Source organism: Pan troglodytes, chromosome Y, assembly GCF_028858775.2.
Source record: "Pan troglodytes isolate AG18354 chromosome Y, NHGRI_mPanTro3-v2.0_pri, whole genome shotgun sequence".
Classification (NCBI taxonomy): domain Eukaryota; kingdom Metazoa; phylum Chordata; class Mammalia; order Primates; family Hominidae; genus Pan; species Pan troglodytes.
This window is the reverse complement of record NC_072422.2, coordinates 10,026,727-10,168,526: the sequence shown is the minus strand read 5'-3', so window position 1 is coordinate 10,168,526 and position 141,800 is coordinate 10,026,727. Positions and strand designations below refer to the sequence as shown.

The window sequence follows — 141,800 nt, the reverse complement described above, 5'->3', positions numbered from 1 at the left end:
GGGTCTCATTCTTTTTCCCAGCCTGGAGTGCAGAAGTGCTATGATGGCTCACTGCAGCCTCTAACTGCTGAGCTCAACTGATCTTCCGCCTTAGCTTCAGTTATCATATCTGGCTAACTTTTTGTATTTTTTGAGAGAGACAAAGGCTTGCCATGTTGCCTGGACCTGTCTTAAATGCCTGGACTCACATTATCTGCCTGTCTTGGCCTCCAAAAGTGCTGAGATTACAGGCATTAATATAACATTTATGTTAGGGTTAGATAAAAATCAATCTTTTGGCTAAGTTATGAACATGCATATTATGCAATTATATATGCCTAATTTTCATCATTTTCTATGTCAACATTACTCATTTTAAAGTCATATTCAAGGGGTAAGGCAAAACCGCCTATGAATTGGCATATTTGTTTATTTCTCTGTTTGTGAAAATGTCCATAGTTTTTTCAGAATACAAATAAATTTCAACTCTGTTATGCAAAAAAACAGAATAGAATCTTCTTTGCAATTAATTTTTTTTCTTTTATTATTATACTTTAAGTTTTAGGGTACATGTGCACATTGTGCAGGTTAGTTACATGTGTATACATGTGCCATGCTGGTGCACTGCACCCACAAACTCATCATCTAGCATTAGGTATATCTCCCACTGCTATCCCTCCCCCCCTCCCCCCACCCCACAACAGTCCCCAGAGTGTGATGTTCCCCTTCCTGTGTCCATGTGATCTCATTGTTCAATTCCCACCTATGAGTGAGAATATGCGGTGTTGGGTTTTTTGTTCTTGCGATAGTTTACTGAGAACAATGATTTCCAATTTCATCCATGTCCCTACAAAGGACATGAACTCATCATTTCTTATGGCTGTATAGTATTCCATGGTGTATATGTGCCACATTTCCTTAATCCAGTCTATCATTTTTGGACATTTGGGTTGGTTCCAAGTCTTTGCTATTGTGAATAATGCCGCAATAAACATACGTGTGCATGTGTCTTTATAGCAGCATGATTTATAGTCCTTTGGGTATATACCCAGTAATGGGATGGCTGGGTCAAATGGTATTTCTAGTTCTAGATCCCTGAGGAATCGCCACGCTGACTTCCACAATGGTTGAACTAGTTTACAGTCCCACCAACAGTGTAAAAGTGTTCCTATTTCTCCACATCCTCTCCAGCACCTGTTGTTTCCTGACTTTTCAATGATTGCCATTCTAACTGCTGTGAGATGGTAACTCATTGTGGTTTTGATTTCTGCAATTAATTTTATAGTTACCTTGCATACAGGGAATGTGCTACCTATAAAAAATATGAACTGAACCACAGGCCTTAAACACTAAAAAAAATTTAAGAGTTTATTCTAATTTATTTTATCCTATAAATCAATTGTATTTATATACAATATAGAAAGTTCACAGCCATCAACAGTTCTACTGCAGTTTCAGGTGAAATGGGAATTTAGGAATTTCTGTGGAGCTGTAGGCGTAGTGAAACATTTAGGTAAAATATGTGCATGCCTTTAGCAGCACTTGTGAAGGGACGTCTCTCAAATTAAACTCAATGCATTTCTTCTCAGCAAAATGACCTGGGCCACTCTCCCTGGCTTTCACTGTTGCTGATGTTCATGCATGTTCTCTTTTTATCATTAATTTATGACTCTGAAGATATCCATTTGACATCGTGGCATTAGGGCTTTCAAAACCACTGTAGATTTTCTACTCTTCATCCATTATGTACTTAAGTATTTCTACTTTGACTCCCCAGGAACTTGAGTAGTTTCTGGTTAGCCCATGGACAGTGCAGCCCAGGTCCCAATAAAGCAGCACAGACCCCACTCCAAGGCCACCCCCAATCCCAGCTGCCTGCTCCTGTGTGTTCAAGGGAAGTTGGAGAACATGCAGCTTCTCGTTTTTACAAATAAAATTGTTGTGTTAGTTTCATTTTCATATCGTTTATTGCTAGTGTATACAAATAGATTTTAGTGTGTTGATATATATACTGTATGTTTGTTTAATTTGTTTATTAGATTTTATTATTTCTTGTTGATTTCTTATGATTTTCCGTATATGAGATCATGAGATCCATGAGTAGGTAGTTTTATTTTATTTTTTGAAATAGGAATGGCTTCATATATATTTTTCTTTTCCGATTATTTTGGATGGAACTTCTAATACAGTATCAAATGCAATGATGAAAGTGAGCATCAGTGCTGTGTTCCTCATCTTAAAGCTTTTGTTCCCAACAATTCAGATGCTGATTGTTATGGGTTTTGTATAAAGACATGTTATCATGTGAAAGACATTTGAATCACAGTTTATTGGATGTTGTTATCAGTAAACATGTTGACTAACTTTAAGTATTTTCTGTAACAGTTGAGATATACATGTACTGTTTTCCCAGCATTTAATTTACATGGTATATTGAAGAGGGATGGCTTCAGATTGTTAAAACAAGCCTCAATTTTCTAGAAAAAGAACGTAATCATGTAGGTGCATAATATCTTCCTCGTGTAGTTAATTCCATGTACTATTATTTGGTTACATAATCTAATGTCTCTAATTATCATATTTGTTAACATTTAGTGTTTCGTCCCAGTGACATCATCTGTTTAATTCAATTTTCAATTGGAGTTAAGAGGTAAGGTTAAGTGTACTCTTATGGGCATTAAGGGTTAGAGTCATAGATGATATATTTAAAATTCTTTGAAGGGTGATATGATAATATTAAGAATGGGATAGAAGTTTGGGATTAGGAATAGGGGTTTACAATTGCAGAAAAAAGTTTAGATTGAGGGTTAGATCTGGGGTTGGGTTAGAGGTCAGTGTTGTGGTAGGATTAGGGTTATGATTAGGATTAGGATTAGGGACGGGGTAAAGTTTAGTGTTATGTTTAGGGCTGCAGTTAGAATCAAGATTAGATGTTAGTTTTAGGGTCAGGTTATGTTTAGGTTTAGGGTAAGAAATAGGCCTACAGTTAGAGGTTGTTGTTAGTGTAGGGTTAGGTTCTGGGTTAACTTCATGGTGAGGGTTAGAGTTAGCGCTTAGGATGAGAGTTAAGGTGACGGTGAGGGTTAGGGTAAGAGGGTTAGTGCATTAGCGTTAGGGTTTGCGTTTAGGGTTTGTGTTAGGATAAGAATAAGGATTCGGCTTAGGGTTTCAGGTTAGCATTAGGGCTAGTGTTTAGGGTGCAGTGTTATTTTTAGGGTTATTGTTTAGCATTTAGGCTAGGGTTAGGGTCACTTTAGGGTTAGGATGAGGGGTTACTGTTTGGCCTAGTGTTAAGCTTTAGGGTTAGCGTTAGGGTGGGTTTAGTTTTAGGGTTAGAGTTCAGGGTTAGAGTAGGGATTGGGTTTATTATATATGATTATAGTTAGCATCTAAGTTTTAGTGTTAGAGCTCTGGTTGCGGTTGCATTTGAGGTTGTGGGTTAGAGTTAGGGTTAGGGTTAGTGTCAGGATTAAGTTTAGGGATATGGTCAGCGTATTTTTAGAATTAGGGTTGGGGTAGAAATTTGGATTAGGGATGTTGGTTAGGTGTTATGCTTATGTTTTTAAGGTTAGAATTTTAATTTTCAGGTTAGAGTTAAGGGTGCTTTTAGGGTTAGCTTTGAAGGTAGCTTTAGGGGTCAGAGTTAGAGTTAGGGGTTAGGGTTCAGTGTTTAGAGGTAGTGTTAGAGTTAGGGTTTGGTTTACTACTTCCGTTAGTGTTTTTTTGAGTGTTATGTTTAAGGGTAGATTTAGGGTTTGGGGTAGATTTAGGGTTAGGGGTAGGTGTAGGTGTATGTTTAGGGTTATGGGTTGCGGTAGGGTTATATTTATGGATAGGGATATGTTTTGTTAATGGTTCAGGTTGGGTTTATGTGGAGATTAGGGTTAGGGCTTGAGGGTTATTGTTAGTGTTTTAGTGTTAGTAATAGGGGTTATATTTAGGGTTAGACATCTTTTTCACCCATCTTCACCCGACTAATCAGCACTCTCTTTCTGACTTCTGAAGTTCATATGCATTCCATACGTATTTAGATTATTTATTTGTTTATTTATTTGTTTGTTTATATATGTTTGTTTATTTATTTATTGGAGACGGAGTTTCACTCTTGTTGCCGTGACTGGAGTAGTATGGTTTGACCTCAGCTCACACAACCTCCGCCTCCCAGGTTCAAGCGATTATCCTGCCTCAGCTCCTGAGTAGCTGAGATTAAAGACATCCACCATCACACCTAACTAATTTTGTATTTTTATTAGAGACACGGTTTCTCCATGTTTGTCAGGCTGGTCTCAAACTTTCAACTGCAAGTGATCCATCTGCCTTGGCCTCCTGAATTGCTGGTATTATAGACAAAAGCCACCATGCCCTGCATCAGACTTTGAAATAACCTGACTTAAAGTGGATCTACCAACAATGTGCCACCTCTTCACTGTGAGTTGTACACTTCTTGGGATTGCACGGCTGCAAATGGATATGTCTTCTCCAAACCTAAAGCTGCAGATACATCTCAACAACCTTCCTGCAGATAGAAGCTACCCACGCTGAAACTACTCTCCACTGAAGCCTTCAGAGATGTTTTAACAACCTGCTTCTTCATCTTGTCTCTCTTGGCCCTGTCTTCACTGAGTGTTGCAGAGATGCAGGTATTTCCTGTTTTTGAAATGGACTTACCCACTTTCTGTCTCCTGAAAGCTGCGCCATCACTCAATAAAGCATCTATTTACCCTAATTATTCTCCTGTTTTCCACATACATAATTCTCCCTGGATATGCATCAAGAATTCAAGACCCACTTAATGGAGAACCTGAAGATTAGTAACAGAAACAAGGCTGAAACACAGAAACCCACACTTACGACATTGTTGATTACAAGGATTAAAAAAAAAAGATAGAAGAGATTCAGCACTTAAAGGAGCTCAGACTGAAACCTTTTCCAAGCCAGGGCTGTAACGCCATCTTTGGGGCATTGCAGTTTCTGGCATTTCTAAGCTTCTGGATGCCACTTCATTCCTGAGTGCCTCTGGAGGAAACAGCTTGTGGTATACCTGATTCAGCCAAAGATATGCAGGCACCTGGCACCTGATCTGACACCTGGAACTTCTCACCTTATCACAGCTGACATGCCTAGAGGTGGGAAGTGGCTGGACTCAACAGTTGCTCACTCAGGCATGTGTCTCTGCTCTGTGCCTGGCTCAAGCATAGCAGGAATGGGTGCTACTCTTTAGGACTATTAAAATAAATTAGTTTATCTTGCTGCTAATGATGTATTTTGCTTAGCTCCGTTCTTGTGTCCTCAGCAGACAGACTGACTGTTAAAACTTATCAATTTTCCTTTGCATATCCTTCAACACAGATTCTATTCCTTGTGCTGAGATCCAGATTTTTTCCAGCACACCACACTCTCTCATTGACCTGTTTTAACTTCATCTTTAATGTTACAGTAAATAAGGGCGTTACTTTTCTCTAGCACAACTGAATTATATGAGGCAAATTCCTTAATTTGAGTCATAACCACTTGGGGGAAAAGTTGCAGTCCAAGACACCTGAGAGACCAGGTCTCTGGCACATGCCTCCCATGCTTTCAGCTTTCTCCCACCAATCAACATTACATTGGCCTATGCTTCACCCATCATCTTGGGAAATTTAATGGTAAAACAGCAACCTGGACTCTGTCCAAAGGTCATAGAAGCAGTTTAAAACCAAGCCTTTTTGTTAGCCTAAACCAAATCACAAAGAGGAAGTATGGATGCATCTCGTCAAATGGCTGGGCTATTGGCTGATACAACAATAGGCTTCTTAAACTGAATGAAACTATTCACAATGTTCTTTACAGTATCCACTCTTTCAATGCTTTCTCTGTTTCTGTCATTTCTTAAAAGCAAACAAAATCAAGACCTCAGCAAGGGACGCAGCCGGCTGCACTAGGCAGCATAAGCTTCCTGTTCTGCAGCAGCCCTATACAGAGCATTCTTGATTTTTTTCATTACTTCAATATTTAGTGAGTTGTCCTCTGTCAATCTTATTAATAGCACTTTCTGGGTAAAGCCGCCATTTTCCCTCACCAAAATGTTTCTGAGTCTACTGGCACTTTCTATTAGCCTTATGGTTAAATACATCCTTTTGATAAAAGGCTGGTCTTTTTCATCATCAATAATCTCTCTTTGCCCCCCTCTCATGCTTGGAACAAATGTATGCATGTTTTTTTCTTCCATTGGCTGTTTATGGAATTGCTAATACCAATGTACCTTCCTTGATAGCTGAGCCCGTAACCATGGAAGTAGTAACCGAGCCAGACCCCTGAGACATTAGTGAGTGTATCTTGCACCTGTTCTCTCCTCCAGTCTGTGCTGCACCAGGATATTTATCTTTACCTTAATCTTTGTTTATTTGTACTGCTGTTCGGTGTCCTTTCATTTTACCCTGGAATAATACATAAGGCATTTCTTAAATGGTTGTCTACTGGCAAAAGAATGTGGCTTTTATTTGAGAATTTCATAATTTCTCCCTCATTTTTGATGGACACTTTGTTTAAACATAACATTTGTTTGAAATTTTTTTTCTTACTGCATTTGGAATATATGAGTCTACCCTGAGTTTTCAGATAAGAAATTCCCTGATTATTTATGAGGGGTTCTTTCATACATTACTAGTCAAAATTTCTTTTGCTGCTTTCAAGATTCTCTTTGTCTTTGTTTTAGACAGTTTAACTATCATGTATGTTTGAATGTGCCTCTTTGAGTTTATTTTACTTGGAGTTTGTTCAGTTTCTTCGGTATTTATTATCTTAAATTTGTGACAGATTTGACCACATTTTTTTAGTCTCCCTATTTCTTTGTTTCTTCTCCTTGAACTTCCAAAATGGATAAGTGGGTCTGCTTGATGGTGTCACACTGGTTTCTAGACTGTTTTCATATTTATTTATTTATTTTTTCTCTTCCTGACTTAATAATTTCAATTGCCCCTTTTATTCAATTTGGTGACATTTTCTTCTGTATGCTCAAGTCTCCTTTTAAATGTCTGTAGTACTTATTTAGTTAGTTATTTATACAATTTTTTTTTTTTTTTTGAGATGGAGTCTTGCTTTGTCACCAGGCTGGAGTACAGCGCACAATCTTGGCTCACTGCAACCTCTGCCTCTCGGGTTCAACTGATTCTCCTGTCTCAGTCTCTTGAGTAGCTGGAACTATAGATATGTGTCACCACACACAGCTAATTTGTGGGTTTTTAGTGAAGATGGGGTTTCATCATGTTGGCTTGGATAGTCACAACTTCTTGACCTTATGATCTGTATCTTGGCATCCCAAAGTGCTGGAATTGCAGGCCTCTAGTCAATTTTAATGTCAATTGTTTTACTTTTCATCTCCAGAATTTTTTTTTTTTTCTGAGAGACACTGGAACTGGCCCAGAATTTCTTTTTTTATGTTTGAAAATAAGTTGTCATGCTTTTCCAAGAAACTGTATTATTTTAGTTTCAATCCCTGTTTTTTCGAACCTAAAGTAAGACTTGCATAGAAATCACAAGTGAATTGTTCTTTTAAGGGTGCATTTGTGCCAGTCTGTGTGTTTTGTGTAAGAGCTCACATTTAAAGTTATTACAAGTAAAAAATTACTCTGACATTTTACTTTTTTTCTATATGTTCTTTATTTTATTGGATCCTCAATTTCTCCTTTGTCCATTAAAAAATGTTAACTTTTTAAAACTTTTTTCTGTATTTTTATGTTATAATTCATTATATTTGGGACTTTAATTGTATTCTAAACTTATTAGAGCCTTCTTTGAATAATATTAACTTATTTGAATAATCTAAATTTTAATTTCAACAATATAAATATATGCTGCTCTTGTACTTTTCTTTCTCAATTTATATTATTGTCTCAGATTTTATCTGCACACACTGAGTGTCCATTAAAGTAAATTTGTAATTTTTATGTAATAGCTGCCTACCAGAGCTGTAATAGTAATAGCTAACTTTGCCAGAATTGTAATAGTAATAGCATTTCTTTTTTTTTTTTTTTTTTTTTTAGAGAAAGGTTAACCACACATTGAATGCATTCCATTAGCATTATGAATAAGAGTGATATATAAACTATTATTTTTTAAATACTGGATCTGTATTAACAAATCTGTTATATTGTCTATTGTATGAAATAACTGTATTCTTTGCTTTCAACAACTTAAAATTTTGTTTGTGACCAATTCCTGGCATTTTCAACCAAGAGTGACTTCTGAGTTTGGCAAAACAGTAATAAATATGTTTCATCAATTGTTTATTTATCTTCTAGAAAGACTAGAACAAACACAATAAATTAACACACAAGTGCTTCTTCACTTCTCCCAGAATTAGGAACCAGGGTTTAAAATGGAAAACGTGGATTTCAATTTTGAAGGCTTCATCTGTGCCTGGGAGGCAGTATGGCAATCCAAAAAACATTTACTACTTTAAAATTGTCTCTTTGGATGGATTCCTCGGTTGATACAAACAATTGATTTACAGGGTTCAGACAGTGTTTGATTGGTGTGATGTTTCTTTGAATGGTTCAAAGCTGCCAGGCCTGCAGTTTTGTCTGTGTTTTTATTTGGGAAGCACTGATTGTTTTGTAATCTCAGAGTTTATTTTTATTTAGGAGATCTATGTTTTTGTCCCATGAAAATGTTGTTTAAAACACTTAAATTGATAGTTACACTTTTAATTTATGTTTCCAGTTGTTAGGTTTTTCTTTTAGTGGTTACGGTATGAAGTTTGTTGTTTGCTTTCTATTAATTGATATTATCAATTTAATATAAAGGGCAAGGGGCAATATTCTCTATTATGTAGTACATCTTGGTTTTATGTAAAACATGTATATATGTAACAAACCTGCACGTTGTGCACATGTACCCGAAAACTTAAAGTATAATAAAAAATAAAAACAAACAAAAAGTATAAAATAATTTGTTTCCAAAGTGACTTTCAAGTACATATCTAAATAAAACAATAAGGGAATAATTATGTAAGCATGCAGCAAGATCTACAAGTGTGATGATCTCTGGCAGAAGCCTGTATAAACAGTTTGAAAAACGACCAGGTCACTGTGGATGGAGCAGACTGTGGAAGGAAAACGATTGCAGACAATGAGCTCATGGGGGTAACACAAAGTCCATGTGATTGTCTAGGGTTTCTACAGGTCAGTAGATTTTACTTGAGTTTTACTCTAAGCCAAGTTCATGACTGGAAGTGGAACTGGTAAGGTTGTTACTAGCATCTAGTGCCAAGAGGCTAGAAATGCTGTTGACTATCTTAAAATCTAGTGTCAGGCACCTTTGAGCAATTAACAGTATTGAACCATCTCTCCAGAAAATTGTAAACAAAAAAATAGGAGCACACTTTTAGAACAATTTGATTTTATATATTCACAGTCACTTAACTCAAAATCCCTGGTTTCTGTAAATCGGAAGGATTTTAAGAAGCTCTTTTAAAGTTCAGTTGATTCAAGTTAGGGTAAGCGTTAGTAAAGTCAAGTCAGTTCAGTTAATCAATAATTAGAAATTTTAAACTATAGGCCGGGTGCGGTGGCTCACGCCTGTAATCCCAGCACTTTGGGAGGCCAAGGCTGTCCAATCACCAGGTCAGGAGATGGAGACCATCCAGGCTAACTTGGTGAAACCCCGTCTCTACTAAAAATACAAAAAGAAAAAAAATTAGCTGGGCATGGCGGCAGGCGCCAGTAGTCCCAGCTATTCCGGAAGCTGAGGCAGAATGGCGTGAACCCCCGGGAGGCAGAGCTTGCAGCAAGCTGAGATCGCGCCACTGCACTCCAGCCTGGGCAACAGAGCGAGACTCCGTTTCCAAAAAAAAACAAATAAAAACAAAAAGGTAAACTAAATATTTCCTTTTTCTCCCCTTTTCTTTTCCATTATTTTTAAATATTTATGTAAAACGCTAATATAGCAAAATAAAACCCTAGGCACACTCTATTTTTGAGATACCATGGAGAAAACTGAATGAAAGCCTTTTGGGATAGAGCTAATCTGGAATACGACTGGAAGGCATACAGAATACAGATGCACACATGTGCATTGGTACACTACATTATGCATACACATCGAGCATAATGATTGCCATAAGACAAATATTAAATGTCTCTTATGACAGAAAAGTTGTGAAGATTTTACAATAACCAAGCCAAATGAAAACCAAGATTTCAAGGATTATAGCCAGGGTTAGATAATTCTAGGTGTTGAGTAGAATGAATACTCAAGCATCTTCTAGGGGAGGCCATCGCTGTTGCCATAACCAGCACAGGGATTATCTCTACAGACACAGGTGGAAGGGCTGATGGCAGCATGAATCTCATTTTTCCTGGATGCAGGAAAATAATATGAGATCACCTGAATGGCAGGGCTGAATGACCTGGAACACAAACAGGTAGAAAACATTCCCCTTGCTTATCACATTGTGGTAGACAAAAACAAAACGAGAGCTGTGGCCCTTCAGGGCGCACAGACCAAGGAGCTCTCAAAGCCAGGGAGGGCTGTCACACCTTCCTTGGGGCTTTGCCTTTTCTGGCATCTCCAAGCTTCTGGGCATCACTACATTCCCCAGTATCAGCTGTGGAGGCTGCTTGCAGTAGGCTTGGCCCAGTTGCAGCTTTTCAGTGATCTAGCAGTTCTGTTGGCACCTAAAACTTCCTGACCTGACACAGCTGGCATGACTGACCATGTCTAGAGGCTGGAAGCCACACTTGCTCATACACCTCTCACCACTCATCCATGTTTGCCCTTGGCAGGTGATAAATCCTAGCCAGTAACTCCAGCTGGGTGTAGCCTGCCAGGTAGTGTGGGTAGAACAAACTTAGCAGGCTTGATTAAAGCTCAGGGAAAGGCCCCACTGGCCACAGAGGATTTCATCTGACAAAGTGACTCCCCTAAAATCCCATGGCAAAAGCAGCATAGCTGGTTGTGTTTAAATGACTTACTTCTTTTAGTTCTTGAAATACTGAAAATTCAGTGTCCTACATTTTGGATTTTTTTAATCTTATTTGGAAATGATTATGTTTCAAAATGTTTACAAAATCAAATTTGAAAGATTATTATTTGCGTTGAACCACCTGATCCATCTTATGTACACTGCATTTTTTTTTAAAGACGGACTTTCACTTTTGTAGTCCATGCTGGAGTGCAATGGCATGGTCTCAGCTCAGTGCACCTCTGCCTCCCAAGCAGCTGGGATTACAGGCACCCACCACAGTGCCTAGCATGGCATTGGGCTTCAGATTAGCATTCTTTTAGTAGATTATGAAGCTTGCTTATGAAACAGTATTTCTAATTCCTGGACTTTGACATTTTGTACTTATGTAGTTTCTGTTTGGGAGGCACTTTTGCTGGGCATTGTAAGATGATGAGCGCATTTCTGGCATTTTCTGCTAAATGCAATAGTAACATCATTTTTCTGTAGTTGAAATACCCTAATACGTTTGTGTCTCATGGAATCTAAATTGTTGACATTTACTATTCTCAAGCGTTCCGAAGAATAAATTAAAAACCACTTTTTAAAATGTTGCAGATGCCAGGAGGGGTGGTTCACACCTGTAATCCCAGCACCTTGGGAGGCTGAGGCAGTAGGATCAATTGAGGTTAGGAGTTCTAGACCAGCCTGGTCAATAGGGTGAAACCTCTTTTTCGCTAAAATTACACACACACACACACACACACACACACACATAGAGAGAAAAATTAGGTGGGCATGGTGGTGGACAGCTGGAATCCTGGCGACTTGGGATGTTGAGGCAGGAAAATTGCTTAAATCCAGGAGGTGGAGGTTGCAGTGAGCTGAGATCACACCATTGCACTGCAGCCTGTATGACAAGAGCAAAGCTCTGTCTTAAAAATAAATTGCTGAAATTTTGTATGAGATCTCATTTTTCTCTAACTTTTGGCTATTCTGCCATCCTGACATTTTCTCTAACTTGCTGCTGTTCTAACATTCTGTCATTTGTGAAATAAACCAGGATGTCCTGCATGTACTGTGGAACTTAATATAAAACAAAATTAAATTAATTAAATAAAAATAAATTTTTTTTCTGGATGTGGGGTTGTAGTAACTTTGAAATGTGTGCACACGTTATTTAAAACATTTTGTAATTAAAAATCAGAGTTGTCACAAACTGCATTGAAAAGTTAAATAAGTAGTACATCTCAATTTTTAATTGATTGAATTTGTTTTCTTTTATTTTTAGAATGATATCTCACATTGCCTCTTTGGCTGCAGTGCACTGGTGCAATCTTAGCACACTGCAGCACCCTGCTTCCCAGCTTCAAGTATTTATTCTTCCTCGGCTTCTTGAATAGCTGAGATTACAGGTGTGCACCACCACAACTCATGTGTTTTTACCATATTGGTCATGCTTGTCTCAATATTCAGACCTCAAGTACTCTGCCTGCCTTGGCCTCCAAAAGTACTGGAATTACATGTGTGAATCGCCATGCCTGGCCCCTGATTGAATTTCTAATTGAATAAAAAAGTCCATCTTGCAAAACCTTATTTTCTACATCATATTTTTGATGAGTTTCTTTATATGTCTCATAATTCAAGAAAAATAATATAATTTTAATGTATTATACTTGGAAATTAATTTATTTTTATTAATATGTAATTAAAATAGCAGGTATATTTAGAATGTTATTTTGCTTTGGTGTAAAGTTCTGAGGTTTTAGAAATTTCTTTAAAAATCTAATTTGGATAATTAGTTACATTAGTTGATTGCACTCGGTTTTTTTTCCTCAGGATTTTCTTTTGTAAGAAAATTCAAAATTCTTTCAAGATACATTGAGATGTTTAATTATGTGAAATAGACTTAAAGGTATTTTCTTTGAAAATAAAGTTTTTATAACCTGTCTTTTCTACTAATAATATGTGAGTACTTCTTCTAACTTACTAGAAATTAATTCGTTTTCATCTTGCCTTCATCTAAAGTTCACCTGCAATACATAAGAAGTGAATAACTGCTAGCACAGAAGGCTGTTCTTGTCTGTAACTGACCCACTACCATCAACGCTGGTTTTGAGCTGCTTGCAGCACCAGCTATTGGCTGTGTAAAAAATCTCACAATGATGCTAGACTGTTTGACCGAAACATATTACAAAGACAAAGCAATAACTAGTGAATATTTTAAATTATAAAGCAGTTTTTGTTCATTAATCACACTTAAGCTTAAAATTCTATTATTTCATTTGCAAAAATTAACTTATGGGTTTTTTCTTTTTGATCAACTAGTTTACCATTTTGTAGCCATCAGGTATATCATTAAAACCATGTAAGTAAGAGAACATTATTTTTCAAAATAAGCATGTATTTCTTAACTTCTCTCCTATAGCTGGTTTTGGTAATTTACCACAGTGGGTTTTATTTAGTTGTATGTGAAAAAAAAAATACTAACCCTTTAGAATAACGAGAAGCCAAATTTAATGCTACAAAAACTTTATATTTAAACTGTATGCATTAAAAAGATTTTCATAACCCAAACTTTGAAGTTGTTTCATGGTATTTTAGTTGTATTATAAGAGAGGTATTGTTTTAAAAATCATAATGTGAGAAGAGAACATTTGAGTGCATTTTATTACTTTTAAATGTCCATATTAGTTAAGCAAAATAGGTAGCAATGTTGAAATCTTACACAAAACTGAAACTCAGAGTGGGAGCCAATGTAAGTAAATTAACAAGTAATAACATGAAATTTAGTTGATTTCAAGAGAAATCTGAGGGTTAAGTACATAATTAACAACAGCATTCTGTACAGATATTTAATTGGAAAATGTGAAATTATATTTATGTTTTTCTCTGTGTGAGTATATTTTTTAGTACGTTGTAGGAGTTTCTAGCTAAACTCATTACCTAAAAGGTCAGATCATTCTGTGTCCTGTGGGATCTATGTAGAGAGAAGAGTTTCCTTTTTGAAAACACTTTTTTTTTGTTAATTTGTTTAACTATTGTATTGGAATAGTACATTTGTATTTTCAAAAGAGATTTTTTAAAATAAACACTATTGTTGTTAAACTATTTAGCCAATGTTTTCTTGTGATTAATATATATTTTCAAATATACAAGAGGACATGCACTAAAAATTATTATCTTGCCACCAATATTATATTTCTGGTACAGAGATTTTCTTTGAGATATATGCACATCTTCATACAATTAGCTTTTTTTTTTACAGAAATGATCATATTTCTGATCAAAGTAAAAAAATCTTTTGAAAATATATATTTACTATTCTAATACAATAGTTAAACAAATTAACAAAAAAAAAGTGTTTTCAAAAAGGAAACTCTTCTCTCTACATAGATCCCACAGGACACAGAATGATCTGACGTTTTAAGTAATGAGTTCATATACAATATGGTTAACCTTGTTTTGTACTTAGTCACACACCTGTCAATACATCAAGATCTGTTTAATTCTGTTTTGTAGCTACATAACTTGCAGTTCAATGTGCTCTAATTTATGTAATCCATCTCTAAGTTGGATTTATGTGTAAGTCATATTCAGTTTTACAAAAAGTAGCATTTACAATTTTCACAGGTATTTTAAAGACACCTTCTAATTGACTTCATCTCACAATAAAACTATGAACGTAGATAAAACAATTGTCACTATTAGCTGAGGAAGAAAGTGATATTTATGTGAAGGTTATAGTTTTTATGAGTCAGAACAATAATGTAAATGTAGTGCTCAATTAAAACTGAGAAAACTCTAAAGTTCTATTTATGTAAAGTTCTGATTAAAGTGTATTGAATACACTTTAATACACTTTTTAAGTGCAAAAGTTTTTTAATATGTAAATTTGTAATGATTAATGCTAAGTCTGTGTGTAACACATTAGAATTTAATATTATACCATCATGCGTGACCTTTTCTAAGAAAATTGTTACAGAAGCAATGTCATTAAAAACGTGGACTTAAGAAGTCTGTGGTTAATAATTCTGTGATCCAGCAACTATACATAATCCCAGTCATCAGAAACAGTATTTCTACAATTGAAAACACAGTTAGTGATGAACTCGATGATCGTTCAAAGATGAGAAACAAAATTGTGAGGTAAGTTTTAATTATCATTTTTTGAATATTCTCATAGTAGATACTGTTGTTCTTCCTCAAATTAGTATAGTTTCATGAGGTTTTATCAGGACTGCATTTTGATGATATGGCTATAATATCTGAGATACTATGACTGGCATATTTATTGTGATCACTATCTAGTAAGTTGAAATTTTAGTTAATAATATTTATCACTGTTTTTTGTTGTTTTCAAAGCATGGTTGATATAATCACATTTGCACAGCATGGTAAGTGCAATTCATTCTTTGAATAATGAGAAATTTTTGTTTTTAATAATTATATACTCATCTTGTTTTATAAAGTAGGCTTTTTTACTGTTGTTCTATCTGTGTTATATAGGTTGTGCTTATTTTTAGGATTCTCTAAATATTTTTCTCAAATTAGGGTTTTTTCTGCTAAGGAAGAAAATTGATTTTCAGATAATGCTACATGGACCTGTTAGCAACATGATGTAACTATTACAATCAGGCTGCTAAGGGTATAAAACATCTGGCTGAAAATAAATAGTATCTGGTTGAAAATAAAGCAGCAAAAATATTAGGTTTTAGTGGCAGATTACATATTTAAGATATAGCTATTAAATAAGTGAATACCAAAAACTTGAATTTTGGAAATGTTTGTACTCAAGTAGTTCCTTTACTTTTTGCATAGGTATTGATAGAAACTAAATAAAGAAATTAGAATATTTTAATTGTAATAAATAATTCTTAAATTTCTACATTTCTCTTCCTCAGTGATCAGAAATAGTTTGGTTTTCAAATAGCATCTCAGCATTTATCATTTATGGAGATTAAAAACACACTTGCCTCTCCCTTTCTAGATCTGATAGATCACACCATGCAGGCATTAGAACCTTGGTAGCATTTCTTTTAGTAGAATGTCCATATGGGACGTTCACTAACACTTGGTTAATAGTCACTAATAAACAACAACAACAACAAAAAGTAAAATTTAGTTCCTTGTACTGTAATCAGTTTTACCCCTAGGGTTTTGAATTTCAAACAGATAGAGATGGTTAATTACACTGGCAAGAAGTGAATGAGGCAGACAGAATATAAAATTCAAATTAAATCCCCACCTTTGTGCTTCATTGCTTGTGCTTTATGATGTCTTAGCGCTTTACTGTGGTGTGCATGTCTGCCTAGCTGCTTTTTCTATACAATGAACTTCATCAGGGTACAAACTGGATATTGTTCATTAATGTATCAAAAACCTCAGATGTAGAGATAAACATACAAAAACATGAGAGATATGTGTAAAACAACTGTATTTTGCTCTGTAGCTATAAGGAAATTATGACCTTTGGCATTCCTGTGTGTGCTCTCATTCCTTCCACAACTACTCTTAATAGCTGTACTTATTGTGCACTAATAATTCCAAATACATCACATAAATTATATCATGAAATCTGTAAAAATGCATTAAAATCACAAGAAGACACTGAATTCTAGGAGAACAAAGTATCTTATTCCTCATATGGCAGAGCACTGATTTGTTTTTAATCTTGTCTACTCGACAACACTGTAGTATATTTTATTACCTGCAATATATGCTATTGTTTTATTATTGCTAAGGATAATTTTTCTGTGATCTCTTTCTGATGGTCCCCCTGTGAAATAATCACTAATCCTAAACATTAAAAACAATAAGTTCTTTGAAAATAATATTAAAACATGCATATCATTTTATTAACTAAGTTTTGGTATTTATTTCAACTTCTTTTATTATATTTTAAAGTTAGATTAGTGCATCACCAATGTATTTTGGTTTCTATAGCAATGCTCATCTCCAAAATGATGTATGTAGTTAACGTCATAAATTTAAAGATGAGCCCACATTAAACAAGATAGAAGATAGGAAAGAGAACAATATTCGTGTCCAAAGACACCTTCAAGCCTCTTTTACATTTAGTTGCCTTCTGACTAAAATACTATGTACTGAAAATTTTTTGGAAACACTTCAGGTAAATTATGGGTGATTTATCAATTTAATTTTGATAAAATCATCTGTACATTAACTAAATTTTTAAAATAGATCTTTAAAATACATAGTTTATTTGGCGTGTAATATTTAAACAATAGTAATATCCTAGCTGCATTTCTTGATCATTTTTATTATTGTCATACAAATAGAAAAAGGTTAAAATTGTCACAGCAAAGACAGGCCACTGTATTCTTTCATCTCTTAAGGTATAATTGACTTCTTATAGGAAGATTTATAATCTATATAATCAAAATATTAAAATGAAGTCATCTCCTTGATTTAACAGTTCTCAAATGAAGCAAATGTCAAGTACATTTTTTAAGTGTACAGATATTTTAATACATCCCTAAAGTTTTTTCAAAAATATATGACCAGGGTACTGTTATCACACATAATACAAATTATTTTACAACCTTGGGCAACGTAGCAAAACCCTGCCTCTATGAAAACAAAACAAAAATTATTCAGGTGTGGATATATGAGCCTGTAGTATCAGCTACTTGGAAAGATAAAATACCATTTATTTGACTAACTTTGATATTTGATTACACTTTCCTCATTATACTGTTCAATTTAGACTAGCACATCAATGATGTCTTTTAGTTTCTAGAGTAATGTTTATGCCTGAGATTATGTATAATAATCACCTCAGAAATCCATATTACTCATCATCAAATAAGCATTTTTATTATCAAATAAACCTTTTAATCACTGACAAAAAAGTACTGCTTCCTAGTCCTGCAAGATAAAATTATATGATATACGTTTATATAAATATATAATGTATAACTTCATGTAATATACACATAATTTTTGCAAGCCTGAATGTAATCTCATAGATTTTGAGCCTCTTACAAAAGTTACCAATAACACTTGGTCCGTTTTTAGATTTGAAAAAGCTCAACTAGGCCAGGCCCTGTCACTCACACGGATAGCCTTAGCACTTTGGGAAGCCAAGGGAGTCAGATTACTTGATTTCAGGAGTTCAAAACCAGCCTGAGCAACATGGTGATATCCCATCTCTACTAAGATGCAATAAATTAGCTGAGTGTAATGGTCTGCACTAGTCCCATCCACCCGGGACACTAAGGCGAAAACATCACCTGAGCTGTAACCATGTTGCTGCATTGCAGACTGAGTAATGAAGAGAAGCTGTGCCACACAAACACACACAACCACACATGCACACAAAACCACACACACACACACACACACAGAGAGAGAGAGAAAGAGTTTAGTGTTCTTTCAAGAAGGTATTTCTTAGATAGCTGGGAGGTAAGGAAGAAAAAGGGATCTTCTGATTTCTGGGCTGCCTTCTGTTTTACTCACAGTAGTTCCCTTTCTATGTATTAGCATATCACTTAGATTTCCTTTAAAAGTCTTTAGTGCACATGTAATTAACTGACTGCCCATTATAGCTTTCAGTAAAAGTTTCCAAATTTCATAGCTAAACTGTAAACCTAGGTTATAAATATGATTTGCATATATAATTCTAATTTACATATTTCAATTCTTTATCTGCACATGTCCCTCACTCTCATTTTTTCTTGTGTCAACAATTTATTTTCATTAGCTTTCTCTACTCAAAACATTTCTTTTTCTGCAATCTAGTCAACATTTCTGTTCTTGTTCTCTCAAATTATTATAACTCTTTGAGCTTCTGTCTTCAAAACTTTCACTCAATAATTTATGTGTGCATGCATCTATATGTGATCATCTGCGATCACTTGGCACCAGAGCCTGTTTTTGTGAAAGACAAGATTTTCATCAACTGGGGTTGTGGAGACAGTTTTGGGGAGATTTGAGTACCCTCCATTGATTTTGCCCTTTATTTGTCTTATTATTACATTATAATATTTAACGAAATAATTATACATCTCGCCATAATGCAGACTCGGTGGGAGCCCTAAACTTATTTTCCTGTAGCTAGATGGTTCTATCTGTGGGTGATGGGAGACAGTTGCAGGTGATCAGTTGTTTTGATTCTTATAAAGAGTGCAAAATCTAAATTTCTCTCAAGTGCGGTAAATAGTAGTTCCCTCGCTTCTATAAAAATCGGATGCTGCCACTGATCTTCAGAAAGCGGATCTCAGCCAGTACTGTGAACGATACTTAGTGTTTTAAATAGAGATAAGGTTTCCATGCTTGGCCACCACTCACCTGTTGATGTGTAGCCCCAGTTCATAACAAGACACAGATGGATACTGATTAGGGAAACCCCAGCTCAAGCCAAAGAGTTTGAGACCACAGTGAACTGGAATTGTGCCACTGCATTTTAGCTTCAGTGACAAAGAACCTGTCTTCACAAATAAAAGTAAAAAATACATTTTATAATGTGTATTTTAAATAATATCTTTTGATACAAATGTGAGAAATCTTTTACAACTTTAAATGTGGACATGAACAGTCTTCAAAATCTTCTTCATTCTTTGGAACAGTGTATCAAATTGAATGTGCAAATGCACATCATTGTAAAATGTGATAAAAAGTTTGTTTTGTTCAGTTTTGAAAAAAATAATTATCTCATTGAAAACAACCAGAAGACAATTAGAAGTGTTTGTGCTCATCCACAAAATTAACTTCTGCTTTCTCTTTAGTATTTGCATGGTATCAGAGAGGTAGTCAAGATGATAACTGGCTTAAAGGAGAATGTTATTGACAAAATCGAATGACTGACTAGGAAAAAAAAAGTTATTCTCATTAGGTGAATAATTTGAGATGTAAAATAATCTCCCAGATTGTTTTCATCTCTACTCTAAAATAAATTGCATTTTAATGATTGAATCTTGATGAGTTTGTAGAAGAAAGCATTATTCTTTTTCTACTATAAAAATCTCTTGAAGCAAAAATGTTCCTTCATTTTACGGGCTTCCAACAGATTTTAACGACCACTTGTAGTTTCACAAACAGGTCTCTTTCTTTAGGCCTAACCAGCTAATTTTATTTCTTTGCAATTTGACTGGGATATATAATGGTAAAATGTCTTTGAAGATATTATATATTAAATGACAGGTATGTCTTTCTTGACCTTCATAACATCTCACCTCCAAGCTGTCTGCATTATCTTGCACTTAGCTGCCATTTAAATTGTGGTTTATTTTTAACAGCATCCTGCCTGCTATTTTCACCTCTGAGACTTGGAACAATTTCTTTTCACCCTGCCTGCCACTCTTAATTCACACCGTTTAAAGTATTATGTATAGGTTTTACCTTTTTATAAGAGAGAGAGTCCAGCTTTGCCAACAGGGTGAAGCCCCATCTCTACTAAAAATATGAAAATTAGCCAGGCGTGGCGGCAGATGCTTGTAATACTAGCTACTGGGGAGGCTGGGACAGGTGAATCGCTTGAATCTGGGAGGTCTAGGTTGCAGTGAGCCTAGATCCTGCCATTGCACTGCATTCTAGGTGAAGAGAGTGAAACTGTCACACAAAAAGAAAGGAAGTGAGGATTAAATTTATTAATATGTGTGCAGCTCTTAGTGTATTACCTTGACTTTAAGCACTATAAGTATTAACTGCTATCATTATTGCTTACTTTGTATCTTCAGTTTACACCAAATTCTGCTTAATTGCATAAAAGAAAATATTAGAGAAGTAACACAGATAGTAGTGGCTATATGGAACCACATAGCCATCACTCTCTGTGTCAGTAATGTTTTCTGATTTGCAACAAATAAGAGACCTTTTGCATATACAGGTTCTGCAAACAGATTTCCCTAGACATATATTAAAGTGTTTGAAAACAAAAACAAAAAAATCAATACTATGGTAAAATGTAACAAATTTAAAGTCATTAGAGTAAAATATCTGTCTACATAGCATTTACATTTTATTAATTATTTATGTAGAGATAAAGTAAACTACACAGGAGGATGGGTGTGCATTATACTTACGTACTGCATCATTATAAAGCAGAAGCTTGAGCAGACACAAATTTTGGTATTTGAGATGTTTCTGGAGCCAATCCCCTACAGATACCAAAGGATTGCTATATATAAATATGTTAAGCTTTGATAAGAAAGTATTGCTTAAGTTAGTTATGGCATAATTACCATGATGATGTTAATGATTATTTACTTACCTTTTTATAAATAAATTAAAAATATTATAAGCTTTAAAATTATCATTACATTGTTTTTGATATTTGCTGGGGAAATGAGAACATTTGTACATGGGGACATATTCTCTGTTTATGGTATGGTAACACAATTAAGCACTTGCTATTTAAATAATTTCCTTTTTTTGTTTTGTTTTGCAATTACCTATGCTCCTGTCACCAATCTAGTAAGTGTGTGTGTCAGGGAGAAAATTACATTTATTTCTGGGATTGAGGACATTATTTTCTTGTTTATTTAAATCATGCTGAAGGGATGAGATTTTTGCAGCTGACACTGTGTAAGTTAGCAGTGTATATTTGATTTTCAATGGATACATTTCTCAGACTGGGAAGGAAGCACTTTTGGTCAGATTTTTTGTTGGTTGCTAGGAGACCAAAATCCTCTTGTGATGTCATTGCTACTCAGCTTGGGAACATCGTGATGGTCTAGATTTCTTTACCTGCCTAGGCCTTCTGAAGCAGCATTTGAAGCCGCAGTCTTGAAAACCATGCAGGCTGGAAGAGTAGCTAAAGAAATGTTTATTTGAGATGGCACATGTTTCTTCAGAAACTCAAGATGTTTCTCCCAAAGATTAGTTAACTGGTTCAGAAGCCTCCAGTAGGTCTCCGTTGCAACAGAATTTTCAAAGATCTGCCTTTCTAGCCACCTTTCTGGCAGAAGAGAAAGAATCCGATGCCTTAAGCAAAGCATTTAATGTATTTCAGTTACCACTCTATGTAAAGTATGTATGTAATTTTACTTTGAACATCAGTAAATATGTTAATACATGCAACAAGACCAGATTTTGAAAATTATATAAAATATTAAGGTAGAAATTATTTATTTTTTTGAAATTATTGAGTTCAGCTTGAGCATCAACCTTTCAGAGTTTTCAGAAATGTTGCTAAAACTTTGAATCTTACCAGTGAACTCCAAATAAATGTATCAAAGCCACTTAATGTAATGTTGCTATTAATATATAACATGTTTTCACCTGAGGGCTTAACAATTTGAGTGCTTTTTTTCCCCAACAAGCACTTTCTTAAAAATAGCAAATAATGTTCATGAATTATTTGATGTCATTAAGTATGTGTGATGAAAGAGAAATCTGATATTTTATGTGTTATGTTTGTTATTGTCACTTGTCTCCCGGTTTAAAATGGCACTGAATTACCTTTTTCTTTGGTTTTAGTTAAAGTTTTATTATAATCCAAATTTCAAACGTGGCTGTCCCCAACTTTTAGTAAGGGTGAAAAGAAGAATTGGTGTTAAAAATGCTTCACTTATACCTACTTTATTCAATGAAGATTTCAACAAGAAGCATTTTAGATCAGGAGCTAACATTAACAGTACACACGTTTGATCTTACATTAAAGGATTCCAACATGTTTATGCCTTTAATTACCTCCTGTTAGAGTCCATGTTTCATGTTTTCTAATGCACATTTCCTTGCTTCTTTTTTTCTTTGAGATAGTCTTACTGTGTTATCCTGGCTGGAGAGCTGTGGCATTATTTCAGCTCACTGCAACCTCAGCCTCTGGGTTCAAGTAATTACTGTGCCTCAAACTTTTGAGTAGGTAAAATTATATATGCCCACCAAGCTGGGCTAATTTTTGTATTTTTCGTAGAAACGGAGTTTCACCAAATTGGCCAGGATGGTCTTGAATTCCTGGCCTCACGTGATCCACCCACCCTGGCCCCTAAAAGTGCTGGGATTACAAGATTGAGCCACCAAACCCCTCCTCTAATACAGATGTTCATCACATTGGTTTCGTCTATACAAAGTCAGATTTCATGGCTTTTGTCAGGATTTGATACCTTTTAGATTCTGAATCCATATCCTCAGTATGGCTGAACAAATCCCTTCCAGACCTAATATTTATTTTCCTGTCAGCTTCATGTCTTTCTGTTTCACCACAGTCCAGCTGGAGCAACATCTGGACAACTCCACTTTCAGCTGTGCCCTTTCCTATCTTGTAACTTGGGCCCCATTTTTTCTTGGAGATAAATGCTCTCTCCCTATTTGCCTACTTAAGACTCCTACAACACAGACATCACTCCTTCCAGGAGGTGCTTCTTATCTGTCACATTAGTTTTCTTGTCTGTCTGTCTGTCTCTCCTGGACACCCAGCACTGATGTCACACAGTACCTAATACATATATGTACATTTGTGTGTGTATATATATACACACACACACACACACACACACACACATATGTATGTGAATTTGTGAATGTTGACTGTGGACATACAACCATAAAATCTATTTTCATTGTCAAAAATGAACATTATTGGTCTTGTGGTATTACTTGTTATTCTTCATTACTCACCACAACTTTTCATAAAAGGGTAGGTCAGAGTTTTGTTCACTAGAGGTGCAATAATTTTGACTTACTGAGATTAACATCCCTGGTTATCATTTCAACTATCACACTTTCTTTTTTGGTATAGGTATTTTTTTAATATATGTATATATTTGTATATTTTTTGTATATGTATTTTTTTATATTTGTATATGTTTATATTTGTATATTTTTGTTTGTATATTTTTGTATATTTATTTGTATGTTTGTATTTTTTACATTTTTGTAAAAAGATTATATATTTATATTTATATATTGTAAAAAATATTTATATATTTATATATTATATTATTTATATATTATATATTTGTATAATGTGTATATTATTTATATATTTGTATATTTTATTTTTTATATTTGTATATTTTTGTATATTTATTTGCATATTTTTCTAAATATATTGTATATATTTTTATATATATTTGTATATTTTATTATACTTTAAGTTCTAGGTTACATGTGCACAATGTTCAGGTCTGTTACATATGTATACATGTGCCATGTTGGTGTGTTGCACCTGTTAACTCGTCATTTACATTAGATATATCTCCTAATGCTATCCCTCCCCCACCATTCCACAACAGGCCCCAGTGTGTGATGTTCCCTTTCCTGTGTCCAAGTGTTCTCAATGTTCAATTCCCACCTATAAGTGAGAACATGAGGTGTTTGGTTTTTTTGTCCTTGCAATAGTTCCCTGAGAAGGATGATTTCCAGCTTCATCCATGTCCCTACAAAGGACATGAACTCATCCCTTTTTATAGCTGCATAGTATTCCATGGTGTGTATGTGCCACATTTTCTTAATCCAGTCTGTCATTCGTGGACATTTTGGGTTGGTTCGAAGTCTTTGCTATTGTGAATAGTGCCACAATGAACACACACGTGCGTGTGTTTTTATAAAAGCATGATTTATTATCATTTGGGTATATACCCAGTAATGGGATGGCTGGGTGAAATGATATTTCTAGTTCTAGATCCTTGAGGAATCGCCACACTGTCCTCCACAATGGTTGAAGTAGTTTACAGTCCCACCAACCGTGTAAAACTGTTCCTATTTCTCCACATTCTCTTGAGCACCAGTTATTTCCTGACTTTTTCATGATTGCTATTCTAGCTGGTGTGAGATGGTACCTCATTGTGGTTTTGATTTGCATTTCTATGATGGCTAGTGATGACAAGCATTTTTTCATGTGTCTGTTGGCTGCATAAATGTCTTGTTTTGAGAAAGTCTCTGTTTATATCCTTCACCCACTTTTGGATGGGGTTGTTTGTTTTTTCCTTGTAAATTTGTTTGAGTTATTTGTAGATTTGGGGTATTAGCCCTTTGTCAGATGAGTAGATTGCAAAAATGTTCTGCCAGTCATGTAGGTTGCCTATTTGCTTTGCTGGTACTTTTTTTTTGTTTTTTGTTTTTTGTTTTTTTTTTGGTCTGCAGAAGCTCTTTAGTTTAATTAGGTCTCATTTGTATTTTGGCTTTTGTTGCCATGCTTTTGTTGTTTTTGACATGAAGTCCTTGCCCATGCCTACATCCTGAATGGTATTGCCTAGGATTTCTTCCAGGGTTTTTATGGTTTTAGGTCTAACATTTAAGTCTTTAATACATCTTGAATTAATTTTTGTGTAAGGTGTAAGGAAGGGATCCAGTTTCAGCTTTCTGCATATGGCTATCCAGTTTTCCCAGCACCATTTATTAAATAGGGAATCCTTTCCTCATTTCTTGTTTGTGTCAGGTTTGGCAAAGATCAGATGGTTGTAGATATGTCGTATCATTTCTGAGGGCTCTGTTCTGCTCCATTGGTCTATATCTCTGTTTTGGTACCAGTACCATGCTGTTTTGATTACTGTAACCTTGTAGTATAGTTTGAAGTCAGATAGCGCGATGCCTCCATCTTTGTTCTTTTAGCTTAGGATTGACTTGGCAATGAGAGCTCTTTTTTGGTTCCATATGAACTTTAAAGTCGTTTTTTCCAATGCTGTGAAGAAAGTCATTGGTAGCTTCATGGGGATGGCATTGAATCTATAAATTACCTTGAGCAGTATGGCCATTTTCACAATATTGATTCTTCCTATCCATGAGCATGGAATAAACTTCCATTTGTATGTTTCCTCTTTTATTTTATTGAGCAGTGGTTTGTAGTTCTCCTTGAAGAGGTCCTTCACATCCCTTGTAAGTTGGATTCCTAGGTATTTTATTCTCTTTGAAGCAATTTTACATGGGAGTTCACTCATGATGTGTCTCTCTGTTTGTCTGTTATTGGTGTATAAGAATGCTTGTGATTTTTGCACATTGATTTTGTATCCTGAGACTTTGCTGAAGTTGCTTATCAGCTTAAGGAGATTTTGGGCTGAGATGATGGAGTTTTCTAGATATGCAATCATGTCATTTGCGAACAGGGACAATTTGACTTCAGCTTTGCCTAATTGAATACCATTTCTTTCTTTCTCTTGCCTGATAGCCCGGGTCAGAACTTCCAACAGTATGTTGAATAGGAGTGGTGAGAGAGGTCATCCCTGTCTTGTGCCAGTTTTCAAAGGGAATGCTTCCAGTTTTTGCCCATTCAGTATGATATTGGCTCTGGGTTTGTCATACATAGCTCTTATTATTTTGAGATACATCCCATGAACACCTAATTTATTGAGAGTTTTTAGCATGAAGGCTGTTGAATTTTGTCAAAGGCCTTTTCTGCATCTATTGAGACAATCATGTGGTTTTTGTCTTTTTTTCTGTTTATATGCTGGATTGCATTTATTGATTTGTGTACATTGAACCAGCCTTACATCCCAGGGATGAAACCAATTTGGTCATGGTGGATAAGGTTTTTGATGTGTTTCTGGATTTAGTTTGTCAGTATTTTATTGAGGATTTTTGCATCAATGTTCATCTGGGATATTAGTCTAAAATTCTCTGTTTTTGTGTGTCTTTGCCAGGCTTTGGTATCAGGATGATGCTGGCTGCATAAAATGAGCTAGAGAGGATTCCCTCTTTTTCTGTGGATTGGAATAGTTTCAGATGGAATGGTACCAGCTCCTCCTTGTACCTCTTGTAGAATTTGGTCGTGAATCCATGTGGTCCTGCACTTTTTTTGGTTGGTAAGCTACTAATTATTGCCTCAATTTCAGAGCCTGCTATTGTTCTATTCAGAGGTTCAACTTCTTCCTGGTTTAGTCTTGGGAGGGTGTGTGTGTCAAGGAATTTATCCATTTCTTCTAGATTTTCTAGTTTATTTGCATAGAGGTGTTTATAGTATTCTATGATGGTAGTTTGTACTTCTGTGGGATCAGTGGTGATATCCCCTTTATCATTCTTTATTGCGTTTATTTGATTCTTCTCTCTTTTCTTCTTTGTTAGTCTTGCTAGTGGTCTATCAATTTTGTTGATCTTTTCCAAAAACCAGCTCCTGGATTCATTGATTTTTTGAAGGGTTTTTGGGTCTCAATTTCCTTCAGTTCTGCTCTGATATTAGTTATTTCTTGCCTTCTGCTAGCTTTTGAATATGTTTCCTCATGCTTCTCTAGTTCTTTTAGTTGTGATGTTAGGGTGTGAATTTTGGATCTTCCTGCTTTCTCTTGTGGGCATTTAGTGCTATAAATTTCCCTCTACACACTGTTTTAAATGTGTCCCAGAGATTCTGGTATGTTGTGTCTTTCTTCTCATTGGTTTCAAAGAACATCTTTATTTGTGTCTTCATTTTGTTATGTACCCAAGTGGTCATTCAGGAGCATGATGTTCAGTTTCCATGTAGTTGAGTGGTTTTGAGTGAGTTTCTTAATCCTAAGTTCTAGTTTGATTGCACTATGATCTGAGAGACAGTTTGCTATAATGTCTGTTCTTCTACATTTGCTGAGGAGTGCTTTACTTCCAACCATGTGGTCAGTTTTGGAATAAGTGAGATGTGGTGCTGAGAGGAATGTATATTATGTTGATTTGTGGTGGAGAGTTCTGTAGATGTCTATTAGGTCTTCTTGGTGCAGAGCTAAGTTCAATTCCTGGATGTCATTGTTAACTTTCTGTCTCATTGATCTGTCTAATGTAGACAGTGGGATGTTAAAGTCTCCCATTATTATTCTGTGGGAGTCCAAGTCTCTTTATAGGTCTCTAAGAACTTGCTTTATGAATTTGGGTGCTCCTATATTTAGGATATATATTTAGGATAGTTAGCTCTTCTTGTTGTATTTATCCCTTTACCATTATGTAATGGCCTTCTTTTTCTCTTTTGTTCTTGTTGGTTTAAAGCCTGTTTTATCAGAGACTAGGATTGCAACCCCTGCCTCTTTTTGTTTTCCATTTGCTTGGTAGATCTTCCTCCATCCCTTTATGTTGAGCCTATGTGTGTCTCTGCATGTGAGATGGGTTTCCTGAATACAGCACACTGATGGATCTTGATTCTTTATCCGATTTGCCAGTCTGCATCTTTTAATTGGAGCATTTGGCCCATTTGTAGTTAAGGTTAATGGTGTTATGTGTGAATTTGATCCTGTCATTATGATATTAGCTGGTTATTTTGCTCTTTAGTTGATGCAGTTTCTTCCTAGTATTGATGGTCTTTAAAATTTGGCACATTTTTGCAGTGGCTGATACCAGTTTTTCCTTTCCATGTTTAGTGCTTCCTTCAGGAGCTCTTGTAGGGCAGGCCTTGTGGTGACAAAATCTTTCAGCATTTGCTTGTCTGTAAAGGATTTTTTTTTCTTCTTCACTTATGAAGCTTAGTGTGGCTGGATATGAAATTCTGGGTTGAAAAATATTTTCTGTATGAATGTTAAATATTGGCCCCCACTCTCTTCTGGCTTTCAGAGTTTCTTTTGAGAGATCCACTGTTAGTTTAACGGGCTTCCCTTTGTGGGTAACCCGACCTTTCTCCCTGGCTGCCCTTAACATTTTTTCCTTCTTTTCAACTTTGGTGAATCTGAAAATTTTGTGTCTTGGAGTTGCTCTTCTCGAGGAATATCTTTGTTGCATTATCTGTATTTAATGAATTTGAAAGTTGGCCTGCCTTTCTAGGTTGGGGAATTTCTCCTGGATAATATCCTGCAGAGTGTTTTCCAATTTGGTTCCATTCTCAACTTCACTTTCAGGTACACCAATCAGACATAGATTTGGTCTTTTCACATAGTCCCATATTTCTTGGAGGCTTTGTTCATTTCTTTTTATTATTTTTTTCTCTAAACTTCTCTTCTGACTTCATTTCATTCATTTTATCTTCAATCTCTGATATCCTTTCTTCCAGTTGATTGGATTAGTTAATGAAGCTTGTGCATTCATCATGTAGTTCTCGTGCCATGGTTTTCACCTCCCTCAGGTTATTTAAGGACTTCTGCACATTGGTTATTCTATTAGCCATTCAGCTAAACTTTTTTCAAGGTTTTTAGCTTCTTTGCGATGGGTTTGAACTTCCTCCTTTAGCTTGGAGAAGTTTGATTGTCTGAAGCCTTCTTCTCTCAACTCATCAAAGTCATTTCCATCCAGCTTTGTTCCATTGCTGCTGAGGAGTTGTGTTCCTTTGGCGAGTGAGAGGTGCCCTGATTTTTAGAATTTTCAGGTTTTCTGCTCTGTTTTTTCCCCATCTTTGTGGTTTCATCTTCCTTTGGTCTTTCATGATGGTGACGTACAAATGGGGTTTTGGTATGGATGTCCTCTCTGTTTGTTAGTTTTCCTTCTAACAATCAGGACCCTCAGCTGCACATCTGCTGGAGTTTGCTGAAGGTCCACTCCAGACCCTGTTTGCCTGGTTATCAGCAGTGGAGGCTGCAAAACAGTGAATATTGCTGAACAGCAAATGTTGCTGCCTGATCATTCCTCTGAAAGTTTCATCTCAGATAGGTACCCAGCCATGTGAGGTGTCAGTCTGCCCCTACTGGGGCATGCCTCCCAGTTAGGTTACTTGGGGGTCAGGGACCCATGTGAGGAGGCACTCTGTCTGTTGTCAGATCTGAAACTTCGTGCTGGGAGAACCACTACCCTCTTGAAAGCTGTCTGACAGGGACATTTAAGTCTGCAGAGGTTTCTGCTGCCTTTTGTTTGGCTATGCCCTGCCTCCAGAGGTGGAGTCTGTAGAAGCAGTCAGGCCTCCTTGAGCTGGGGTGGGCTCCACCCAGTTCGAGCTTCCTGTCCACTTTGTTTACCTACTCAGGCCTTAGCAATGGTGGGTGCCATTCCCCCAGCCTCACTGCCACTTGCAGTTGGATCTCCAACTGCTGTGCTAGCAATGAGTGAGGCTCTGTGGGCATGGGATCCTCCAAGCCATGTGTGGGATATAATCTCCTGGTGTCCTGTTTGCTAAGACCATTGGAAAAGTGCAGTATTAGGGTGAGAGTGACCTGATTTTCCAGGTGCCATCTGTCACAGCTTTCCTTGGCTAGGAAAGGGAATTCCCTGACCCCTTGTGCTTCCTGGGTGAGGTGATGCCTTGCCCTGCTTTGGCTCATGCCCAGTGCGCTGAACCCACTGTCCTGCACCCACTGTCTGACAAGTCCCAGTGATGTGAACCCCGTACCTCAGTGGGAAATGCAGAAATTACCCATCTTCTGCATCAGTCTTACTGGGAGATGTAGATTGGAGCTGTTCCTATTCCACCATCTTGGAAAAAAAGGTCTGGTTGTGATTTTTCCCAGCTTCTTCTAAAAATTATTTTTCATCTTCTGTTTTGACTGGCAGGTCCTTGCCTGAAAGAATAGCTTTATCCTTACCCCTCCTTCCTTTATTTGCTGTAGAGATTCCCAGTTGTTGTGCTGAAATGGCTTACACTGGGGATCCACCTGCACAATTGTTCAGAAGGAGCATTCACTGTGGATTTGGTATATTATGCAACATTTGGTGTCACCAGCTAAGGCCTGACAAGATTCATCACTCAATTTTCTGGGACAACTGAAATTGGAATGGAGTATGGATTTGGTCAGACAGATTCCTCGGTATGGAAACCTAGTGGTGCCATCTTACCCTATGCCTATATTTTCAGATTGTGCATAAGTAGAAGAAATTTAGAATCAATGCTCTAAAAAGGGAATCCTGATTTCCTTTCCTGGCAGACCATGACACAAGACAAAGATCATTTCACCTATGTCCACATACTATTAACTTTTTAGTTCTCAAGCTGGATTTTCAGAGGGTAGTGCGATGGACATGGTTAAATAGTTAATATGAAGAATGTTTTAAAAAATTAGGCCAGTGGTGATGGCTCAGGCCTGTAATCTCAGCATTTTGGGAGGCCAAGATGGGTAGAACACCTGAGGTCAGTGGTTCAAGGCCAACATGGTGCAACCATATCTTTTCTAAAAAATCAACAATTGTGAAGCCTGGTGATGTGTGCCTGTAATCCAAGCTAGTTAGGAGGCTGAGGCAGGAGAATCACTTGAGCCTGGGAGGTGGAGGTTGCAGTGAGCTGAGATCCTGCCTTTGCACTCCAGCCTGTGTGATAGAGTAAGACTTCATCTCAAAAGAATGGACAACAATAAAATGGATAATGCCAAATAAATAAAAAGTGAAAAGATTAACTTGGGTGAACCCCAAGACAACAAAGAAAAAAGAAAATGACATTTTAGAAAGTGAGGATAAAGTAATGAAAGATGGACTGAGACAGATTAAAATATGGAATACATTATTGTAAATTTAAGGCCAGAATAATGCAAGTGTCAAAAAAACAACAAAAGCAACAATAAAACAAGCACAGGGAGGGGTAGAGAGAGGTTGAATGAGGAAAAAGAGAAAGCAAATGCAAAATGTAAAGTAATCAGCATGATTAGAATATCTGTTCATTCCCACTCTCTGCAAATTCTTTGTATTTTGAGGAATATCCTGACAAGATTTTAATGTAATCAATCACGGAGTAGTCTAACCCAGAAAATATCCTAGCTTCCTCTAGGATTCAAAGACCTTGTACCTTCTTAGGTATTCTCTCTCCATCTAGGTTAAACTAAACTGTTTCAACAACAAAAACTACTTTGAATTTTCTGCCCAAAAGGAACATCACGGACGTTCTTCATCTTGGGTCATCACTTGAGTAATGAAGTAGATGGAGCAAATGTACTTTTCCCCTTACATAAATACAATTAATAGCACCACATAATGTATATAAAGCAAACATAAGACTGAAGGATGGAGCAAGAAGATAAACGAGTGAGGAAATTTAAGATGCAACAAGTGATAAGATGGGTGAGTTCCCTGGATTCTTTTTGCCTGGTGTTATCACAGACTTGATCCTGATAGAGCTGGTACCCAAAAATGTAAATAAGTACAGGCAAAAAGTTCTCCCAAAACCCAACTTCTATAGCCACAGGGCTAGGAAAGGGACACCTTACAAAGAGAAAAATATTTTTACAATAGCCTTCCTACTTTAGTCAAACATTACAACAGAAAACAAAGCAAACCAAAAAAGCTAGCCAGGACAAAAATGTTTAAGTTGAAACATAGAGAGCACCAGGCAGTAATGAGGCACCCCAACCCTCTGCTGGAGTGGAATCACATAAGGGAAATTAGAGAGTTAGAGTTTTCAATGCTGCCACATGGGGACACCCTTCTGCTTCTAGCCAGGGAGGTACAAGTAACACCCAGGTTGAAGCTGGAATCTGCATATTTATTTATCAGTAACTAGAAGGGCTGCCTTGGATGTCAAAGGAAGTGAAGAAGAGAATTTGGAATTGTGCCCTTCCTTTACAAGCATACACTTTCCTTTGTTAGGGTGGTGTCAGACAAAGCCAGCTACAAATGAACAAATAGGATGTCATAATATGGTTCAGAGTTTCCTAACATTTCCCCAAATGTTTAACTTTCAAATAAAAATCTCACACAGAAATGTTAGTGCTACTGTTAAAGGATCACTATGGTGTCAGTTTTTCTTGCCAGAAACTTCTGTGGCCATGATGCCTTTGCTTGACTTCTTGTCCTGTTTGAAGGAAGAATGAGGTACACAGACAGGTGATGGGTAAAGAAGAAGCAGAGTTCTATTTAGCGTTAAAACGGTTCAAAGTGTTGGGATTCATTCAGTACGGTGGCAGAAATATGAAATGGAAATATTACGGAAAGGTATAGGGAATAGTCACAAACTTTTTGGAAGGCCGAAAGATTACATAGCTTGTAATAATTGAACAATTATTCAATTGGAGGGAGGTCAACCAAGGATATTGCCCCTTACTGTAATTTACTTTAGACCACGGTAGCTGAGCTTTAAACATTCACAGGTCTACTCTCTCAGCCAGGTTCATTATCCACAAGTGTGCTGACTCAAAGCTTCTGTTGTTAATTGTATACTAAATAAATGCCTGGAGTGCGAGCTGCTCAGGGCTGGCCTCAGTAACAAACTTTTCTTGTCATGCAGGTGCTCAGACACTCAGCTAAGAGTATCTATGTGCTAGTGTGTGGTTTATCCATCTGCAATTTGGGTCAGGGTCTGCGGGCAGACCCTTGCAGCTAGTGCCCTCTTGTGAGGAGCAATACCTCACAAAGGAGTGGGTAGCTCTCCTCTATAGGCACGTCTTCCTATGGTGTGTTCACTCTAGAGAGAGAGGCTCCTGTCTGTCGGCAAGTCTTTTAGATGTCTCTGCAGGTCTGTGAAGCTCTCTGTTGCAGCTGCTGCTCTCAGCGGAGAGGGTACTGCTCTCCTCCCGTTGTCTACAGCAATCAGCAAGAAGGGTACTCCTTTCTTTAGCAGATTGGCTTTTGAATGTCTTCATAAGATCCTTCACAGAGCAGCAGTTTTTAATTTTGATTTGATACAGTTAATCTTTTTTTTCCTTTTATGGCTTATGCATTTGGTATCAAATATAATAACGTTTTGCTACAACTAAGAAGCTTGAATTTTTTTACGTTCTTTTTTTCTGAAAACGTTTTATAAAATGTGTTGTAATTTTATATTACATTGAAATTCATGAGACATTTTGAGTTAATTTCTGTAGTATAAGATTTATGTTATGGCTTTATTTCTTAAATTTATAAATATCCACGTGCCCTGGCACCATTTGTTGAAAGGCTGTTTTTCCTCCACTGATTTCTGCTTGCCAGATTTGTGTCATATCACTTGGTCATATCCACACCAGTGTGGCTCTATTCCTGGGCCTTCTCTTCCGCTCCATTTTTATATGAATCTATTTCTATGCCAATACCAAACTGTTATGTTCATTTTAGCTGTGTAATAAGTCTTAGAAATGTTGATGAATTTCTCCCACTATATACTTGTATACTCATAATTGTCTTAGCTATCATGGTGAGTAAGTTTGCTTTGTTTGCAAAAATTCTTGCTGAGATACTGATAGGAATTTCGCCAAATATATAGATCAAGCTGGGGAAAATTAACAGGATATATTGTCTTCATATCCATGAACATAGTGTATCTCTCATTATCTCTATTTGATTTCTTTCAACAGTGTTTTACATGTTTCAGCACATAGATCTCATACATGTTTTATTTTGTTTAAATGCATATCAAAACATTTGATGTTCTTTGGAGCAGTTGTAGATCATACAGTTGCTAATTTGGGGTCCTGTTGACCTGCAGTGTGGGAAAATAGCAGAGTGCTAATTAGTTTAGATTTACTTCAGTTGTTCAGTTCCTAGGAGGGTGGGTGGTGGTAGATGGTTAACTCTCCACTAAAGCCCACTGACAGGATAGAATAGAGGAGGGTGGTGTGGAGGCAGTCAAACCACACAGTGCAATCAGTCCTAATCAGCTCTAGCCCTTTAAAAATTGTTGTTGTTGAGTCAACCTAGATGATCAGCTTGCTACCAGAGACTCCTGACATAAGGGAATTGGAATGCTCTCCTCTGCTTTCTCCGGGAGGGTGATAGAAGATTCCCTCTGGCCAGACGTGGTGGCTCACGCCTGTAATCTCAGCATTCTGGGAGGACGAGGCAGGTGGATCACCTGAGGTCAGGAGTTCAAAACCAGGCTGACTAACATGGAGAAACCCCAACTCTACAAAAAATGGAAAATTAGCTCAGTGTGGAGGCACATTCCTGTAATCTCAGCTAGTCAGGGAGCTGAGGCAGGAGAATTGCTTCAACCCAGGAGGTGAAGCTTGCAGTGAACTGAGATTGCATACTATTGCACTCCAGCCTGGTCAACAAAAAAGAAACTCCAGCTCAAAAAAAAAAAAAAAAAAAAAAAAAAAATTGCTGCCTACTTTGACTTTATGGAGAATCAAGCATTACTGCCCCGTGAGAAGATTGTCTTTGTATATGGCTCCACACAAATGACAATACTAGCTTTTTTTTTTTTTTTCTCGTAGCGTTTGTCTGGAATAGCTTGGTTATTACCCCTAGAAATGTTTTGTGTGATTGTGTATGGTTAGGCCATCGTCTCCTGGTCCTTTGGCTGAGAGAGAACAGGATTTGCTTGAAGTCCTTTTTATCTGTGCCTATTGGAGATTCTGTGTTGGAAGCTTCTACGGTCCATCATCTGTGATATATGGAAGAAAATAGGAAAACCCAGTAAAGTGACAATGTTATCAATCTTTAAGTCCTAAAGTCCCTAGACAAACTGCCTTCCTCTTTCTGCCTTTCAGAGCCTGTCCTTGTTTTTTTCTCATTATATCCATGGTGTTTTAGTTGTTTAGAGGAAACACTGGGCTGTTGCATTGTAACTGGAAATCCTAGGAAGTGAATGGTTGAGAACGGCTTTGAAAGTTCCGTGCAAACCAAATCTCATAACGCAAAACATGGGAAGATATGATTATAGAGAATGACATGATATGATTTACCTACAATAAAGTGGTTTTATAAAATAAAGTCTTCACCAAAATTAAATATTCTTAGAGAAGTCTGCTGAGATCAGCTAGGTCGTGAAGACCCTAACCCAGTGGCACTAGAGGAATTAAAGACACACACACAGAAATCTAAAGTGCAGAGTGGGATCAGTGGGCTGACAGCCTTCAGAGCTGACAGCCATGAACAGAGTTTTACCCACATATTTCTTGACAGCAAGCCAGAGATCAGTGTTGTTTCTATAGATTATAGATTCAGTAAAATGGAAGACAAAGGGAGGGGTTCTCTTTAGTTATCTGCAGCAGGAACATGTCGTTGAGGCACAGATCACCCATGATATTATTTGTGGTTCAAGAACGCCTTAAGCGGTTTTCTGCCCTGGGTGGGCCAGGTGTTCCTTGCCCACATTCTGGTAAACCCACAACCTTCAGTGTAGACGTCATATCTATTTTGAGCATGTCATAGTGCTTCAGAGATTTTGCTTATGGTCAGTTTTGGGGCCTGTCGATGGCCAAATTTGGGGGCCTTTTCCCAACATGTCTTCTTTTTTTGTTTTTCTAAGACAATAAAAGCGAATGCAGCTTTACTACTCTGAGCTACTTCTCGCAGGAATCGGGATCTGCATCTGCAGACTATACAAAGACAAACAACAGAGGCTAAAAGCACAATCATCATTAAAATCACAGAACCTCCAAGAGTTCTTATCCATTTTATTGGATTAGTAGCTGCTAATCCATCTGCAGCTCCTTCAAGTACCCCTGTTCCTGGCATTAAGGTCAAGTGTGCCTGGGATACTTCAAATAATTGTTATTTTAATTTACAATATCCAAAGACATGTTCGTAGAGTGTCCTTCTAGATGCTTTTTTATTCTTTCCCAAATGTTTATACTACGAAGAGCCATGAATAGTTTCCACAAATCCTTATTTTTAGCTCCTAGAGCGAGCCATATCATTTGAGGTTGAGGTGCCATTATACTGCCATGTTTCCAGAGGAACTCTTGCGGTACTTCTTACCATTTTTACCATCTGATGGCTATGTTCAGACCAGCTGAACATAATGTGGCCGTGGCACACAGACTGAGAGTTGCAATTTAAGGTAAACATCCCCTGAGGGGGCCAAACAATAAGGATTCCCTAGGAATTGTTACACAGCACCTCAGTCTGTTCTGCAATGCAATTTTCCCAAACAAGTACATTCATTTTCTCTGGCCACGTCCAGCTCTGTTTACAAATAGGTTTTTAAGGGTGGTATGCCTCAATTATAGGAGCAGATTTATTATGAAATATACTGAGACCAGAAAGCATGTGTGTCAGCATGGACAGGACTGTGTCAGTTCTGTTAAAGAAATACTCATGGCAATGGTGATCACCGCTTTGATAGCTATCATTAAATTACTCACTGGGACTGGTTGTCCCACCTCAGATTTTTGCCCGCCATCTGTGACAGCTTCTTGATCTGTCCTCAGGTGGGTGGCTGCTTTTGATGGGTGTTGCTCATGATATTTGGGGTCCTCCTCAGGGTCAACTTAGAGAAGACTGCCACCGATGTGTCTTTGGAATCCTCTCAAAACCACTTTCTTGGTATCTGGCTCATAGCAGGGCTTTAGATGTCTCAATGGCATGCACATTGGCAGTTGATTTGGTACTGGAGAAACACAAGCATAACCTCCACCCAATGTTATTATTTTACCTATTTCCCAACTTTCCATTATTGGATCTCTCCACTAAACCAGTTTTTCTGCTTCTGTCTTTGCAGCTGGCTTCTGTAGATGCTGTTTGGCTGCAGATAGCATCTGGTCCTAGACAGCCTCAAAAAATTTAGAGTAAATCATGCTAGATTCAATTTCATGTGTGGTATCCCACAGTCCCTGTTTCCACCTTTTGCTTTTGCAACTGTTGTTTAAGGGAGAGATTCATTCTTTCCACTATGGCTTGTCCTTGAAAATTATATGAGATACCAGTAATGTGTTTAATATTCCATATAGAGAAAAATGTAGCTAGAACTTGGCTACTATAGCCTGGGTCACTGTCCTTTTTAATAGAAGCTGGAATGCCCATCACCACAAAACACAGCAAAAGGTGACATTTAACACAGGCAGAAGACTCTCTTGATTGGCAAGTAGCTCAGACAAAGTGAGAAAAGGTGTCCACACATACATGTATATAAGCTAGTCTCCCAAACAAGGGAAAATGTGTGACATTCATTTGCCAAAGAGAATTAGGTCCCAATCCTCGAGGATTAACTCCTCCTGTAAAAGATGAGGAACACACCATTTGGCAAGTTGGGTGTCGCTGGATAATAGCTTTCACTTCTTTCCAGATAATGCTGTAATGTGTTTGAGACCAAAAACATTAACATGGGTTGAATTGTGAAAGTGTCTGGCATTAGATATTGTAGTAGCAACTGGCGGATCAGCCATTTGATTCCCTGCAGTCAAATGTCCTGGAGGAGGTTTATGAGCTCTAATATGAGTAATGCAAAAAGGGTTCATTCTACTTCTAGCTGCTGTGTGTAATTAGGTAAATAAAGTCATCAGTTGCTCATCTGTGTGGAGTCATAGCTGAGCATTTTCAAGTAACTGTGTAGAATGAACCACATATGAAGAATCAGGAATCACATTTATAGGCATACGAAAACAAGTCCATACCTCAATTACAGCTGCAAACTCCACCTTTTGAGATGAAATATAGGGCATTTCCTGAGCTGGAAATGCCCTGGTTTAGAAAGCGGCCTGGGACAGCCCCTCATGGCTTTTCCCAAAATCAGGTTTCCATCTTTATCAAACGTAGAGTGACACTGATTATCCGAGTAATTTTCTTTTTGCATTTTGGACATATTCCAGGCTCAGCAGTTTTCCTTTTATCCCTCAACTTGTGGCCTGAGTCACTGATTTTTTTCACATTCTTTTTCAGTGTGTCCATGCTTCCCACAGTTAAAACAAGCTCCAGGAAATGGAGTATTTCCTTTACCCACTTTCAGTCCTGTCATGGCTTGCACCACCAAAGTAGCTTTATGCAGATTACCTCTGATACCATCACAGGCCTTGATATAGTCAACTAAATGTGCTTTCCCTCTAATAGGTCACAGAGCCACCTGGAAATATGGATTTTCATTGTTGAAAGCTCATAACTGCAACACTATATCCTCAGCAGCTAAATCTGCAGTCATTTTTTAAGAGACTCCTATCACCAAGCTATAAAATCTGCATATGGTTCCTTTGGTCCCTGTTTTATAGCACTAAAGGAAAGATATTGTTCTCCTCCTGACGTTATTTTTCCAAACTCTAATGCATACTCCTCTAAGCTGTTCTATGGCATCACCCAGCATGACCACTTGTGCATCCAAACCAACGCAGCTGCCTACCCCCAAAAGATGGTCTGTAGTTATATTAATTTGAGGTTGGGCCTGTGCATTGTGAGAAGGCTGAAAAAAGCTTCTTCTCCTCGCCAAGTTTTAAACTGTAAAAAGTGAGCGAGAGTCAGGCAAGCTCAAGTAACAGCATCCCATTCAGTAGGAATCATCTGACTGGGGACAGCAACATTCTTTAACAGTACCATTACCAAAGAAGAACCTGGTCCATATTGATTAATAGCTGGTTTAAATTCTTTGAGTAATTTAAAAGGAAAAGGCTCAAAAGTAGTGATAATATTTCCCTGTTGACCTGGGGCATGTATCCTAACAGGGAGCTGCCAAGCCTCTATATCACCCTCTCGTCTAGGTTGCTGAATTCCTGCCTGAATAGAACAAAGAGCAATTGCTCACGGCACTGCTTGAACAATCATGGGGCAACTAGTTTTTGGTCAGTGGGTTCCAGAAAAGAAAGATCTACAGGGTCAGACCACTCTTTTTCTTCAAAATAGTGAGGGAGTGAAGAAGGGCAGAGACAAACCTCTCTCTCCTTTGCCACTTTAGCTTTAGCTGGCAAACAAACCTGTTCTGTCACCTCTTCTGTTACTTGGCTATACTCTCCTTCCTCCTAATCATCAATGTGAAAATGTTTCAAGGTGGAACAAACCAGAACCTGGACTTGTCCCATTGTTAACCTGATGCTTCCAAACTCCCCTTCTAACTCACTATGGGGATTGCTTAAGAGTAGCCAGATGTCCTCCAGTGTAGTCCTACATTCTCCAACCATTGCTCCGGTGACCTTTGACCTGGGTTTGAGACCCCATATAGTCACCACTTGCCGAGGCCAGCTCGGTCATGGAAACCATAACCCAATGGCACTAGCAGCATTAAAGACACACACACACACACACACACACACACACACACAAATATAGTGTGCACAGTGAGAATCAGGGGGCTAACAGCCTTCAGAGCTGAGAGCCATAAACAGAGTTTAACACACATATTTATTGACAGCAAGCCAGTGATAAGCATTGTTTCCATAGATTACAGATTAACTAAAACAGGAGACAAAGGATGGGCTCTGGCTAGTTATCTGCAGTGGGAACATGTCTTTGAGGCACAGATCGCTCATGGTATTATTTGTGGTTCAGGAATACCTTCAGTGATTTTCTGCCCTGCGTGTGCCAGGTGTCCTTGGCCTTCATTGTGATAAACAACCTTCATTGTAGTCATCATAGCAATCAGAAGCATGTCACAGTGCTATAGAGATATTGCTTATGGCCAGTTTTGGGGCTAATCTATGACCAGATTTTGGGGCCTGTTCCCAACAAAGCCTTTATAATATATGTAAAATAGCCAATTATTTAGAGCATATTAATAATATAGATAAATGAAAAAATTATAAAATACATATCCTACCCTTCAAAATAAAACAAAATTGGGAAGACTTCCAGAAAATATAAGCAAAAATGTGTTCTTCCTCAAATGGTGAAGGGTTATAGTAGAAAGACCTTTCTCAGAGATTTTATTTGTTAAGTGACAAATGATTTAATAGAAATCAAGCATTTATTTTCAGTTCACTGGAGCAAAGTTAAAAGCTGCAAAAACAACTCCTATGAAAGCCAGAGCTTCTAAGTGTAAGATAAAATTTTAAAAAAGAATAACACACTGACTATCAAGAAAAGAAACATCCCTGAGGTTTGGACTCCAGCAATATTAGTGTGAGATTAAACCTGACAGTTCATTGATACAGTAAACTGAGGAGTAAATTTAGATATATTTTCAGGAAAGAGACCATTTCTGTGTCCAATGGGGTTGGGCACCCTGCCTAAATAATTGGTGGAAGAAAGCATGATTCAGACATTTTGGTAAAATACTTAAGTCAGTACAGAGAGTCATGTCTCACAGATACTAGGATCTAACACAGAATGAGGTTTGTATTCAAATACATGAGAGAAAGATTTATATCTCAACCTCTATCCTGTGGTATATTCAAGACTGAGGTCAGATTTTTTCATGTTGCCTACAAAATATAAGGTCCCCAAAGGCAGAAATGGGTGTACAATACTAGATTGAACAATCAAGTTCCTAAAAACCTAAAAAGGTTAACACAAAACTGCCCCACTAGGAATCACTTTACACTCAAGAACTAAAGATTGCTTTATCACTTCACAGACGACATTAACAATTCACAGATGGATGTTCCATGTCCTAAGGGGTAGCCAAGGAAGACACACTTAATGGTCATACTCAAGGATAAAAAGTTGAATCAATAAAGTCTTCATAATGAGTAGGTTTAGGTGTTCTCTGAGATGAAGAAATGGAATCTAAAGGAAAAAAGATGTGGGTAGGAGGAAAAAAATAATCTTTTTTAAATAGACAATTATACATTATTGAAAAATCAACCGTATATTAAAGGAACTCAAATAATATTTTGTTTGTTTGTTTCTTCTGCAGTAGACCCCAAACAAGTACAGTAGGAAAAGTACTTTCCTATGTTGATCTGTAGTAAGTTTGCCAGGTGCAGGGACATAACATTTCAATTTAAAATTTGATTACTTTTTGACAAACAATAAAGAATTTGTTTTCAGTATGAGCCTGTCCCATGAGATAATGAGAATTTTAGTAAATTACTAGAATATTGAGAATTATACTAAAATGCTATTTGCTTATTTAAAATGAAAATATAACTGGTAATCCTGTATTATATCTGGTGACCGTAAATGAAACAGAAGTCAGGAAAGTGGAACTCAGTGGTGGAAGGTTTTATATACATTTACAAGAAACAAAAGAAGACAAAAATATACAGAAAGGGAAACACACAGATTATGAAAATAATCTCTATGGGAAATATTTATCCACATAAATTATCATTTACTAGAAACATATTTTTAACTCTGAAAGATTATGCCAATATTAAAGACTTATCAAAAGACCAAGAGAAAGAAACATAAAGCTTATTTTATTTTAGCAAAGAGAAAAATAAATCTCAAAATAAAAGAGGTATGCAGGAAGTTTTTGTTTGTTTGTTTGTTTGTTTTGTTTTCTGAATGGGGCTAGAAATAGGTTTTACTTTGTTTAAAAAATGCTATCGAATTTTTTTAATTTGATTCTTTAATTTTTTTAATTTAATTTTTTGATTTTTTAAATTTGATTTTTGAATTTGATTAACTACAGAAACTGTAGAAATTTGGTGATTAATGTCAAAAGCACAAAAAGAAAAAAATACGAGTAAGAAAAGTAAATGACTACAATTAGAAAAACAGGTGACGGGTGGGGAAAGGGAGAGAAGAACAAAGGCAGATAGGAGGCAAAGGCAGAGCCAAAGAAAATCTAGGGTAAATGAAAAACTGACTAAGCAGGTGTTAGTTATTTAGATAAGAGAGTAACCATATTAGATGTAAGCTGTTTAAACTCATGTGTTAAAATATAAAATACTCTAGCGTTAGATTGATAAAAATTTGCTTTCACCTAGGAATAATCACACTGAAATATCGAAAATAAGGATTTAGAGAAAATTAACAAGTATTTATCCAAAAAAATTAGGCCACTGTTATTATATAAGGAAAATGAGAATTTTAGAAAAAATGCAAGGAATAAAGATGGAGAACTATAGATACAAGGCAACAGACAAAATATGAAACATCAAAATATTAAAAAATTTTAAAGATAATATAACAGTCACAAACATAAATTCCTCAGTAGCATTATCACAATATACATCTGAGGCAAATTTTATGAGTATCTATTTATATAGACAAGCCCCAATTGTAGTGAGATGTGTTATACATGTGACTCATCTAGACTAATGAGTATACAGACATTTAGTCATCAATAGAAACACTTTGCAATGTTTGTGTGCTTACTTTTCTTCAGTTTCAAAATGTGAAGCCAAGTAGTAGAGCATGTTTTGTGAATTTCACAGCTCTGCAATAGAGCAAATATTAATACAGAATAACACTTTTCCCCTTCAATGTCAACTCCATCTAACCTAACTAGCATGATGCTTTGCCTTCTCACATGCTCTCTAGACATCCTACTCACCCTTCTTTTCTAGATCCACATTCTCACGATACTGTCTTCTAACAGAGCTTACTTGGATGGCAACACAATGCAGGCTTGTGAAGATATCCAAGCAAAGAAGGAACAGGAACTGCAAGATATCAAGTCGTAGTAAAATGAATAACTCAATTCTTACACATAAATATTTGGCAGAGTGTTTCAGCTGAAGCATTTACAGCTCTGACAAATCATCACACGGCTGCTCTGCAGTAAACATACGTATTCCACCAAACTAATGTAAATGTTCAAATACCTCACTTTCTGTCTCAAGCTACTGGGATGTATCTCCAAGGAAAACTTCCCAGTGGTTAAATCTTTTTATTCAGAAAAAATATGAGAGGTTTTAAGTTAGCAATTTTAAAAGGCAACCCTTTGTTAAAATGATTGTTCATACTTTGGAAATTTGTGGCATGTTCACATTTGTTGCTAGAGCAGTTCTACTAAGACACTCATTGGAATATGTGATGCTTCTTGATAGGGACCTGTAACATGCCAGCTTTCAAGGGATGAGACCACGAATTCACATATATGCCATCTATCCTCAAATAACTGCTATCTACATAGGAAATAAAATGGAATAGGGGTGAAGTTTCAATTCTTACAGCTGGCATTTATTAAACTTTGCCTCAAAGATAATGTGATTTTTATGACTGACTTTTCAAATTAGCTTTTCTTCCCAAGTCCAGGCTCCCTTAATTTCCTCAGCCAATAAGAAAATATTTTTCAAAAATGCAAAAATTAGCAACAATTATGCTGACTCCACTACAGAAGAATTTGGATTCTGACTCATTGATTAGCTTTCCAAATGCAATTTTATAATCTACTCCTAACAGATCTGGATTAAGACTCATTCACAAGATTTCCAAAAGCAATTTTATAATAGGTTATATTCCAACAACATACTCATCCATTTTTCATTATCCTTGGGATAAAAATGTCAGCTCCATCTTAAGGAGGATATGTTTAAATTTCTAAGAACTTGTATCACAACCACAGACCCAAATATGTTTCATGTAATTTTGCTCCATAAATATTTTTCTTAAATAGAAAATGTTACTTTATTAAAATGACCCCCCAGTTTTAACCATTTCAGTGGTCTAGTTAAACAGTTTCATACCAACTCTCTAAAACCTAAATTCAAACTGACCATAGGCCACTAATCTCTTACTTTTATAGACTCAAAGACAGAATTTAAATCAGGTTTAGTATTTATTTGTTTAATCTAAATCTTAGTTTCCTGGAATAATAAAGTTTGATGTTTAGCAAGAAAAGTACTTGAGTTTAAGCCAGTTTCAATACAAGCTTGCCTCCTGCATTATTATTGAGTAGCAGACATTAAGTGACTACAGTTACTGGGTATTAGTGATGGTAAACTTTGTGTTTTTCATTATGAAATAATCTGTGTAACTGTTGGGTATATCAGTGCTTTCAAATGTGCTGCTTAGAATAGGATTAACTGTGTAAATTCATGTCAAGAATTAACTTGTGATTTGGCTGTTTCCTGAATTTTATAATATACATGTGCAGAAATGTATTCAAAGTTGAGTAAGGAAGCACACCTCTATCAGCGTGCTATTAAACTTGAACATCAAGTATCATATATCGGTAGAGTTTTTGGGTCTTTTTTTATTATTTGGGATTTTTTTTTTTAATTGAGAGAAGCTGTCTTCTGTGCAGAACGGCTATTTCAAAATATCTCACTGTTTGTTTTCCTGTTCCATGACTACTTTTTCCAGCAGTGGTGATGCATCGAAGTCCAGTTTTCTAGAAGGGGAGTGTCTCAACCCTAATTTTACTTTTCTAATTCTGGTAGCTGCAGGAATTTTTGAAAGTTTTGTTTAAGTAGTCTAATATTTTTTATGTAAAGAGCATTAAATTTTGCTGTGTATAAATTGTCATAATCTAAAAGTGAATCAACATTTTCAATCCTTGAATCCTAGAACTTTTGGGAGGCCGAGGCATGTGGATCATGAGATCAGGAGATTGAGCCCATCCTGACTAACACGGTAAAACACAGTCTCTACTAAAAATACAAAAAATTAGCCGGGCGTTGTGGCAGGCGCCTGTAGTCCCAGCTACTCCAGACGCTGAGGCCAGAGGATGGCATGAACCCGGGAGGCAAAGCTTGCAGTGAGCCAAGATTGCACCAATTCTCTCCAGCCTGGGCAACAGGGCAGACTCCATCTCAAAAAAAAGAAGAAAAAAGAAAAAAACTTCCGTCAGTGCCCAAGTGCCAAGCGCTTCCTATAGTCCTAATCAAGCGTTACAATAAATACTTGTAGAAAATAGTCAATATTTATGCATGCTTATTTTACTGACATCCATAGGTGGAAATAGTTGTAGATGTACTAAGAGTAATGAAGTAATATTATAGCTTCATTTACTTGCCTTTTTACTATATATAAATCTATCTTTGTCCAGTATGGTGTCACATTTGAATAATGTACATAGTAAAGATTTCATGTTGTTATAAAAATCAAGTCTGTGAGTGCTACTTGTTTTATTTTTGGCAAAAATCTCTTCAGCAATTTAAGAAAATATTATAATCCACTGGGCTTTATTGGGCATAAAAGTGCCACTAACACTTCTGTAGTTCTCTGTATAAAGTTATACATTTTATGACCAGTTTTGCAACAAATAAAATCTATCTACCAGTAAGATTAACGAGGCTTAAACTTGGGCAAAGTACAACAATAAGGTTCCCTGTGTAGTTGGTTATTTTTTCAAATCAATAGTACAAAATTCTATGGAAAGGTTTACTCAGGAATATAAAAAAAAAAAAAACTGGTTCTAACAGTTACTCTCTAGAGTAGCAGAGCTAAATATGTTACTCAGGATTTTATTTAATAATCTGTTTGAACTCCTTATCTGTCAACATGATTCTAAATTTGGGTTCTCTGCATCTGACATTTCTTAGTGCCTCATAGTCTTTATCACTATTGACACATGGCCATCTCTAATTCAGGTTCTGACTCTGGATCATCTCCTTTCGTTCATGCATGGCAGGAGAAGAGTCCACAGTTCAATTGGTGTACTATTTGTTACACTACATACTACCTTCTGTTTAAGTAACAATTTGTGCAATTATTTAATTCACACAAATCAACAGAGGAAAGTGTAAGTAATAGATGGGATCACCAGAAGTCTCTAAATTGTCAAAAGTGATCTTGCCACCTGGGAAGGAACCCTATATTTATAAACTAACGAAATACTTGAAGCCAATTCATGAAGTATTATGACCAAAGTTTCCACAATAGAGATGCTATCTCAGTATCTTCCTGTTCCTATAACACAATACCTTAGACTTGGTAAGTTACGAAACCAGAAATATGTTTCTTACCGTTTTAGAGGTTGGGAAGCCCAAGGTAAAGGCACTGGCAGGTTCAATGCCTGGCGTAGGCCTAGTTTCTGCTTCCAAGATGGTATCTTGTTGCTGTGTTCTCCAGAGAGGACAAATAAAGTGTCCTTAAATGGTGGAAGGGCAAAAGGGCCTAGTTATTTCCATTGAGCCCTTTTATAGGGTTGCTAATTGCACTCTTAATTGCCTCCAGAAGCCCCCACCTTTTAATTCTATCACACTGGAGGGTTTAAATTCCAACATATGAACTCTGGAGGGACACACACATTCAAACCACAGGTATTAAATGTAAAGATCAGAGGCAATATTGTACTATTCATAAAGCCTAGGAATTTCTGTGTGTTTTTATGTTCCGGAAGAAAACTGAAATGTGCTGGCAAAAGATGACCTCATTTTACAGATGGCAGTCCTTCACTGGAGAGGAAAGAAAATAGCTTAATCTTTAAAGAGTAGGCCTGGAGTTTATCAATATGATAGGTTATGCTCATTTAAAATTTAGGAAATATAAGCTTACAAAAACAGCTCTTTTTAGTGTAATGAATGAGAAATTCTGTGACTGGAGAAGCTGTCGAACATCTTCATTGATTCCAGAATCATCGTCTCTAAAACAGATGGGCATGAAAGCACAAAATACACAAACACATTTATAAAACTTTTTAAGTGTTTAAAAATGCAGTACTATAATTCCATCGTGTATGCCAGTGAACTAATTTTTAAAATTGGAATCATTGCTATCATCAATGGAAAACAAATAGGTCATCTCAATGAAGGAAGTGATTACTTTCCCTCAAGTGTCCTGTGCTTCAGATTTGAATTAACCAGGAATCTAAGGAACATTCATATGTTGCTGTAATTCAAGCAAGACTTAGCAGGTCTATTAATTGGACAGATAAATTTATCTGCTAGGCCAGAATCAGAATATGGAAGGGAAGCAGAGAACCAGAGGAAGGAGGGAGGCAATGTATGCCCCTGGAAGCAACCTTGGACTGGCAGCCACCTTCACTGTTTGGTTCTTCTACAGCCAACTAGCTGACATTGACAGCCTCTTATTTCAGCTCTTTTTTAAATTTATTATTATTCTTAATTTTTTGTTTGTGTTGAAACTGAGTCTTGCAAATGGACGGCAGCCCTTCTTAGAGTTTCAGCGATTACTCTGATGTGGATCCTTTCCATATCTTTTACTCTACTCCTGATCTCTATACCTAGCCTCCCAGCCACATTTCTGAGAGTTTCCTTCCATACACATGTAGAAACTCCACAGCACCAGCTTCATCCCAGGAGTGATCATCCCAGTCCTTCGCTCATGAGCCATCTTCCATCCACCCAGTAACTAGCCCTGGCACATTCACACTCTCTGTCCTGTGGCTGCAAGAGGGGTCTTCCTCATCATCTGCCTGGAATACTGAAACAGCCCTGTCAAGGCTCTCTGTGAATTCAGTCTCTGCCTGTGAGAAACCTGTGCTCATCTGCACCAGGCATTCCCTGAGGGGAAGATTGTATCTCATGTACAGTGTCTCTACTCTGGTAGAGTCCAATGCCATGGTATTCTGGGCTCTGATAATCTGCCTTTTTCTTTCCAGATTGATTTCACATAACACCACCAACATTGTACTACAAATGTTTCATCTGTACCAACCCATTTTCTGGGGTCTGACTATGGCTGTAGCTTCCTTGCTTGGCATTTGCCTTCACTATCTCCTCAGCTGGTGACATTTCCATTCTGACATAAAGGGTGATATGCTGTTGGAGACCAAACTGAAATTCCAACTCTTCCTTATTTCTGAAGTGAAAAGTAATCACTCCAGCACATTAATTGTGCAATATCTTGTACTTGCTTCTTGAAAATATACACATACTTGTTTCTTCTATTTCTATTTCTATTTCTTCCAGGGAAGGCCCATATTTCAACAAATTGTCTGTTCCCTCTGCATCATGGCATGGGTCCCTACATCTCAAATGTTTAAATAGACCTCATTCTCGAAACAATTATGCTGACCTTTCTCTTCCAGTTCTACCCATAACCTATTTGTTTATGAGTAAGCAATGCAAATATACAGAAGAATTTATAGATCCACCAGAGGGTCATGAACCTTTTTGCTCTGCCTTGTTCTAAAGTCATCAGCAGAGACTGAGTTAGTTTCAAAAACAGGAGAAAAGCAACACAGTTTTTTCTCTGTCTCCACCCGCCATCCCTTCTCAATCCTTCTCATGAAATTAAAATACCTTAAGAGACAGTTGATCATTTCTGCAAGTAGAAATGCAACTTTCTGTGTGCTAGAAGAACAAGAGGAAAAAAGTTACTTATAAATGAGATTGCTTTCTTATATGAAATAGTAATTTCAAGATAGTAATATTATTTAAGCACCTCTTTATTAAGGAAGAAAGGAAGCAAAACTACTTCACTGCTCTGTTTATATTTTGTACCTACGTGGTGGAATACTGAAACCTCTTTGGACACAATGGAAAGAAATGAAGTATGTCCATTGTGCCCCTTGCATCAGAGAGAGCATATTTCAGCCTTTTCCATTTCCATTGAGCCTAGAAGAAGTGAAATGATGAATATAAAACATTCTCAGTAACACCAATGTTACTCACTATGCTGCTTAATAATTTATTATTATTATTATTATTATTATTATTATTATTATTATTATTGAATCTCACTCTTTCACCTAGGCTGGAGTGCAGTTGAGCAGTCAGCTTAATGCAACCTCCACCCCCTGGGTTCAATTGATTCTCCTGCCTCAGCCTCACAAGTAGGTGGGATTACAAGCCTGTGACACCATGCCTGGCTAATTTTTGTATTTTTAGTAGAGATGGTGTTTCACCACGTTAGCCAGGATGGTCTCAATCTCCTGACCTCGTGATGCACTCATCTCAGCCTCCAAAAGAGCCACTGCACCCAGTAAATAATTTCTAAATCCAGTATTATAATCTACATTCCACCTCAGAGGCAGAACACCAAGTTATTCAGTTGAATTCCTTTATCTTATTACCTTGTTTTAGTCCCTTTCCCAGGTCTGTGAGAAATGGCTGCCGGTCAAAACTCCCTCTTGTAGCCATGGCCCCTACTCATCTGCTTCAGCCCAACTCTACTGCAGTCTTGGGTCATGGTTTGCTGACCATCTGCCTCAGTGTCTAGAAATTCAGGATGACACGAGCTTGGTTTGATTCACTGTTGTATCATCAGCCCCAAGGAAACTGCCCAGCAGAGACAGGCTGTAGATCAGGTCTTACAGAGTGGTTTCCAAAACGCATTTATTCTGGAATAAGCAAAATCAAACTTCTCAAAATCCCTTGCCTCTTTAAGTAATTCTATATGTTACTGAATGCCATGACTATACCCAAGAAACTGCTAACCAGACATTTTGGAAATATTTTTAAGATGTATTTCCAAAGTTTGGGAGGGACTAAGAGGTGGCTTTACTTGAGAAAATTACTTTCATATTTGAGGATGAAACACTTTGGTCCCAAAAGAAAAGAGCCTGGCTGTTTGCTCATCCCTGAAACAAAGGACAAAGCTCCCACTTTTGTGGGAATTAAGGGACAGGAGAGACCAATGGGTGGAACAGGAGGATTTTATTGGGCGTACGTTGACTTAGCGGAATAACATTTAAAGACTGAGCCCTGAACAAAGATAGGGCTTGACTTTCATACATGCAACTGAAGAGGGTTGGCCAGCTAATGGCATGAAATCTGCAGGATGGGCAAGCAAGCTTATAGAAGTAGAATGAAGAGAGTTTTTTTAAAAGTGACAGGTGTTATAACTCAGGCATGTATCATGACTTTCAATAATATATGGATGGGAAAACAGAAACCTACAAAATTTTTGTCAACTTCCAGAAGTAGTTATAAAAATATATGTGAGAGCAGATCAAAGAATAACGGTATTGGGTGAGAGTACTATAGAGGGGAAACAGATAAGAACGTGTTATTTTCACTCCTGCTCCTGGAACCCATTCTTTACATCTCTGCTGATAGTGCTATCAGAGCCCCAACAGGGCTTGGCTTATCCCTGGGTTTTTGGAGTGAGTCAGCTCAGTACACAGAATATGTTTTTTTTTTTAACATTCCCTGTTTCATTTCCACCTTTCATGCTTTTTGTAAATGAGGATTAATAGAGAGAATCACATAGTAATTCTTCAAGGGGGAGCAGTTCCCTATTTGGCAGGGGTTGATGTTTAGTTAGAGCCATTAGTTGAGTAGTCGTGTGTTTGTTTACAAGAGCCTCTATGGCTGCTTGAATGTTTTTAACAAGGAGGGTAAGAGACAAATTAGAACAAGGCAGAATCCTAGTATGCCTAGAACTATTTTTACTAAGATCTTAAATTCTTCAAAGGATGAAAACAAGCCCCCAAAGAGGGAAACTGGAGACTACCCTTTAAAAGGCTGGACTGTAACATGGGCCAATTTTTGGATTTTGGAAGTTGTATTCTTAATGATCTTTCTGTTGGTATTAATTCCTAGGCAGCATTTAGTTAGATTGAACTTTCCACATACCCTTCCTTCCTGGACTAGGAAGTAGTTTAAAGACAGTCTATTTTGATGAATAGCATTCTTCATTTTTGTGGCTTGTTGGGCCTGCAGATTTAGGGTCTTTGCAGTGTTATTAGTAATAATTTTCAGCACTGCCTGTAACCTTATGTTGTGGTAGAATATGTAAATGGGAGTGCAGTATCCCCAAATTCCATTTTCTGTCCAGGTGGCTGAGCCATGGTGTTGGAATTTTTAGGGGGTCATTTATTGTTTTACCAATTTCTTATGGTTATGTCTTTTGTTTGTTTGTTCTGTATTTGTTTTATAATAGACCGGATACCATAAAGGTCCTCCCTGTCCTAAGGCGATTAGAAAGGAGACAGCCTAATTTTTTCCAGTACACTGGCCCCTGACCATTTAGCCAGCAATAGGCAATACGCCCATGGCCCACAGATCCAGTAGAGCTCAGAGGGCACCTGACGGGTATTAGGAGAGTTAAGTTGGTACAAACAATGCTTTAAAGAAGGGAATCAGGAGAATGGGCCTGGTTGGGGCAGTTTGGAATTATTTTTACCCCAACATACAGTTTTTCCTACTCTTTTATTGTAATATTATTGTTCTAGGCAAGTTGACTTTCCTACTGGGCCTGTAAGGTTTTTTCTCCAACAAGAAATGCATAATATTATGATAATGGAGGTCTTTAAGAATCAGATGCTCTGGCTTGTGAACACAGGTTCAGGAGAAGAGACAGTAAGAGTGAAGTTATCTTGGGGCATTAGCTTTCTTGCCTCCCATGGCCATTGGTGTCCCATGTTGGTCCAACCACAAACATAGCATGAGGAGATATGTAGGCTGCTGGCTATGTTTTCAGCCAGTTGAATATACATCAACTGAATAGGCTTCCATATACTTCAGCTGAATAGGCTTCTGGCTAAGAGAGAGGGTTCAAACAGTTCCTGGTTGAAATTTTTACAGAATGATTTTAAAACAGAGTTTTCAAGTGTAACCATCCGAGATTTCTTGATAATATGTAAATAGGCTTTTGAGTCTGTTTTCTGGCCACTAACTTGTATTCCTAGAGGAGCCTTTAAACTTGTAGTCCATACAGCCAGATACAGTTTTAAGGTACTGAGATTTTCCAGGTAGCAAGTGCTTGCCTTACAGTTTGTTTTTGATGTAAGTATGACTCACCCCAGTGATTGCAGGTTACAGGACTGAATTATGCAGTTCCAGCAAATTGTCTCTGAGAAACTGGCAAAGAAAGCAAGGGGTGAACATATATTTTTGTGGCAACTATTACAGTGCTCTTCGGAATTAGAGATTATGGGAAAGGTTGAGCCCATGGATGTTAACTGGCATATATTAAAGGATAAGGACATAACTCCCCAATAGGAGGATGAGACCTTGGTTTGGTGTAGCAGGTTTCCTTCTATTGACCCGTGAATTTTAAAAGAGGTCTCAGGTAGGAATTTGGGGTTATAACATGTATAAGTCTAGCCATTTCCTGGGTCACAGACTGAGTAGTTTCATTGTGAGTACAAGTTTCTAGGCGGGTCCCTGTACACTTTTAATAAGTGTGACATAACAGGGTTTTGGTTATGGTGCTCCCTGACCATATTGTTAGTTCAGTGTGAGCACTCTTCTCTGGTCTCCTTTTCTGAAACAAATAAGGGGAGTATTATAGTTAGGAGGAAAAGAAGTGGGCTTAGCTTTCCTTGTGCCTGGAATAGGAAATAAGTAAAGAGTAACATGTTTATACCAGGGAGGAAAAGAAGAAGTTTTTACACGGGGGAGGAGGTTGAGCAAAGTGACAGAACAATAGTAAAACAATGATTGGATTTAAGATTTTTATCACTATTTTATTATATTTTACTCCAGCTTCAAACGTATGTAGAGTAGTCAGCTTCCAGGATGACTAGAGCAGGGCTGTTGACTCCTCAAGTTTTAGCTGAGAACAGACTAGTCAGCTTTCGGAATGACCAGAGTAGGACTTCATCATTTCTCATGGCAACTTGGTCATAGGATTAGCCAGCTCAGATGGTCTGGGTCATGTTTGCTGGTCCACTTGTCTTGGGCTGCAAGTTTTAGTTGACTGTGGTGGATCCAACGCACAATTTCTGCAATGTTAACAGCAGTGGAAGTGGACAAGGTTGCAGGATGGGGCCCATCCCATATGGGTTCTAGAGTGGTTGGATTTTATTTCTGACCTACACAGAGTCCCCAGGTCTAAAGTGGTGTGCTGTGTTTGTTGGGCTTATGGAGAATCTTTCCCATACCCAGCCATGGACCTCTTGCATGGCTCTCTTTAACGCCTGCATTTGCCTTCTTAAAGTTAATTCCCTAGTTTGCAAAGTTCACCCCTAATTTGAGCTATGATTGGGGATGGCCAGTGGAAAATAGTCCCTGAACTGTCTCGGTCACAAATTTCAGTCCATTTTCTGACCCTAGAGTTAGAGGCATTCTCAATCTGGGGATATCGTCTCTTAACAGTACTTCTGTTACTTCTCATGATTTCTCTGTTAGGGTGGGCAAAGCCTCAACTCATCCTGAAAAGGTACAGAAAATCACCAGTATGTACTTACAGCCCACTGATTGGGGCATCTCAGTGAAGTTTCTAAGAAGGTTTTCACAGGGTGTGGCTCCCATTTCCTGAATTCCCAGGCGCCAAGTGGGCCCTTGTCATGGAATGTTCTGGGCACAAGTTAGACATTGTTTGCAGACAGATCAAGTGATGACAGTGAGCTGTGGCACATAGAAATGGTGTCCTAACAGTGTTTTCAGTGCCATTTTTCCCATGTGGGTTCCTTGATGGAATTGTTTCACAAATTTTGGGGCCAGCATTTCGTGGTTGGCTAGCCTCCTATTGGAGAATTTTCACCATCCCTTTTTATATATTTTCCAGACCCTTGGGAAAAGCAGAGCTTCTCATTTGGAGGTAACTTGAAACCTCTGAGAGGTGCATATTTGGGGGGAGAGTCAGCTATGGCTGTCTGTCTGTCTATGGGTAGTCATTGCTGCCCCTTTTGCATTCCTGTCTACCTTTTTGTTCCTTTTGGCTTCCAGTGATCCTGGCTTTTGGTGCCCCTTGCAGTGCATAGCAGCTGTCTTCTTTGGAGTCCATACAGCATCTAAGAGTTGCAGAAGTTTTTCTTTGTACTTTTTTTTTTTTTGGCCCACCGCAGTTAAGAATCCTTTTTCTTTATATATAGCCCCATTATCAGGCAGCGTGGCAAAAGTATATTTGGAATCAGTATAAACATTGGCCATTTTACGTTTTGTCAGCAGAACGCTCTCATTGGGGCTATTAGCTCTGCCTTTTGGGCTGATGTTCTGGTGGGCTGAGCTTCTACTACTGAATCTAATGTTATTACTGCATACCCAGTTTCATGGACCCCTTTCAGTATATAGTATTTACCATCTGGGTCCCAGAGGGGTTGCTCTATAAGGTCTTTCTGGCTTGAGAATACATCATCTACTGTTTCCACAGAGTCATGAAGGAGGACCCCCGCTTTAATTGGGACTAAGGTAGCCAGGTTAAGATGTTTATTATTTCCAAAGTTATGTCGGGATTTTTGCTTATGAGCCCCTGGTACTGAGTCACTCTTGGATTTGATAACTAATAGTGCGCTGTCTAATCCAGTAAAGTTAGAACTGACTATGGTATACCCAGATGGTCAGTTGTTGTCTTAGAGCTAGTTTTCTATCTTGTTGTTCCAATAGGGTGGTGGCAGCTAGTGCCCTAAGGCAAGGAGACTATGCTAGGGCCAAGGAGTTCAATTGTGTGGATAAGTACATCACTGGGCGAATTCATGATTTCACAACTTGGGTCAGGACACCTATAGCCAATCCCTTTTATTCATGGACATGTGGAAAGAAAGGCTTACTTATATTTGGCAGTCTTGTGGCTTGGGCCTGTGTTAAGGCTTCTTTGGCTTGTTTAAACACCTTCTTTTCCTGGACAGCCTCTCAAAGGAGGGGTTTCCTTTCCTCTCTCTTTGTGCCTTTATATAAGGGCTTGGCAATTAGTGAGAAATTTGGGATCCAGATACAGCAGAACCCTGCATTCCCCAAGAATTTTCTCATTTGGCACTGGGTGGTTTGAGTTGAGAGTGCATAAAGACATGGCTTTTGCTCACTGCTGAGCTGGTGTTCCCATTGGCTTACTATGAAGTCCAGATATTTGACACTTTCTTGGCAAATTTGGCCTTCTTTCTGAATACCTTATAACCAGTTTTTCATAAAGGAGATGGAGGAAGTCTTGGATTCCTTGGTAGCTGCCCCCTGGGGTTGGGGCTGCTAGGAGAAGGTCGTTTATGTATTGTAGCAAGGTGTAGTTGTCATTTGGTGTGGTGAAGGCCTTGATGTCTGAGGCCAGTGTGTCTCCAAAGATTGTAGGAGTGTTTTTGAATCTTTGTGGTAGTCCATGTGAGCTGCTCCCCTGTGCCTGTGACTCAATCATCCCATTGAAATGCAAAGATGGACTGACTAATTGGTGCCAGGCAAAGACAGAAGAAAATATTCTTTAAGTCTAGTCAAGTAAATTAGGCAGCACTTGCCAGAATGAATCTTATTAGCATGCACGGATTTGGTATCACCAGGTGGAAGGTTACAGCAGCCTGGTTCATTTCATGTAAGTTTTGCACTGGTTTAGATTTACCAGACTCTGTATTTTGTTTTGGCAGCAGTGGAGTGTTCCAGGGTGACTCACACCAGACTAAGATTCTGTGTTTGAAGGGTCACTTTAAATGTTTGTGAATACCCCACGTGTCTTCTCAGAGAAATAGGTATTGGTGAACCTGAACTGGAGTTGCTCCTGGTTTTAGCTTTACTATTATCAGTGCCTGATTTACAGCCTTTACAGCCAGGCTCAGTGGGTTATTGTTAGCCCATATTCCAAAATTTTTACTCAGTAGTGTAAACACTTTCTCCAGCCCTGGCTTATGAGACAGTTCTGGTGACTGTTTTGTCTATATTCTTCATTCCTCAGCCTGCAGAATAATGAGGGTTAACACCATGACCTTTGGGTGAGTTAGGCTTAAAGTTATAGCCTCGTGTGGCCCAAAAGAAATCTGTGCTGTCAGTTTCTGGAGCAGATCTCTTCCAAGTAGGGGATCTGAGCAACTTGGGAGGTATAGGAATTCATGTTGGACTTCTTGTCCCTCTATGACATACCTTCTAGGCCAGCAAGATGGCCTCCTTTCTGGATCCCTTGTAGCACCAATAATAGTTGTATCATGTTTAGATAGTGGCCCTATGGGCTGTGTCACTACTGGTGTTCACCATAAAGTCCATCTGTTGCTCCCCTACTTCTACTGTGATCATGGGCTCCTGGGGACTTGGGAGATGGAGCCCGGTCTTGCATAGTCTTCCTATTTTTCGGTCTCTGCCAGCCCAATTAAGTTGATGCCTGGCTCCCTCATGGTGTGGTGGTCATTGGCTGGCTGTTTGATAGTTTTGTGTCCTCTGTTATTTCTTTTACTACCCTCTAAACACTTATTTTTCCAGGGACCCCCTTTTTTTGCAGTGCAAATATTGATCCCTATCTAGTCTCAGCTGACTTTTGGGTCTCTGCCCTGCTTGGCCCCTTCCACATCTGTGTCTGCATCTGCATCTGCTTGTGATGATAGCTTCCCTTTCCATGAGCGCTGCCACTAGCAGATCGGCCTTCTTCCTGAGTCTCCAATCAGCCTCACTTTGTGCTTTCTGGTCACAGTTAACGTACACCTTGGTGGCCAATTCTGAAAGCTGGGTGGCATTCATGCCTGCAAAACCATCTAGCTTTTGCAGTTTTCATCTTATGTCCCCCTGGGCTTGTCCTACAAATGCTGCATTTACTATCTGCTGGTTCTTATCCTTGGGGTCAAATGGAGTGTAAAGCCAGAATGCCTCAAACAGTTTTTAATAAAACTTGCTAGGGCTCTCGTCAGTTTCTTGAAGCACTTCTGAGATTTTTTCTGTATTGATTACCTGTTTTCTGCCTCCCTTTAGCCTTTGCAAGAGTGGTTTTCAGTATGCCTGCAGATGCTGAAACTGGTCAAATCATTTGGGTCCCAGTGGGAGTGCGCTTCTGGGAACTGGACCTGAGAGTATGCCCGGAAATTAAATGTGCCTTCTGGCACAGGGGCTTCTGGCCAGTTGAGGGCTGAATGAGCCATCCTTCTGTGCTCTTTGGTGTTAAACAGCATCAGGAGAAGATGTTTACTATCTGGACAAATTGAATTATGTGTCTGGAAAATGGACTGTATCAGATCTATGAGGGCCAGGGGCTTCTCCATGTAGGAGAGAATATGGTGTTTCCAGTTAGGGGATCAGTGATTGAAATAGGCTGGTAGATAAGGGTCCATTTCCCCCCTTACGTATGGCCATATTCATCAAAGTAGAGGCCTCCCCAAGTCTCCTTGAAAGGCATCTGCAGAACCAGGGCATGGCCATAGCAGAGGCAGCTCACTTGATTATTCTGACACTCCTCCTTGACCTCCTGGGGCAGGGGCTCTGATTTCTCCCTTTGGGGTGAAACCCGGGGTGTGTCACCATCTGAATTTGACTCCTCATGGGCCATTGGCCTTGGTAAAAGGGGGCTAATTGGGGTATAGGAGGAGGGATTTCTGTCTCTTCTGGTGGTTTCCACAAAGCCAGTTTTTCTTGCCCTTCTTATGGCTTTCCCTTTTTCTCCATTGCTGCTGGTGAAGCTGATTCCTCTTTCACTTTAGGCTCAGCTTGAGCAACAAGCGTTTTGCAGTAAGCCATCAGGAAGGACTGTAGCCATGCTGGTTGGGATGATATTTAGCCATAAGTCAATATAAAAAAATTGGTCTGGATACCCTGGCTATTCTCTGACCCCAGTCACCACTTGATGTGCATGGCCAATTATTCCCCATCTATTGTTCCTTCAGCTGGCCACCCAACACTAAAATAGGGCTACTCTATTTTACAAAGACTCTTTTACCTCTGGGGAGTCGACTTGATACTACAATTCCCAGTGTAACTTTTCTTAAACTTTTTAACGTGTATTCTAATATGGTGGGTTTTGACAACTTCCCTCACATTTCCTCCCAGTTATAGTGTCATACACTTACTCTTTTACTTTTGCTTCAGAATGATTAGACAACCTCTCTTGTGGGAGTATTTCAGATGATGCTTAGCTTTAATGGATGGTTTGTATAACCCCTGAACCCAGACCACCACAATCACTAAATTGTGTGGTGCCTGACTAAGCCATATGTGGTAGTTCCGGAGGACATTTGCCAGTAATCCCGGTTGGTCCCACACTTCACTTGGGACATATGGTCTATGCTAAGAGATTTGCAGCCCCACATACATCACCCTACTCTTGCACATGCATTCACACAGTTTCCACTCTCAGTTCCTCTTCAGAGGTTGTGGCGTAGGTTTCATCTGAATTAGAGAGCAAATCTTGTGTCCTGGTTTGGATAACTAGATACACACTGGGAGGTGATCAGACTCCCATTCCATCTTTATGGTATGGGTCCTTCCTTGGGCCCCAAACCTTCCCATGGTTCAGCTGCATGCTGTCCCTGGAATTGTCCTGTAGCCCCTTAAGTTCCATTGTGCTTTCGGGGGCTGCATAGGGTCACAGGACATCTGGCCTCTCTTTCAGGTTGAAGTTCTTCTGATGGTGCACCTGGGGTCACAGGTCTTTCCTGGCCTGGGGCTCCAGTCTGACAGGCAAAAGAAACAGCATACCTGTTGTCTCCAATCCTGGATGAGCTCCCAGAAAATGTTGCAGGAATTAAGGAATAGTAGAGACCAGTGGGTGGAAAAGAAGAATTGTATTGTGTGCACCCTGATTTAGCAGATTAACGTTTAAACACTGAGCCCCAAACAAAGACAGGGCTTGACTTTTGAGTAGCTTGGATATTCTCTCTAGAAGTGTTCTTTGGATTTGTGTATTGGTAGGTCATCCTCTTCTGGTTCATTGACTGGGAGAAAACAGTATTTCCTTGAAGCCCTTTTTATCTGTGCCTATTGGACTTTGTCAATTAGAAGCTTCTACAGTCCATCATCTGGGATACATGAAAGACCTAAAAATCCCAGTAAATTTACATACTGTCACTCTTCAAGTTGTGAAGTCCCTAGAGAAAATGTCTTCCTCTTTCTACTTTTCAGAGTCTGTGTTTCCCTTCTGACATTATGTCAGAAACATTGGTATGTTGCAGTGTAACTGGGAATTCTAAAAAGTGAAAGTTATAGAAAGGCTTTTAAAGTATCATGCAAAGAAATCATAGGATGATAATATTACAGAGAATGGCATGATTAGATTTACCTACAATGAACTGATTGTATAAAATAAAGTTTTCACCAAAATTAAATAATCTCAAAGAAGTCTTTATAATATATGTGAAATATATGTGAAATAGCCAATGATTTATAGCATATAAATAATATAGGACAGTGAAGAAAAGATAGAATACCTTCCATACACTTGGAAAAATAATATCGTTGGCAATGCTTTCAGAAAATGTAAGCAAAAATATGTCTTGCCTAAACTGCAGAAGGGATATAGTAATAACACCTTTCTCAGAGGTTTTCTTTGTTAAGTAACAAGTGATTTGATAGAAATCAAGCACTTATTTCTAGCTCTCTGGAGCAAAGTGAAAATTTGCAAAAGCAACTCTCATGACAGCCAGAGACTATAAGTGTAAGACAAAATTATTTTTTAAAAATTCAAACTCACTATCAAGAAAAACATCATTTCTGAGGTTTGGACTCCAATAATATTGGTTGAGATTAACCTTAGTAGTTTGTTGAAGTAGTCAATTGAGGAGTAAAGTTGGATATACTCCCAGGAAAGAAACCATTTCTTTGTTCAAGAGGGCTGGACCCCCTGCCTAAATCATTGGTGAAAGTTCGTATTGCTCAGACATTTAGTGGGAACATTTGAGTCAATACTGAAAGCCATGCCCACAGATACTGGGATCTAACACAGAATGAGGTTTTTACTCAAAGCCATGACATAAAATTTCATATCTCAACCTCTATCCAGTGTGATATTCTAGACTGAAGAGATGATTTTCATGTTACCTGAAATATACAACCACCTTAAAATAAGAAACTGGAATAAAATACTAGATTGAACAATTAAGTTCTTAAAAACCTGAAAAGATTAATATAAAACTGCCCACCCACCAATAATAACTTTACATTTAAAAGGTTAACTTTTATTTACCACTTCAAAGACAACATTGCAAAATCAATGTTGGAAGTTCCATGCCCTAAGAGATAGTCAAGATGCTTAGGGGTCACCCTCAAAAATGAAAAGTTAAATCAAAAGAGTCTTCATAATAACTAGGGTTAGGTGTTTTGGGGGATGAAGAAATGGAATCTAAGGGAAAAACAAGTGGGTAACAGGATACAAATTTTTTAAATAGACAATTATTCATCATTGTCTAAATGAAGCATATATTAAGGGAAATCAAATAAATTTTTTTTTTTTTTTGACATGGAGTCTCGTTCAGTCACCCAGGCTGGAGTACAGTGGCACGATCTCGGCTCACTGCAAGCTCCGCCTCCCGGGTTCATGCCATTCTCTTGCCTCAGCCTCCCAAGTAGCTGGGACTACAGGCGCCCGCCACTATGCCTGGCTAATGGTTTTTGTATTTTCAGTAGAGACGGGGTTTCACCGTGTTAGCCAGGATGGTCTTGATCTCCTGATCTTGTGATCCTCCCGCCTTGGCCTCCCAAAGTGCTGGGATTACAGGCGTGAGCCACCGCGCCTGGCCTGTTTGTTTTTTATACAGAAGATTCAGCATAAATATAGCAAGAATAAGTAATTTCCTAAGTAGATGTGAAAGTAAGGTTGCCAGATGTAGGGGGAAAATACAGGAATTTAAATATCACATTTTAATTTGAAATTTGGCAATGTATTGACAAACAACAAAGAATTATATTTCAGTGTAAGTCTGTCCATGCAATATTGAGAATATTACTAAATTACAAAGCTATTGAGAATTATACTAAAATGCTGTTTGTTGTTTATTTAAAATGAAAATGTAACTGGGAATCCTTCATTTTATCTGGTGACCATACATGAAAGGGAAGTTATGAAAGTTGAGCTCAGATTAGGAAACTTTCATCTGCATTTAAAAAAAACACCATGAGACAAAAATGTTTAGAAAGGGCAACAGGCAGAATACAAAAATAATCTCTACACAGAATATTATTCCACATATGTTTTTGTTACTTAGAGATACATTTTTCAACTTATGAAGACTATGCAAATATCAAAGACCTATCAAAACACCAAGGAAAAGAAGAATAAAAGTTTCCTTGTTTCCTTTTTTTAGCAAGAAGAATAAATATCCAAATGAAAGAGGTATTACAAGAATTTTTTATGAGGCTAATAAATGTTTTACTTTGTTAGAAAAAAGTTAACTGGGTTCTACTGATTAGCTAACAAAGTTTAGAAATATCGTGACAAATGTCAAAAGCAGGAAAAGAAATAAATATGAGTAAGAAAATTAAATCAACACAATTAGGAAAATAGGTGGCAGGTGGGGAAGGGGAGAGAAGAACTAAGGCAGATATGCCAAAGCAGAGACAAAGAAAATCTAGGGTAGAACAACTCTCTAATCAGATATTAGTTAGAGAGATATGAGAGTAACCATATTAGATGTAAACAGTTTATATTTCTGTGTTAAAATATAAAGTACTCTAATATTAGATTGAGAAAAAATTACTTTTACCTAGAAATAATCACCCTGAAATATTGAAAATAAAGGTTTAGAGAAAATCAACAGGTATTTATCAAAAAAGTAAGGTCACTGATATTATACAAGGCAAAGGAGAGTTTTAAGGAAAATACAAACAATAAAGAGGGATAATAAAATATAATTTATGAGGTAACAGACAAAATAAGAAATATCAAAATATGAAAATATCTTTTAAAGATAATATAACAGTCACAAATTTAAATGTCTCAGCAGCATTGTCTCAACCTACACCTGAGGCAAATTTTATGAATATCTATTTATGTAGACAAATCCCAATTGTAGTGAGAGGTGTTTAATATATTACTCACTTAGACTGATGAGTATACAGAAATTTAATAGTTAATAGATATACTTTGCAATGTTTATGTACTTACTTTTCTTCAGGTTTTTAAAGTGAAGCCTAGTAGTAGAGCACATTTTCAGGATTTGACAGCTCTGCTAGTAGAGAAAGAATTAATACAGAATAACCCTCATCCCCTTTAACATCAAGTCTATCTAATCTAAGTAGCACCTTGCTTTACCTTCTGACATGCTCACTAGTCATCATGCTCAACCTTCTTTTCCAGATCCACTTTCTCATGATACTGTCTTCTAACTGGCTTACATGGATGCCAGCAAAATACAGGCTTACCAGGGTATCAAAGCAAAGAAAGAACACAAACTGCAAGATATCCAGTTTCTCTAAAAGGAGTAACTCACTTCTTACACATAAATGTTTGCCAGAGTGTTTCAGCCAACGCATTGACAGCTCTGACAAATTATCAGACAACTGCTCTGCATTACAGATGTGTATCCCACCAAACTAAAGTAGATGTTCAAACACCTTTCTGTTTCAAGCTGCTGAGATGTAGCTCCTGGAATACCTTCCAGTGAGTACATCTTTTTCTTTAGAGCAAATATTGCAGGTTATATGTTAGCAATTTTAAAAGGTAACACTTTGACAAAATGACCTTTCACTCTGGAAATTTGTGGCACATTCACATTTGCTGCTAGAACATTTCTCTCAAGACACTCAATGGAATATGTGATACTCTTTGATAAGGACCTGTGACATGCCAGCATCAAAAATTGAGACGATAAATTCATATATATGCTATCTATTCTCAAATAAGTGTTACCTACATAGGAAATAAAGTGAAATTGGTGTGAAGTTTCAATTCTGACAGCTGGCACTTATTAAACTTTGGCGCATAAGTAACGTGATTCATCTCATGACTTTTTAAATTAGCTTTCTCTCCCAAGTCCGTGTCCCATTAATTTCCTCAGCCAAGAAGAAAATATTTTTCACTAATCCTAAAAGTAGGTACAATTCTACTGACTCTACTAGATACTCTAAAAAATCTAGATTCAGACTCATTGACAAGAATTCCAGAAGCACTTTTATAATAGGTTTTATTTCAACAAAATACTGATCTAGTTTTTATTATCCTTGAGAAATAAATGTCATCTCTGCCTTAAAGAGTATTTGGTATACATTTTTCAGAATTTATGTCAAAACCAATGACCTAAGTATCTTTCACAGAATTTCGTTCTATGTATTTTTTTAAATTAAGAATTTTTACCTCACCAAAACAACCACCAGTTTAAACTATTTTTTAGTGGTCTGGGTAAACAGTTTCACATCCACTATCTAAAACCTAATTTCAAATTGGCCAAAGACCTGTAACCTTTGACTTCTATAGACTTGAAGATGTAAGTAATTTAAATTAGGGTTGGTATTTCATTTTCTTCTTATCTAAATCTTAATTCCTTGGAATAACAAAGTTTGGTGTTGCATAAGAAAACTTCCTGAGTTTAAGACATTTTCAAAAGAAATTTGCCTTCTGCCTTATTGTATTCCAGATATTCAGTGACCATAGTTACTGTGTGTTAGTGATGGTAAACTCTGTGCAGTTCTTTATGAAATACTCTATATAACTGTTAGGTACATCAGTGTTTTTCAAATGGGCTGCTTAATACAGGATCCATTGTGTATATTCACCTTAAAATTTAACTTGTGATTTGGCTGTTTCCTGGATTTGAGAGCACCACATGTGCAGAAATGTACTCAAAATTAAGAAAGGAAATACAATTTTATATGGATGCTATTAAATTTGAACATCAAGTATCACATGTATCAGTGGGTTTTTCTTTTTTTTTTTTTTTTTTTTTTGTGGTTACTCTATAAAAATGCCTGTTTGGGATTTTTTTATTTTAACTGAGAGAAGCTCTCTTCTGTATAGAACAAATATTCCAAAATAGTTACGTGTTTTGTTTTCCTGTTGCATGACAAAATTAACTATTATTTCCAGCAATGGTGGTGCTTTCAGAGTCCAGTATTGCAGAAGATGTAGTGCCTCAAGCCTAATTTTAACTTTCTAATTCTGGTAGCTATTGTCAGAAACTTTTGAAAGCTTTGTTTATGTAGCCTTATTTTTTATGTAAAGAGAATTAAATTTTGCTATGTATAATTTTTTGTAATCTAACAGTTAATCCACATTGTCAATCAGTGTCAAGGGCTTCCTATTGTTCTACTCAAGTGTTACAATAAGTATTTGTAGATAATAGTTAATACTTGTCTATGCTTATTTTAAAGATCTATATTGGTGAAAATAGTTGTGGATATATTAAGAGAAATGAAATGAAAGTATAGCTTCATTCACTTGCCTTTTTACTTTATACAAATCTTATCTTTCTTTTTCCCCAGTATGCTGTGACTTTTGAATAATGTGCATAGTAAAGATTTCACACTGGTGTGGTAGTCAAGTCTGTGAGTGCTACTTGGTTTATTTCTGGAAAATTTTCTTCAGCCATTTAAGAAAATATTATAATCTACCGGGCTGTACTGGGTATAAAAGTGCCAAAAGCACTTCTGTAGTTTTCTGTATATAGTAAGTACTTTCCTGACTAGTTTTGAAACAAATAAAAGCCACCTACCTATGAGATTAACAAGGCTTAAACCTGTGCAAATTACAAGCAATCAGTGCCCATGTGTAGTTGTTTATTTTTCAAATCGATGGTATAAAAATTGAAAGATGTACTCAGAAATATAGAGCAACCAGTTCTAACAATTACTCTCTAGAGTTGCAGAGCTAAATATGTTACTCAGAGTTTTATTATATAATGTTTTTCAACTCCTTATTTGTCAATATAATTCTGAATTTGGATTGTCTGCATCTGACCTTTTTTAGTGAGGCCTAGCCTTTGTCACTATTGACACATGCCCACTCCTAATTGAGGTGCTGACTCTGGATCACCATCCTTTATTCATACATGACAGAAAAACAGTCAGCAGTTCAATTAGTGTGCTATTTGTCACCTTCCTTTCTGCCTACTTTTAAGTAGCATTTTGTGCAATTATTTAAGTCACATGAATAGACAGGAAACTAAATAATACATAGATGTGATCACAGGCAGCCTCTAAATTATCCACAGTGATTCTGCCAAAAAACCTAGGACAATCTACAGGTTTCAGTAGAGATTTTTTTTCCAGTTCTGCATTGTAAACGTTGATTTTTAGAAAATAAAAATGAAATCAATTGTAAAGAAGGAGCCATGTGTTTTAAAATTAATGAAACACTTGAAGCCCATTCATTAAGTATGAGGACCAATGGTTCCACAATAAAGATGCTATCTCAGTACATTCCTGCTGCTATAACACAATACATTGGACTGGGTAACTTATAAAACCAGAAATAAATTTCTTACAGTTTTAGAGACTGAGAAGTCCAAGATCAAGGCATTGATGGTCTCCATGTCTGGTGAAGGCCTAGTCTCTGCTTCCAAGATGGCCCCTTGTTGCTGCGTTCTCTAGAGAGGACAAATACAGTGTCTCCTCTAATGGTGGAAGGGCTAAAAAGCTTTGTTAGTTCCATTGAGTTCTTTTATAAGGTCGCTAATTGCTCTCTTATTTGCCTCCCAAAATCTTGAATTTTTACTTCTACCATTCTGGGGTGTTTAAATTCCAACATATAAATTCTGGAGGGACACAATTACTAAAGCCACAGGCATCAAATGCAAAGACCAGAGGCAATATTGTACTATTTCTAATGCCTAGAAAAATCTGTATTTTAATGTTCAGGTAGAAAACAGAAATGCGCTGGGAAAAATGGCCTCTTGTTTTACAGAAGGCAGCCCAGCTCTTCAGAGGAAAGAACACAGCTTACCCTTCCCAAATATAGGCCTAGATTTGACAAATAAGATAGGTTAAACACATTTAAAAATTTGAGACCAAAATAAGAATGTTTTTTAAAAAGAACAGCTCCTTTTAGTGTAATGAATGAGACATTTTATGACTGGAAAAGGGGTTTCACTTGACTTGATTATTCTTGGTTCATACACTATAGTATCAAATACAATTAGGAAAAAACAAATACACTGGATTACACAGTGATTTCTATCGAGAGTTTTGTCTGATGACAGAGAAACATTTACAAAGGGGTAAATGTTATGTATCTTCTCATTATATTGCAATAGAAGCTGGAGAGCAAACCTGGTTTTCAAGAGTCATCTGGTCCTTCATGAGAAAATCCTGTTCAATTACCAAAGGGGAGACAAAAATTAAAATGTAAAAATTTTGAAAATTTGTGTCAGATTTATTTGGTTTCTTTGTAATGTTCTCAATTTATTTTCTGGGGAGTTTCTGGTCTTGCTTATCAATTATATTAGGATCAATTTCACAAGTTAGAAAATCCAATCCTTTCTTTTTATAGTCAGTAATTCTGACTGATTCAATAACTTCTTACAGGCAACCTCAAATTTCTAACCATTTCTTTTGGCTGAAAAAATAAGCAATTAACCGTTCACATATAAAACACAGTGTGGGGAAACCAAGTCCATTTCAACTTTGTCACTAGATTGAAGCATGTCTTTAGGGAGCCTTCCTGAACCACCTTTCTTGAGCTCTGATTACCTGGGGGAAAGGGAAGAATTTTGAAATTAGGTATGCATTAATTTTATGAAATACTTGGCTAAGAACCATTTTTGAAACATATATGTAATTTGAAAGCCTAAAAAAGCAGTGACTTATAAACACAAAATTTAGCAAGCACATCAAAATAAACCATAAGGTATGCATTTAACACCATGATGCTTCTGACATATAAAATATTAATGTCAGTACTAATGTCCTTGTTATATGATAATAGCTTTTTTCTCTTGGTCCTAAATCAGTGAACCACCCTACCTTACAAATTTTGACAAACTAAAATCTCTTAAATATTTTGTCTTAAGAATGAAATATTTTATCTTAAATGTTTATCAAAAGAGTAATACCTTTAAAAGACTCGAGGTTCCATCTGAACTTTCGATTTTTTATGCTTTTCACCTTTTTGTCTTCAACGGAGAAGAACGATTACTTGGATGTGCATTCTTGTTTCGAGAAGTAAAAATAAACCACAGAAGCCCTGTGTGTCCCCGCCCACAGTGTGTGTGCCAGTGAACTAATTTTTCATAATGGAAGTCATTCCTATCATCAATGGAAAACAAATAGATCATCTCAATGAAGGAAGCCATTAATTTCCCTCAAGTGTCCTGCGCTTTAGATTTGAATTAACCAGGAATCCAGGGAACATTCTTATGTTACAGTAATTCAAGCAAGACTTAACAAGGGTGTTAAGTGGACAGAGTAATCCATCTGATAGGACAAGAATCAGAATACAGATGGGAAGAAGAGAACCTGAGGAAAAGGGGGTGCAGCATACGCCCCTGGAAGCAAACTTGGACTGGCAGCCATCTCCACCTTTGGGTTCTTCTAGTACCAGCTAGCTGACACTGACAGCCTCTTCCTTAAACTCTGATTTCAAAGCAACATTCTGAAGCAAAGCACAATCTACTTTTTTACAGCCTTATTTAAGGATCAGATGAGAATGCACAAAAATTACCTTCAAAAACAACCATTTACTACCAAACTCCTAAGCTGCATATTCTACACAGCATTTCTCACTGCTTGTAAGACAAGAAGAGGACAGGGATTCCTTTTCGGGCACCTGCCACTCCTCTGAATTTGGACACTAATTGACTCCCTTCACTCACCTCAATGTAGTTACTAAAGGTGAACAATGCAGCAACTTGTACAGAGAATTAGGTCATAATTATTACCCTTTCTTGATCCAGTTTTTCTAGTTCCCTCTGTTCCCTTTCTAAAATGTAGGTTACTCTGCCTTTTTTTCTTCTCTCTGCCTTCATTCTTTCACTTGCTGTTTCCACATTTTTTTCTTCTTCCTTTTGTTCTTCAATTTCTTTCTGATCTAGATCTAATAGAACAGAAAATAAAGAATTGCTGCCTGTATCACATTGTTCAAATGAATGCAGGACCATTCTGCAGGAGTCCTTGCCAAGATCCAGAGAGACTCTGCTGGGCTTTTGGTTGACATGTGACCTGCTTCAAGTTGCTCTTCCCTGTTCATTGACTTCAGGCCCCCAATCCCAACTCCTTGCCACTGCATTCCACTTCACTTGGCTGAGATGAATACAAGTCACCCTCATCATGGCCGACTCCAACTGACATAGCCTCCCTCCATGTCACAGGTTCTTGTCCTTTACACAGATCTCCTTTCTCTTCTTGAAAGCAAAGCCTACATTTCAACCTCTGCCTTTCATTATAATACCTCTCCTATCTGTATGACCCTGACTGAGCCACTGATCCCTATTTCTATACAGAGCAGTTTTATAATTCTTACTCCCATAAAGATGCTCAAGTCTGTTCTACTCTGAAAAACAGAACAGACATCAAACCCCTGTACTCTCCCAGCCATTCTAGCCATCTCACTGTTCATTTCCCACTTCCTCCAAATGGACGGCAGCCCTTCCTGGGGTTTTCACTATTATTCAGATGTGGATCCTTTCCATATCGTTTCCTCTATTCCTGCTCTCTTCACCTACCCTCGCATCCACACTTCTGAGAGTTTTCTACTATACACATGTGAAATCCCCACAACACCAGCTTCATCATGGGCGTGATCATTCTAGTTCTTTTTTTTTTTTTTTTTTTTTTTCGGTCATGCTCTTTCCATCCTCCATCTGCCCAGCAACCAGCACTGGCACATTCATATTCCCTGTATTTCAGCTGCAACAGGTGTCTTCCACACCATCTCCCTGAAATACTTAAACAGCCCAGTCAGGACTCTCTTTGAAGTCAGTCTGTACCTTCTAGTAACTTGTGGTCATTTCCACCAGGCATTTCCGGAGGGGAAGGTGTGTATCTGCTGTGCAGTGTCTGTGCTCTGGTAGAATTCAACACCATGGTAGTCTGGGCTCCAATAATCTGCCTTTATCTTTCCATATCGATTTCCTGTAACACCACCAGCTTTGTACTAGAAATATTTCATCTCTCTCAACCCACTCACTGGGGCCTGGCCATGGCTGTGTCTTCCTTGCTTGGCATTTGCCTTTACTGTATCCTGAGCCTGTATTAATCCCATGCTGTCATAAAGCCTGATATGCTATTCAAGACCTAACTGAAATGTCATCTCCTCCTTATTTCTGAAGGGACAAGTAACCAAACCAGTCCAGCACCTTACTTGCACGATATCTTGCACCTGCTTCTTGAAAACCTACAGATACTTGTTTCATCCACTTCTATTTTATCCATGGAGTGCCCATGTTTTAATAAATTGTCTCTTCCCTTTGCATCTTGGCACAGATCTCTGCATCTCACATGTTTAATTACATCTCATGCTCAGAAACAATTTTACTGACCTTTCTCTTCAAGTTCCGACACGTAACTTATTTTTTTATAAAGCTAGCAATGCTAATAACAAGAAAAATTCATAGGCTTACTGGAGGATTCTGCACCCTTTTGCTCTTCCTTATTTTAAAGTCATCAGCAGGGAGTTAGTTAGTTTCACGAATAAGAGAGAAGCAACACAATTTTTTCTCTCATCACCACCCATCTCTTCTCAATACTTCTGATGAAATTAAAATACAAAAAGGGACACTTGATCATTTCTGCAGACAGAAATGCAACTTCCTCCTTGTTTAAAGAAGAAACAAAAGTTACTCTAAAGTGAGATTGCTTTCTTATGTGGAATAGTATTTTCAAAATAGCAATGTTGTTTAAGCACATTTATATTGAGAAATAAATAGCAAGAACAAACTACTTTTCTACTCTGGTGTGTGTTTTGCACCTGTATGGTGGAATACAGAAATGTCTTTGGACACAAAGGCAAAGAAATAAAGTATGTTTATTGGGTACCTCATATCAGAGACAACAAATTTCAGCCTTTTCCATATCATCTGTGCCCAGATGCAGAGGTGAAATGATGAATATAAAAATTTCTCAATAACAACTATGTTACTCGCTATGCTGCTTAAAAATTTTAAGGCAAATATTATAATGTACATTCTCTCTCAGAGGTAGAACACCTTGTTACTCAGTTGATTTCTTTTATTCTAACATGTTATTTTTATTCCCTTGCTCAGGCCTGTGAAAAATGGCTGCCTGTCAGAAACTCCCTCTTGTGGCCATGTCCCCTGTGCATCAGCTGCAGCCCGTATCTTCTGCAGTCCTGGGTAATGGCTTGCTGACCATCTGCCTCAGTGTCTAGAAATCAGGAAGACAAAGGCTTGGTTTGGTTCACTGTTGTATGTTCAGCCCCAAGGAAAGTGCCCAGCAGACAGAGGCTCTAGATCAAGTCTCAGTGAGTGCTTTCCAAAGCAGATTTACTCTGGAATCAGCAAAACACACTTTCTCAAAATCCCTTGCCTATTTAAGTAATTCTGTGTGTTCCTGAGTGCCATGACTACACCCAAAAAACTGCTAACCAGACGTTTTGGTAATGTTTTGAAGAAGATGTATTTTCAATATTTGTGGGGGACAAAGAGGTGGCTTAACTTGAGAAATTATCTTTCATATTTGAGGATTAAACACTTTGATCCCAAAAGAAAGGATCCTGGATGTTTGCTCAGCCCTGGAACAAAGTGCAAAGCTCCAGCATCTCTCTTCCCATCTCCCTCCACCTCCAGCAAGGAAAGTTGGTAATCTTAAAGAAGGCTGGAATAAGAAAGTGGGACAGACAAGAGAAGTCTGATGGCCAGTTTTTGTATAGTGCTAAGTTAAACCAGTGTTACAGCTTTTCCAAAAATTGAAATACGAAATCTATTTCCCCAATTCCTTATTTTTTTTACTTTTTTTAAATATTATACTTTAAGTTCTACAGTACATGTGCATAATGTGCAGGTTTGTTACATATGTATACATGTGCCATGTTGGTGTGTTGCACCCATTAACTCATCATTTACATTAGGTATGTCTCCTAATGCTATCCCTCCCCGCTCCCCACACCCCAAGACAGGACCTGCTGTGTGATAGTCCCCTTCCTGTGTCAAACTGTTCTCATTGTTCAAGTCACACATATGAGTGAGACATGTGGTGTTTGGTTTTTTGTCCTTGTGATAGTTTGCTGAGAATGATGGTTTCCAGTTTCATCCATATCCCCACAAAGACATGAACTCATCTTTTTCTATGGTTGCATAGTATTCCGTGGTGTATATATGCCACATTTCCTTAATCCAGTCTATCACTGATGGACATCTGGGTTGGTTCTAAGTCTTTGCTATTGTGAATAGTGCCGCAATAAACATACGTGTGCATATGTCTTTACAGCAGCATGATTTATAATCCTTTGCGTATATACCCAGTAATAGGGATGGCTGGGTCAAATGATATTTCTAGTTCTAGATCCTTGAGGAATAGCCACACGGTCTTCCACAATGGTTGAACTAATTTACTGTCCCACCAACAGTGTAAAAGTGTTCCTATTTCTCCACATCCTCTCCAGCACCTGTTGTTTCCTGACTTTTTAATGATCGCCATTCTAACTGGTGTGAGATGCTATCTCATTGTGGTTTTGATTTGCATTTCTCTGATGGCCAGTGATGATGAGCATTTTTTTCATATATCTGATTGTTGCATAAATGTCTTCTTTTGAGAAGTTTCTGTTCATATCCTTCACCCACTTTTGGATGGGGTTGCTTGTTTTTTTTCTTGTAAATTCGTTTGGGTTCTTTGTAAATTCTGGATATTAGCCCTTTGTCAGATGAGTAGATTTCGAACATTTTCTCCCATTCTGTAGGTTGCCTGTTCACTCTGATGGTAGTTTCTTTTGCTGTGAAGAAGCTCTTTAGTTTAATTAGACACCATTTGTCAATTTTGGCTTTTGTTGCCATTGCTTTTGGTGTTTTAGGCATGAAGTTCTTGCTCATGCGTATGTCCTGAATGGTTTTGCCTAGGTTTTCTTCCAGGGTTTTTATGATTTTAGGTCTAACATTTAAGTCTTTAATCCATCTTAAATTAATTTTTGTATAAGGGGTAAGGAAGGGATCCAGTTTCAGCTTTCTACATATGGCTAGCCAGTTTTCCCAGCACCATTTATTAAATAGGGAATCTTTTCCCCACTTCTTGTTTTTGTCAGATTTATAAAAAATCAGATGGTTGTAGATGTGTGGTATCATTTCTCAGGGCTCTGTTCTGTTCCATTCATCTATATCTCTGTTTTGGTACCAGTACCATGCTGTTTTGGTTACTGTGGCCTTGTAGTGTAGTTTGAAGTCAGGTAGCGTGATGCCTCCAGCTTTGTTCTTTTGGCTTAGGATTGACTTGGAAATGTGGGCTCTTTTTTGGTTCCATATGAACTTTAAAGTAGTTTTTTCCAATTCTGTGAAGAAAGTCATTGGTAGCTCAATGGGGATGGCATTGAATCTATAAATTACCTTGGGCAGTATGGCCATTTTCACAATATTGATTCTTCCTACCCATGAGCATGGAATGTTCTTCCATTTGTTTGTATCCCCTTTTATTTCATTGAACAGTGGTTTGTAGTTCTCCTTGAAGAGGTCCTTCACATCCCTTGTAAGTTGGATTCCCAGGTATTTTCTTCTCTTTGAAGCAATTGTGAATGGGAGTTCACTCATGATTTGGCTCTCTGTTTGTTATTGGTGTCTAAGAATGCTTGTGATTTTTGCACATTGATTTTGTATCCTGAGACTTTGCTGAAGTTGCTCATCAGCTTAAGGAGATTTTGGGCTGAGACGATGGGGTTTTCTAGATATACAATCATGTCATCTGCAAACATGGACAATTTGACTTCCTTTTTTGCTAACTGAAGACCATTTATTTCTTTCTCTTGACTGATTGCCCTGGCCAGAGCTTCCAACACTATGTTGAATAGGAGTGGTGAGAGAGGGCATCCCTGTCTTGTGCCAGTTTTCAAAGGGAATGCTTCCAGATTTTGCCCATTCAGTATGATATTGGCAGTGTGTTTGTCATAAATAGCTCTTATTATTTTGAGATACATGCCATCAGTATCTAATTTACTGAGATATTTTATCATGAAGCGTTGTTGAATTTTGTCAAAGGCCTTTTCTGCATCTATTGAGATAACCATGTGGTTTTTGTCGTTGGCTCTGTTTATGTAATGCATTACATTTATTGATTTGCGTTTGTTGAACCAGCCTTGCATCCCAGGGATGAAGTCCACTTGATCATGGTGGATAAGTTTTTGATGTGCTGTTGGATTCTGTTTGCCAGTATTTTATTGAGGATTTTTGCATCGATGTTCATCAGGAGTAAGGGCTAAAATTCCCTTTTTTGTTGTGTCTCTGCCAGGCTTTGGTATCAGGATGATGCTGGCCTCATAAAATGAGTTAGGGAGGATTCTCTCTTTTTCTATTGATTGAAATAGTTTCAGAAGGAATGGTAGTAAATCCTCTTTGTACCTCTGGTGGAGTTTGGCTGTGAATCTGTCTGGTCTGGACTTTTTTTTGGGTTGATGAGCTATTAATTATTGCCTCAATTTCAGAACCTGTTATTCATCTATTCAGAGATTCAGCTTCTTCCTTGTTTAGTCTTGGGAGGGTGTATGTGTCCAGGAATTTATGCATTTCTTCTAGTTTTTCTAGTTTATTGTATTCTCTGATTGCAGATTTGTATTTCTGTAGGATTGGTGGTGATATCCTCTTTATCATCTTTCATTGTGTCTATTTGATTCCTCTCTCTTTTCTTCTTCATTAGTCTTCCTAGGGATCTATCAATTTTGTTGATATTTTCAAAAACCAGCTCCTGGATTCATTGATTTTTTGAACTGTTGTTTTTCTCTCTATCTCCTTCAGTTATGCTCTGATCTTAGTTATTTCTTGCCTTCTGCTAGTTTTTGAATGTGTTTGATCTTGCTTTTCTAGTTCTTTTAATTGTGATGTTAGGGTGTCAATTGCACATCTTTCCTGCTTTATCTTGTGGGCATTTAGTGCTATAAATTTCCCTGTACTTATTGCTTTAAATATGTCCCAGGGATTCTGGTATGTTGTGTCTTTGTTCTCATTGGTTTCAAAGAACATCTTTATTTCTACCTTCATTTCGTTATGTACCCAGTAGTCATACCGGAGCAGGTTGTTCAGTTTCCATGTAGTTGAGAGGTTTTGAGTGAGTTTCTTAACCCTGAGTTCTAGTTTGATTACACTGTGGTCTGAGACACAGTTTGTTATAATTCCTGTTCTTTTACATTTGCTGAGGAGTGCTTTACTTCCAACTATGTGGTCAATTTTGGAATAAGTGTGGTGTGGTGCTGAGAAGAATGTATATTCTGTTGATTTGGGGTGAAGAGTTCTGCAGATGTCTATTAGATCTGCTTGGTGCAGAGCTGAGTTCAAATCCTGGATGTCATTGTTAACTTTCTGTCTCGTTGATCTGTCTAGTATTGACAGTGGGGTGTTAAAGTCTCCCATTATTATTCTTTGGAAGTCTAAGTCTCTCTGTATGTCTCTAAAGATTGCTTTATGAATCTGGGTGCTCCTGTGTTGGGTGCATGTATATTTAAGACAGTTAGTTCTTCTTGTTGAGTTGATCCATTTACTATTATGTAATGGCCTTCTTTTTCTTTTTGATGTTTGTTGGCTTAAGTCCGTTTTGTCAGAGACTAAGATTGCAACCCTTGCCTTTTTTTGTTTTCCATTTGCTTCATAGATTTTCCTCCATCCCTTTATTTTGAGCCTATGTGTGTCTCTCCATATGAGGTGGGTTTCCTGAATACAGCACACTGATGGGTCTTGATTCTTTATCCAATTTGCCAGTCTGTGTCTTTTAATTGGAGCATTTAGCCCATTTATGTTTAATGTTAATATTATTATGTGTGAATTTGATCCTGTCATTATGATGTTAGCTTGTTATTTTGCTCGTTAGTTGATGCAGTTTCTTCCTAGCCCTGATGGTCTTTAAAATTTGGCATGTTTTTGCAGTTGCTGGTACCAGTTGTTCTTTTCCATGTTTAGTATTTCCTTCAGAAGCTCTTTTAGGGCAGGCCTTGTGGTAACAAAATCTCTCAGCATTTCCTTCTCTGTAAAGGATTTTATTTCTCCTTCACTTATGAAGCTTCATTTGGCTGGATATGAAATTCTGGGTTGAAAATTCTTTTCTTTAAGAATGTTGAATATTGGTGCCCACTCTCTTCTGGCTTGTAGAGTTTATGCTGAGAGATCAGCTGTTAGTGTGAAATGTCCTTAACATTTTTTTCCTTGTTTTCAACTTTGGTGAATCTGCCAATTATGTGTCTTGGAGTTGCTCTTCTCGAGGAATATCTTTGTTGCATTCTGTGTGTTTCCTGAATTTAAATGTTAGCCTGCCTTACTAGATTGGGGAAGTTCTCCTGGATAATATTCTGCAGAGTGTTTTCCAACTTGGTTCCATTCTCCCTGTCACTTCCAGGTACACCACTCAGATGTATATTTGGTCTTTTCACATATTCCCATATTTCTTGGAGGCTTTGTACTTTTCTTTCTATTCTTTTTTCCCAAAAGTTCTCTTCTCACTTCATTTTACTAATTTGATCTTCAGTCATTTATACCGTTTCTTCCAATTGATGGAATCAACTACTGAAGATTGTGCAATCATCACCTACTTCTCACACCATGGTTTTCAGCTCCAGCAGGTCATTTAAAGACTTCTCTACAGTGATTATTCTAGTAACCCATTCCTCTAATCTTTTTTCCAGGTTTTTAGCTTCTTTGTGATGGGTTTGAATTTCCTCCTATAGCTCAGAGAAGTTTGATCATCTGAAGCCTTCTTCTCTCAGCTCATCAAAGTCATTCTCTATCCAGCTTTCTTCTGTTGCTGGGGAGGAGCTGTGTCCCTCTGGAGGATGAGAGGTGTTCTGATTTTTAGAATTTTCAGCTTTTCTGCTCTGTTTTTTCCCCATCTTTGTGGTTTTATCTACCTTTTAGTCTTTGATGATGGTGACATACATATGGGGTTTCAGTGTGGATGCCCTTTCTGTTTGTTAGTTTTCCTTCTAACAGTTGGGACCCTTAGCTGCTGGTCTGTTGGAGTTTGCTGGACGACCACTCCAGACCTGTTTGCCTGGTTATCAACCGCAGAGGGTGCAGAACAGCGAATATTGCTGAACAGCAAATGTTGCTGCCTGCTCATTCCTCTGGAAGTTTCATCACAGAAGGTTACCCAGCCATGTGAGGTGTCAGTCTGCCCCTACTGGGGTGTGCCTCCCAGTTAGGCTACTTGGGTTTCAGGAACCCACTTGAGGAGGAAGTCTGTCTGTTCTCAGATCTCAAACTCCATGCTGGGAGAGCCACTACTCTCTTCAAACCGGTGAGACAAGGATATTTAATTCTGCAGTGGTATCTGCTGCCCTTTGTTCTGTTATGTCCTGCCCCCAGAGGTGGAGTCTACAGAGGCAGGAAGGCCTCCTTGAGCTGTGGTGGACTCCACCCAGTTCCAGCTTCCAGGCCACTTTGTTTACCCACTCAAGCCTCAGCAATGGAGGGAGCCCTTCCCCCAGTCTCGCTGCTGTGTTGCAGTTTGATTTCAGACTACGGTGCTAGCAATGAGTGAGGCTCCATTGGCATGGGACCCTGTGAGCCAGGCATGGGATATAGTCTCCTTGTGTGCCATTTGCTCAGGTGGTAATGCAGAAATCACCCCTCTTCTGCACTGTTCACGCTGGGAAATGTGGACTGGACCTGTTCCTTTTCGGCCATCTTGGAACCACAACCTCTTTTCCCCTGATTTCTTAAGACACAAAGGAAGCATATAGATGGAAAAAGAAATAATATTTAAATATTTCCATCACACTAAAGTTATATAATGGGCCTTAACTATTATTTCAATGTTTCATAATGATTTCTCCAGATCATAGGCCCACATGGGATAGTTTTTGCAGAAGAGTTATGGGGAAAAGTCCACCTAGTATGCTAGACACTGAATAGTTAATGAAAATAATTTTAGGCAACTGATCTAGAAGCCAAAATGAGAATTCCTTCATGCAATGTGTCCCTTCCTCAGCAGGGTCTTTACGTGTTAACACAGAAATTACTTCAGAAATGTCATTAACAACATAATGACACTATAAGACCCAAGTCAATACTTTGACTAATTTACACCTACAAAAAGACCTTCAGGGATACATGAAATATTCACAGAATACACAGTACACAGAGTACACAGTCCTGACCCTGCTGATTTTTTTGTTAAAATAAAGACCTTCCTTGGGTGCTGATATGAGATTGGCACAGCAGCTGCAGCAGTGCCCACATGAGACATACCTCCAGATATGCATCCACATGAGGCATACCTCCAGAAGAGAACTCATCCATTTCAAGACACCTGGGCACGTTTCCTGCATCTACATGAGGCATAAATGGTTCTCCCATGAGTCCTTCCTTAACAATAATAGCAAGAAAAAGGAGAGCAGTGACATGGGGAGGCAACTAGCTGGAGCATGGGAACTGCAGCCAAAGTAGTTAGGTGCACCTTTTCCTAAGAGGATTTTGTGAAGTTCCACACATAACCACTTGCCAAAGTACTTGCTTGTCAGAGTGTTCTTGTACTTGAAATAATTAACTTTGTTTACAGAATTGGATTGCTCAACAGGAAAGTCAACTCAGTGACGGTGAAGAATTCAAATGGCTTGTTGATAATCATTAGAATTCTATTGAAATGACAGTGATTTAACCAAAGACTTTAACAAACATTCACAAAATTTACTAAGCCCGCTCATTTAACTTTGCAAAATATTATACTTCCAGATTTGAAGATAACTTTTACAAGACTAACCAGTGGGTTACATACAAATATAGATTTCTCAAAAGATTTCTCAAGCTGGAAAGAATCTTAGAGATGATAAGCTCTACATGCTTATTTTACACTTACAAAGTGATGACAAAGAGAAACAGTCTAAGGCAGGGCCATAGCCAGGACACCAGATTCTGGACTCTTAATATTCTTTTATCTCCACTCTTTCACTAAAAAATGAGGTTTTCTAAATCTGAGGAAATCAACATAATCAGTAAATTTAAAGAAAAATAACACCCTTGTATTCCATATAAAGGAAGATATATATATATATATACACATATATTTTTTTTTCTGCACAAGATCTTCAGTTTATTGTACATATTAAAACTTGAGAGGTGCCTTCTTTTTTTATTATTATACTTTAAGTTTTAGGATACATGTGCACATTGTGCAGGTTAGTTACATAGGTATACATGTGCCATGCTGGTGCACTGCACCCACTAACTCATCATCTAGCATTAGATATATCTCCCAATGCTATCCCTCCCCTCTCCCCTAACTCCACAACTGTCCCCAGAGTTTGATGTTCCCCTTCCTGTGTCCATGTGATCTCATTGTTCAATTCCCACCTATGAGTGAGAATATGTGGTGTTTGGTTTTTTGTTCTGCGATAGTTTACTGAGAATGATGATTTCCAATTTCATTCATGTCCCTACAAAGGACATGAACTCTTCATTTTTTATGGCTGCATAGGATTCCATGGTGTGTATGTGCCACATTTTCTTAATCCAGTCTATCATTGTTGGACATTTGGGTTGGTTCCAAGTCTTTGCTATTGTGAATAATGCTGCAATAAACATACGTGTGCATGTGTCTTTATAGCAGCATGATTTATAGTCCTTTGGGTATATACCCCGTAATGGGATGGCTGGGTCAAATGGTATTTCTAGTTCTAGATCCCTGAGGACTTGCCACACTGACATTCACAATGGTTGAACTAGTTCACAGTCCCACCAACAGTGTAAAAGTGTCCCTATTTCTCCACATCCTCTCCAGCACCTGTTGTTTCCTGACTTTTTAATGATCGCCATTCTAACTGGTGTGAAATGGTATCTCATTGTGGTTTTGATTTGCATTTCTCTAATGGCCAGTGATGATGAGCATTTTTTCATGTGTTTTTTGGCTGCATAAATGTGTTCTTTTGAGAAGTGTCTGTTCATGTCCTTCGCCCACTTTTTGATGTGGTTGTTTGTTTTTTTCTTGTAAATTTGTTTGAGTTCATTGTACATTCTGGATATTAGCCCTTTGTCAGATGAGTAGGTTGTGAACATTTTATCCCATTTTGTAGGTTGCCTGTTCACTCTGATGGTAGTTTCTTTCGCTGTGCAGAACCTCTTTAGTTTAATTAGATCCCATTTGTCAATTTTGGCTTTTGTTGCAATTGCTTTTGGTGTTTTAGACATGAAGTCCTTGTCCATGCCTATGTCCTGAATGGTAATGCCTAGGTTTTCTTCTAGGGTTTCTATGGTTTTAGGTCTAAGGTTTAAGTCTTTAATCCATCTTGAATTGATTTTTATATAAGGTGTAAGGAAGGGATCCAGTTTCAGCTTTCTACATATGGCTAGCCAGTTTTCCCAGCACCATTTATTAAATAGGGAATCCTTTCCCCATTGCTTGTTTTTCTCAGGTTTGTCAAAGATCAGATAGTTGTAGATATGCGGCGTTATTTCTGAGGGCTCTGTTCTGTTCCATTGATCTATATCTCTGTTTTGGTACCAGTACCATGCTGTTTTGGTTACTGTAGCCTTGTAGTATAGTTTGAAGTCAGGTCGTGTGATGCCCCCAGCTTTGTTCTTTTGGCTTAGGATTGACTTGCCGATGTGGGCTCTTTTTTGGTTCCATATGAACTTTAAAGTAGTTTTTTCCAATTCTGTGAAGAAAGGCATTGGTAGCTTGATGGGGATGGCATTGAATCTGTAAATTACCTTGGGCAGTATGGCCATTTTCAGGATATTGATTCTTCCTACCCATGAGCATGAAATGTTCTTCCTTTTGTTTGTATCCTCTTTTATTTCCTTGAGCAGTGGTTTGTAGTTCTCCTTGAAGAGGTCCTTCACATCCCTTGTAAGTTGGATTCCTAGGTATTTTATTCTCTTTGAAGCAATTGTGAATGGGAGTTCACTCATGATTTGGCTCTCTGTTTGTCTGTTGTTGGTGTATAAGAATGCTTGTGATTTTTGTACATTGATTTTATATCCTGAGACTTTGCTGAAGTTGCTTATCAGCTTAAGGAGATTTTGGGCTGAGACAGTGGGGTTTTCTAGATATACAATCATGTGGTCTACAAACAGGGACAATTTGACATCCTCTTTTCCTAATTGAATACCCTTTATTTCCTTTTTTTTTTTTTTTTTTTTTTTGAGATGGAATCTTACCCTGTAGCCCAGGCTGGAGTGCCGTGGTGTGAACCTGGCTCACTGCGAGCTCCACCTCACAGGTTCATGCCATTCTCCTGACTCAGCCTCCAGAGTAGCTGGGACTACAGGTGCTTGCCACCATGCCCGGCTAATATTTTGTATTTTTAGTAGAGATGGGGTTTCACTGTGTTAGCCAGGATAATATCAATCTCCTGACTCATGATCTGCCCACCTCAGAAGAAATACGTTCTCTAAAATCACTCATTTTAAATCTGATAAGTTAATGATGTATTTATAAGCTTAGCCCAAACTCTGAAATTTGTCATGCTGAGATTTTTAAAAGTAAACAGACACAACCATAAAAAGTTTCATGATAGGAAAATGAGGTGATACAGCTGTACTTGTAGTTTTATCACAGAATAAAAATGTTTCAATTTGTAGCTGCTTTTTTTTGATACCAATAGATATGTTTCACCAAAACTAATTTTTCTACATCTTCAACTTATAAAAACTGGTACTTATGTTGAAACTTACCTTTAAAAGGTGAGTCAAATTAGTCATTGTCCTTAAAATTTAGCTTGTTGACAACTGAAAATTCACTTTTGTCTTGAAGTTCCCTCTGTCTGTGGTAAAGGCTAGATTGGAAAAATAAAATTCATGAATATGAAGTTCTAATAATGGAAAACCCAAGAGCATCAGGTGGCAAAAAGCCTTCTGTTACTCAAGAAAATGCTCTGAAAAATTTCTTTTCTCTTTTTTTTGTAAAGATTACTCCACCTCACCACCATCATGAGGCACTGTTCTCAGCAATTAATACCTGCTTACTCAGTTACTCACTGTAACTATGTTATGCTGTGAAGTGGGTACTACAGTTGTTAAGGAAGAATAATGTTGGACTCTGAATGCTACTCCTAGGAGTTTACTTTTTCAATAATAATAAAACATTTCCAAAACAATTTCTGCATATAATCAGCATGAGCCAGATGAGGAGGCATTAGCAGAAAATTGAGTGACCAGAGTGCCCTACTTGGCATATGTGTGCGTCTTATCCTTCCTTTTCACTTATCACAAGTACAAAAAAAAATAATAATAACCTGGCCATGTGTGGTGGATCATGCTTGTAATCCTGGCACTTTAGAAGGCTGAGGCTTGCAGATATCTTGGTCAGGAGCTTGAGACCATCCTGGCCAACATGGTGAAAACCCGTCTCTACTAAAAATATAAAAATTAGGTGGAGCCAAGATGGCCAAATAGGAACAGCTCCAGTCTACAGCTCCCAGCAAGAGCGATGCAGAAGACGGATGATTTCTGCATTTCCAACTGAGGTACCGGGTTCATCTCACTGCGAAGTGTTGGAAAGTGGGTGCAGGACAGTGGATGCAGCATAGTGAGCATGACCCAAAGCAGGGTGTGGCATCACCTCACCTGGGAAGTGCAAAGAGTCAGGGAATTCCCTTCCTAGTCAAAGAAAGGGGTGACAGACAGCACCTGGAAAATCGGGTCACTCCCACCCTAATACTGCACTTTTCCAATGGTCTTAGCAAATGGCATACCAGAAGATTATATCCTGTGCCTGGCTCAGAGGGTCTTATGCCCAAGGAGCCTCACTCATTGCTAGCACAGCAGTCTGAGATTAAACTCCAAGGGGGCAGTGAGGCTGGGGAAGGGACGCCCATGATTGCTGAGGCTTGAGTAGGTAAACAAAGAGGCTGGGAACCTCGAACTGGGTGGAGCCCACCACAACTCAAGGAGGCCTGCTTGCCTGTGTAGACTCCATCTCTGTGGGCAAGGCATAACCAAACAAAATGCAGCAGAAATCTCTGCTGACTTAAATGTCCCTATCTGACAGCTTGAACAGAATAGTGGTTCTCCCAGCATGCAGCTGGAGATCTGAGAATGGAAAGACTGCATCTTCAAGTGGGTCCCTGACCCCCGAGTAGCCTAACTGGGAGACACTCCCCCACTGGGGGCTGACTGACACCTCATACAGCAGGGTACTCCTCTGAAACAAAACTTCCAGAGGAACGATCAGGCAGCAATATTTGCTGTTCACCAATATCCGCTGTTCTGCAGCCTCTGCTGCTGATATTCAGGCAAACAGGGTCTGGAGTGGTCATCCAGCAAATTCCAACTGACCTGCAGCTGAGTGTCCTGACTGTTAGAAGGGAAACTAACAAACAGAAAGGACATCCCCACCAAAACCCCATCTGTATGTCACCATCATCAAAGACCAAACGTAGACAAAACCACAAAGATGGGGGAAAAAACAGAGCAGAAAAACTGAAAACTCTAAAAATCAGAGCACCTCTCCTCCTCCAAAGGAATGCAGCTCCTCACCAGCAATGGAACAAAGCTGAATGGAGAATGACTTTGACCAATTGAGACAAGAAGTCTTCAGACAATCAAACTACTCCAAGCTAAATGAGAAAGTTCAAACCCATGGCAAAGAAGTTAAAATCCTTGACAAAAAAAATTAGATGAATGGCTAACTAGAATAACCAATGCAGAGAAGTCCTTCAAGGACCTGATGGAACTGAAAACCAAGGCAAGAGAACTATGTGATGAATGCACAAGCCTCAGTAGCAGATCAGTTGGAATTTGCTGGATGACCACTGCTGTATGAGATACAGCTACTACTGGATCTGTACTGAATCTGCTACTGGATCAACTGGAAGAAAGGGTCTCAGTGATGGAAGATGAAATGAATGAAGTGGAGAAGAGAAGTTTAGAGAAAAAGGAATAAAAAGAAACAAAGAAAGCCTCCAGGAAATATGGGAATATGTGAAAAGACCAAATCTACGTCTGATTGGTGTATCTGAAAGTGACGGGGAGAATGGAACCAAGTTGGAAAACACTCTGCAGGATATTATCCAGGAGAACTTCCCCAATCTAGCAAGGCAGGCCAACATTCAGATTCAGGAAATACAGAGAACGCCACAAAGATGCTCCTCAAGAAGAGCAACTCCAAGACACATAATTGGCAGATTCACCAAAGTTGAAAACAAGGAAAAAATGTTAAGGACAGTCAGAGAGAAAGGTTGGGTTACCCACAAAGGGAAGCCCATCACACTAACAGCTGATCTCTCAGCATAAACTCTACAAGCCAGAAGAGAGTGGGGGCCGATATTCAACATTCTTAAAGAAATGAATTTTCAACCCGGAATTTCATATCCAGCCAAATGAAGCTTCATAAGTGAAGGAGAAATAAAATCCTTTACAAAGAAGCAAATGCTGAGAGATTTTGTCACACCAGGCCTGCCCCAAAAGAGCTCTTGAAGGAAGCACTAAACATGGAAAGGAACAACCAGTACCAGCCACTGAAAAACATACCAAATTGTAAAGACCATTGAGGCTAGGAAGAAACTGCATCAACTAACAAGAAAAATAACCAGCTAATATCCTAATGAAAGGATCAAATTCACGCTAAACAAAACAAAAGCCAAAATGGAAAAATGGGATCTAAAGAAACTAAAGAGCTTCTGCACAGCAAAAGAAACTACCATCAGAGTGAACAGGCAACCTACAGAATGGGAGAAAATTTTTGCAATCTACTTATCTGACAAAGGGCTAATATCCAGAAGCCACAATGAACTCCAACAGATTTACAAGAAAAACAAAAAAAAAACCCATCAAAAAGTGGACTAAGGATATGAAGAGACACTTCTTAAAAGAAGACATTTATGCAGCCAAAAGACACATGAAAAACTGCTCATCATCACTAGCCATCAGAGAAATGTAAATCAAAACCTCAGTGAGATACCATCTCACACTAGTTAGAATGGCAATCATTAAAAGTCAGGAAACAACAGATGCTGGAGAGGATGTGGAGAAATAGGAACACTTTTACACTGTTGGTGGGACTGTGAACTAGTTCAACCATTGTGAATGTCAGTGTGGCAAGTCCTCAGGGATCTAGAACTAGAAATACCGTTTGACCCAGCCATCCCTATTACTGGGTATATACACAAAAGATTACAAAACATGCTGCTATAAAGACACATGCACACGTATGTTTATTGTGGCACTGTTCACAATAGCAAAGACTTGGAACCAACCCAAATGTCCAACAATGATAGACTGGATCAAGAAAATGTGGCACATATACACCATGGAATACTATGCAGCCATGAAAAATGTTGAATTCATGTCCTTTGTAGGGACATAGATGAAGCTGGAAACCATCACTCTCAGAAAACTATTACAAGGAGAAATACCCAAACACTGCATATTCTCACTCATAGGTGGGAATTGAACGATGAGAACACAGGGACACAGGAATAGGAAAATGACACACATTAAGAAATACACCTCCCTAGCTACAAGTTTCATTTGAATAACTTGATTTCCATAAATAATGCCAATGCACTTACACCAGTTAAAATGTACCAATATCTGGATCTCTGACTCATTGAAAAATTACTGAGCCAAGTAAAAACTCCAACAAATATATTTCTCTACATACAATTTAGCCCGGAATAACTTGAATTCTATCGATAATGCCAGCCCACATACACCACTTAAAGTCTGCTAATGTCTAGATTTCACATTGTCTGCCTGGTCCCAAGAATGTGCCTAACTAGCATAGCTTTTCCTTCATATATTAAATAACTTTTTTTTTTGTATTGAGCAGCAATCTTTTAATCTCAGGGAGAAAGCAAAGTCTGTCTCTGTAGGGGTTTTGCTTTGTGGATTACTCTCTAGCATTAAGAAGAGAATCTGTACGTCAGGTGCTTATTTGTTTGGATTCTTTTAAAACAAGAAAGAGCATAAATATATTGAATCCTAGATGTCTACTTTAAAATCATCTATCAAATATCTTTCTTAAACAGTAGAGAGTACTTGATGGTTATTTCTGTTTAACAGCTTCTGCAAAAGAAGAATTATCTAGCCCCAACTATAATTCTTGAAAACCTGGTATTTGCTTGGCTTCTTTATTACAAGATTCTAGCAACTTTTGTATCATAAGACACATTCATTTACTTAATCCAGTCTATCATTGTTGGACATTTGGGTTGGTTCCAAGTCTTTGCTATTGTGAATAATGCTGCAATAAACATACGTGTACATGTGTCTTTATAGCAGCATGATTTATAGTCCTTTGGGTATATACCCAGTAATAGGATGGCTGGGTCAAATGGTATTTCTAGTTCTAGATCCCTGAGGAATCGCCACACTGACTTCCACAATGGTTGAACTAGTTTACAGTCCCACCAACAGTGTAAAAGTGTTCCTATTCCTCCATATCCTTTCCAGCACCTGTTGTTTCCTGACTTTTTAATGATTGCCATTCTAAGTGGTGTGAGATGGTATCTCATTGTGGTTTTGATTTGCATTTCTCTAATGGCCAGTGATGACGAGCATTTTTTCATGTGTTTTTTGGCTGCATATGGCACATATACACCATGGAATACTATGCAGCCATAAAAAATGATGAGTTCATGTCCTTTGTAGGGACATGGATGAAATTGGAAATCATCATTCTCAGTAAACTATCACAAGAACAAAAAAACAAACACCGCATATTCTCACTCATAGGTGGGAATTGAACAATGAGATCACATGGACACACGAAGGGGAATATCACACTCTGGGGGCTGTTGAGGGGTGGGGCGAGTGGGGAGGGATAGCATTGGGAGATATACCTAATGCTAGATGACGAGTTAGTGGGTGCAGTGCACCAGCATGGCACATGTATACACATGTAACTAACCTGCACAATGCGCACATGTACCCTAAAACTTAAAGTATAATAATAAAAAAAAGAAAAATGTTCACACACACACACACACACACACACAAAAAGACACATTCAGTATCTGTCTTATAAAAATGGTATGCATAATGTGTATGCATAATGTGGTGTGCCAATATACATATGTTTATGTGTATTGTGTATGCCTTCCAGCTGTAGTGAAATTTAGCTCTTCACCAATCATCAGTGACTGAATTTTCTTTCTTGGGACCCCAGAAACTTAGATTGTCTAGAGTTTCATTTGCTATATTAGTGTTGCACAGAAATTATAAAAATGTAATGAGAAAGAAAAGGGGAGAAATATAAACTCTATGGTTTAGCTTCTAATCATAAATCAACATAATTGACTTCACCCCATTTATCTCAACTTGAACAACCAAATTTTTCAAAAGCTTCTTAACATCTCTGTGATTTATAAAAAACACAGATTGGGTTAAGAAACCTTGAAAATATAATATCAGAAAGTTCTACACGTATGCCTTTCTTTACAATTTTCAGAAGATATAGTCCAACGCTATCAATTTTTTATAGGCACCTGAGACTCTAGATATTAAAATACTTAGATTTTAGAATATTTATCTTCATTTCTAGCATCTAACCACTAGATGTTAAAAGCAACCTTAAGAATTCCACTCCCAGTCATGAATCAGGCTTAGAGTAAAATCTATTGATCTATAGAAAACCCTAGAAAATCACAAGGAATGTGTGTCAGCTCCACGAGCTCATCAATAATTGTTCCCCTTCCACACTATGCTTCAGCCATGGTGATCTTGCCATTTTTCCTAACAAGATAAGCAGGCTTATGCCAGGAGTCTTTATACTTTTTGATCCTACTGCATAATTACAGGCTTATTCTCTTGTTCTTTCATTTAGATATTGACAGTCTCCATGTAAGCAAATTATTTTATAAGTTTTTTATATACAACCAAAACGTACTTGGTAATATAGAATCCTGCCTAATGTATTTTATATGGAATTGATAACCTTATTTAAGAACAAAGCAAAAACAAAACAAAACCGACTTTATACTATTACCACCTAATATTCAGGAATCCAAATTAGTAGATTGACTTACTTTACTCAACGTTAGTAACAGGTAAAATTATAAATCTTCTAAATATAAATAAACTCATGTGAAAATACAATTATCGCTTCATAAATAACAAGTAATTAAAAAATTGTCTAGACCTTGGAAACCAATAATTATTTATATCAACCAATCAAAGAGTTAATCAAGAAAGACAAGTTGAAACTGCTGGGAAATTTTTTGCAGTCTTTCCATTCAACCATCCAGGCACAGATGACGTTTCAAAAGTTAAATTCCACATTCGCACAGTGAGGCTGGGATTTCTGATCTAGGAAGGTGTGAAGAATAACATCTGTGCTAATTTATTGAGTTTGTTCTACCCTTTAGGGGTTACATAAATTATTGATGAGGCACACTTATCTCTGTTTTGTCTGATGCAGAACTGATTTATGGTTAAAAATGTTAAGCACAGGAAACTAACATTTAAGTCCTGGGAGCAAAGGATACAGTTGATGTATAAAATAGACAACGTGTAAAATGTAAAAAAGTAAAAGATGAATAGATCTTTATTTCAAAAAAAAATCTTGATGTTCAAAAGTATTAAAATAACCTGAGGTATTTAAAAACTTAGTTACATAAACATAACAGAAGATATTTTCAAAAATGCACAAAACTCTAAGCATTAATTCAGAAAATTAGCTATAGTTTTAATGTGAGAAGAAGGTGAAGGCTAACGCAGAATTTTAAGCTATCTCCCTACATGATAACGGGGAGTGTTAATACAGACCCAATTTTAAAAATTGATCTTTTTATATTACACTCTGTCAAAACGCTGTTGGAATTCCAGCTAAGCCTTAAACAACAAAGGGCACATCTTGAATAAATAAAGAATACCTGACTATCAGAGTTAACATCTTATAATATTTTAAATATAGTGTTCTAAAAAATAAAAGCACAAAAAATCCCACAAAATTATGGCTAATGTGAAGTAAAAACACAAACTGAAACTGTCCTAAACTTTTTAGACAAAAACTTTAAACCTGCAGTTTTAAGTATGAACAAATAAAAAATGACAGATGAAAGATAAAAGATCAACATGGGAATATCAGTGAGATTGGAACAGGAATTAAAAGAAATTAAAGAATGTGTAAGCAGAAACTCAGTTGTATGTAAGAAAACCAATCACCCCTTATTCAGTCTGTGACCCAGGAAATAATCAGCTATATGTATATTATGACCCTAAGTGCTTACCCTGTGAATTCTGGTTTGAGGTATATATTAAATCAGAGGGAGAAAAAGAAGGAGAGTTTATAGATCAACATGAAGAAGCCCCTCCCTCCTATAAAGGGCCTATTCTCTTGTACTTTGATGCCTGCCAGGGCGGGGATGATCATAATCTTAAAACAAAGCAAAACAAAACAAAAACAGAAGCAGTCCGCGGTGGTTTGACACAAGAAAGGTTTAACAGCAGCAGTCTCAAACATCTAGATGGAGACCACAAATCGGATACCCAGACTGTAACATTCAGTGATCTATACTAACACAGCTCCTTAAAGCCAGAGCTACCTTTTTGGTCTAAAGGATGCACAGCACTATTACGAGTTGATAGACAAGGAGCCGGCCCTGGAAATCTGCTGCTAACTGTCAAAAAGGCTAGAAGTAAGCATTTTGATCAGTCAATGCCTGAGCTTTCCCCATCAACCAAAAATGTGTTTGTTCAACTAGCTGAAAACATAGCTGGCGGCTGAGGAATTTCCTCATGCTATGTAAGTGTAGGAACTAATACGGGGGACCAGTGGCCATGGGGGGCAAAGGAATTAATGCCACAAGATAACTTCACTTCGCCAAACCCTACCAATAAGCCAGCAGCCTCAGCCAGTGTTTGCTTGTTGCAAATCTCCATAATTGGAAAGTCTTGTATTGCCTGATGGGAAAAGGCAGAATGCTCAAAAGGTAACTTAACTCTTTGTTCAGGGCTCAGTCCTTCAGAAGTTAATCTGAGTGGGCCGGTGCATCTACATAATAAGTATCCTCCTCAACCCCATCAGTCCCTCTGATTCCTTAAAAAAGTCCTGCCAGAAGACAAATTAAAAAAGAAAACCTGAAAAATCTAGAGATAAGAAGCACAATTACTTGGATTAAAAAAAAAAACTATTATCCTGGCTAACACGGTGAAACCCCGTCTCTACTAAAAATACAAAAAATTAGCCGGGCGTGGTGGCGGGCGCCTGTAGTCCCAGCTACTCGGGAGGCTGAGGCAGGAGAATGGCGTGAACCCGGGAGGCGGAGCTTGCAGTGAGCCGAGATCGCGCCACTGCACTCCAGCCTGGGCGACAGAGCGAGACTCCGTCTCAAAAAAAAAAAAAAAAAAAAAAAAAAAACTATTAAATAACTTTAACAACAGATTGAGCTTCAGTAAATCTGAAGACATAAAAATTGAAACAGCCTAAAATGAGAGCAAATATCTTTGTGTCTTGTCGATGAAAATACTTTAAAATTTCCTATTCTGGAGTGTTCTGAAGAAGAAATAAGAAACCGCTTGAAAAGAAAGGTTGGTGGAAATTTTACAGAAGTGCTGATTTTTCACCAACTGTTTCCTGTTCTAGTTTCCAGCCCCTTTGTATCTCCATCTTATAAGTTGGGCAAATAATATTTTTCTTTCTCCAGAACAGTGTTAAAAACTCAGGTGAAATGGCTACTGAAGAGCTAATATTGGAAGACCAGGTTAGAGTAAGAAAAGAGTTATTGGTCCTTCAAACTTCAGAGGAATATGACACATGTACTGTAAAACAGGTGCTAATCTTATTTTAAAAAGTTCTTAGCTTTGGCACTAACACTATTGCTCATGGCCTTATAAATGTTTGTTATCAAATCTATCTAATTAAACCCTGTATGTAGTGTCTTTGAGTAATCATCTTGATTGTTTTCTTGACCTATTTTCTCTTAAAAGGTTTTTTTTTAACTCAGAAAGCTCAACATCATTAATCAGTAGAGAAATACAAATCACAGTCACAATGAGATACCACCTCAGGCCTGTCAGAATGGTGACTATTAAAACGTCAAGAAATAACAGATGCTGGAAAGTCTGTGGAGAGACAGGAAGACTTCTAAACTGTTGGAGGGAAAGTAAATTAGTGTCAACACTGTGGAAGACAGCGTGGTAATTTGTTCAAGGATCTAGAAACACCATTGACCGAGCAATGTCATTACTGGCTATCTACCCCCAAAATACAAATGTTTCATATTTGAAAGATACCTGCACGTGTATGTTTATTGCAGTACAATTAACAGTAGCAAAGACATAGAATCAACTCAAATGCCGACTTTACTCAGAGAACATTATCAACTAGATACAGAAAATGTAGTATATATACACAAAGAAATACTTTGCAGCTTCAAAAATCAATTAGATCATGTCCCTTGCAAGGACATGGATAAAGATGGAACCATCATCCTCAGCAAAGTAACACAGGAACAGAAAACCAAACACTACATTTCCTCACTCATGAATCAGAGCTGAACATTGAGAACACCTGACACAGAAAAAGAAACCACACTGGGGGTGGAGCCAAGATTGCGAATAGGAACAGCTCCAGCCTGCAGCTCCCAGTGTGAGTGAAGCAGAAGATGGGTGATTTCTGCATTTCCAACTGAGGTACCGGGTTCATCTCACTGGGGAGTGTCGGAAAGTGGGTGAAGCAAGAGTAAACACATTCAGAAGCTAGCAGAAGGCAAGAAATAACTAAGATCAGAGCAGAACTGAAGGAAATAGAGACACAAAAACCCTTCAAAAAATCAATGAATCCAGGAGCTGGTGTTTTGAAAACATCAACAAAATTGATAGACATCTAGCAAGACTAATAAAGAAGAAAAGAGAAAAGAATCAAACAGATGCAATAAAAAATGAAAAAGGGGATATCACTACGATCCAACAGAAATACAAACTACCATCAGAGAATACTGTAAACACCTCTATGCAAATCAACTAGAAAATCTAGAAGAAATGGATAAATTCCTCGACACATACCCCCTCCCAAGACTAAACCAGGAAGAAGTTGAATCTCTGAAGAGACCAATAAGAGGCTCTGAAATTCAGGCAATAATTAATAGCTTACCAAACAAAAAAAGTCCAGAACAAGATGGATTCACAGCCAAATTCTACCAGAGGTACAAGGAAGAGATGGTACCTTTCCTTCCGAAAGTATTCCAATCAATAGAAAAAGAGGGAATCCTCCCTAACTCATTTTATGAGGCCAGCATCATCCTGATACCAAAGCCTGGCAGAGACACAACAAAAAAGAGAGAATTTTAGACCAATAACCCTGATGAACATCGATGCAAAAATCCTCAATAAAATATTGGCAAACCAAATCCAGCAGCACATCAAAAAGCGTATCCACCATGATCAAGTGGGCTTCATCTCTGGAATGCAAGGCTGGTACAATATACACAAATCAATAAACATAATCCAGCATATAAAGAGAACCAATAACAAAAACCGTATGATTATCTCAATAGATGCAGAAAAGGCCTTTCACAAAATTCAACAATGCTTCATGCTAAAAACTCTCAATAAATTAGGTATTGATGGGAATATCTCAAAATAATAAGAGCTATCTATGACAAACCCACAGCCAATATCATACTAAATGGGCAAAAACTGGAAGCATTCCCTTTGAAAACTGGCACAAGACAGGGATACCCCCTCTCACCACTCCTATTCAATATAGTGTTGGAAGTTCTGGCCGGGGCAATCAGGCAGAAGGAAAAAATGGTATTTAATTAGGAAAAGTGGAAGTCAAATTGTCCCTGTTTGCAAATGACATGATTGCATATCTAGAAAACCCCATTGTCTCAGCCCAAAATTTCCTTAAGCTGACAGACAACTTCAGCAGAGTCTCAGGATTCAAAATCAATGTGCAAAAATCACAAGCATTCTTAGACGCCAATAACAGACAAATAGAGAGCCAAATCATGAGTGAACTCCCATTCACAATGGCTTCCAAGAGAATAAAATACCTAGGAATCCAACTTACAAGGGACGTGAAGGACCTCTTCAAGGAGAACCACAAACCACTGCTTAATGAATTAAAATAGGATACAAACAAATGGAAGAACATTCCATGCTCATAGGTAGGAATAATCAATATCGTGAAAATGGCCATACTGCCCAAGGTAATTTATAGATTCGATGCCATCCCCATCAAGCTACCAATGACTTTCTTCACAGAATTGGAAAAAACTACTTTAAAGTTCATATGGGGCCCAAAAAGAGCCCGCATTTCCAAGTCAATCCTAAGCCAAAATAACAAAGCTGGAGGCATCACGCTACCTGACTTCAAACTACACTACAAGGCTACAGTAACCAAAACAACAGGGTACTGGTACCAAAACAGAGATATAGACCAATGGAACAGAACAGAGACCTCAGAAATAATGCCACATATCTACAACCATCTGATATTTGACAAACCTGACAAAAACAAGAAATGGGGAAAGGATTCCCTATTTAATAAACGGTGCTGGGAAAACTGGCTAGCCATATGCAGAAAGCTGAAACTGGATCTCTTCCTTACACCTTACACAAAAATTAATTCTAGATGGATTAAAGACTTAAATGTTAGACCTAAAACCATAAAAACCCTAGAAGAAAATGTAGGCAATACCATTCAGGACATAGGCATGGGCAAGAACTTCATGTCTAAAACACCAAAAGCAATGGCAACAAAAGCCAAAATTGACAAATGGGATCTAATTTAACTAAAGAGCATCTGCACAGCAAAAGAAACTACCATCAGAGAGAACAGGCAACCTACAAAATGGGAGAAAATTTTTGCAACCTACTTATCTGACAAAGAGCTAATATCCAGAAGCCACAATGAAATCCAACATATTTACAAGAAAAAAAAAGAAACAACCTCATCAAAACGTGGATGAAGGATACGAACAGACGCTTCTTAAAAGAAGACATTTATCCAGCCAAAAGACACATGAAAAAATACTCATCATCACTGGCCATCAGAGAAATGTAAATCAAAACCACAATGAGATACCATCTCACACTAGTTAGAATGGCAATCATTAAAAGTCAGGAAACAACAGGTGCTGGAGAGGATATGGAGAAATAGGAACACTTTTACACTGTTGGTGGGACTGTGAACTAGTTCAACCATTGTGAATGTCAGTGTGGCAAGTCCTCGGGGATCTAGAACTAGAAATACCATTTGACCCAGCCATCCCTATTACTGGGTATACACACAAAAGATTACAATACATGCTGCTGTAAAGACACATGTACACGTATGTTTATTGCGGCACTATTCACAATAGCAAAGACTTGGAACCAACCCAAATGTCCAACAATGGTAGACCGGATCAAGAGAATGTGGCACATATACACCATGGAATACCATGCAGCCAGAAAACATGTTGAATTCATGTCCTTTGTAGGGACATGCATGAAGCTGGAAACCATCATTCTCAGCAAACTATGGCAAGGACAAAAACCCAAACACGGCATGTTCTCACTCACAGGTGGGAATTGACCAATGAGAATATACAGACACACGAAGAGGAACATCACACACTGGGGCCTGTTGTTGGGTGGGGAGAGAGGGGAGGGATAACATTAGGAGATATACCTAATGTTAAATGATGAGTTAATGAGTGCAGCACACCAACATGGCACATGTATTCATATGTAACTAACCTGCACGTTGTGCACATGTACCCTAAACCTTCAAGTATAATAAAAAAAGAAAAAATAAATAAATAAAAATACAAAAATTAGTCAAGCATGGTGGTGTGTGTGTAGTCCCAGCTATTCAGGAGGCTGAGGCAGGAGAATTCCTTCATCCCAGGAGGCAGTGGCTGCAGTAAGGTGAGACTGCACCCCAGCCTGGGTGACAGAGCAAGACTCTGTCTCAAAAAAAGATAAAAACTTTGGAAATATGACTGGTGTTGATGGAAACAGAGTATTATGAGTGAGGCTGATATGGGGAAACAGGAGGATTTATTTAGGTGCACCAGCTCAGTGAGCTTATATCCAAAAAGGCTGAGTATTGAATAAAGACTGAGCAGGGTTTTTATGAGCAAACTTACAGAAGCAGACCTAAAGCACCTAATTATACAATGAACAGTTATGTAATTCACAGCATAATTGTTGACTTGCATAACTTCTTGCCTTGCATAGCTGGGTTTTGCACCTAGGTTGAAAGAGAAACAGGAACATACAGATTTTACAAAATACAAGCATTGGTAAACATAGTCATAATTAATGCTTCAGAGAAGGAGAGACAGTAAAGTAATTTGCTTTCCTTTTGAACTTTGCTTCAGTGTGGGGTATTTGTGACCCATTCCCTTGGCCTCAACTTTTTAGACAGTGTTATTTTATAACTGTCCTTGGAGTGAGATAGCTACACAGAGAAAAACATGTTTTCTTTTCATTTGAACCCTTGTCTTGCCAAATTTTTCTGTTTTTTAAAAAATCATTTTATAGGATAAATTTAATCGAAGGCATTAGTATCATTTTATTCTTTATGGGAAAGCATGTTTTCTTCTTTTGGCACAGGTTGACATTTAGTTAGAGCTATTAACTGAGTAGCAGTGGGCCTGGCTATGTTGTTTTGGGGCTATGTAGTATGAGTAGAGGGTGGGCATCATTTTTTGGGTGCTTTTTTATATCAAGGTTATGTGGGGAAAGTGTTAGCTTTCCTGTTTCTTTTGGCTTTTGATGTCCCTGCCTTTTGGTGTTCCAGATAATGCACTATTGCCACTTTTTCTGGAGCATATACAGCTGCTAAGAGCTGTAGGATTTTTTCTGTCCACTTTATTTATTTGCCTCCAGTTGTTAAGAAATTTTCTTTTTATATATAGTTCTATGAACATGTAGTGTGGTAAAAGCATATTTAGAATGTGTTTAAATATTGACCTTTTTTTCTTTTGCAGCAAAAGGGCTCTTGTTAGGTCTATTAATTTTGCCTTTTGGTCTCATGTTCCAGTAGGCAAAGATCGAGCTTCTATCATTGAGTTTAATGTTACCACTGCATACTCGGCTTGTTGGATTTTTTTCTAGCTCAAAACTCTTTCAGTTATGAAATATTCAACATCTGGGTTTTTGAGGGATTGATCTGTAAGATCTCCTGGTTCAGAAAATACGTGATCCACTGTTTAGACACAGTTATGGAGGGGAGCATCAAATTTGACTGGGAGAAGGGTGGTCGGGCTTAAGTTGTTTGCTGTATTTTAAGTAATGTAAGGGTTTTCATATAGAAGTCCTTGGTACTGCGTTATTCTCAGATTTGACAACTAGTGATGCCTTATTTGTTCATCAAAGTTTTGACTGAGTGTGGCACATGGATTGTTAGCTGCTGTCTCAAAGTAAGTGTGTTATCCTCTTGCATTAGCAAGGCAGTGGTGGCTAATGCCTTAAGGAAAGGAGGCCATCCTAGTGCCACAGAGTCTAATTGTTTAGATAAGTATTTGACTGGACAATGCTATAATTTTATAATTTCAGTGAAGAACCATATAGCCATTTCTTTTCATTTATGCAGGTACAGAAAGAAAGGCTAAGTTACATTTGGCAGACCAAAGGCTGGGACTTGAGTTAAGGGTTTTTTTGATTTTTTTAAATGATATTTGCTGTTTAGTTTGCCAGAGGAGGGTTTCGTTTTTACCCCTTTTGTAATATTATATAATGGCTTAGCCATCAGTGAAAAATTTGTGATTTAGATATGGTGGAATTTTTCTTCTTTTAAGAATTTTTTAATGTAATGCCTAGTGGTTTGTGTCAGGAGTGCACAAACGGCCTGTTTCTGCTTATGGCCAAGCTGGCATTCCACATGGCTTACTATGAAACCTACATATTTGACATTTTTAAGAATAATTAGTCCTTTTTTAAAAGATAATTTTAGCCTGTTTTTCATAGGAGATGGAGGAGGTCTTGAGTTTTTTGATAACAGTCATCCTGGGTTGGGTCTGCTAGAGGAAGGTCATCCACATACTGCAACAAGGAACAGTTAACATTTGGCAGGTTGTAGGCTTCAAAGTCAATGCTTCCTTAAAGACTGTGGGAGAGTCTTTGAACTTGCGGGAGCCTGGTCCAGGTGAGTTGAACAACTTATTTGTTTTATTGAAATGCAAATATAGGGTGACTAACTGGGGCTAAGCCGATATAAAAGAATACATTCTTTAAATTTAGGACTGCAAATCAGGTAGCACTTGCTGGAATGAGATTTATTAAAATACACATGTTCCAAAAGTGGAGTGTTTTAGAGCAATTGACATCGAGCTAAGATTTCATGTTGGTAAGGCCAGTTTAAATATTTACAGATACCTGGAATAGCTTCTCAGGGGACTGGGTACTGATGAACCCAAATCAGAGTTTCTTTTGGTTTTAACATGACTACCACCTGTGCATGATGTACAGCTAATCCAAGTGGGTTGCCTTTAACCCATACTCCAGGAATGTTATTAACTAAGTGAAAGAATTTTTTTATCCCACCTGCAATTCTAATTTGCTGCTTGCACTTTCTTTCTATAAATTTTCCATTCCTTAGCCTGCAGGATGATAAGGGTTAGCACCATGCTTTTTTGGAGAGTCAGAAAGAAAGTTTTTTGTTGTTGTTGTTGTTGTTGTTGTGTTTTTGCAGCTGAAATGTAATTGGTGCTTTCAGTTTTTGGAGTAATTTTTTTTCCTTAACAAGGGAACTGGACAATTCAGGAGGTATAGGAATTTATGTTGAACTTCCAATCCTTTGATGACACACCTCCTTACCAGAACAGCTTTTTTCTCTGAGATTCCTGTGGCTTTTATAATAGTTTTATAGCTTCAGATAGTGGCCCTAAGGGTTCAGTCAGTACTGAATGTGTAGCCCTGGTGTTTACATAAAGTCCATCAGCTGGCCTTCAACTTTTAATGTGACCATGGGCCAATGGAGTTGTAATAAGAAAAAGCCTGGTCTGTCCTAGTACCCATATCCTTTAGTGCCAGCCAGCCTGTTTAGATTCGTATTTGGTTTTCCCACAGTGAGGCAGCCCTTAGCCGGACTCTTTTATACCACAGTCCTGATTATACTTTTTATTACCTTCTGGACATTTATTCTTTCAGTATTTTTCTTTTCCATCACACACATTGTTTTCTCTCTAGCCTCGGCTGGCTTTTAAATTTTTGACTAAATTGACATCTTTCACATGCACGTGCACGTCCACATTCTTGTATATTGCTAGTCATTTTTTTAATGAGAGCTGCTGCTAAGAGATTGGCCTTTTTTAAACCTCTGATTTGCTTTTTTTTTTTTTTTTCTTTGCTTCCTGGTGATGGTTAACCTACATTTTGGTGGCCATTTCTGTAAGCTGGGTTGTATTCGTGCCTGCAAAACCATGTATATTTTGCAACTGGTGCACTGGCTTCTAGCCCTTGATGGGCTGCCTGAGTTATCCTCTGGCACTCCTCCATGTTAAACAATGTTAACATAAGTTATCTTCAATTTAGCCAGGTTGGATTGTGTGTTAGAAAGGTGGACTGTGTTAGATTTATGAGAGCTTGGGGCTTTTCCTTGTAGGAGGTAGTGTGTTGATTTACATTTAGGAGATCAGTGGTTGAAAAGGGCTGATAGATGAAGGTTTGCTGCCCCCCACACCAGGATGTGGTACTGGTCATTATAACAGTTGAGTCCTTGCATTTCCCTGAGAGGTATTTATATAGCTTGACCATGATCAGATTTGAGGCAGCCTGGTCCACTATCCTGAATTCCATCACTGGCCTCTCAAGGCTCCAATTCTTCCCTCTGGGGTGAAACCTGGGGTGTACTGGCAATGGAACCTAGCTCCTGGGGGGCTGTTTGCCTCAGCAAAGGGAGGTAGGCTGTGAAATATGGAGCAGAATTTTTTTTTCCTTTTGTAGTTTTTTAAAACTGGGTTTCCTTTCTGTCCTTGGGACTTTCCTTTTAACTCAGTGTTTGCTGGTGAAGCTGCTTCTATTTTCACTTTTGGCTCGGCCTGCGCTACAAGTGTTTTGCAATAAGCTGTGAAGCAGGGCTGGATTCATGTTGTTCTTGTTTGTATTATATTTAATTATGAGTTAATATAAGAAAATTGGTCTGGGTACCCTGGCTATCCTCAGACCCCTGTCATTACCTCAAATTCATGACCAATTCTTTCTGTGTGTATAGTTTTTTGGGTCACCTATTTAATACCAAAAGGGGGCCATTTTAGTTTACAGAGAGTTTTTTACCTTTGCAGGGTTAGCTTAATTTTATAGTTACCTGTAAACCTTTTCTTAAAGTTTTTTTTTTAGCATATATTTGAATGATGTATGTTGTGACAACTCTCTTCCCATTTCTTTTCAGTTATGATGCAGTGTACTCGTGCTCACTTTTTACCTTTGTTTCCAGCCAGTTAGACCATCTCCTATTATGGGGGCTTTTAGATACTACTTAGCTTTGGAGAGTTTCTTAAGCCCAACACAATTGCTGAAGTTGTGGGGTAGCTTCTTTTAGCCATATGTGGATCACCACTAGTCTTGATCAGCCCCACACTTGGCTTGGAACACATTCTTCACTAAGAGACTTGTGGTTCCTCACTTTATGGCCGATTAGCCTAGTTAGGCCTCACCACTCACACATCATCCTTCTACCAGTTCTCATGTTCCTGATTGGGGTGGCGAGTCACTTTCACCACCTCCAGTTTCCTTCTGAGCTGATTTAGTGAGCCACTGTCACATGCTGTGTTGGTTGAGGTGTAAGTTTCTTCTGAATTGGTGAACCACTCTTGCGGCCTGCAGCACCTCTGGGTTGGATTACCAGTTATATCCTAGGAGGTGATTAGGCTCCCTTTTGGTCCTTGTGGGATGTGTCCTGCCTTGGGTCCCAATACCTTACTGTGGTTTCTGAAGTGAGCTGTTCCTGGAATTGTCCTATAACCCATTAGGTACCATTGCACTGCTTGGTAGGGGCACGAGGTCACAAAACGGCTGATCTCCCCTCCAGGCTGAAGTTCTCCCAATGGTGCTCCTTGGGTCACAGGACTCCTGAGACCCAGGGCTTAAGCCCCAGGGGCAAAGGAGACAGGAAACCTGTCATCTCCACTCCTGGCTGACTGGCCAATAATGTTGTGGGAAGCAGAGGACCACAGAGATTAATATGGGGAAATAGGAGGATGTATTTAGGTGCCCTGGCTCAGCAGACTTATATCCAAAAATGCTGAGCATTGAACAAAGACTGAGGGGGATATTTGTAAGCCAAATTACAAAAGCAGAACTACAGAAGCTAATTTGACAATGACAGGTTACATAATTTATAGCATAACTGTTGAGTTAGCATAACTTTCGCCTTGCAGAGCTTGTAGCCTTGTAGCTGCATTGAAAAGAAAAAAAAAACAGTAAGCTTCAAATCTTACTAAATACAAGCATTGGGAAACATAGTCATAATTAATGTTTCAGAGAAGAAGAGACGTTATAGATATTTATTTTTCTTTTCTTTTCAGTGCAGACACTGAAGCTTGAGCCTGGAATTGTGGAGTCAGTTCTCTCTGCTGTGGGGCCCATGTATGGGTAGAAGTCTCCTCATGACTCAAATCACAGCCTTGGTAACCCACTGGTCCAGTTCCTAAAAACACCCACTCCTTAGTGTTTCAAGAATCATGCTCTAGAGTCCACTGCCACGTTTGAATTTATTGCAATGTTATGGAAATGAGAACTTTATCTAGGCCTGGCACTGTGGCTCACACCTGTCATCTCAGCACTTTTGGAGGCAGAGCTGGGCAGATTAACTGAGATCAGGAGCTTGAGACTAGCCTGGCCAACGTAGTGTAGTACCATTTCTACTAAATATACAAAAATTAGCCGAGTGTTGTGGCCTACTCCAGTAGTCCAGGCTACCTGGGAGGCTGAGGTAGGAGAAACACTTGAACTCAGGAGGCAGAGGTTGCAATGAGTGGAGATCATGTCTCTGCACTCCAGTCTGGGTGACAGAGTAAGACTCTGCCCTCACTCACCAAAAAACAAAAACATAAACAAAAACAAAAAACAAAAATGTATCTGTTTATATTTCAATGCCAAAATATTTTAAATGACTTTTTAATGATGCGTATAATTTTTCCAAGTTTAGAAATAACCTCCATTTGTTTGTTTTCACATATTTTGTACATTTGTTTTTTTCTTAATAAACTGAGTCTATTGACAGAACTATGAAGATGCTTATTTATACCATATCTCATGTTCTACATGTCCAGTGTAGCAAATATGCATTATCCACTTATTTGCTAAAAGCCATCCTTTTTTCTCTTCATAATTTAGATGATTCTCAAATATCACACATCATTTTGCAATCTGATTCTAACTTCTATACTGCCAAATGGTCTGCAGAATTAATCTAAAAAAAAAAAAACGAACAAAATCAGTGAAGGCTGACAGAGTAAGTAACGTGATTCAGCTGAAGCTAGTCAATCAGAAAGTTGTACTTACCGAAACTTTTGGTCTGGAGGGATGGAGAGGCTGTGCCTTGACTCAGTGGGTGGTTGCTGGGGCATTCTGTCGGAACAAGGACTGGGGAAACCACATGTAATCTATCCAGACCTAAGGTTCAGAAGGAACCAAGGCAAGAATATTACCAGGTGCATGAAGATACCAAGAGGTTTCTAAAGAGCTCTATTAGTTCAAAAATAAATTGTTATCCTTGCAAATAGCAAATTATGATGCATAAGATCCACAAAACTAATGATTCAAACACCTAAGTTAATTGCACTGGCAATAATAAAATGCATGAAAGTAACAGGCAGCAAAGGAAAGACAGCTCTTAGTATCTAAACACCTCTGTGTGTAAAGGAGACACTAGACCTTGCCAGTCTGTCCTGCTGACTCTCACAGCAACCCTCTATCATGGGTGGAGAGATGGAGGGTAGCTACCCAACTCCAGAGCAGCACAAAACGCTTTGTCCAGGTGGCTAACCTTCCAGATACATTTCACTTTAAGGTTCCTTTTTGCTTTCGGAAAAGGGGTAGAGAAGACTTGTCTGGAGGAACTGCCACTGTGTAGCCTCAACACTGCACTGCCCATGAGTGCTTCCAGGTGCCATTCCTTTAATCTTTAAGTTTTTTCACTTGAGGCTGCTCAGAGACAACTCTGTCCTCTGCAAACATACGGCTTTCTAGAGAACTGGAAGTAATGTTTTTGAAAGCTTTCAGCAAGTGCAGAGATGGTGAGCTCTTTGCTGGTAGTGGGCTTTTGGTATGATGTTAACGACTCTCAGATAGCAACTTCTGAAAGCCTTTTCCAAGGGTCTGTCCTCTTACTTAAGCTCTTTGCCTCTAGCTTAAGCTCTTTGCCTCTTGCTTAAGCTCTTTGACCCTTGCTTAGTATTAACTACAAACTCAAGGTCAGAATTGGAAGGACTACCCTCCACAGCTCCATTTGGATAATTTGGGATCCTTGATGTAACCATACCTCTTTTCTGTTTAAGAGATTCGTTCAAGAAATCCTCATGTATAGCACCATTGCAAGGCACCATATTGCCATTTATTAATCCACTGACAGAATGATGGATCAGATGCTGCTTTGGATTACAGTACACTTTATTCTCTAGGGCTGCAGAGTACAAAATGCTAATTTCAAAAGTGAGTGGACACAGAAGAGAAGAAAATTCGTATAATTGAGAATATTATTGTTTTGAAAAGTTGAAGAGAGCAATAATAAGGACAAACTTCCACATTAAACAGTTTCTGATGCCATGGTAGTGATAACCACTAACATTTATTGAGGGCTTATTGTACCAGCTACAGCTTCATGTGTCTTTTGTAACACGGTACAACTTCAGAATCCATTATGCTCAATTTCCACATCCCCACAGCTCCGAAAATTGAAAATTTATTCATAACTTAGGGGCATAGCCTAGCCAGACATGAACTCATTTGGTTAAATACTATGACCTGAACTGACGTGAACCCATTTATTATCTTTATTTGCCCCGGCATGAATATTCATACAGTTGACTGGAAAATAACTAATGCATTTCACTACAGCAGGTCCTACAGAATTCACATGCTGTGGATTTCGTGTGCTGTGAAATCCACAGCATACGGCATGAGTTTCAGACAAAAAGTAAGAACCTGCATTCACAACACCACTGTGGTCAAGGAATTCTCACAGCTTCCATTTTATAGACGGGAGACTAAAGCTTATTGACCCTGGGTCACACCATTAGCAGGTTCAAGAGCTACTGGACTTTCCTAAGGCAAAGCCAGTGCATGTGTCTCACTGTCCTGAAATGCCTTCCAATGAAGCTGTGAGAAAGAAGCTTGCCCTCCTCATTGCATGCAAGTGCAAAAGTTCTATTCCCATTCAACTATTTTTATTAACATTAGACTATGGTTTCAGCTGTGAGAAGTTTCACAAACAGAACTGAAAGGAAAATGAGACCAGAAAGGAGAAGAAATGTGTAAAGAGTTAAAAATAAGTCAAGTGCTGGTAGAAGAGAGCAAGGAACTTGTGAGGAAAAAGTGCAAAGGGGAACGAGGAAGGCTGAGAACAAGTTTGAGAAACCAGTTAACTGGTAACACAAACACACTTTCTTTGACCTTGAAAGCAACTGAAGAAGAAAGCATCTAAGCTTCAATATCCTTATTATGAAGTAGGAAGGGGCGCAGATGTATCCACAGTGAACACACAATAATAAAATCATACCAATCATACCAATCACCATTTATTGGGTGTTTTCTTATGTCCCAGGCACTGCGTTGTAACCCATCTCCTTTCATCACTTTCATCATGGCTCAATAGGCATTATTTTCCCCATTAAAAATGAGGAAACTGAGGCCCAACGAAGTTAAGGTAACATGTCCAAGATTAAACAACTAACTTCAAAACAGGGATCCAAAAGAACAGTTGTCTGATTCTGAGAGCAATGTTCTCTTTGCTAAACCGCCTTGCTCCTCCTGTGTGTGCATATATCTATCAAGGAATCCATGAAACTACTGAACTGCTGTTAACATTGAGGTAACAAATAGAAAAGAAAATTCTAAGATAAACCTGGAGACTTCTATGTCACCACCACGCCTTTCCCGTTTGAGACACAAGGCTCTCCCAAGCCATGAGGCACCTATGAAACAAGTGACTTTTGCTGATGATCCAGATGGTATTACCAAAGTGGATAGGGAGTTTTACTTCTAAGATGACACACGTTTCTGTGGCTTTTCCTCTAACATAACAATTACTTAATATTCAATAAATTAGGGTCATTCCATTTTCACAAGCATCAGAAGCTTTACACACAGAAAAATATTCATAGATTTAAAATGTCTCTAACCTGTCTGAGTTTGCTTCAGTTGCAATACAAAATCGGCTACCTGAATACTTAACTTTTTATGGAAGTTTGTAATCTAGTATCTGGGCCTTCAGCCATGCAGAATGCTCATTCTGAAAAGATTCGGAATCAGAAAAGAAATTATCGCAAAACAAATCACGGCTTGCTTCACAAGGAGACGTTTTCTTATCCTGTTTGTACTCTTTTAATTGAGAATATGTATGCCAGTAAACAACAGGGTCCCTATTTTAAAAATGACAAACAGAACACAAACTAGGTGGGTTTAACAGATTTCACCATCTTTTTCAGTCATATCAAAACATTCTAGGGCATGTGGGCAGAAGACACGGTGAATGTTTGTAATCCTTAGGGTGAGAATCCAGAGATAATAGTGGAAAAAATCTGGCACTCTGAAAATTTTACGTTTAGGTGTGTTTGCTTTCTTCTCCATGTTATTGCTATTATGAATGTAAGATCATATTATCACTAGAGAATTTTCTCAGATGACAAAGAGGAACTTTACTATATTTGGGAGAGTAATGTTTGATATTAAAATAAATCTGATTTGCACAGGTGTGACTTGGGCCAAGTCTACATATTGAAGAAGTGTATTTGTATCAAAGTGGAACTGGCAAGGAGCAAGACTCACTGCATCTTGCAGTTGTACTGCAGAGCTGGCCTGTGGTTTTCGAACTCCTCATGCTCAGCTATGATAGCATTTCCTGCTTTCTGCAGTTCTTTCTGAAATACCACAATTTCACGAGCCAGTGGAGCCAGATATAAGAAGGTCAAAAGAAATCCTAGTCATTATCTACCTTAAGTTTTCTTATTTCATTTAACAGAAACATTTAAGCAGGTTTTACATTGTTGTTTCTTTTCTTGGTACTCATGCAATAAATATAATATTAATTCTATTTAATGAGCTCAGAGTAGTCCTGACACTCAAATTTCAGAACAAAAGTATTTAGTGCATTTTATTGCAAACGTTATTACTCTTGGAGTCCTACTCCAAGTAAAAGAACTCTTTCAAATCCTCAGATTAACCTAAATAGCTGTTTCTCTTCTATACCATGAACAGAAGGAGCTCTCTGTCTCGTCTACCTGTTGATGACATCCCCAACATCCAAAATAATCTGTGCATCTGTCAGCAGCAGTTGGGATCCAGGCAGAAAGCAGATGGCTCCCACAGACAAAGTCATCTAAGAGTCCTTTAATAAAGGGTGACTTATGCAGCATGCCCACAAATGTTGGGGAAGTTCCCTTACATAGTAACAGGGCAACTCTATTAGCACTGACTACTCTAAGGAAAGTTAAAGGCGCTAGGTATTAGCTCCCTCTGCTGGCAATCTGGAAGGCCATGGAGAGGTAAAAACTACATTTATTTTGTATGTATCCTGAGAGAGAGGAAATAGCAGTAGAGAAAATTGAGGTAGGGAAGTGATAAACTGTCTGCCAAAATGTTGTTCCTTATTTTTTTTTCTGTCTCTCTTGATTAACTTACTTTTTCATTATTGCCAAAAGAAGAGTAAGGTAGGCAGAGGTTAGAATCAAACAAATCAAATCTAAAGAAGGGAGAAAACAATATTAAAGAATATGGAGGCACATTTTTTAATGAACGAAGATTCCTGGCATATCTATTTTTGTCAATTAACAAAACATTCCCAGTGGAAAATAAGGCTTATTGCACAAACTACAGACAGATGAGCTTTCAGTCAATCCCAGGTAAGATCTGAAGAATGAAATATTTGTGAGCACTTAAAAAAGATGAATAACACAAAAGAAATAGTTTCACCCAATGCAAATAAAGTCAGACTACCATACTTTCTTTGTTGAGCATAGAGCTGGTAAAAGCTGCAGGTGTAGAACTCAGTTCTGAACATATGGAACTCAGTTACTGGACATAAACAAAACTATCAGAACTGAAGGATTGAAATTAACTGCAAAATGTATGATCTGTTCAAGTATTGGTGGCCTCTCAAAATTTTCTGTCTGGTCTTACTGTAAGCTGGTGATAGCATCTCAGTCTCTTTTTCATCTTAATATTTAATATGTCAAAAGCAAAACCCTAGTGTTTTTTCCTCTTAATTTGTATTTTCTAATTATAGGTGATATCACCTTTATCAAGAAGAACTCTACTTGGCAATAAACATTAGAATATTGTGATTATATATATATATATATTTATCACGGTTACTGTGTATACATATATACATATATATGCATATATATAGTAATTTTTTTAATCTCATAATTCTGAATTTCAAAAATAAACATGCATACTTAAAATTCAAAAGCTTCAACCCAGTGCTTCAGCACTACTTCTCTTCCTCTTAGCAAATCCATGGCTTTTACTTAAAGTTGACTTTGGCCATAAATTTCTTTTATGTCAATCTACATAGAAAATTATTAATTTTTCACAAGAAAACTGATGAAAGCCAAACTGATGTAAATGAATATACTGTTTTCTAAATTCCACAAAGCAGCAATTTCACCTTCAAGAGACTCCAACTTGGCTGGTTACTGTGGCTCACAACTGTTATCTTAGCACTTTGGGAGGCCAATGTGGTAGGATCACCTGAGGTCAGGAGTTCAAGGCCAGCCTGTGTAGCATTGTAAAACCACATCTCTAACAAAATGCAAAAATTAGCCAGGCATCATGGCGGGAACCTGTAGTTTCTGCTACTCAGGAGGCTGAGGCAAGGGAATCACCTGAACCCGGGAGACAAAGGTGGTTGTGGTGACCTGATAATTACCATGGAACTTCAGCCATGGTGACAGAGTGAGACTCCATCTAAAAAAAAAAAAAATTCCAGACTTGAGTTTGAATTTTTTCAACCTATTGGAAAGCAAAGTTTCAAACTTATACAACTAGATATTCTAGCTGCATACAAATTGACTCTCCTAATTACTGTTTACCTGTATTTTCATATGTTCCTAACATCCCTTATGTAATATATGCTACTTAGTGCTTTAAAATCTCCAGTCTTTTATCTAAAAAAGATTTTTTGACAGGTTCCTGCCCTATTGCCTAGGCTGTAGTGCACTGGTGTGGTCTTGACCCACTACAACCTCTGCCTCCTGGCCTCAAGGGATCCTCCTACCTCAGCCCCCCGAGTAGCTGGGACTACAAGCACACACCACCAAGTCTGGCTAATTTTTTGTGTTTTTTATAGAGATGGGCTTTGTCAAGCTGCGCAGACTGCTCTTGAACCTCTGGGTTCAAATGACATGCCCACCTTAGCCTCTCAAAATGCTGGGACTGCAGGCATAAGCCACCACACCTGGTCCCGTTAACTAAAAATTGATGAGTTCTTCAGGAAGAACCATTGAACAAAATGTGCATTCAGCAATAAAACTGCAAAAGAATATAATCCCACAGTTTTTAGTGATGGTGCTCTCTGTATGTTTCAGTTCTTGGGTCATTCTGACTCAGAGTTAGCAAACTCTTATGAACTCCTAAATGAATGGGCCATCCTTCCATTTATGTTTTCACAGAGCAAGAATTTACTAACTACTTAACACATATCAAGCAGCATACTGGGAACAAGTTAGACAAATGTAGACAGATATAGTCACTGTCTCTAAAGACCTCACAATTTAATCAGGGAGAAATAATCACAATAAGGTATAACTTCATAACTGAGGTAAATAAAGACTGCATGCAGGAATGAGACCTAAATCATTTGCTCAGCGGGAGTCAGGGAAGATATCACCAGGGTGACAGTCCAGCTGTGTCTTGAAAGACAGTATGGTTTTATCAGGAAGAGAAAAGGATTGACATTCCAGGTGAGGAAATACAGCCATGGCGTATTGGCTGATTGGCGTGAGGCCATGGCGTATTGGCGTGAGGATGACAATCTTCCTCAAAGCCTTCAGAAACTCACAGTTAAATAAACAGGAATCTAGCCACTCCCGTATCTTGCAGATGAAGTTATTAGTCTAAACACAATCCAAACATCTCAAAAAACTGTGCTTCCAACATTCATTTTTATAGCTGGAGCAAGCCCAATTCCCAGCAATGCTATACAAAATTGTAAAGGGTGTGCACTTAACATTAAACAAGTAGGTCTCATTGAGAAGCCCAAAGCAAGACTTAATGCTAGGGTAAAGCCTTGCTACTTTTAACATCTGGCAGCAGCAGTTCACGATGTAGGCCAAAAATACTGCTGTAAATCCAGTGTGGTCTAAGACATACACTTAGAAACAGAATATGAGTTCTTAAAAAATAGATTCAATCCCACTTGCTGAAATAGACTCCCTGCCACTCCTCATCCTCACTTTCTCTTGTCCAGTTACTTCCCAGATGACCAGATCAAATGGCCACATGGATGACCTTTGCAGCCCTGGTGACTCCTTCACCCCAGGGACCTTGAACTTTGTTCATTTCCATGACTCCATCCAATGGCAGCACAGTGCATTTGCTTTCCAGTATCCACCTGAAACCTAATCCTGCAATTCTGTACTCTTGGACAATTGTTATAATTCCACCTGCCAGTCTCTCCAGATCTAGTCCTTGATCCCTGAGACTGCTAATCCACCCTCCCTTTCCCCCTGGGTTAGCTGCCACTTGCCCTCTCCTCTGCTTCCCTTCACTATGCAAGATAAGCCCAGAATCTTCAGTTAAATAGGCTGCCATTCTCACATCAAATAAGGTAGGCTCTGCAAACCTCCAGTCCTTAAACATCTTCATCTTTCCACCCTCACTGAAAGGTGAAGAAGAGATGGATGCTTAGAATTCCTCCACAGACCTACCAAAAGTAAAAATAAAAATAAAAAATAAACTCCCCTACAAGCACATGGTTTGGGCGTACTTAATTTCAGGCTCCCCCAACTACAGCTGGGCCCTCAATACAGGTGATCAGTCCTCTGTGCCTTAAAGAGCTGTTCTTCCGTTACACACTTGAGCTGCTCTGTACCTCTGAGCTGCTCCTAAAACCCATGATCTAACCCTCTAATCTCCCTGAGAAGATGGAGCTTATTTAGAGTGTGTTTCTCATTATCCCAACTTGACTGTTTACCTCTGACATTCTTCCTTTTCTACTTGTCCCAGAGGAAGCAAATGTGTTTACGTTTCAAGGCCCATGCTCCTTTTTCTTTGCAATCTTGACCCCAGTTCATATTGCTTTTCTGGGGCCTTGTTACCTCAATTGTATCATCTCATTCCTGGATCTTGAGCCAACCTACTAATAGCTGCAGGAAATAGGTACACAGTAAAATATTTGTAAATGCCACCTGTTGGGAACAGTCCCCCAAAATCTGGCCATAAACTGGCCCCAAACTGGCCATAAATAAAATCTCTGCAGCACTGTGACATGTTCATGATGGCCATAACACCCACACTGGAAGGTTGTGGGTTTACCAGAATGAGGGCAAAAAACACCTGGCCCACCCTCGGTGGAAAACTGCTTAATGGCATTCTTAAACCACAAACAATAGCGTGAGCAATCTGTGCCTTAAGGACATGCCCCTGCTGCAGATAAATAGCCAAACCCATCCCTTTATTTTGGCTCATCCCTTCATTTCCCATAAGGGATACTTTCAATTAATCGAATATCTATAGAAACAATTCTAATGACTGGCTTGCTGTTAGTAAATAAGTGGGTAAATCTCTGTTCAGGGCCATCAGCTCTGAAGGCTGTGAGACCCCTGATTTCCCACTTTACACTTCTATATTTGTGTGCGTGTGTGTGTGTGTGTGTGTGTGTGTGTGTGTGTGGTTTAATTCCTCTAGCACCGCTGGGTTAGGGTTTCCCCAGCTGAGCTTGTCTCGGCAAGGGGCACCCATACGCAAGGGGTTGAATCCAGGTCAAAGGATCACTGGAGTGATGGTTGGAGAATGTGGAACCAGCTGGAGGACACCCGAGGACTCTTAAAGCAATCCCCTTGGTGAGTAAGAAGGGGAGTTCAGAAGCATCAGGGTAACAATGGGACCAGTGAGGGCTGTGGTTAGTTCCACCTTGGAACTTTTTCACACTGATGATGGGGAGGAAGGAGAGTATAACGAAAGTAACACAGGAGGTTTCAGAGCAGGTTTATTTGCCAACTAAAGCTAAAGCGGCAAAGGAGGGAGAGGTTCATCCCTATCCTTCTGCACCCCCTCATTATTATACTGAAGAAAAAGGCCCTCCAGATCTTTCTTTTGCAGAGGACCCTGGGTGAAAACTTTTTGCCCCAGTGAGTGTTCAAGCAGTGCCTTGAGTGCTCTCAGTTCTATACAGGCAGTAATTCAGCAAGCTAGAAGACAGGGTGATTTAGAGGCTTGGCAGTACTCTGTTAGAATACACCCCCAGATCAGCAGGGAAATATTTGAGGCTTTTCCTTTTAAATTACTCAAGAATTTAAACAAGCTATTCATACTAAAAAAGAATGTAGAAAAAATCAGTGAGTCAGCCTGCCAGATAGCAGGAAAAAGTAACTGCTGAGTCTGAAATGTGTCCAAAATGTAAAAAAGGAAAACATTGAGCTAGTCAGTGTCACTCTAAGTTTGATAAAGATGGGAACCTAATTTCAGGAAATGCCATGAGGTGCCAGCCCATCCCAGCCCCCACTCCAGACTGGGGCATTTCCAGCTCAGGCCATTCCTTCACCTCTGTACAATATCTGTCCCCTGCCACAGCCAGTAGTGTGGCAGTAGATTTATGCTGCACAAAAGCTGTGAGCCTTCCGCCTGGGGAACACCCACATAAGGTCCCAACAGGAGTCTGTGGACCCTTGCCACTGGGAACAATAGGATCACTTTTAGGAAGGTCTAGTTTAAGTTTAAAAGAGGTACAAATACATACAGGAGTCATTGATTCAGACTACAATGGGGAAATTCAAATTGTTATATCTACTTCTGTTCGCTGGAAAGCAGAGCCAGGAGAGTATATAGCACAGCTCCTGATTGTGCTGTATTTGGGAATGGGAAAAAGTGAAATTAAATGAAGAGGAGGATTTGGAAGCACAAATAAACAAGGCAAAGCTGCCTATTGGGTAAATCAAATTACTGATAATTGTCCTACCTGTGAAATACGTATTCAGGAAAATAAATTTAAAGGTTTGGTAGTTACAGGAGCAGGCATTTCAAACATTTCTCTTCAGCACTGGCCGTCTGCATGGCCAATTCATTGTATATGAAACTGACTAATGAATGGACTCTTTTTAAAAGAAAACAATAAGCATGTATTTTCTATTTCTCAGTTACTTTTTTTAAAATTGGAAATTAATGTGGGATTTTATTCATATCCTTCTATTTTTCTTTTCCTTTAGCTAGTATTAATTTTTTGTCTCCTAGATGACAGGCAGTCATATATTGTAGGTATCACAATGAACAAAAGACAGTGAGATAATTTGTAAGCTTTAATGAAGCTTATAGTCTTTATCAGTCAGGGTCTTAGCAAATAACAGATGGCATACTCAAAAGTTACTACTACTCCTAGGCCTAAAGGGTCAAGGGGAGGAAATCCTTTCTGGAACCCACAGTGAAAGTTCTATCTGTATGAAAGATTTGACCACACGAGCTATTAACAGATAGACAAATCAGCCCAGACAACTTGCAGTCTCTAAGGGAAGGAAACAAAGGAATTAGTACTTCATTCTCTCCTTCCACCCTCAGATATCTTGCCAGTAGTTTCCTTTGGCCAAATCTAGTTGGAATCCAGAGGGTAAAGAAACCCAAGCAGGCCAGCTTCATGGAAAATACTACAATATGAAACTAGATAGAGAATCAATCTATAGCAGATATCTAGCCAGTATTTTCCTTTGGCCAAATCTAGTTGGAAGCCAGAGGGTAAAGAAGCCCAAGCAAGCCAGATTTATGGAAAATAGTACAACATGGAAACAGATAGAGAATCAATCTGTAGCAAAAACTAAAGAATAAGCAGCACACAATATATGGAAACTGGCATTTAAGTAGGTAAGTATTATATAGAGTGATAAGTGCTATGTTAGAGGAAGTTCTGCATGGCATTACAACTTTTAGAAGGGGCATCCCTGATTTGCTACTCTGCAGTGTACCTCTTGGACAGGTGTTGTCCACCAATTCTGCTCTAGTCAGATCAATTCATATTCAGTAATTTTAAAAAGCATTTCATTATGCAAATTTTTGAATTCCATATGAAAGCAAAGAGAACAGTAATTAGTTGCGATGTATCCATCATGTACAGTCAACAACCATCATTACTTTGGAATATTGAGGCTTCTATCGCCCAACTACTCTTTTTAATTTTATTTGAGAGGGGTTTATAAAATATTACAGCATTATGTTATTTTACCAGAAAATACTTAAATACACATCTCTGACAATAATATTTTAAATAGATTTTACATATCACCATGTCACTGGCATACTTAATAACATTAACCTATTATGCTAAGAAAATTAATTAAATTCTTTAACACCATCTAATATCATCTATACTCAAAAATCCCTCAGATCATGCGATTGATTGAGAGAGAAACCAGACCGTTTGTCCTATAGACCATCCCACATTCTGAATATCACAGATTGGTTCCTTATGACTTCATTTAATATACTCCTCTTTTTCTGGTATTTCCCTTAAAATTGTGTGTAGCTCCAGAGCCTTAATTGTATTTTGTTCCAGTTTTAGGCAATAATATTTAGTGAGTGGTGGTGTATACTTTCCATTACACTGCCTTGGAGGCATATAATGTCTGATTGTCCTACTTCCAGTAATGGAAACTGTCACTGTGGGTTCAGATGATGTCAACCTGACCCTTCCATCATCAAATTTCTCACCAACACTTCAACTAAGGTTTTTAGAATTAATTGATTATTGTTGTCAAGTTACATTACGCTTTTAGGGGACACAAAATGGAGATTTTCTTCTTCTATCATTCCTTTTGAATCTATCAATTCAACAAAGAATAACTTTCTCTCCATAATTATCAGCTTATCTTAAAATGCTCTTCATCTGGAAAGGGACGATGAATGCTTTAAAATTTCCCCTTCATCTCTTTTCAGAAAAATGGGTCGATGTCTTAGCAACTTCCAATGATATCTAATAAGTTTTTATCATTCTGAATTTATTTACTTTTATACATGTGATGTGTTTTTGACGACTGAAGTTATTGCTCAAATTATGTCTTTTTCTGTCCAGTGGGAGTTCACTAAGTTAACATGTATGTTAATATTTTGCTTAACTTGAAATTGAGATGCCTCTTTGAATTATACTCACTCCCAACATCTCTCCCTTTTAAAATACTATATGTTGCTACAAGACTTTGACGGAATATCACATGAATACATTTGAACCTCTAATCACTAGCCACATATTGGATAGTGTTCAATATTCATTCTAACTTTTCAAGATATCACCAATTAACTCCAATTCAATTCTATGTCAGACATGTCACTTAACTGAAATTTGAGGTTCTATCACTCTTCATACCTACGAATTCTGTTTATACTCATTGTTATGGAATTTGGAGTTCTCCACGATTTGTCCTTAAACTTATTTCTCATTACTACTTCACCCTACCTCATTGCTGCCCTATTTGTCTTTTTCAGCTTCTGAAAGGCAGATCCTTATTGAATACTTCCTGCAAGTCTAGGCTCGTGGAAGTTTCTGAGTGAATTTGGGAAAGGGTAAAGGGAGTTGAAATCAAAACAGTAAGAGATGTATTCAAATTTTTTTGCTAATTCCCCTAACTCCCTTTGCTATGGCTCTAGGCTCACCAAAAGAATACTGTCAGTTATGGGTCCTTCTAGGTAGATCTTACTTTCAAAAAGAGATTGCTCTCACCAAAGTAATATATTGCCTATTTCTCTTTCAGTTATGTTTTTTTTCATTATAAATAAGTTCCTGGCCTTTTCATTACAGGTAGCTTTCCATGCTGTATCTTTTACATACAGTCGATAGAAAAAAAGATGCCTCATCTACAGTTCCTACAGTTATTATCATAGTCCTGTTTTTCACTGCAAACTAAGTATTTGTATTTCTGATCAGTCTTGTGAGCCAGCACAATGTGAATCTACCCACTCTCTGAGTGCTGATAACTTAGATCACTGAGTCAAAAAGGCTGCAGAGTAGATCTGAGGCCTTGGCATCATGATAATGAATATAACCGTGTGAGATGGTCAACAGCCTTTCCCCTGGTGGCACAAGTCTTTGTGTTAGCCTTATCCTCATCTATCTTATTTGAACTTCTGCAGGCACAACTCACAAGGCATCACAGATTAGATTGTGCTTTGATCCAATTATTTTATTTTACACATGAGAAAACTGAAGCCCTAAGAGGAAAGGACTTTTCTGAGATTACAAAGTCATGAAAAAGCCACGATTTATTCCAAGTCTCCTGATACTCAGTTGAGCATTCTTTGCCTTGCCTGATGCGTCTAGATGGATAAAAAAGCATTTTCTTATTATCATTTGGATTTCATAAATATTCATGGATTATAAAAGTCTAGTGATGCCTGAGACCTTAGAGACCATATAATCTATTGTATCTCAACGGGGATCTATGGACTAGATATATTAGAATGATCCCTGGAAATTTTCATTCTATAGGACTGGGATGAGGATAAAAAACTGTGCTTTTTATACAAATAAAAACTTCCCAGGTGATTCTGCACAGTAAGACTTGGAAACCTCTCCTATTTTATAATTCCTTACTTTTGCTGATGAATTAACAGGCCTAGGAAAGAGAAGAAATCTTTTCTTTACACATAATTTCTTGCTTAGGGTCTCGATCATACCACAGTTGACTTTTGAGCAGTTATTTACAACTCCAGCACTATGTACTAAAAGAGATTGAAGCGGTTCAGTTTGGAAGATCTACATTAGGGAAACAACACCTAGAGTAAATCCTGGAGCAGATTGTGAAGTCAGTCCCAAATGTCATTTGGGCACAAGTGTTTTTTGCTTCTATTGCTGAAATGCACATAACTTATGCCATGGGACATATTCAAAGAGGCAGAAAGCTACAATTAGAAGGTGGCAATAACACACATTGCCATCAATGAATTTAGAGAAAAAATAATTGAACTTGTCATTAAAGTCAAAGCTGGATGCATTTTGGAAGGGTAATCAGTTTCTGAAGGGCCCTAGTGCAAACTATTCACATCGTTGGAGGTTGTTCTCAGCTACATGCTACAATTAGGCAAGTAGGTTGTACTTTAATACTAATGGGTAGTTCTTGTTCTGTGATATAAACCCATTTTCGAGACTTCTATGCCTATATCAATTGTATATGCCAATACCTCCTCAGATGTGTATCTGTACATTATTTTTCTTAATGATATTGAACACTTTCATATGTGAGGCAAAACCATAAAGCATTTTATTGTCAGATAAGGGAGTACGACAACTTGTATAGGTTTGAATTAAAAGATAAGTTTACTTAGTAGTATTGGTTCAGAGGCAAGAATTATCACATTCAATTTGTGGAAGATAATGAGAAAGATTGATGGCATACGAGGTGGGCTTTGGAGAATGGGGTGGGTGGAGACAGATGAGAAAGATGAGGGGAGATGGAGGGAGGGAGGGAGAGAGAGAGAGGGAGAGAGAAAAGCAAGAAAGGAGAGAGAAAGAATGAACAAACGCATTCATTCCAGGTTTCCAGGCTTCCAGGCTCAGAGAATTGTATGAATAATGCTACAGGTGAATGAGAGTACAAAATAGATCAGGCTAACCCAGAGACTTATCCTTAGCAGACATTATTTGAAAGGACAGTTCACCCTCTAAGTTTCCTTAAGAAGTTTTCACTGGAAAGCTCCTGTCTTCCGCTTTCATAGTTTGGTGGTAAACAGAGAGGTGTAGTTGAACATCACCTGTAGACCAAATAGGGTATTAACAGAAACCTAGAACTCTGACAATGATGCTACAATTATGCGGAAGGAGGGTCAGTAGTGTTAAGGAAAAGGGAGTAAAGGATTTAGAAACTGAAGGGTAAATTTTCAGCCTCTTCCTTGCTACAAATTAAACATATCACCTTGGGTTTTTACTCAATGTCTTTTGCACCTTGCTTTCTTTCTTTATAAAAATAGGATGAAAATGCCTCTTCTTTCTAGGTCTGTGGATTGCTGTGAGGATCAAATAACATAAATGCAAATTTTGGTGTTATTATTAGAAGTAATAATGGTAAAATGGAGTATTTCATATCATTTAAAGATTTTTTATATATGCTAAGATTTTTTTCATACTTTTTCAAAATATCAATTCAGTAGTGCCATAAATAATTGTATTAAATGAATCGCTGGTACAAAGATCACATTCTCGTTCATAAGTCCTGTCTGGATGACTTAGAAATATTTAGCTGTTAATATGAATATGGAAATCCAGCAGACTGAATCATTAAGGAGGAAAAAGGACCCGTTTTATGCATCAGACAGATTTCAGTAGCTTATATTGTCTACCTACAGGAGCTAGACACAATGATTCTTGCATATTTTGGATTCAAATGCATTTTTATTATTATTTTACCCCTGAAGCTAGGTTTGGAAAGACAACATTTGTTACTTAAGACAACTTAGAAAAAAAAAAAACTATTTCTAAGTTATCACATTGAAAGGGTTGTTATGAGACCATCACGTTATTTTATTTGCCAAATATGAATATGTTTCCTCAGTAATGTACTTTTGAATTTGTGTAGTTGTTGTTGTTTTTAGAGAAAGAAGATACTGTTCTCAATAAAATAAAGAGCATGCTCAAATAACGAACTAATAAACGGATAAAAATAGTCAACATTGAGATTCTTGTTCACTGTCACTAGTAATCAAATAAATACAATGCAAATAAATCATTGAGTTATTATTTCAAACTATCAAATTTGCAAACATTTAAAAGAAAAACAGCTGGCAAATTCATAACCTCCTTTAAAAAGGGAATACTTAAATGAATTATAGTAGAGTGATTCAAGTACATTCTAAAGAATAGATGGCAGTGAGGAAATAATCATTATAAATACACAAAAAAATCTGATGTATAATTGGTGATCTGCAAGAAAATGTGGGGAAAAGGTAGTAGCATTTACTTCTGAATGGTTGTACAATTTTTAGAGTTTTAAAAACTCCATTTCTGAATTTTCTGCAATAATTATTACTGTTATTATCAGTAAAAATGAGAAAACAAAAATATGTGTGTGTGCACTCATACATGAATGCACACCTACTTCTTCTAGAGTTGTTTGGTTCTTAGTTACAGTAAAACTATAATCTACCACAAAATGACAGCAGCATGCTTTATTGAGCTGCAGTTGTGCATATGGCCTGTTTATTCTTTTTTTTTTTTTTTTTTGGTCAACCTATACTTCTTGTTTGGCTTTCTGTATTATAGATATTTGATATTATAAATATAAATATTATAGATGTTTGCAAGTTACATGTTTCTAATTGCCCAGCTACAAATATCAGTGGTGGTATATGCACTATCTACTACACTCATTCGGGACATAAATTTATATAACAGAAAGGCTGCTGTTTTTGTAATTTAAATACACAGGGCTATTTTATTCTATGGGAGCAAGCAGAATTTAATTTAAACTGGCGTTTTTTCTGTAGACGTGGGAGTAGAATTTTTTTTTTTTTTTTGAGATGGAGTCTTGCTCTTAATTTTACCCAGGGATGCACTATTTTATTATTTTATAGTGAATAATATCTGACAAGCATACATTATATTGCTACCTGCTGAGTCATGAATACATGAATACTACCAAGTAAATAGCTCAAATTTATAAATTTTAAAGCAATTTTTATTTTTGAATTGATCTTGTGTTTTTGATAGAATATACCTAATAGGCTTAAAGTGCATGTAACTGAGCAATTTTCTTTTATGTAATGATGCAAAGTATATGAATAGTAAGTAATCTGACTCAGCAAAGAGACAAGAGTTCATACCCAAGAGATTTGTGCTTTGAGGTTTGGAAATAGCTCTTGTTATGTATTTTTGATCTTGGGTGGGCTATTGGCTATAAGTCTTGGTGTCTTCATCCATAAAATGGTATTAATAGCACCTGCCTTTTCTGCTTTTCAGGTGTAGAGACTTGAAAAGTAAATAATAATATGTGGAAGTTCTCTAACGCCTTCTGTGCCCAGCTTGACCACATATTCGGGTTTTTGATAATTAGCACAATTAAAGTGAACCAAGGGGGAACAAGTTGCTGATTTAATTTTGGGTTAAATTGTCTTCACCCTGTGTCATAGGCTTACTTAGTCCAAGTATTCCTTAAGTATGCGTGTCTATTTAAGAGATTAGCTGAGGGTGGCTATTATTCAATCTCAATTTATCTCAGCTTTGGGAAAACAATCCCTGCGTGTACCCTATCTGTGCTTGTGAGTCCACAGTGGGATTTTGTATAAAGAACAGCATGTTTATATTTACAAGATTGAAACTGTAGGTGAAGTTCATAAACATCTGAAATAATTCTTTTTTCCTGAAATATTTCCTGCTCTTCTGGCATTCTTCTTTGTAATATTCAGTTTCACATATACTTTCCTAGTTACATTGCAAACTCCATGGGGTCAAAGTGTGTGCTAGTTTTGCATACTACTGAGTCTGTTGTGTCCATTACAGTGCTTGACACATAGCAGATGCTCAATAATTATAACAGCAATTATACACACACACATATATAAATATATATATATATTTATATAAAATATATAAAAACAATGGACTGACAGACTCATTAAGTCCCACCACCCACCTCCTATTTCCTAGCATAGTGTCAGGTACTTATTAGGTGAACAACAGATAGTGACTGTATCTTATTTATATTATTTAGGATGGGCCTCTAGGAGTTCAGTAACTTATTGTTTTGGAGTAAATCAAAATATTAATCCTTACATGACACTTAAATGCATGAATACAGTATTGTGCTTAAGTAGGATACTGTCCTCAATAATTTAAAAATACATGCACCTATTTTTTTTCCATGCATTGAAAATGACTAGTCCAGAGATGAATATGAAGGCAGTGATAAAAGTCTGGGAGCAATATCGTCTAACTTAGGGCTTGAGGCTCATTTGGATTCCCACTTAGGGCTGGAGGCTCATTTGGATTCCCTAATTATGCTGATCTAGATCTTCAGGCTTGTAGTTCTCCCTGAGGGTCTTGGTTATTTTTCCTAATAGACTCACCAGTCTCGTTAATCAAACAAGTCTTCAACACTAAATATAAATCTCATCATAAAATCAAAGTTGCATTTATCCTAGTAAAAGTCTAAAGCTACTTCTACTAATTACTAACTTTGGGGAATAATTTGCCTAGACACCAGCAATGTGCTGGGCCTACATTTGGGCTACAGTGTATTTACTTACCATAATTAGTGATTTTTTAAAAAGGTAATTTTCCCACTTGGAGTAAAAGAACATCAAAAATAAATGCTATAATTCAGTGAAGTTTGTAAAAAAAGGGTCTATGTCTATATATCCATCCATACATATGTATGGTATTCATGACACCTTCTAAATTAGTGCAGCAATACATTATATTTTATCTCTGATTTAACTGTTCTTATAAAATAGCAAGATTATAAAAATTCCCACTTAACCAACATTAAAAGCAGCATTAAAATCTACAGTACTTAAAGATCATATTATCAATAACTTCCATGATATGTGCTTACAAATTTTTTCCAAATATTAGATGATTGATACTTCATTTTCTAATAGCTTTCAGACCTGACAATCTGGATGGTAAACTGTAATTCAATATCTCCAAACTTACATTTGGCCAGATTATCATCTTGTGTATGTGTGTGTGTGAAGGAGTGTGTGTATGAAGGGGTGTGTGTGTGTGTTTGTAGCAGAGAGAAAGATAGAGAAATAAAAAAAAATAAATAAAACAAACCTGGTAAAAGAAAAATTATGCTTTGGAAGATAGGGCTTATTTCCCTCTTGGTATAGCCTCTTCACAATATTTTTTTTTTTATTTTTTTGGGGGGACATAGTAGGTGTGTATATTTATGGGGTACATGCGATGTTTTGATGCAGGCATACAATCTGGAATAAGCCAATCATGAAGAATGGGGTATCCATTCCTTCAACACCCATCACTTGAACTACAAACAATACAATTACACTCTGTAATTATTTTAAAATGTGTAATTAAGTTATTATTGACTACAGTCATCTTGGTGTGCTATCAAATTGTAGGTCACAATCATTGTTTCTATGTTTTTTTAAAACCATTAACTATCCCCATCTCCCTACCAGGCCCCCATTACCCTTCCCAGCTTCTGGTAACCATCCTTCTACTGTTTATGTCCATGAGTTCAATTATTTTTATTTCTTGTCCCACAAATAAGTGAGAACGTGCAATGTTTGTCTTTCTGTGCCTGGCTTATTTCACTTAACATAATGATCTCGGTTCCACCATGCTGTTGGAAATCACTGGATCTCATTCTTTTTGTACGGCTGAATAATACTCCATTGTGTATGTGTACCACATTTTCTTTTTTTTTTTTTTATTATACTTTAAGTTTTAGGGTACATGTGCACATTGTGCATGTTAGTTACATATGTATACATGTGCCATGCTGGTGCGCTGCACCCACTAACTCGTCATTTAGCATTAGGTATATCTCCCAATGCTATCCCTCCCCCATTTTCTTTATCGCTTTATCTGCTGATGGACATTTAGGTTGCTTCCAAATCTTTTATTTTTTCCAAAAATCTGAAATTTGAGCTACCATATGATCCAGCAATCTCACTGCTGGCTATATACCAATATCAAAGTAAGCCACAAAAGTCATGTCCTCTATATCATTAATATAATTTAGAGGTGGACAATAAAAAGAAAATTAATGGAGAAATAAAAGCAGAAGTTTATAAAAAATGTATAAACAAATGAGCCCATATTACTCAACTTTATATGGGTAAAAATGGAAGTAAAGTCACAATATCAGGCATTGAAATTATTCTGTATTCTGTTACTTGGTGTAAGGTGATTTGCCACAATCCAAGAGTCTATGAAGTAAGTTTGTATGAGATAGGATGGAAGGAAAGGAGAATTTGAACTATCTCAGGGATATTTTTTAATGATTGAAAGCTATGCTATAAAATCTCTTAGGAAAAACATGCTATCAATTGCCTGATGGAGTAATGCATATCTCATATCCTTCTCATCTCTATTCCTTCAGATCACAGTAGCTTTGGCAGCAATATCGAGACGTTGTCAGTTAAGCTTCTAGATCCCTCCATCTGCCACCATCAACATAGTCACATGACTAGAAATAATAATTTATGTATCTAGAATCAGCCACAAGTAGACTGCTGAGTACTTACTACATAAAGGCAAAGCTAGCATTTTTGGGTTGGGGGGGCAGTTGTAGAAACACGTTAACAGTTCTGTAAATACACATAAAGACATGCATTTTCCTTAATCACAAATAAACCAGAAGCATTTTCAGTGATTTAAAAAAATTAAGAAATAGGGAACTTAAGAAGCCTTTGAAGCCACAGTGGCTCTTGCCTGTTATCTCAGTATTTTGGGAAACTGAGACAGGGCCTCACTTGAGGCCAGGAATTCCAGAGGAGGCTGGCAAACAGAGTGAGATGCTGTCTCTAGAAAAAATAAATAAAATTTAAAAATTAGCTGCTTATTTTGCAGTGTGCCTACAGCCCTAGCTACTTGGGAGGCTGAGGTGAAAGAATTGTTTGAACCAGGGAGTTTGATGTTGCTGTAACTTATGATCTTGTCACTTCACCCCAGTCTGTCCAGAGGATTATCTAATCATACTGTGGACTATCGCCAAATCTGCAGCAGTGAATCTCTGGACACATTCTGTGTCTGGTAAAGTCACACTTTGGAACCAAGAAGAATTTCCAGCCTTACTTCCCTTGACAGAGCCTATCGCTAAGACAGTCACAACATAGATCCAGGATAGAATTCCAACAATAAATCCCTGAGCAAAAACTATAGCTGAAACTGCCATACCATGGATCCTCGATGAAATGCCACCAACAAATCCCTGGAAAAAATACAGCCTGAATATTTAGCAGTAAATACCTGGCACTATCTGAATTTAACCCAGTCTCATTGTGGATCTTGGCTTATTTGTCAGTAGGAAACTACTCTACACAGTTCCATACTGAAACAATAACACTGTGAACCCACATTGAGTCTCCAGCAATACTTTCCTGGAAACAGTTGGGAACTGATATAATCACATTAGGGACCCATGCTGAATCACTAGTGATGAATTCATGGATATATTCTTCTATATGTGATACGGTCACAACACGTATCCAGGCTGAATCAGTTATTAAATCACTGGACATACTCTGAAACTGATATACTCACAACATGGATTCTGGCTGAAACTCTAGGATTAAGTCCCTGGGCACATGATATGTTCCTACCATGGACCCAGGCTGAAAGTCCAGCAGTATCTTGGATTCAACCATGGATTCTGGGTAGAATGCCAGCAATGAATCCCTGGAGAGAGGCTACAGCTGACATTGTCCTACCCTGGAACCAGGCTGAATTTATGTAGAAGGAAATGCCTGGACACCGTCTGAAACTTATACAATCACAAAGAGGATCCTGAGTGATTCTCCAGCACTAAATTCATGGACATGGGCAATAGCTGATGCAGACCAGCTGTGGACCAAACCTGAATTTCCAGCAGTAAATCCCTGGACAAAGTCTGTAGTTGATAGTACTATACCATGGATACAGGATGAGTCTCCAGCAATAAATCCATGGACACAGTACGTATCTTATACGATCAAACCATGAGCCCAAAATGACTCTTCAGCAGTAAATCTCTGTACACTACCTGAATCTGATACCATTATCCTGTGGACACAAGCTGAGTCTCCAACAGTAAATCCATTCACAGAGGCTGTAACTTCCACAGTGACACCATGGGCCCAGGCTGTATCTCCAGCAGTAATTCCACGGACACAGCCTATACTTTCCATAGTCGTACCTTGGACCCAGGTTGAATGTCCATCAGTAAATACCTGGAGAACGTCCATAGCTGATGCCATCACACTGTGGATAGGGGCTGAATTAACCGCAGGATATCAATGGATACTGCCTTGGGCTGCTACTGTCACACCATGGCCTCAGGCTGAATCTCCAGCAGTAGTTTGCTGGACAGAACATGTAGCTGATACACACCGTGGACTCAGTTTGAATTTTTAACCGTAAAGCCTTGGATCCAATCTGTATCTGATACACTCATACCATGGACCCAGGCTGAGTCTTCAGCACTAAAGCATTTGACACAGGCAATAGCTTATACAATCAAGCTGTGGAACCAAGTCAAATCACCTGCCGTAAATCTCTGGAAACATATGAAACGAATATGTTCACATGGTGTACTGAGGTTGAATCTCCAAAAGTAAAGGAGGGGACACATCCTATACCTGCTACAGTTATACCGCTGAACCAAGCTGAATCTGTAGGAGTAAATCCCTCCACAAAGCTTGAAACAGAAATACTCATACTGTGGAACCAGGCTCATTCTAAAATCAACAATCTCTATACATATACTCTACTTGATAGAGTGACATCATTGGCTAAGAATGTTTGTGTAGCAGTAAACCCATGGAGACAGTCTAAAACTGAAATAGTCACATCATGGGCCCAGGATCTGTTGCCAGCAATAAATCCCTTAACAGTGGCTGTAACTGGTATAGTCACACTGCAGTACATGGCTGTATCTCTAGTAATAATTCCCAGGAGAGAGGCTCTAGCTGATACAGTCATAATATGGACACAGACAAAATCACCAGCAATCAGTTTCTGGTTGTAACCTCTGCCTGGCACAGTCAAACTACGGACCCAAGCAAAATATACACCAGTTATCACTTGGAACCAGGCTGAATTTCCAGCTAGAAATCCCATGATACAATCTTAGCCTCCAATTGTAAAGATCTGAACAGAGTCTGAATCTCTAGCCCCAAGTCCTCTGTTATAGGTGGAGACTGATATAGTCATACCATGGACCCAGACTGAATCTTTGGCAGTAAATCCCTGGACAAAGCCTGTTGCTGATACACTCACACTGTGTACACAGCCTGTAACTCCATCATTAATCGTTTTTTCACAAACTTTTCATGGTACACTGAAAGCATGGGCTCAAACTGAATGCTTACCAGTAAATACCTGGACAGAGGCTGTAGCTTCCAAAATTATACCCTGGACCCAGGCTGAATTTCCAGCAGTAAATCCTTAGACAGAGCCTTTTGCTCATATGGTAACAATTTCGGCACAGGCTGTATTTTCAACAGTAAAGATCTGGCCACAGCCTTCATTTAATACAACCACCTTATGTATTTAATACAACCAATCTGAATCTGCAGCATTAATTACATGGATACAGCCTGCATCTGATACATACATAGGATTGATCTAATCTGAATCTTCACCAGTGAATCCCTGGAGACTGCCTATATCTAATATATTATCATTGTGGACCCAGCCTGTATCTCTAGCAGTCAATCTGTGAATAAAGGCAATAGCTTCCATAGTCATACCTTGGACCAAAGCTTTGCTTTTAGAAACAAAACCCTGGACACATCCTGTATCTGATATACTTATGCTGTGGACCCAGGTTGAATCTTCTGCAGTGATTACCTCCACACAGGCAGTATCTCACACAACTATACTGTGGCTGCATGCTGCAGGCCTCCAGTAGGAATTACCTGGATACAGACTGATCTGATCTTCTTATATCTTCTTATATCATGGAACAATGATGAATCTCAGCAGAAAATTCAGGGGCATGGGCTGTAGTTTCCACCGTGTTACCATGCAACCAGTTATCCCTTCAGCAGGAAAAACCTGGACATCTACCTGTGTCAGAATCAATCACCCCGCGGACCCAGTCTGAGTCTCCAGTAAAGAACACATGGACAGACGCTGCAGCTTCCACACTCTCAAAGTGGACTCATGATGATTTTCCAGATGCAAATGCTTATACACAGAGCGAAATGGGCACATACTGGACAATGCGTAAAACTGAAGCTAAGAGGCCGGGCGCAGTGGCTCACACCTGTAATCCCAGCACTTTGGGAGGCAGAGGCGGGCGGATCACGAGGTCAGGAGATCAAGACCATCCTGGCTAACCCAGTGAAACCCCATCTCTACTAAAAGTACAAAAAATTAGCTGGGCGTGGTGGCGGGCACCTGTAGTCCCAGCTACTCGGGAGGCTGAGGCAGGAGAATGACCTGAACCCAGAAGGCGGAGCTTGCAGTGAACCGAGATTGTGCCACTGCACTCCAGCCTGGGTGACAGAGCGAGACTCCATCTCAAAAAAAAACAAACAAACTAACAAACAAAAAAAACCACTGAAGCTAAGAAACTCTGAACAATGCCTGAAGCTAAAATATTTAGAGTTTCATTACCACCTCAACCTGATACTCATGACCTGTGATTCATGAAGAAAATCAAGCATCTATTTTATGGACACATCATGAAATTGAAAATATCAATGCATAGACGTTGTCTGAATTTGGAACACTTATATCTTGGACAGTGCTTGTACCACAAGCAGCAGAACCATGGCCCCAGCCTGAAGCTCTGCTTAGCACACCTTTGTTTAAAACTGGATCAGAAGAAAATGAAACCTTGGGCTCAACCAGAATTTCAAACACTGAGCACATTTACTCCATTTGGACCTGGTAAACTAGAATCCTGGGCCAAACATAACACTACTACATTGAAAACAAGGATCTAATCCGAAACTGATGTCTTCTACCCGTGCACCCAATCTGAAGTAGGTACAATGAGATCCCAGACCATTTCTGAAGAAGATACAGTAAAACTATGGAACTGGACTGAAGCAGGCACAATCCACCCCTGGACTCAACCTAAAACTAATACAATCAGACTTTTGACTCATGTGAATTTCAAGCAGTCAGACCCTGGACCCTGTCCTTGTCTGATACGCTGTTGTATCAGGCTGAAATGCAAGCTGCAAAATGCTTGACCATGCCTGACATTAATACTGTGAGTTCTTGGTTTCAGACTCAAAACAATGTAAGAATAAATGTTACTCAACCTCATTCTCGAGCAGGTACTACCTGGATGCAGCCAGAATGGCAAATAATCCACCCATGGAACCAATCTGAAAAGAATGCAGTCAGACCCTGGACCCAGTCTGAAGGTGATGTTCTGCAACCTTGGATCTATGCTGAAAGCAATACAGTCAGACTCTGGGCCCATTCTGAAACTGATAAAATAAAACAACGTGCTGAGCCTGAATCTCAAGCAATTAGGATGTGGCCTGAAGAGGATATGTTCGCACTTTGGTCCCGAACACAAAACGATGCAGTTTGGCCATGGACCCAAGTGGAATCACAAATGACCCACTCCTGGACCCAGAATCAACTTAGTATAAATTACCCTTGGACTCAGCATGTACCTGCTGCAATCAGACCATGGACTTACTCTGAAATTCAACCCTGCACCCACCCTGAAGCCAATACAGTGATAAGATACTGGTTCCAGACTCAAATGAGTTCATTAAATCCTGGGACCAACCTGAAACTGAAGTATTCCAAATTTGGACTGTAAGCCAAGTAATAAAACCCCAAAACTTCATTGAAATTGATACAGTCACATCTCGCTTACAGACTCAGTGTGATACAATTAGACCCTGGGTTCGTCCTGAAAGTCAGCCACTCTCTCCTTGGCCCCACACTGAAGCTGGTGTCAGGCCTCTGAGCCCAAGCTAAGCCATCATATCCCTTGTGACCTGCACGTATACATCCAGATGGCCTGTAGCAACTGAAGATCTACAAAAGTGAAAATAGCCTTAACTGATGACATTCCAACATTGTGATTTGTTTCTGCCCCACTCTAACTGATCAATGTACTTTGTAATCTCCCCCACCCTTAAGAAGGTTCTTTATAATCTCCCTCACCCTTAAGAAGGTTCTTTGTTATTCTCCCCACCCTTGAGAATGTACTTTGTGAGATCCACCCCCTGTCCCCAAAATATTGCTCTTAACTCCACTGCCTATCCCAAAACCTATAAGAACTAATTATAATCCCATCACCCTTTGCTGACTCTCTTTTTGGACTCAGCCTGCCTGCCACCAGCTGAAATAAACAGCCATGTTGCTCACACAAAGCCTGTTTGGGGGTCTCTTCACACGGACACGTGAGACAGTTTGTATATTTCAGCCCTGGACTCAGCAAAGAGTTACTACAAATCGTTCGTGGACCCGCCCTGAAACCCAAGCAGAGAGACTCTGGATCAAGCAGAAACTGAAGATAGAGACAGATCTTCGTTTTACATTCAAATGAATAAAGGCAGACCATGGGTTTATTTGAAATATCAAATAGTCGGCGCCTGGATCCAGCCTGAACTTGATGTAATTCACTCTTTTATCCAGTCTGAAACCTTCCTATTAAGATTCTGGCCCAAGGTTCTATCTCCAGTAGTCAAACCATGGATCTTGCTTAAAGGAAGAACACTCATATCTTGGATACTGCCTGTAACCCGAGCAGACACTGGATCCAGTCTGAAGTTCATCTTATTGAATCCTTCGGTGTTTTTAAAGCCGGCAAAGTGAGAACCTGGATCCAGCCTGAAACAGAAATACTAAGACCCAGAACCCTATAAAGCTGTTATAATTGCATCATTTTCTCCTCCTGAAATTGAGCCGAACAGAGAAACACTATTAACGAGTCATTTTGGCTGCTTGTCCAAACGTGTACCCTTTTTGCTAGTAAAAACCGTTTATTCCCCAGATCGGTATTTTATAGCTTTGTCAACTGAGATAACTGCCACACAAAGCCAATATAAAATCAATTCTATCCAACCAAGCCAGTTTACAAGCATTTGGCTTCCTGGAAGAGTTGTTTACCAGCTCTATGGCAGGAAATTAAAAATTATCAAGACAAAAGAAAGCCCTCATGTCCCAAGTACCTCTCTTATCTCTCTTTATGCTTTTTCTTTATTCATTCTTGTTCTCTTCCATCTGTACGTACACTGACCCCTTCTTGTTCTGTCTTTTCTTCTTGTACTTTCCCTTCATTCTGTATTTCCCATCTTGCTCAGGTATTTCTCCTCTGGTCTCCTCTCCTATTCTGCTATCCATAGGCTCTTTTGCTAATCCTCCTCAGAATATATTTCCCTCAGCATTTACTAAAGAGTCAATTCTTTCTCATTCTTTTTCATCCTTGCATACTGCTCCAGCCGCACTTTTAACAAAACAACCTCTCCTGATGCCTGGGTGTCAGTCTGGACCCAAGCCTGGACAACAACCTCTTAGGCATTCAGAACTCAATGTTTCCCTGGATGAGTGTCAACTAGCTGTGATTTGGAAAGAAAGTTTCCAGGCTTTCTGGCTCTTCAGGACAGCTGTTATTTCCCATGAAACCACAGGCAGCTTTAGTTGAGTCAGATATTTGAGTTAATGTACTTGGTATGAAGACTCTTGTTGAACCCTAAAACCAGAGTTTGTAGCAACAGAGGTTATGTTCTCAGACCGTTGCAAAACCAAAATTTAGGTTATTGTGTGAATCAGCAGAGATGTGTAAATATTGAGAGAATATCTTTTTTTTTTTTTTTTTTTTTTGCCAAACAGGATGTATGAGCTATGTGTTATGAACACAATTCTATTCAGAGAGCAGTATTTTAAAGATAGCCTTACTCCTTAGAAAGGTTTTATTATTTTCACTTGAGGTATATACATATATACACACACTATTGGATAATAGTATAACATCTTGGATACTAGTATCAGATATAAATAATAATATACTACATATATAAACTATATATACATATATTTATATATAGCATCTATATAGTATATATGTGTATATATGTAGTATATATGTAACTGTGTGTGTGTATATATGTGTGTGTATATATATATATATACGCTTTATTGTTAGAAGGGGAAGTATGAAGATAACCTCTGTACTATATTTAAAATTGTGGGATGAATAATGTATATTTCTATGTATTTTCTCAGAATTGAAGATAATGAATTTCCAAGCATTTTTCTAAAAGTCTAAATTTAGATTTTAGAAAAGGAAGGGTAGTAACACTAATCACTCTATACCATGTGTGGGTTCCTCTGCAGAGTGTGGATTATGCCCTGGCATTATCCCTGTCTGTCCTAACTGCTGGGAGGCAGAAATTGGTGAAATCTCTTGGGTGATTTCTGCACAAATGTTTTTCTCCCATTTTTGTGCTGGCTCCATACTACATGAACAGTGGATCATTAGCACAGCTAGATGTGTCAATTTTATGTAAGTCTGAGCAATTCATTTCAAGATTATGATATCATTATAAAGCAAGTAAAACATTGAGATTGTTACTGAATATGTTTCTTTTCTATTTATTTATTTATTTTTGTTTGTGTGTGTGAGACAGAGATAGGGAAAGAGAGAGAGACAGAGACAGAGACAGAGAGAGAGAGAGAGAGAGAGAGAGAGAGAGAGAGAGAGAAAGAGACTCTCCCTCTATTGTCCAGGCTAAAATGCAGTGGTGTGACTCACATTAGCCTCAAACTCCCAATATTAAGGGATGCTCCCACCTCAGCCATCTGAGTACCTGGGACCGCAGGCACACGCTACTGCATCTGGATAATTTTGTTGTTGTTGTTCTTGCTGTTGGTAAGGAAAAATTCTCATCATGTTGACCAATTGGTCTCAAATGATCTTTGAAAATAGTTTCTAAAGTACTATTTGCAACTGAGTGCTTACCTGGACTTCATGTGATTCACGTGAACTCCAGGATTTTTTCACACTGAAATGTGGAAATAATAAGATTTTTTCCTCGATTTTTTTTTCCCCAGAAAAAATGCAGAAGCCCTGGCTGTGGTCCGAGTGGGGCTTATTGACCTCCAGGATCCTGCCCAAGCTGAGATTGTCACCTTTGAGCATGCCATGCCCTATTTAGGTCCCAAAGGACCTCTAGGACCTGGGTTGATCTTCCTGAAGCAACCACTACATTTTCAACCCAGGTTCCTTCCTATACGCCTGGAGCAATGTCTGGAACAAGAGAAAATATACAACTATATGACTGTTGGCTACGTAGTTGGTCCCTTATGAGGGGGTGAGTAAAGAAGAAGACACTGGAATGAAAGAGAAGCATATTTAGGAAGAGAATAGTATCCTCTCATGAATAATAAATGATTTGTCTTTCCCTTCACCATACTTCTCCCTCTAATGTGGGCTAAAATTTGAAGACAAACACAATACCTCTTCTCTGTTTTCTATCAGAAAGTCCTGGAATTGTGCAAAAACGGCACCTGAGCATCCTACAAGTCAGCACTTGTGCCCAATTTTGGCTCAAGCTGAATGAACTCACTTTCTGGGTGGAGGCCAAGAAAGCCATGTGGGAGGCTGACTGTCAGGTGACAAATTCATGGGGTATAAATATCAGGGAGAAAGAGGAATATCTTGAAAACCAAAAGTTACTTCTGGCCCTCCTTTAAAATATTGTTTGATATCTTGTCTCTTGTTTCTTGCAAGGTGACTTGGGAGCACCTTTCGTATGCCATCTACAGCAAAAGGACACTTGGGTGCAAGTGGGAATCTTGAGTCACTTTGAGGACCATTGCACAAAGCCCTAAGTCTTCGGTCAAGTGCACCCTTTCCTTTTCTGACTCCAGGGAGTGACACAGTCTAGCTATGCTCCCTGGTACAAGCAAGGGCCCATGACTACCTCTGCTTCTATGTCCCATTCAGTCTCTACCTCTACAAATGCTTCAGCTTTTACCTCCACCCCTGCTTCTATTTGGCCACACTTCTCTCTGCCACAGCCTCAGAGTAAGGCTCAAAAACTTGGTAGAGGTAATAAAGGAAGAAGAGAATGGAATTAGAAAAGAAGAGAGGGAAGCAGAGAGGAAAGAAAGCTCTTCCTGAAAAATATATGAGTTTTTTATCTACCAAATCACAGAAATTATTTTTCTTGTGGTTTACAAAGGTATTTCACACTTGATCTATGATTCAATTTCCATTGTATCCCTGTATGATATAGATTACTGTATAATACAGGTCATGAAACATGATTACTATAGTTATGTTAATTGCTTACTCTTATACTAGATAAGTAGAATGGATTGTTCAAGTTCTTATGGCAAAAGATGAATAGGACTAACATTAAGACACACTCTCCTAACACAAAGTCATTTCTACCACACAGTATCTTACATGTGTAATAGAATTATTTTGAATTGAATATATTTTAAGTTAAAGACATTATGATGTTTGGAAACAGCATAGCAGTTGGTAAGTAATGTGTTTTAGGTGCTGGTGTACTAGACTGTATTACATTGTGATTATCAGTTTCCTCCTTCCCTTGGCTATCAGAAAACCTATCACAATATTAGCAATGGCTATTTCACATTACTGTACTTCCACTTATTTCCTTAGAAACTGAGGGATCTCTTTTGGTGTCATGTACTAAATGTGCACTTAACCACAGCTATATTATAGCTAACACCTATTGTCATAGCTACAGTGAATAACACATTAAAACACAAAGGAGGCCACAATTATTTGCTCACATTCTGCAAAGTCTGATTCAAAGACAACTACACTTAAGATCATAGTTATGCTTCTAATTTCATCTATATTTCCTCACCTCTTCTAGAGAGAGCCTATCTTCATCGTTTTTATATCTATATATGCATTAACCAGCATTGCTTCAACTCAGTTTTCTGAGAAACTCTCAAATGTTTTTTAAAATATGAGCTATTTCCTTAACCCAAAACTTGAATGTTCTATGTAAACTGTCATTCTGATATCACACTAAGATTGTAAGTTCAGGAAGATAAGCCCCCTCCAATTTAGAGACAGGAGCCTTATCTCCAAATTTTTCCTTGTTTATCTAATATCTCCAAATCAAATAATTTTTTGTTGCCCATCTACTTTGATAACTTTTAAGTAGCTAAAATCATAGCTATATAAAGGTTGCAATGGGGAGAAAGCTGGAATGACTCCCAGTACTTTGACTGAAGAAATTTAAGTTAGGACATAAAGAAACTGGGAACTTAGAAAAATAGTAAGAGGAAAACTTTTTTTTTCAGAAAAATGTAAAAACAAAAACAAAGGAAAAACAGAAAAGAGGTAGAAGTTTGTGTTTGCTAGTCATATTTAACAATGCTGACCTGGTTAGCAGAAATAGGAGGGATCTAAATTTTTTTTTAAATGGTCTACATGTGGCAATTCTACTCAAATTAATTGTGTGAATTTTCCCCTTGGCTTTGGCAGATCAGATTTATCTGCGATATGCCATGCCTTGGAAGGCTGTCATCATCATCTGTGGCAGTCAGATCTGCAGTGGTTCCATAGTTGGCAGCTCTTGGATTCTCACAGCTGCCCACTGTGTCAGGAACATGTAAGTTTGTGCCTGCCTCTTCTCATGTCCTATAATTCATTATCCCATAATTACATTGCTGGAAGTTTATCTGTCCAAATTCACTTCTATAATGCATGACCATATCACTTATACAATAACTTTTTTGTTTTAGGCTAAAAAGAAATTGCCTCACTGTGTTTGGCTTATTAGTACCTCTATTAGTTATCTCCTCGCAACCCCATTGTCTGTGGACTCTTTATTCATAGATTTCTGATTTCAATGAAGATGAGCTAGGAACCTTGTGTATCATGACAAAAGCAATATTCTGGAAAGCCTGATGTAGGTTTAACGTTCAGGTTTTCTAATGATTGCACTGTGTTAAATCTTTGCCTATGCACTCAGGAATCCTGAAGACACTGCTGTGATACTGGGCCTGAGGCACCCTGAGGCACCACTGAGAGTTGTGAAGGTGTCTACCATTCTACTGCATGACAGATTCTGGTTGGTGACTGAGGCAGCAAGAAATATTCTGGAATTGCTACTCCTCCACGATGTCAGACTCCCATTTGGCTCTTATCACTCTTGGGCTATCTGAGGAACCTGAATAGTTCAGAATGCTAGCTCTCTAGGCCACAAATTGTTACACCAGGTCAGTGGTTATTTTTCTTATTAGCGTAGTAGTTCTAAAAAAATGAGGTTCATATTTTTAATATTATGATTCAAGGCATAAGTGTAATCACATTTGTATACATCATTAATTATAAGATATTTAATCCACATCAGAGACCCACTAGGAGATTTGTTTTTGTTTTATAAGATGATGGTTCTGATGATGACTTCACAGGATTTTAGATCTAACAAAAATTATATGAGGAACTTTCTCTGTACAGTCCAGATTTGTAAAGCAAGGTAGAGATGATTTCCTTCCCAACTCTTTTCTCACTTCGGTACAAAGGAAAAAGAAGGGTTTTGTATTGTTTTGTTTCATTTTTACTTCTTTATGAAAATGTAGCTTAACTTGACTTGGAATTTTGAATTTCAAAAGTAAAAATTGACTTGTTAATTTTGCAGAGTAGAATTTAAAATGTTATTAAAAAGTGACAAGTCTGTCTTCATTGACTCACCCCGGTAATTCCAGCAATGTGGGAGCTTAAACTAAGAGGACACTTTGAGTCCAGGAATTTGATACCAGCTTGAGCAATATAGCAGGACTTCATCACTAAACACGTAAACAAAAACAAAGCCTGGTTGATGTTGCACACAGGTAGTCCCAGCTATGTGGGAGGCTGAGGCAGGACGATAGCTTGAGCCCAGAGGTCGAGGCTGCAGTAAGTGAAGATTGTGCCAATGCACTCCAGCCTGGGTGACCTAAGAAGAACTTGTCTCAAACAAAAAAACAAACAAAAAAAGGCCAGACATGGTGGCTCATGCATGTAATCCCAGCACTTTGAGAGGCTGAGGTGGTAGATCACCTGAGGTCAGGTGTTCAAGACCAATCTGACCATCATGGGGAAACACCATCTCTATTAAAAATACAAAATTAGCCAGGAGTTGTGGTGTGTGCCTGCAATCCCAGCTACTCAAGAGACTGATGCAGGAGAACTGCTTGAATCCTGGAGGCAGAGGTTGCAGTGAGCTGAGATCAGGCCGCTGTACTCCAGCCTGGGTGACAGAGCGAAACTCTACCTTAAAAAGGAAAAGGAAAGTGACCAAAAAGATAATGAAATAGAAAAATTGTGTGATGTAAAATGTTAATGGTGATGAAATGAACTGAATTTCTGTGTAAAAGTTATAGATACAAGTTTAAAGTAATGACGAGACAGAAGTGATGAGACAAATCGTAGTCTTATCTTAATATTCAGGGTTTAAATTTAACATATATTCTTAAGGATATAGTCCATTTGTCTTTCTAGGAGGGACCAATGACAATCCAGAAATGTTAGGCGCAAGTGATGAAAGCCTCCAGCTGTGCCCACCTGTACCCTGACATAGGCAGTTCCATTGTTTGCTTCATTACTCAGGACAAAAACTCTGATGAAATTGTGGTACACCATCAATTTTTTTTCTTACTACATGATAGAAACTATAACTTTGTTCCTATACAAAGGGGCATACTGCATATGCCTAAATGATAAATATAAGTGAATCATTGATCAGTAGGAAACCATTTTAAAATTCTTTAATTACAGAACAAAGTATCTAAAAAAATCTGTTTTTAATCTCTGAGTTTTCTTACATACGATTTCAATCTCTAGCCATACTGTATAGCTATTATGCTGCTGTACACACAAATCAGACATTCTATATTATTCTCTTATTCTAATAATAGTATCTTTACACCTCAGAGTTTAAAACGAGTCTCACCTTTTTCTATTTCCCCAATTAAAATAACTTTTTAACATTTAATCTTCAGTGATTTTTTGTAGTAATATTTTTGAAGGTATTTGATCAGGATGATTTATTATGCACTTATCTGATGTCTCCTTTTCTTCTGAATACATGTTTTAATATCTACTTATTAAATCTATGATTAATAATTTGGAATAGGGATTTAAATCCAAATTCTATGTTGGAATTTACAGGAGTCAGTGAGCCTACAAAAAGCATTTATGTGCAGACCAGTATCTGACAATGGCAGTTGGAGACAAATAGGCTTCACCAGTCTCAAAGCCCTAGCTACTACAGTGAGTCCACATTTTTCCTGGATATTATCTACTTCAGCAAAAGAAGGTCACTCAATAAACCAGGCCCTTGTGCCTTGGGTAGAAACTCCGAACTCCTCTAGTCTCCTTAAACAGCCAACCACACTGCCACTTTCCTCAATAATAATTACTGCAGCCCAAGGACTTTGGTAGCCTAGTGACTATAACTACTGATGCCACAGTCTGGTCACAGTATGATAAAATGCCAGAGCATCAACAAGGAAAATTTTGACTTAGCCTTCCAAAATCTATCTAAATATATCTTCAATAAATATGGCTTTTCTTCATAATAACTGCTTTCTACTACTTCCTGAACTAATGCATGGTCTTGGATTGTTTTCATTCTTGAAAATGATTCAAAAGTTCATATTTAACATGAACGTGAATGCAGGATTTTATTTATCAGCAAAAAAAAATTTCAAAATGATGCGAAATACAAATGTGGAATTGTATTTGTGAATATTAGTCTTTCAAATTATATTTTCATCCCAACTAACTCACACAGTTTTTTGTAACTATCTACATATTCTCCTCAGGTGGGGGAAAAACAGTATCAGAGTTCTTGAAGAATTTCTGAAAAAGAAAATGACAATACTAAACAAGGTTTAACCTATTCACAATACTGTATTTAGTGAATGAAAACATTGCTTTTAAAATCCTACTTAAGTATTGAGTAAATAAATAAAGCATATTATTTCAATAACTCTAAAATACATGTTCACGAAGACAATACAACAAGGGTTAAAATACATAAACAAACAAATGAGGCCGGGCATCATGGCTTGCACCTGTAAGCCCAGCGTTTAAGAGGCCAAGGCGGGCAGATCGCTTGAGGTCAGGAGTTTGAGACCAGCGTGGCAAATATGGTGAAACCTCATGTCAACTAAAAATACAAAAATCAGCTGGACATTGTGGCGTGCGCCTGTAATCACACCTCCTTGGGAAGGCTGAGGCAGCGGAATCGCTTGAAGCTGGGAGGCTAAAGTTGAGGTGAGCTGAGATCATGCCACTTCCCTCCTGCCTGGGTTACAGAGCCAGACTCTGTCTCAACACACACACACACATACACACACACACAAATCTAAAAAAACGGAAAAAAAAATCTGTACTAGAAAAAGAGCTCACAGGCAAACTCACATATCTAACAGGAACAAAAATGTCCTTTAAACAAAGGTTGCACAAGAGGCAAATTAAAAAAAAACAAATGTATCACCTTGCATATAAAGTACAAATAATATACTGAAGAGAACCACAAGGGGAAAAAAATCAAAATTTATAAGTATGTACTCTAAAAGAAGCTGAAAGTCACTTAAAAATTTTCTGGATTCTATGTCTCTATATTGCAAAAATGATCATAAAATTTGCAGGAGCAGAACAATCAAAATCTATCTTAAAACTCAGTAAGCACTTCAAGTCTCACATAAGAATTGCAACAGAAAATGGATGTGTCTGCAGTATTTCCATACAAATCTGAACAAACACTATTTCTTCATACTCTTTGTTTCACTATTCTAAGAAAATAACCTCCATATTAATATTAGGTGATGCGACAAAGCAGGTCTTCATCATGATAAGCAACACTGGGTGTCCACACCAGTACCCAAGTGGGTCTTAATTCCCGGCCAGTTTCCCTCCCTGGGCACATACCAGAGGAGTCAGCCATTCTGCAGTCTCTTCACATTTCCTCCTCTGAGCCCAATGTGGTCCTCCAGATTCTCTGTGTAGTGGCCTCTCTTGTCTGGGTAGCAGGGAAGTGTGAGTGAAGATGGCAGAAAGGAGAAATCATGTCAGGGGAGCCTGGGTTCATCGTAACGGAAAATGATGGGCCTGGGAGAGCCATTCTGGGAGGACGCAGACCTAGACAGGCCTTGGGGGGACATCTGCATGGAGGGTGAGAGGGCCCCGGTTGAGCCCAAACTGAGCCCCAAGTGTTAATCAGCCTCAGGGTGGGGAAGGGAGCCAGCTAGAGATGTTGAGCAAGTTATCCCTTGAGACTTGCTTCTCACCCACTGACCTTAGACACTTATGCCTCTCAGGTGACTTAAGGTGCCCTAATCCTGAAACGTGAGTGTTGCAGTTCCCTGAAGTCCGTTTCTCCTTCAGCCCATGGATGGCCTGGGATTGCTCACTGCAGTCTCTTCCCTGAAGCTTGGGTTCTCCTAACCTGACCTCCTCTCTGTTCCCTCTCTAATGGCCTCCCTCCCTCGGGGAGTACTGAAGGGGATTGAGCCACAGGCCCTGGCTGATGATCTGAGGGACTGAAGAAGGGGGTACAGGACAGGTCAGGTCATGGCTCAAAGCCAGTTCCCCAGAGGCCAAGGAATGACCGGCAAGTTTTTTCCCATGATGCCCCACCATGGCACCCATCTCAGCAATCCTGCCGGGACCTGGGTAGCCAGGGGCAACCAACCAGCTGAAGAAGGTCAGATGTAGGTGTACTGCCTGCAGCTGGAGGCTTGACCTTCATGATCCCACAACCACTGGACTGCAGTGGAATGAGACACCCTGTTTCTTGGAGGGATAGGAATCAGGAAGGTTCATGCCAGACATACCCTCCCACACACAACCTCCCCTACCTTGCTGGGAGGCACTCCTCACCGAGGATGCCAACGCAGTACTCCTGAATGATCACTTTATTGTGGAAGTAAAGGCTGTGACAAAAGGAAACCTTCATCCTGATGCCAGTACCTGGGGTGGCTGAGTTCCTCCATCTACCTGGTCAAGAAGGAGAAACAGGATGGACTCAAAGGACCATTTCATGTAGCTGGACTGAAGTGACCTGCTAGCTGGAGTGAAGCATGTGTTTCCCCTTCTCAGCTGTCCTGCTTAGAAACCCCTGGGCCCCAGGGGGACCTCAACCTCACCCAGGCACTGGACCACTCCCACAGATTCAGGCTCAGCAGCCTAACCTGCAAATCCATCATGTAGCTCAGCAGGACTTTATCATTTGCGACCCTGGTCCATATGTGGGCCCAAGTCTTGAGCACCATGTGTTTCTGGGGTAAGCCTGCTGGACACAGGCACAGGGAGTAGGGGTAGTTCCATGGCTGGCATGGGCATACAGACTCCCCTTCCTCCAGGGACTTTCCCAGGGAAATGTACCCTTCGACTTTCTGCAGTGCATAAAGGGTCCTTTGCGCTCCTATTCTCTCTTGTGAGTGCAGTGCTTTGCTTCCTGTCCCTACTCTACGTGCTCTCAGGGCAACTGCAAGCAAGCTGCCCTCCTATCTGCAGAAGTCTGGCCTCTGCTCCCTTCATTGTTCCTCATCCCCTGACTCCTGGATGACCTCCAGTGCCTACCAGCTGGCTCCCCGCAACCCTGCTCCTGGGACCTAGCGCCCACCCCCTGCTGCCAGCCATCCCGAATTGGCAGCTGCAAAGACATGGTTCTGGTTCGGAAACCGGGGATGCCCTGTGGCTTGAGGCATTTACAGAGCCCAGCTGCAAATGATGGACCTCCAGCGAGTCCGTTGCGGGCCGGGGCATACTGGGGCCAGGGCCCGGCTCTGCCCAGTGGTCCTCCTGCTGCTGCTCCACGTCGGCCTCCTCCTTGGCCACCACTTCCACTTCTGTCATGATGTCATCCACCAGGAGCACGCCTCTTCCCCCCAGGCTGCCCTCTCCCGCAGAGCCTCCAGACTTAACACGGTGCCCTCCTAGGGCTCCCACAGACCAAGGTCTGAGCCGCCCACCCCATGCCCCTGACACCCCTAGACTCTGGGGGCCGCTCCTCGAGAGGCCCGGGGGCCTCGCCTAGCTGAGAATCACGGTCTCACACCTACGTGGACCCAGGATTCCTGGGGAGTCCCTCAGGGCCCACAGTCTGCCGCAGTCACCATGAGGTCCAGATTCCCTGCATGGTTAGCTGCATACAGGAGCCATAGGCAGAGGCCCTGGACTTCCAGAGCCCCGCTAGCAGGCACCGCGGCCGGTGGGTGCTGCGCTCACAGCAGCCTCTGCGCCACCAAGGCAGTGAACACAGGTCATTGGATGGGCGACCACGGCAGCTTGTCTCTGGTGTGCCCAGGGCATAGGACAAGAGATCCTTTGGAATACCCCTGGGAGTGCAACATCCTAGGGAGGATGCATGGAACTTGGAGTCTGTATTTCCCTAGATCTGAAAGAGTCCTTGCGGGGTTTTGAATTCCGGTGCTGACGAATTCCACCCCAGGAAGGTGCCAGATGACTTTCCTCCCAGATGCCCCCTCGGCCCCACTCCCCGAAAACCACCGCAGCTGCCCTTGTCCCAGCAGGCAGGACTAGACCCTCTCTCTTGCCTCTGGATCTCCAATATTCAGTGCCATCAGCCTAGCCTGCCTAATGAAGTGAGATGTTTCATGTGTTCCCTGTGAGTCAATGGCTTGCGGCACTCAGGATGCCAGTTAGGGTATAGGTCTTCCATGTCACAATTCCAAAGGGCTCACAGTCCGCGTGTGCCTGAACCCACCACCACCTTGCACAAGCATCTTCTCAGAGGAGGATTACCGCGGGAGGATGGAGCTGCAGGCCACCCAGGGGAGGGGCTCCTCAGGAGATGCCTACCGCTCTTGCAATAATTGGCAGATGCCAATTATTGGCTGGAGGTAGGCGTGATTTCCGGGCATGGCTTCCCACTCAGGCCAGCTGCAGGGGTCTTTCCTGCAGTTGGCCCTGTGGTGTCCCGAAGCCGGATGCATACGACCTGAGTGACGGGAGACCCTGAGGCTGTTTGTCCTACTGAAAAGCACCTGTATTTTCTGTTTCTCTGGACAGGTTGGTCTCTCGGCAAGACTAGAAAGCAAAGCGAATGGGCTTTCTATATATGGGCTTGAATTATGGGAGGAGACAGTGGGGAGAGAACTCCTTAGTGCTCTAAAGAAACTCATTTTTGTTAAACTCTTTGATTTTTCTTGAAGATTCTACCTTTAACTGTCGGACATATCTGACATGTGGGCAAGTTCTGGGAGATGGTGCTAAGGCGCCATTGTTTTCATGGGCACTTTTTATTAAAGCAGTTTTTCTCTGTGAATGTCATCATAATTCAAAATACAGGCAATATACTTAACCACTGCGATTAAAAACCCGTACTTTAGTCAGCACATGTCACATATGTGATTTGCTTGGGGGGAATTATCAAATATTGACGTATTTTAGTGTATGTAGAAGTCTGGGGCCATAAATAACCTCGGTTTAAATTTGCCTCTGTAAAGCCTGTAATTGTCTCCTTTCTTGTATGACAGTATTTGAAACATGTTTCATGTATCTGTGGCACCTAAGTAATTTAAACCGAATAAGTGGGTGTAATGGAGTTAAATGGAGTTGGATAGACTTAAACGAAAACAAAATAAATCTGCTTGTTATTCTACTATCTTCACACACTGACTTACTTTTGTAATCCTAGCATTTTGGGAAGTGCAGGTAGGAGGATGGCTTGAGGTCAGGAGTTGGAGACCAGCCTGAATAACATAATGGGCTCCTTTACTCTATTGCCATTTTCGCACCAGGGACCGGTTGGTGGAAGACAATTTTTCCTCAGACAAGTGTTGCCCAGCGGAAGAAGGCAGTGAGATGGACACGTTTAGGGGTACGGGCTGGCGGCAGGGCCCCGAGGGGCACGTGGTGGGGCGGGGCTTCTGGTGGAAGAGGTGTGAGAGGGGGCAGGTGGGGCAGTGGGGCTGTCACCGGGACAGGGTGGGGCAGGAGGGGTGGGGGGCGGCTAGGGAGGTTTCCGGATGAAACTGTGCCACATCAGGTCATCCTCAGGCGTTACATTCTCCACAGACAGGTATTACAGGTTATCCTCAGGCATTACATTCAGGCCACAGACAGGTACGGTGTGAAGGCCAGTGTTTGGGGATCCTTGATCTATTATATATTTCAAATCACTAAAAGATGGTAAAATACTTAAAATGATCTCCCCCTAGAACATTTTAATTAGCTTGATTTAATCTTTCATACAAATATCACGCTGGGTGTGGTGGTTCACACTTGAAATCCCATCACTTTGGTAGTCCCAGGCCAGTGGACTGCTTGAGCCCAGGAGTTGGAGACCAGTTTGGGCAATATAAGGAAAACCATGTCTATTTAAAAACAAACAAACAAACAAACAAAACACACACACACACAAATTGCCCAGCCAGCTACTTGGGAAGGTAAAACGTGGGAGGATCAGTTGAGTCTGGGTGGAGGAGGCTGTAGTGAGCAGTGCCCTTTAGCAACAGGAGATATACATCTCAAGAAAAAAAAAATACACAAAACATCACACCATACCTCATAAATATATAGTTTTCAAATAAAATTATTTAACTGGGAGCATCCTTCATATTGCAACTTAGGAAAATTACAGTAGCTTTTCTTATCTAATTTTTAGAAATTAGATTTTGTCACCTACATAGTAAAATGCAGCATTTGTCCATGAAGTCAGTGCCCCTTTTGCTCTGTATGCTATGAATTTTACATATTTAAACTAAGAAATACTAAAAAGATGTTAGCCTCTGGAAGGGACTTTTACTTGAATTTTCAACACAGTATGTAATAAAATTTTATCTTTTTAGTTTGTTTATTTTTATCTAATATAGTTTTTTTTTAACCATTTACAGCACAATGGTAGAAGCAGATTGTCATGGCAAGCTTTTCATTGGTGGCCTCATTAGAGAAGCCAATGAAAAGGTGCTTAAAGAAGTATTTGCAAAACATGGTCCCCTTTTGGAAGGTAACTCTTAAAGCCATGTGTTTTGTGTGTGTGCGTGTCTCTGTTTGTGTGTATTTTTGTATGTATATTTCAATATGTTATTTAAAATATGTAGGTTATATATGTATTTTAAAGTATGTATTTTTCAAAGTTCATTGTATACATACATTAAAACACCTTGTGATTTGTAAACTCTTATTTTGAAGTATCTATCTGATATTTGGAAAATTCTCATAGCAGCAGGTGAAGGGTAAGAATCACTTACTGCTTAGAAAGGAAAATGAGGAAAAGTAAATGTGTTATGGAGTTAGGGAACAAACTGGAATAAAATAGGCTGACTATAGGGGTGACTTAGTATTAAGAATCATAGTAGTGATGTGAAATGCAGTTATTTTTTGATGTAACTTTCAGATGGTTAGTACCTTGGTGAGTCCATTCTATAAATATAAAATGTTTTTATGTATCTTAGTTCCTTTGATAAAAGGTCGAACCAGTAAGTCCAGAGATTTTGTGGTCATTATTTTTGAGAATGCTGCAGATGCTAAGAATGCTGCCAGAGATATGAATGGAAAGGTAAGAGTCCCTTATTAATAATACTCTAACTCTGGTTTTCAGTTAACAGTATTTCTAGGTCTTTTTAGTATTACTAAAGTGTTGAAGATAGTAGAATGCCATATGGACCAAAATGCTTTAGCCATCGTCTTCTTTGTGCCATACACATGCAAGTGTATTTGGAAGGGTACTGCAATTAACATTACATAAATTAATATATGGTAACTTTTTTTCTATTTTTATATTTCAATATGGGTGTAAATAGATTTTCAAAGGTTTCCAAGAGCATTAAAACCTAGAAGGAACCCTCCTCTAAATGAAAGGACTAAGTCAACATTTTTAAAATGCTATCAATGGAATTACTTCCAATTCATGGAAATACTTCTATAGCATATACAAACTGTGGATAGACATCTAGACAGACTCACAGGAAGGAAAGATTCTCTCCCATTTTCTGCAAATATATTCTTGAGAAAGTACATTTAAATAAGACCTTTACATTTAAGGATGTGTTAAGTACTTGAAAATAGAAAACAATATCAGAACATTGAAGTTGGACAACAGAAGAAGTAACTGGCATTTTTTGCCCCATCCTTGCTCTTTTCTCCTAAGGATGTTTTTTTCCTGTCACCAGAGTGATTTATGTAACATGAATACCTAATTGCTCATTTTCCCAATGTGTTTGAGAACGTGTTTTGATCAAACCAATGGTCTCTTGTCCAATTGAGTCTTAAATCTAGGGATTGTGTGTTTACTAAAGCTTTAAAATTTTATGTAATTCTATTAACTATTGAATTCCTTTACATTCTAGTCAAGATCATTCCATTCTGGGCCCTTTAGAGCTTTTCTGCTTTCTAACATTATCCAAATCTGTCTTTCTGCTTTATAACATTATCCAAATCTGTTTTTAGCTCCTGTCACTCTTTATGCTACCCCTAAAATGCTTTTTTGGACTTATTGACAATTATTCTTTCCTATGTATGT

The 141,800-nt window shown here is 38.4% G+C and overlaps 3 pseudogenes; 2 read left to right on the top strand and 1 right to left on the bottom strand.

Annotated features, from left to right (window-relative positions):
* Nucleotides 1-58,007: 58,007 nt before the first annotated feature.
* LOC100613329 (centriole and centriolar satellite protein OFD1-like) lies at nucleotides 58,008-121,535 on the bottom strand (annotated as a pseudogene).
* Nucleotides 121,536-123,935: 2,400 nt separating this feature from the next.
* Nucleotides 123,936-133,747, top strand: LOC129138929 (uncharacterized; annotated as a pseudogene).
* A 6,429-nt stretch (nucleotides 133,748-140,176) lies between these two features.
* Nucleotides 140,177-141,800, top strand: part of LOC100612134 (RNA-binding motif protein, Y chromosome, family 1 member A1-like) — a 9,402-nt pseudogene continuing 7,778 nt past the window's right edge.